Source organism: Aphelocoma coerulescens, chromosome 4, assembly GCF_041296385.1.
Source record: "Aphelocoma coerulescens isolate FSJ_1873_10779 chromosome 4, UR_Acoe_1.0, whole genome shotgun sequence".
Classification (NCBI taxonomy): domain Eukaryota; kingdom Metazoa; phylum Chordata; class Aves; order Passeriformes; family Corvidae; genus Aphelocoma; species Aphelocoma coerulescens.
The window spans coordinates 66,056,947-66,179,773 of NC_091017.1; the positions used below are offsets into that span (position 1 = coordinate 66,056,947).

Below are 122,827 nucleotides of genomic sequence, written 5' to 3' on the forward strand. Positions count from 1 at the left end.
TGATATTGTAATTCTTTTCAATAGCAATATATGTAGGAAAATGCTCAAGGAAATTGTTCCATTTTCCCCAACAGCCACAAAAGCATGAATGTTTCCCTTAGAGTGGGGTTGAGTTCTTCCCCTTCCAGGAACAACTGAGCAGAGGAATGCAGCTGAACAGCTTTACTTAATTAGTCAGTTTATCTGAACTAAGGATGGACTAACACTCTTAGAACAAACAGTATAAAAGAGGGTTGGCAATGATGAAGAAGAAAAACTGAAGATTTGTTGAAAGAATGAGCAAGAAAATAAATTTCAGCCTGAATTAAGATCTTAGTAAGTAGAATAACATATATTTTAAAACCCTTGCTTTTTACCCATATATCTGTGTATTTTACAAGCTGGGATGTTGAATTGGGGCATTCTGAGCTAGTTAAGAGTGTATGTGCACCTGGGGAGGTGGGTGGTTTGTGCCCTCTTCATTTTGTGCCCTCTTCACCTGTATATAGATATTAAATATATATATGTTGCATAGATAGTGATCTGTTTAAAGCTTGTATGACCAGACTCCTTATGAGTTGACTAATACTGCCTTCTTACAATAACTTGGATGTCTCCATATATATATATTTGCCTCATATTTTAATTTTAATTTTATTGGATTAATTTATTTGATTTGTGTATTTTTTTTAACATATGTACTATAATTATCTTGGCGCACATCAGATTCCAGGTCTTTCTCCCATTTGTACGTCCATCTTCAGATCCATTAGTCCATTATTCTGTTCAGATAACTCAGGATATATCTTCTAGGCCAAAAAAAGCAACATTTCTAAGTGATGGTAAACTACTTTTTAAATTTTTATTTCATTTTATTTTATTTATAACATACCTTAAACTATGAAAAGTTTAAGTTCCTTTACCTGCCTAGAGCACTCGCACAACTTCCAGAAAGATTCTTTTCCTTTGGATATCTTTCTAATTACTATCACTGCTGAATAACTGATACTATGGTTGTTTGAATTAGTCATAAGAACCCCAGAAGTGCCATCCTTTGAGACAGATAAATAACCACAATTTATTCTTGAATAAAACTTAGCATTTGCCATAAATTCCCAGAGGCATATTTGTATTTCACAAAATCTTAGTACATCATGTGGTGCACAATGGAACATATTTATTAGCATAGTCTAGTCTAGTACTGCTACCTCTGACATTAGCATGTATTTAGTAGGATCAGAGAGGACTGTTAGAAAGGAATTTCTCATGCAACACTAAACTCTGGTTTAGGGGAAGATATGCTTTCTAAGAAGTAGAATAAACAACAAACAGTGTAAATACTAATAGGAGCAGAAATACCTGTTAAATGGATGTTGCATTATGAAATAATGGATGTAGCTTGTGCTTTTTATATTTCAAGTAAATATTTGTGCATAGTTCATATGGTTCTTGAAATAGAAAACAAGTTAATTTTAAAGGCCAGGTCTTCAATTCTTCAAAACACAAACATTATACACTGAAAACAAGTTTGGGCTTTTACTTATCTTCCAGGGTTCCTAGTTATCTTCTTCTCCTTGGTCTGTGCTCCAGGATTAAGTATGTCTTGTTCTGGTTCAGCATAAGGTTTGGATATATACAGAAAAAGATTCCCTGTGGAAAATAAGAACACATGGCTGGACTGCAGATATACATGAGTGAATATTGAAGCCCATTAAATTTCTTCATTTCTTCAAAGATTTTTCTCTGGATTAAATTCTTGTGCGTTTCCACAGAGAAGTCATTCTGGTACAGGAGTCATCAAGTGCACCAGCACACTGTCTCTGGAGATCAGAGATTAATCACTGGGTTGAATACCTGATATTTTTTCAGCTGTGGCTTGTGTCCTTCCAGGATATATCTAAGCTCAGTTTACTTGACCAGTGTGGGTTTAGGAGCCCTTGATCCTTACCCTACTAGCTCAAGGTTTTCACCACATTGTCTTGTCAGTAGGAAAACTCCTTAAGACTTATTTCAGTGCAGTCTGTCCACAGCCTATTTTTTCCAATCTGCAGCTACATCTGCAGTGACTGTAGGAGCACAGTGGTGAGACTCCTGCACCTGCACAGTGAGCTGCTACAAACCCCCAGCCCAGTGTGATGGGTGAGGTCTCAGGTCTGGTTGTGTCCTGTGCCCTGCCCCACGTGCAGCTCTGTGGACACTGGGCTGCTGTGGGCTGCTATGCCTAACACTGGCTTTTGTCTCTGAGCCAGGTTGGAGACTCTCCACTCTAATCTCCTGTAAATCCGGCTCCAGGGTGGAATGACGATCACTTGGTGGCTGCAGATTAACAAGATTATATAGGGGTTTATTAGGCATATTAGGTTAAATTCAACACAGGACTTGGATGGAACTGGAAGATTCAAAACTGACTTTATAAAGTCAAGTCAAACTTTATTTTAAACTCAGTTGTGTGAACTGGATAGCCCTAAACACTGCAGGCAGCTCTGTAATTGTCTGCTGTTTCTGCAGTGACCATAGTGCTCGGTTTGGGCTGAGGTGATAGAAATAGTCTCAACTAGGAATCTGCTCTGAGCACACTGAAAAGTCTCTAAGCAGGTGCATTTACTGCATGCCTCAATGCAGCAGCTAGGACTAGACCTGACAAAAAGAGGCAGCCATGGGCCTGAGCTGGAGGAGTGGCTTCAGTGACCTCTTCACTCCAGTGACTTTCAAAGGCTTGCTGACCCCAAGACACAGGTTGTTGGCTGCTCTTGAGTGGCTGAAGGGATTAGGACTGTATCATGCTGCAAAAATCACACTTTCTTTAACCCTGTGTGGTGAGGGTGACTCCAAGGCTCTGAACCTGACTCTGTACTGGACTGCTGAGAACACTTATGCCACAGCCTCAGGCTTTGCCTTGGCTACACTTTTTCCCTAGCAAACCTCATGTTCATTGCTGCACACTCAGTACCATTTTTCAGGATAGGTTACGTCAGTGCCTTTCCAAGTCTCCCCTAGTCTGAGCCTGATCTATAGAAACTAGAGGAATGGGACTGATTCTCCTTATGCTAAGTAAGAGACTGAAGCAGTTTCCTACTTCCTAATGCTGTTACAGGGGATTAGAGTTGCATTGCTAGAAATGTTAACACCATAAATTTATAGGGGAAAAACAAATAGGCAGTGGGTGTTATTCTGTTCCCACAAAGAATGGCTGCTGGTATTGTCCTCACAGCAGGTTTCTGAGCTGTAAATCTCTGAAGCTATAAGTATGTCTTGGTTACAATAGACAAACTCATCAGCACACCCTGTGACTCACTGTCCATGTTATATGTCTTTCTTTAAAGCGTTTTCATAGTACTGAGATGAAAACTTCTCAGAAAACTCCTCATGGGTCAGCCCCAGTCTTGAAAACTAGCACAACTGTTCAGTACTTTCTGAAATACCTCACTGATGTTTTAGAATGATCCCTTATTGTGGTGGTCAGAAAGTTGCAGCAGAATAAGATGCAAGTGTATTGCATGACTGACTAACTAGGACTTACCCTTTCTTCTTTTGTTTGTTTTTCTCATGTTATTTTCTTCACCCCAAGTGTGCAGTTAACTCCCTACTCTTTATCTACTGGATAGTGAAGCAGAATGCCAAACCTGGGGTTTGTAGTCACTACTGTGTAAATATTTAATATCAATGATAATGGTTCTTTGGGACAAAAGGGTGTATCACCCATAAGTGTTACTGGCACTGCTATTACAGTCTCCTGGATCCAAGCCAGGAGGTCTGGCAGATGGTAGAGGAAGCAGATTTAGACCCTTAAGTGAGGCACTAATGTAAATACAACAGTGTGTCCTCTGTCAGTGCCTATTCAAGCACTGTGTGGTCACTTTGACTGGATGGTGCTGTGTCTGAGGAAGCTGCTGTGATAATTGTGAACCCAAGGCTGAGTGCCAGTAAAGTTCATGTGGAGAAAGATACTGGTTTGAAAAGAGTTCTGAGAAAAACAACTAGATTCTGGAGTCAGCTTCAAATTTACTTAATTTATTATCATCCATGTGACCAAAGATGAAAAATGCAGAATTTCTTAGACATGTTAATTCTTTAAATATTCAGCTCATGTGTTCTTCAGAATGCTCTGTAAGGTAAGATCGAATGAAAAACAGCAAGTACAGGGCTGGGTATTTCAATAAATAATAATTCTGTACTAGTGTATTAACACCTAATTTAAAATACCTGTTCCTTTTTTTTCTTAGCCTAAAGTCCCTCTTAAGACAGATGTTATTGTCTTTTAAAGGATTTTGTTGCAGTAAAACAGACTGTCTGACATGAAAACCGATGAAATGAAGGAAATAAATGCTTGTTTCTCTGAGGACTAACCTCACTGATCTTTCTTCTTTCAACTTTATTCTAGTACAATTAGTGGCTTAATATTCAGGCAACAGATTAGCTTATCTGCTGTGTATTCCTTCCACCATCAGCTGACTTTGTTCCTTATGTACTATTCAGCGTCTTCCCTCCTGAGGAAGTTAAGGCTAAGTACTTATCACCCCAATGCGGGGAGTGAATGTGCAGGGCATAGGAAGAGCTTTCTTGAGGAACAGAGAGGTGTGTCTCATGATGCATTTGGTTACTGTACACAGGAGGGACAGAGTGAGCCCTGAGCAGCCGCTACCCCCTTAGGAGGGCGATCACGCCTCCCATCAGCCACGCACTGACTGCAATTCCACTCGCAGACAGAGGGGTTGGCTGTTTCCACTAGGAATGTCCAGAGCCCTTTCTGCTCACTGGGAGAGAAGGAAGAGGTTCTTCACTTTCTCACCCTTTCTCTTGAGTGCCAGCACAGCAGAGGATGCCCAGCAACCCCCCCATCTCTTTATTGATACACAGAAGGTTTGTTTCTATGGGGAATCTTCTGATTGAGAGGAGTGTGTGTGTGTGTGTGTGTGTAACATCGCAGCTTTTATCTTCTAGAGGAACTGTTCTGTAACTATGGCATTCCTCAGAGGCAAAAAAATTCTTTAGTGCTTTCTTTAATTGATGTAAGTATAGATTAATCATATGCTAACTTGGCAAGTGACTTTATTAAAAACCATTTCTGTCTTCAAGCACAGTAAAAAGCTCATTAAAAAGGAAACAAAAATTCATGGGGAATTTCAGCTCCTTGGCACAAATTCTGTGTTGTAAACTTGGGGTCTGGCATAAGTATTCTAACCAATATACAAGGGAAAAATCTTGCAACAGTAAGATCTAAGGAAAAGGTATGGTGGTTTCTTAGAGTGTGTAGCAATTTATGTGGAAACTCGTAACAGATAGATAGGGACTCTTTTACCCCTGTTTGTGTTTAAGAGGGAAGATCAAATATTTATGTTAATGGGAGTTTTTCACTTGATCTTATGGCATCTACTCTGAGTCTAAATACATTTTGAAAACTGTGAAGGATATTTTCTTTGTACCATATTCTTCTTAACAAAATAAATTAAGACATTCCTTACTCAGCCAAGGGTTCTAGTTCTGTTTTACATATGTTACTTATGGTGATGCAATTCAGGGGGCAAAGAATTACGCTGATCTCCTGAAAACAGTGGAAAGTACTGTAGGCTTAAGTTGAGGTTGTAATCTTGTATCTTTTTTTATCCATTATCTTTCTGAGTCCAAAGGTAGAAGAAAGCCATTCACAGAAAGCACCCTTTGCTTAGGCACACAGTGTGAAAGCCAAGCAAAGATCACAGACTGCCTCAAGTCTGTCAAGCACATCAGAAGAACAAACACATCTCTTTTTAATAATCTTCAGAGTTAACTTATTTGGAATAAATTTTCACTTCAAGATTTTTGAGAAGAACAATACCCAACACCTGTAAAATACTTTCCTCCTGCAAGCACTTTTTGGATCATCCATCCTCAGAGGTAGGAGACAATAACTGGCAACACCATAGACTTTCTTACTTGCTTGCTTTGAATTTTGTTTCTATGTTTCTGTTCTAATGGTTCTAACATTCTGTGGTCTAACTGGTTGTCCCCAGACTTCTGGAGAGCTACATTATGACTAAATCACCAAAATACTTTATTTGGAAGAGCTAAAAATTCCACTTCCACTAAATCATAGAATTTAAAACTCTAAGGCTGAAAAATGGAAGTTAGGTCAAGAACCTAGTTTGACAGTGAGTACTTCCCTCTAGTACAGGTAGACTATTCTAGTGAATGTATTTAATGATAATTATAGGAGGATGAATCAAAATATATACAAAATGTGTATAAAATCCAAATCCTTTAGTCTCAAATACCTGTGATGGCTGGTCTGACTCGCTCAGTCTCACTGTCAGGGAACTGGAGACCAGCTGATGTCAGGGTCTGCATGCAGCCCTGTTTGCTCCTGAAGCAACCTGATACCTCCCAGGCTCCTAGTCCAGACTGGATTGATTGTCTCCCTATAAGCCCCTGTTCTTCTCTCACTAACCTCATATTTCTCATTATTCCCTTCCTTTATTCGTACACAGATAAAGGGTTTTGGTCCTCTGCCTGAAGGTGAGACTTGCTCTGCGTTGCTCAGTCACAGTGCTGAGAGGGTAGGGGTAAAAAAGGAGGAAGCAGATGGCTGTGTGGAGAAAACAAACAATGGGGAACAAATCTGCTTCTGAGTTCTCATTATCTGGGGTATGTGTGGTAGTGTAGTGGGTTTTGTTTTGTTCTGTTTTGTTTTCCAAAACAAAACTTTCTTAATAGCACTATGCTGAAACATGGAGCAGACCCGCCTATCCATTGCCACATCCTAAACACCTGGTTATCTCTGGGTACTGCAGGGATGTATGCTTCCCAGTGAGCATCATGTCATAGCAACAAAAAGTCAAATTAGAGGTTCTATAATTTCTGTTTATGTATAGGTACAGCAAATCACTGAAGACTAACCTTCAGTCCTTCTTCATATTAAAAAAGTGGCTGATAAGAAATAGGAATTAACTTCCTATTTCTGCTGCAGGCTATAATCCAAACTGCTTAAAGACAGTTAGTCTCTATTTCTGGATTTCCAGTCAGACAAAACTAGTCCATGAATGAGAAAGAAGAAAATGGACAAGTAATGGAACAAGGGGTTTCCTTCTTTTCCCCAGTGCACTGAAAAAGAGGAATCCTACCAAGTGATACGGCTCTCTCAGAGCTTTGTCTTAGCAGACAGAAGTTCTTCCTCATTCCTAAACTGTGTGTTATGGTGGAGGGGGCAATGAGGCTTTTGGCTCTTACTAGGAAGAAATTTTATGAACAAACATCATAGACAATAGGTAGAAGGAAAAAAAGTAGAGATTTGTTTAGAAAGGGAGTTGTCAAATCAGTTTTCTCTAATTGAGAAAGGATTTTGAGGTGCGCCACAGAGTTCAGAGAAGATGTTTATTACTGTTCCATTACTTTAATACTGCCTCTTAGTTTACAAATTGGCAAGGTTTTTTGTGGTCATACAACAATGACACATTTTAATTTAAGTTTAAAAGAAAGAACAAATAGGTAATATTGGAAGCTACCTGGATTTCCAGCTGAAAAAAAACCCTTCAGATTCTGTAATAGGAAGCTATTCCAGTACAAATCTTTTTGATTGCAAACTGTTTTTAAAAGGATTTTAAAAAACCCTATTTGAGCTCTTGAGCAAGTGAAGCAGATAAAACGAGATCATAACAAAGAGCCAGGAAAATTTGAAGTGAGTGGTATCAACTCCTAGACTTGGACAAAGGGTTTGGAGTTATTTTACACTGCTACAGAAACCAAGTCATTTAATTTCATGCAAAACCACCTAACAGTAACCTTGAGGAGGAGAAACTGTAGTTAAAAAATGTTTTGTCTGCCAAGCAGTCAGTATTTCAAGGCAATACCTGCAAACATGAAAGAACATGTAGAGAAGAGGGCAACTTGAAAGAAAGTCACAGCTGGATTCCTCTCTCCTTGAATTTTTGAAAAAAAAGTTAAGCCACGTGTGATCAAAAGCTGTGAGATCTTCTCAGTCTCCTTGCAGTTCTCATGGTATCCCTTTCATTGCTTTCATATCTACAAGATCCCTCACTGTGAACTCCAGGTATTTCCTTGGGAATTTGGGTAGAACAATTATTATCAGTAGTTCAGATCACTTCAGCTTAGAGACAACAGAGAATTAGGATAGGTTTGGATGGTCACTGTCCAAATGCAGTAGAAGTCTTCTCCTCCATGTTTGTTTTCATGTACAGCTTACCACAACAGAAGTGTAGATCCAAGGAGTAAGATCCAAGAAGTAATATCACATGTAATCTGCTGTCTCTAAAATCTGTGGTCAGTCAGAGACTGACAAACAAAACACAAACAAGTCTTGATTTGGCCAGAGAGGGCTGTGGCTTCTGTGTAACAATCTGCCTAGGTAACTATGAGTCAGAGCAAAGATGTGCACATAAATGTGGTGCAATCTAACCTCTGATTTGAGAGATTATCTTGTCCTTGATATATCCTATCCCACAAAGGATACTAGATCTTAATCAGCTGATGTAGGTCAGCAGAGAGGTCACTTAATGAGGTCTAAACGCTGTAGAGCCTGGTATGGTACACAGTCTTTGGCTGTTGTATCTGTTGTAGATTTTGGGGTGAAGAATGAGCATAAGGTAATGTCCCCATAAAGAGATGAGGAACAGCATAGTCTGTATTAATTCCAAGGAATTAAATTACTTACACACAGAGAAAGGAGTTGAAGAGTTAAAACTAGGGTTTCAAATAAAATTGAAGCTGGGATAATTGCAAACAGCAGGATATTGCAGCAGTGCTTTGCACCTGGAGGGAAACAAATATTAATCAAAATGATCAAGAGACAAATCCAGCCACGAGGATGGGGGGGTCATGAGGCAGAACCGAGCCTCAGATAACATGTCATGGTCTTGCACAAATAGGAGGAAAGGCAAGATGGGGACAGCAGATTAAGGAGGTCATGAATGAATTTCATGCTTTAACTAAATCATTTGAGGGGAAGTTATAGAAAAACAAGAACAGGAGAATGAATGAAGATCACAAAAATTTTCCAAATTTCTGCTTCAAGAGAACAGCAAAATCTCTTATATCTGCAGAACGTAGCATTTACCCTGCTTTGCTGCCTTGAGGACTGTTGAGAGCATATCAAACTAGAGCTGACACCAGCATTTAACCATTTCAAGCAGTTAGATATATTCAGGGTATTCAGTGAAAACAGCATATATGTTTGTAGTGTACGAGCTTATGTGTTCACCCAATGCAGCTTTGATGGCAGGTACTGTGGAGAGAAAAGTTACTATGGTATGTCATCATTTTCCTTCCTTTGAGAGAGTAAGAATTCTTACAGGAGTAAGAGAGTCTACATTAAATATTTGCCTATCTTATTCTGGCACACCAGCTGTTTCTTACAGGCTGGAGAGAAGCTGTAAGCCTCTTTTGCAACAGTGATTACACAAGTCAGTTTTTTACTGTTCCTGCTTCCCTGCATTATGTTTTTGCAGTCTAATGAAACAATCAGGTAAGTTTCCAGCTGTTAATTAACTGCATGTAAATTGATTTTTTCCCTTTTAGGGAAGAAGGGGAAATATCAAACAGAGTCTGTACTAACTAAGAAAACACCATCATGAGTTTCATTTTAGACAAATTCATGCTGTTTCCATCTTCTGTGGTGATTTTTCTCTCAACATCTGTTAAAATCTTGAGTACGAAGTTGGAAAAACTGAATGCAGTGGCATTATCATCATGTTTGCTTGCAGATTATCAGTTTGCTCTCATGCAGCTGATAAAACAGTAATGGTTCTATTTAAATGTCATACCATTTGTTGATAATCAGTTATTAAACCACAGGGTGGATATTTGCTCTATGTATTTCTGCAGAACACCATATTACACCTATTAAACTGTTTAATCTGAAGCTTAACTGCCGCACAGAAGATTCTATCAGGGACAGGATTAATTATGTTGTCTTCATCTCGCTAATTGATATATGACGTTTTATGGAACATCAATAAACTGTTTTAGAACTAACCATCTATGGAGCAGACCTCATTGCTGCATTTCATACTGGAGAGTTTTATGTTCACAATTTAGCTGTCATGAGGGTGGGGAGAAGAAGAAGAGAAAATGTGCATAAGACCAGGGGAGGATTTTACTATACCTATTGCTAAAAGCTCTCAGTTCCTATAAGACATATCTGTTTCTGCTGCTACAGTTATCTGCCTGGCTGACCTCTTGTTTCGGACCAGACCTAGTCTCACTAATCGACAATCCACTCTATTTGATAAAATAAATGAGAGGGAAAAGGTTAATCAGTTTGCTTATTTTCCTTGCGCCCCTCCGTAGTGAGATTTGTGAATAATGGTGTTACAGCAGACTGTGGGGGTCCAGAGCACACTCAACATTTATGACGTGCACAAACCTTTGCTGTGCAATGTCAGTGAACAAAAACCACTCTCAAAGCCTGATGTGCACACTCTCTTCTTGGAGAGAGGTTGGGCAGGGGGAAAAAGGGAGCAGTCATGACAGACACTGGTGATATGTAACACCCTGAGGGGTTGTATTCCTCAGCCACAAAGACCAGGCAAGTACAAAATCTCTATATTTTTGCTCAATTACAATATTTATTTTTCCAGGACTTTAGGCATAGATGGCCAGAAACTTGTGGCCCTCTCCTTCAAGGACTCTACAAACCTGTTGTATCACAACTGAAGTAGAAACAGCATAAGCAATCATCAAATAAGATGGGAGTGAAGGGGAGAGAATTTTAATCAAATGTTTTATGAAGTGGAAATAAACACCTGAGCAAGGAATTTCATTTCAGGAATCTTGAGGGGATGAAAAATATGCAGAAAAAAGAAATTAATTAAATATTGTCCCAAAGGCAAACTAATAACTCAAAGTAGTCTGATAAAAGTCCAGTCTTCTTCAAGATGTGCTTGGCTGCCTCTGCTCTTCACTTCCTATGCTCAGCTTCTTGCTCTAAGAGGATATTTACATTGAGGACTCTACCAGCAAGAGGCTGCCTTTGTAGGCTGTAGTTCTCCATTATGTTGATAATTCCCCTTTGCTGGCTCTGATGCCCTGCTTCTCCCTGTCCTGGAGCATCTGGGTCCAGCTTGGGTTTGTCTCTGCTCTGAGCGATCTCTTGCACCAGTTCCTGGCACTACTGCAGCAGCTCAGGGAAAAAAAGTGAAGAATTTTACCGAAACAGACATTTCCTGTCCAGAACAATTCCTTTATAAAATAAACACACCACAACACTCCTGATGGAGGACAAACCTAAGGCTGAGGTTGCCTGTTACAGCATTAGATGAGGGGAGATTCCTTGAACACATTGGGGAGATTATGGCACTCAACCACACTGGTGTTTTTGTTTGAATTTTAGTAAATTGGGATTGTGTTCTGGCTTGTAAAGCAGAGTAGTTTTGGAGCATGTGAACTGGATGTCTTGTAAAGTTTAGGAAAATAAGAACTGTTTTAGTGACTAATATAGATACAACCTGTGAGGTATAATTGCTTAATGTAGCACAGGAGTGTGCCCAGGGAACCAAGCCGAAAATGTAGGAATGTGCATGTAAACCAGCACAATTTCACTTGGGAAGGGTATGGTTGATAAATCTCACAATGAAAGAATTAGGGAAATTCCAGATGAGTAATCAGAAAATAAGTTAAAATTAACAGCCTGATGTATGGACCCTGTCAAACTCATCACCACAGGAAGCTGGAACAAAAAGTATAAATAAATTGGAGAAGTGACACAGGAGAAAGGAAAGTGGACCCAAATACATAAAGTTAGGAAGTTGTTAAAAAACCTATTAGTAGAATCTGGATGTGTAAACTTTCTTTGTTTCTCGTTGCTTGACTAGTCAGCACTAGCCATTGTAAGATGTGGCTCTGGGGCTGGACCCAAGTGTGTGCTGGCAAGTTTTATGGAAGTGAGACTGTTTGTGTAATTGTCTACCCCTTGCAAAGGTTCTGCAAGGAAAGGACAACTTGAGGAAAAGGACATGTCCTTTCTAAGTTAGTATACTTAGTCCAACATCCATAATTTCTGTCCTTCTCTACGTCTGCTGTGAGAGTAAATGTCCATTAGAGGATCTACTGCTGGTCACAGTCTGAAACTGTATCAGCACGACGACTCCTTTATCAAGATTCATTTTAATGTTTTTCTTGTTTTGTCTGCCTCAGAGAACTCAACTGTCAGCTTTCTAAGACTATTCACAATGGTTTCAGGATCTTTCAAAAAAAACCCTACGTGTTAGTCCATTACTGTGCATTTATTAAGGGTTTTTCTACTTTAATATGCATGTATAAGGAATTCATTTTTTCTGTCAATTAATGCACAAAGTGACCTTCTACAGCTCTTTGCAATCAGCTTCAGATTTGAGTGTCCCTAGTACGCTGTAATGCAAACTTTCTGCTCACATTTGCCCTCCTTTTCAAAGTAACTCAATAATAGGTTGAGAATACAATTCTCAGATAGCCATATTGTTAGGCATTGCTCTTTCATTTAATGGAATTAATTTGACACAGAAGTAGCTCAATTCAGCAGTATGACCAAGATCCTGTTTAGCATGGTGCTTTAGCACTTGCATAACTTGTTTTTGTGCTTAGATAGCATTTACTCGTATCCTATACTGGTCTGGAACAGTGAATTACCTTTCAAGTAACAAAGTCACAGGAAGTAATTAACCACTGATTTTCATTACAACCATAAATGGGAGGTAAGGGGATCTATAACCAAAACTCTGCTCTGCAGTTACCAATTATTTCAATAATATCTTGTGGAATAAGATGATGACTTTGAATATTCTTCTCAATGGCTTCGTATGTGCTACCTATAGATTCCTGCTTCTGTTCTCAGGTTAATGTTTTATTAATTGACAACATAAGTCTTAACATGAAAGTAATGCCCCTTGAACCAACAGCAAAGTGGAATGCAATAACATAGTGTCATTTCAGGAATTTTTAGCCATACATGGCATGAGTCATGCACTTGGACATAATTCAGTCACTATCACACCCATTTCATATACTTGGAAATAAAACTAGGAACAATCTCACTGTTAGTGACTAACTTTATGTCAGTGTTCTTGCTTTCACGTACTAGTTTACACCATGAAATTACAGTTGCTTTTTCAGTTTTCAAACCTTTAACAGCAAGAGTGGGCAGAGGTCAACTCTGACAGAACTTTTAAGACAGTATTTAAGACTGAAGAGACCAAAAGGTTGCTACAATGGGAAATGCTTGAGTACAAGGGAAGCAGAAAAGCTGGAATGCAGTAGCTCACAGTAGCAACCCAAACAGAGGATATTGGGCTATATAAGATGTTATACAAATTTATGGCTTGGGAGGTTTGTGTTGCCCAAGAAGCTGTGCACACATCTGTCTGGACACTTGTGCGGTTCCAGAGTAGACTACCATAGTATCATAGAATCATTTAGGTTGGAAAAGACCTAAGAGTGATAAGGTCCCTCCTAAGCCTCCTTTTCTCCAGGATAAACAACCTCTGTTCCCTCAGCCACTCCTCATGAGAGGAGCTCCTGCCTCTTCATCAGCTCTGTTGCCCTTCTCTGATTTTGCTCCAGCACTTCAATGCCCTTCCTGAAGTGAGGGTCCTGGAACTGAACATAGGATTCCAGATGTGGCCTCACCAGTGCAGAGTACAGGGAGATGATCCCTGCTCTAGCCCTATTCTTTCTGTCCATAGGAATATCTGGACCCAAAATTATGGTTTTCTCTCAATGTCCTTTTATTTCATAAAATGAGAAAAAGGATATTTTATTCACTCAAAATTACAGTGACTTTCATTTAATTTCTAATATCTTCCTAGGATATGCTGTTCTGCATACATAAACAGTGACATTTACTGCAGAAAAAATTGTTTTACAATTTGACCACAACTGAAGCAAAGATGATCTTCTTTTATGGAGAATTCCTTTTTCTGTCACTAGTGCTAACCAGCTGAGAGAGCACTGCTTTTGACAAAGATACTGTACTAAACATTTGCAGTATCTTCTACCTCCCTTTCTAGACATCCCAGCTCAAATGACTCCAGTTTTCAGAGAAGAAAAACATGGAACAGAAACACTGCTCAAAGTATTGTTTATTAACAAAGAGGAAACACACCTTAAATCCACTAAGAATTTACTGTTAACTGTGAGCCTGTTTCTATAACTGAGATTTTAAGACTCTCATTATTAGTCCAGATCTACTTATTACAGAGAAAGAGAGAACAACAACACAGTCAGCAGTGTTACCTGTACACTGCTCAGATCCTCCTCCTCTCCCTAGCATTGCATTTGTCCATCCCCTGCTCCTACCAAGGCTGACAGTTTCACCCTGGTGGGGGGTAGGTTATGACAACTCACCTGCATCTCAAAGTCCTTTGGGGTTTTTTTGCCTGCAACTCCACAGCTTCTGAATTTACTGTATAATGGCATCTTTTATGCATGCTTGATATTATTTCTTTGACAATTTCTTTGTTTGACTGCCAGTCACCTGGTAGCTGTGATCAGACTCAGCCAGAAGCCCAACCTTCCCTGGTGATGAGGCAGGTCTGGGGTTCAGGTGTGAACTGAAGTCACCAAGTCAGGGGCAGATACAGCCCTGTCATCAACAGGCAAGTCCACAGTGACAAGGCAGGTCTGATTCTAAACCACAAAGTCAGACCCATAGTCAGGGTAAAGGTCTGGATCAGTTTTACCTGGACTGAGGACAGCAGCTGAGAATGTCCCTTAGCGTGCTCTCCTGAGGGAAGGTGGAGGGGAGTCCCCGCTGCTCCCAGAGGCTCTCCCCACTGCTGGCTGCCGTGAGCTGCTGATAATGGTAATAACTAACAGACTTTGATCCCAATATCTTTTGAAATGCAAAGCAGGCACTTCAGCCACCAGCCTTTCCAGTGTTTCATAAGCCTTGGCAACGTAAGGGAGTTTCATATATTTACGTTCATGTAATTGAAACTTACTGAGTGTGACAAAGCATTTTTGTACCATTTGTTAAACTACAAAAAAAGACATTTAAATGCCCCTGGAAACAACAGCTAAAGCTGAGAGAGGAGGAAGGACCTACCTTGCTAGCTTTTTCTTTCATTCCCCAGTTCCTCAAAGTGGGAGAAAAACACATATGTCCAAAACATGCAGATTATTACCATGTTTACATATCAAGATTTAATTACACAAATTAAGGTAGTGCTACATGAAAACCAACTTTTGTATTACATTACCTACCCCTACTTTTAGAGGGGAATATTTTGATAAAATCTCCTAACCTTCAAGAGAATAAATGGCAAACCACTGCTTGCCAGGTTTCATGAATCTGAGAATGGGACAATAACTTTTTACACAAATATCTCTGATTATTTTAGTCCCTAAATGAAGAAAAATGAAATATCAAACCTAAAATGACAGCTAGACAAACTAAAAGGGTTTTGTACCCTGAAGCAAAGCTGGAATTGGGGCTGTTTAAAATAGCTGGACAGGTTGGATAGGGCAAAGTCTGGCAAAGTTTATTTTCCTAGCTTGATTTCCAGGACTGACTTTCACAAGAAAGTAACATGAGTGTATATTTCTACCCTGGGCTTGCTCTGCATCCTTTTTAGGCACATTCAGCCTTGCAAGGAATGTGTGTACTCCAGGCTCAAGCAGTGCTTGCTGCTCTCAGGGGACTGGAGCCTTGCAACTCAAGTTTTGAGCAAGCTAGTGACTGGCTGAGATTGCAGTGTATGCAGAGGCATTTTGATTCTTTCCACGGAGATCAAGAGTGATGTCTAAGGGTACAAGAAGTCATTATACAAATGAGGATGATCTTTGAGTTGGAACACAGCTTTGTCTGTAGGGTTAACAATTCAAGTGATCTTTCAAAAAGATCACCAGTTCTCCTCTGAAGATTTCAAGAGAAGTAGTAAACAATTCCTGTGTGTAATAACACTGCTCAAATATATTTGCCTCGGAAATTTTGAAATATTCTTAAGTGTTCAACCAAAAGGAGCTCAGGTGCTGGGTACTCTGCCTTCAGGATTGAGTCCAAATTTCCCATCCAAGGAGGGCTTCATTTTGAGGCATCATCCTTCTTTTTAACACAAATTACTTTAAAAATGTTTCCTTTCCACCTGGCGTGAACCTGTACAAAGCAGTGGCTCTGGTCTTACCTCAGGGCATGACCTTACAACATAAAAGTCTCCACTTGTCAATATTTAATTCAACATTTACTAAATGGTACATAGATGCTAGGCTGATTTCACTGGAAATAACTTTGCAAAGATTTAACTAGCTTTACTCTACAGGGAGGGTAATGTTGGAAATAACCCTAACATAATAAAAACATTAAACTCATGGCTCATAAGACTTTTCCTAAATGATGACATACCAGACTTGCATGTGTACATAGGAAAAAATGGTTAAAACAACACTAATGGCCAGTAAAGCAAAGGGTAATTATTAACCACTTTTTCTTGCAAAATACCTGGAAAATACTTTGCTGTAGCTGATCCAATGAACTGTTATATAAAATCAACAAAACCTATTTTTATTTATTCAATATTCTTGTTCTGTTCTCCCCAAATCTGGTTGATCTCCTTGTACCGATGCCTAAGTATTTGGAACTCTGAGGTTTTTAGGATGAAAGGACTGCTAAATAAAAATGGTCAGTGTCCTGGCTTTTCTCTCAGAACTGTGGTTTTAGCAGTGCAGGAAGCAGTGCATTTTCATAAAGGACATGTAGCCATAAAAAGACACCAAATTCTAGTTTTGATTATTTGGCTAAATGAGAAGCTAGATGTTCTCACTTTCACTAGCAAAATATTTACGTACATGGTCAATTTTCCTATGGAATTAGGTTTAAAACTGCTTTGCCAGATCAGAACATTTTTATAGACCAAAATCTTAGCATCAGTTTGAGCCTGCATTTCCAAAGGGGCTTATCTGCATACAAACCAACTACATCTTTATGTGTGAATGAGCATTCACACATACAGTTACAGCTACAGAACATTCTCTGGTTATCATATTTTCTGTAGCATTTGGGTTTCCAGCTTCCTAACAATGAAAAAAATCGTTGCAAACATTAAATTAAAATTTCACAAACTTCTGTCTGAATAGTTGCTTTGTAAGCTTTTAACATAGGCTTGCTTGTAAATATTCTATTTTTTCTGTTCTGTTTATGATTTCTGTCTTGTGTGGTACCTAACAAAGAAATTAATGTTTTGTTTGTGCTATTTCTTGGTCATGTCTGTGTAAGTTGCCCTTGAGATGGTTTTTTTGTATTCTGGCTCAGGATGAAACAGGCCAAACTAATAAACCTGAATCTACATCTTGGGAAAACTTGGATCAAAGAGGTAGCATTGTCTAGTTTGAAAGGTTTAGTCTTATAGAATGAGCTGCTCTTCAATGATCATTGAATTAATGCTCTTTGAAGATGCTCATGTCCAAAAGACATAGCATATAACTACATAAAACTCATTTTATAATGTAGCAGTGACAGCCTTATAGCCCTTCTTGCTTATTTTCCTGTCCTTAAGTTAATCATGGAACATGCTGAGTAACAAGTCCTTTCCGCAAATGACAGATGCTACAAGGAAGCAGCACATCTTGGTTTTAGTTTTCACAACCTAATCACCTTGGATTAATTAAAAAGTTATAAAGATTTCGGTTAAAATGTAGATTATTTGAAATGCAAATTTAATGTATATAGGTCTGGAAGGTATCCTCTCTTGCTTGTACCTGAGATACTAGATTTGTTTGAAATTCACCTGTCTGCTCCCTCATTCTCACTCCAGAGAATGAATCTCCTATTTTTTTAGCCACCATGTTACAGAGGGCTAAAGTACAAGACTGTATTTCCTGTTAATTGTAAGATATTGGATTCCAAGCCTAAAGACACTTTTACATAAAATGTGGTAGGGGAGACATCTTAAGGAGAACATCTTTCCTGTTGTTCAGAAGCGGTGTTTTCATGGATTAGCATCTTGTAACTGGAGAAGAATGTCTGTGTTAAGCTGAAGTAAATCTGATGCTAATATCTTTTGAGAACCTCAGCAAGGTTTATGTAACAGGGCCAGAGGTGATCCGTAGGAGCTGCCAGAACAATCACAACCTGAAACACAAACCAAGCACCACATGCTCAATAATCCCACTTTCCCCAAAAGAACAAGGTTACTTCAAATCCCAGCCAGAGTTTACATTTTCAGCCAACTCACATCCATACAGCTCCTTCTCTACCTAACACATCTTGGATACCTCAGCGTCTGGAAGTTTAGGAATAATCCAACTAAATTACCTATCAAGGTCCTTAGGAAAATACAGATGAGACTGATTTAACATACCTTGAATTTTCAAAGAAAGCAATACCTGTACGAGCAGGGAAAAGCCAAAGCTGATAGCACCTTTTCATAATGGAGTGCTCGTATCACTCTTAGCTTTGGGATATAAGGAATCTATAACAAAGTCAGAACTGCTACACCCTTGTCCTGTCCCATATTTTGTTCAATTTTTAAACTAACACTGATATGGAGCTCCTCTCTATGGCACAAAGCCAGAAGAGCAGACAAGGTAAATCTTTTTTATTAACTACTGAGAGGTCAATTACTGTACAGTATGTTCTGTGCAGTACTGTCCCAGCCTTCTATAATCTTGCAAAGGGGTGACACCTTGCAAGTACCACACATCATCTCGCTCAGGTATTGGCCCAAGACATCACTGTTAAAAGCTATTTACAGCACGTGGAATGCTGTGGGTGTTCCTCAGTATGGTCACTTGTAATCAGGTAAAAGTATAAGAATGCAAGTCCTAGCCTTAGGCACTTGCATTTCAAATGTCTAATGGTTCAAATACGGGAAGCAAAGCTTTTTCACGGTTTGTGGCATCTGAAACAAAGACCTCTTGTAGGGTATCACAGCCATACAAGGCAGTTTGTTTTCTATTGGGTAAAAAGAGACATTGCACGAATTCCAGCTGAAGAGTGATACTATTCTTTGTTTTTACTGTTAATTATTTATTACTTCTGAAAATGTATAAAAGCGTTAAATCTGCCTTTACATTTAATTCAATGGCTTACTTGTCCCTGTTATAGAGAAGAAAGCAGAAGTACCAATTCTGAAGAGGGCTGCTTCTGAACTGCACTGAACTTCACTGCAAGCAAAGAATACTTCAGGTAAGTGGTGAGTAGCATCTGGAAGTTGGACTTGACACTTTGCAGCAAATTTGGCAATGTTCTCAAGGGGTTGACTTGGGGAGGGAAGAATAGATTTATCTTGGTATAAACCAATGTTGTGAAATTTATAAACAAATAATTTCCTGTGCTAGCCAAGTACTCAGCTTCTATGTAAGTAGTCATTAAATCTGAAATCTGTCTTCCTGTCCTAGAGTAACACATTTCTATGGAAAATAGCTTTAATTTTCACCAGAATTCATAGAAGGAAATCTACCAAAACTCAACAACAACCCCCAACAGAACACTTCACTTTAAGATAGAAACTCAATCTTTCCACTTCTCAATATAAGAGACCAGATTGTGACTTGTATGAAATATTGAAATGCAGACACAATAACTCATCATTTTGTAAAGGTACTTTAGGATGGATACTACAGGTAAAGGAAAAAAATAGACATATATATTTTTTACCACAATGTTAACTGATTACTTACTAGACAGGTATTTATGGAAGCTGGGGTGTTTACAGTATTTGGGAATAACTTTTTCTAAATAGTTCAGTACCATAGGAATGCTCCGTGTCAAACTAGTGTTACACCCCACCCAATTCCATCAAAGGTATTTTAATATTGGGGCTGCTAGACATTTTTCATAAACAGTATAGGAAACATTGACTTGTACAGTCTCATTTGAATTAGAGAAATCTAGTTTAACAAAACTGCTTGACAAGAATCCCTCCAGCAGGAGTTCCAGTGTACTTATTTTAACCATATAGTTATGCTACTTATCAGGATCTAACACATAAACTGTTACTGTTTTGGGGACACAGAAACTCAAAATATGTTCTTCACACTGGATGCTCTAATTAACAGATCTTTTAATTAATCAGTGGTGGATTTCTTCTATGTGAGTGTGTATGTGTGCTTTACAGTACCAGGGAGAGGAGCACACTCATTGCAGTGCACACCAAAAACTAGTGACAGAGGCATCTGGCTTGAAACACAGGGAAGTCCTCAGCTTCAGTCTGTTACACTGCAAGGACAGCCCCATTTTTGAAAGGCACAAGCAAGCAGCCATAGAAAACTTCTGCTATAGTTGAGTAGAAAAAAGATAGCAGCACACAGCCTATGGGTTAGAAGTGAGATGCAAAACTTTTCTTCTCCATGCTCTTTTACCAGAGTTTTATTGCTGACTAAAAAAAAAAGTCTTTTGAAACATAGACTTATTTCCAGCACAAAGCCTAGCAAACCAAGGTAGTTAGATTGGGCACTTTTGCTTCCTAAAGGCAAAAATTATTAGATGTCAGTCTATCATGGACAATAAGACTTACTAAGTCTGTTTGGGTAATTTTTACACAGATGTGTTTTCCAAAGCTTTGCCATTCACACCTTACCGTGATGTTGTCCCTCTTGGTACTTCTTCTTCCTGCTTTTAAAAGAAGGCAAACTATTCTGTGCTACAGTTGAAAGAGGTGTGCCCTGAGGGGTCAAAAGTCCTTTCCATCCCTGAGAGGTCGTACTAGTTATAATTACAAGTAAATTTTGTCACCTGGAGGCTGCTCTTCCACATTTTCCCTCTCCATAGTAGTGCAATGTTGACATAGACATTATTTTTCTATGGAGATAATATGATTTTGTACTTGGGAGACAGATAGGGAAGCTGTACATGCCCATCATGAGGAATTTGTGACAGCAGAATCTTTTATATCACAGATAAACTGCTTCAAGCTTGTTTGTGTTTTGCTTTGGGTGGATTGACCAGGGCTTTGATGTAAGTCCACACTCATCTGATCAAGATGGCTGATGGGCCCTCACTGGCCACTGAACCTTATGCTCAGACTGGACAGCAATAATGAATCTAGTCCAGGTTTTATACACTTGTTAGTCTGGCTTGGTCTTGTTGCTTTTTTTTTTAACGTCTTTGTCCTTTAACTCAGCTTTTCTGAGGTGGTTATCTCCTTGGTGATGCAATACTTCAAAGTTGCTGCATCATAAACTGCTTTCCAGCCTGCATTGCTCAATGGCATCATCATATTAGCAAATATGGCTGTTTAAAATATTAGTTCACCTGAACTTTGCATATTTGCTTTTTCTGAACACGACAGCTTTCCAACAGCTTTTCTTTTTCCTGACTCGCAGTCAGTAAATGAAAGCTGAATGTTCAATAGAAGTTCAGAACTAAACCTGGATTACAGTAGGTTTATTCATACCTCTCCCAAGTCAGTTTGCTACACCAGTCATAATGTTCCTTTTTTTGTGAGCTGCTGAGCCTTCCTTGTCAAGGCTAACAATTCATAGGACTCAGATGGACTGCATGTCCTACCAATGAACTCAACCCATACATTGCTAAATAAACTGTTGGATAAGTAGATAAGCAAACTGTAGCTGAAATGGAAGATGCCCCCTGGCCTGACATAAATGAGCCTTTCCTGGTTTGTGAGTTGCTTCCTGACTAACTGTACAAGCTATGGAGCAGAAAAATCTAATCCTCTGTGACAAAGAAAAAATAATGAATTAATATCTTTGGATTGACAGCTTGAGTAACTTTACCTGGTACTAGCAATATGAACTTCAGAGGGAAGGAATACACTTTTTCACACTATCTATTAAAATTTTTCAGTGAATGGTAAACAACTACATCAGAGCAAATGTGAACCTTTCATTCCCCTAAGTGGATCATCACTTCCTTAGATTTTGTCAAACACTGCAATCTGAAGATCAGGTTTCTGCTTGCTGTAATTGTGTCTCTCTTCCCTTCACACAAGTCAATAAGATGCAAAAATAACACTGAAGAATCCATGCAGGATTTCAGTGACTTCTCTTCCATTCCCAGTCTGGATTTCTTATTTTTTGCATCAACTAGAATGTCTGTTCTGGATACGGTAACATTCCTTTTGCTACAGTCAAGTCAATATATTAAAAAAGTAAAAGATTAAAATAGTAAGACCTGAACTATAGGAAGGAGAGATCATTCTGAACACTTTCACTGATGGTGCACTGCTAGCAATTAAACTTTCCAGACACAACAGACATATCTTAAAATGTTTTAAACATGTTCTGAAAAAAACTCAGCCACATAAAAATAAATGCAGTGAGGAAAGGCAGACACAAGTTATCCCTGCTGGTGGTTAGCTGTGAGGTTATGTCTCCTTAGATGCTTAGCAGATTGTTTCTGTGTTGTTTCTCTTTCAGTGCTATGACCCATATACTCTTTATCTTGTCAGCTCTTAAATTCCAGTTTGATGATGCTTTGTTTGTGCTCTGTCAGAACCTTCATTAATTTAATTATCTACATTATCCATGTATGAAATCTGTATGGGATGTGGGAGCTTCAGTGAACAGGTCATGACATTATTTTTCATATACTTGTTAAATGTGGACGGGACAGGAGAACTGCTTGATAAGACTAACCCTCTCTCCTATAAAGTGAAATACATTTCCATGAAAGCTCTTTTTGAAGAATAATTTAACAGGCATTGACTAAGGCCCTTTGAAGTGGAGGAAAAAGATGTTGTTTGCAGGTTGTTAGTATTGACTGCACTGGTAAGTAGAGAGGGAAGAAGGTAACTTTTCTGGTACTTCTAGGATGCTGTTACATCTCTAGTTTCTCTCACTTAAAAGCTCAGACTGATTACTTGGAACCACCTGATATAATGGCCCCAGTACTGCCAAAGTCTCATAGAACTGATTTAATCTTAACAACCTCTTGTGTGTGTGATGGACTCAACACTCCAGGGTGCTGTTTCACCAAACTGCCTGTTATCCCCCATGTCTTATAGCTCACTGTGTTGTATACTCTTGCCTGGAAGACAGCTTGTATTCAGGACTGGATCTATCATTACCATAATGGCCATGTAAGCAAAAAATCTTGAAATGTGCTCTCATCCCAAGATGTCAAAGCAGAAGAACACAGTAATCCATGTTCCAAATTAACTGAACAAACGGGCAGACTGCCCAAGAACATACAATGAAGCACCGTGTAAATATCAGATCCTCTCTGAAACACCAGAATACAGTTTAGTTTCTTAATAAATTAAAATGCCCTTTAAAATTATTAAAGTACATATGGTGATGTATAGGCAAGGATTTGCTTGACACACCAGTAAATAACTGGACGACTCCTTTGCAAATGTGCAATGACCTAGCTAGTGTAAGGTCTAATATTCATTAGAATGACACCAACAATTAATCCAAATGCCCTGCCTGGAACCCAGCCATAGTAATGTAGTTTCACCTGACTGACTAAACTTCTTTTGTAGTTGCAGTGGGTCTGTTGTTCCTGCTGTAGTAGTGACAGCATGCCTACTAAAGAGCCTGTATATTTATCCCCTCCTGAACAGTAGCACAACTTTCTCTTCTTTTCTTCCAGCTATTAGTTAACAAGGTAACAGAATGGAGAACAAACAGCAAAGCAATGGCATGATGAAAGCAAATAATGCAGTGAAGAAGAAAGTGGTGAGTGAATTAATCAAATCTTCTGTCAAGACATTTGTCTGCTATTTGGGGACTGGAGGTAGAAAATAATTATTTGGAACCTATATGAATACTTACCTTTTATTTTGAGTGGCATATGTTTAGTTTCTGTAAGTTACCGAGAGTGATTGCAAAGGGTCAAAAATGGTGAGTGGGTTAAGGTGAGAAATTAGGTACATCTTAATCACAGCTAGCCATATTATCACATCTTATTTGTATTTGAGTATGAACTGAACTAGTCACACTTATTTAACATGAAATGAAACAAAACAAAACACAGGTATCTGATTCATCTCAAATACACTCTGGGTATTCCAGGGCTTGATTCTCCTGACTTGACTCTTTTACTTCTTATGACAATTCAAATAGATTATAAATGTTGTCCAGATCATTGATCAATATGCACAATAATTTTACACGTTAATGAGTAGCATCTGGCTTTCTGTTCAAACACCGGTCATCTTGATCTGAGCCAACACTTCAAAGTTACTGCATCATAAACTGCTTTCCAGCCTGCATTGCTCAATGGAATTTACTATGTCTTTGGGAGCTCTAAGCTAGTTCTGAGGTATGTAGCATATCAGAAGTGAAAACAGCTCAGATTTACACCAGTATTAGCTACAGTCACCTGGGAACCATTCCCAGATGCACTTAATACTCATCATTGCCAATTAGAAGGTGTCATTTAACTCTTAGTATTTCAAAATTCCGTGCTTGTAAGTAGGTACCGTCAAACATAATAGCTGAAAGCTTTTATCTTCCCCAGGTGGCATGTCTAATCCCCATCCCTTACACAGCAGTAGTGTGGCATGTCAGATCTAAACCTCCTAAGGCTGTGGAAACATCCCTAACATCTTAATTGGCTACAAGTCTTGCGGTAACTTCACTTTCCAGCCTGGGCAACACGGGAAAAGTCTTCCCCACCTCAGCCTAGAGTCTTGCTCATAGAAAGGATGCCCAGGTCTCCAGTCAGGACCGCGGCAGGGGCCCCCCGCAAGCCGTGGTCCCCCAGCCCCAGTGCCATTCGGCGGGAGGGTCACGATGGACACCGAGTCGTGACATTCCCCTGCCCTACCTACGCTGCTGGGTAAACCCCTGAGGAGGGACGGGGCCTGTCGGGCAGCCCCAGGCACGGCGGCGGGCGGGCACATTCTCCTAAGTTATGTGCGAGCACGCACAGAAGCGAGCTCGTGTTCCCCCATCGCCCGAGCCCTGCCCGCAGCCCCGGGCACAGGCTCCGTCCCCTCCCGGGAGCCGCGTCCTCCCGCGGCCGGGGCAGGGGCAGGGGCAGGGGCAGGGCGGCCGCGGCCCCGGCCACCCCCGAGCGCCCGGCACGGCCCCGCCGCCCCCCGGCCGCGCCCCCGCGGAGCCCCGCGCTGCCCCGGAGATGCGCGGCTGTTGCGCGCGTGCGGCGGCGGCATGGACGGAGCGGCCGAGCCCGAGGCGGACACGCTGGTCAAGCGGGGAGCGGGGAGCGGCGGCCGCGCCCGCCGGGGCGTAAGTAGCGCGGGGCATCTTTCCGCGCTGCGGGAATGTCCGCAGCCCTTTCCGCGGAGCGGGAGCGAGCCCGGCAGTGCGGGCGGGGAAGCTTGGCCTGCGCTGCCCGCGCCTCGGGGAGGATTAACGGGAGAGGGGGTGATTCGGATCCTCTCTGGCGTAGTGGGGAGGGAGGGACGCGGGGCTGGTGCACGAAGGCTGCGGGAGCCGGAGTAACAGCCCGGGGCTCCTCCGAGAGCCAGGCGGAGCTCAGGTTGCACAGCCCTTCCCCGCTCGGAAAGTTGTTGGTGCCGATGCAGGGGAGGCCAGTGGTGGGCAGAGCTAAAAATACGGCAGCCGCCGAGCGGGGACCCGGAGGATGGGCGGGGGGCAGCGCGGGGCCGGTGTGCCCGGCCGGGGAGCGCAGCCGCCGCCGCGGGTGAAGCGCCGGCCGGCGGGAGCAGAGCGAGGAGAGGGCGCTGCTGCTGCTTCCTCGCTGCTCCCCAGGACCACCCGTATTGGCGAGCTCTCAGGGGAAGGGCAGAGCCGGGGAGAGAGGGACGGAGGTTTCCCTTCATGTCCCGCAGCCCCGAGGGCAGAGCAGCCGGAGGGCGCCGGGTGCGCGGGCACCTGCAGGGAGCGCCCGGGTTGCGCGGGACCTGGGTCCCATTAAGGATATCCCCGGTAAGGTGCTCCAAAGTCCACCTTTCCTGTGTCAATAGAAAGTCTTAGCAATATCTATTTTAAAAGATTAAACTTCCTTATGCATGCATGCAGTATTTACCACTAACAATTGTGTTTCATTTTAGTCTGAGGAGAGGGCTATAACTACCCAAAGTACAGTACTCTAAACTGTGTTTTGAAAACTGAAGTGCAAACTGAAATGAAAACTGTCATGCATTAAATAAAAAAATAAAAAAAAATTAAAAAAGACAATTTAGACAATTTGAGACTTATGGTAGCCAGCACAAATATTACATTGCATACTGAACAAGGACTGGAGTTGAGAAAAGCATCTGCAGGGCACAGTGCCCTGGGATTTGTGATTAAACAAAAAATGTGGGCTTTGACAAGTAAGCAGTCCTCGGGTATCTGCAGATCTTTTTTGTGAGCTGACATGAAGCTTTCCTTACTGAACACTTACTGCTGTGGTGATGGTCACAAGTTCCTGCCCTTGGGCTGACAGCAGTGACACATGAGCACTCGCATGGCTGTGAAGCCAAGGAACACCTATGAAGGAGTCATGGTTTCCTTCTTGTTTCCTGGCAATTGTAAAAGACATTGTGGGGTTGTGTTTCCCTTTCCTTTCCTTTTACTAATGTTGCCACAGTGTTAATATTTTTTTGAGCAACAGTTTGAATTTTTTTTCGCATTCTTTCTTCATTGTGCTTTCATCTTTATGTGGTGTTGCTGATGCCTGAGCAAATATTTAAAATAATGAATGAGGAGACAGGTCATGGAGAAGTTGAACTTCATGTTCCAAGTTCCAAAACCTCTGGACTGAGTGAGCCTGGGGTTTTCTGCAGCAGCCCATATACTTAAAAACTTCATGGTATTGAATAAGTTTCTAAACCCAGCTATTACAGTGTGAGGTTTCCTAAGCACTTCTGTGATTTGCCCTGCATTGTCTTCCACTTAGCCTCATGTACATATAATGCCTGTGCTGAAAGGTTTATGCATTCATCAATGTTTTTAATAACAATTAGGCTATATGTTCCAAATAATTTTGCTTGCAGAATTTTTCTGATGGGTCTAATGTTGTTAGAGTAGAACCCTTTAGAAATATTGCATCAAGATTACTGCATAACACTTAGGAACTCACGCTTATTGTTTGTGAGCCCTTTGGGAGCAGCCTGGTAGACCACCAGCAATATTCCCCCCAGCATCATTCATTCAGAGTAGTAGCAATTTCTTCTAAGTGCAGGAATGCTTGTGCATAGCAGAGAAATAATAAGCATCTAATATGAAGTATTATCATCATAAGTTAAATAAAGCTTTGTGTCAAGTTTCTACGTTTTGCTAACAAAGTAATGGTGCAAACTGTGTGTGTGTGGCAGGCTGATTTTAAGAAGCTGGCTAATAATAATAAATTGTGTTTGGCTTATGTAATGATCTCAACGGGATATATTTCTTACACAAGGCTTTTCGCCTGCTGCACACTTTCTCCTGGCTTGACCAGAAGCAGGCTGGTTAATGAACTGTGTAATCTCTTGAAAGGTTCCCACATCATGTGGAAGAAGTTAAAAACACTCAGCTGTCCTACAGGCTGCATTTTGAATGTTCAGGGTTGGCAGCTATGAGCATGGCAGACCCCATATGTGCTGGGTTGTACAGAGTGATCCCCACCCTGGTACCTGGGTATCTTATCCCTTCTCCATGGGTCACAGTGAGTGTATGCCAGCAGTGTGGCACAGGAGCTCTGGCACATGCCAGTAGCCACGGTGTGTTCTCCTGCCCTGCTGGGCCTGCAGGGCTGGTGGAGCTCGTTCCAGTCTACTGTCGCTGCTGCTATGCCATGTGCCAGCTACACAAACCTCCCTCGTGCTCCAGACCTTTACTTTCCAAAGCGAACACACAATTTCGTGCAGTTGACAGAAGGCATTGACTCATTAACCTGTTGTAGTCTGGAGTGATACAACTGAAGCTGAATTTCTTAGGCCTGCTTAAGCAGATCTTCCTCCTTTTGAAAGGATTGAGGCTTGAGTGAATGAGGAGGCTGAGCATAAATGGCAGTGAGCTGTGCTTGAAATTCTAAATTCTTATCATAGTGTATTTTAAATTGAAAACATTAAAAAGACATCAATTTTAACACATTCTGAGTTGTCTTTCATTAGCTACAAAGTGATGTTTGCAATTGACCAGCCATCAAAACACTAACTTCAATGTCTCTTGGGAATGGCTGGCAGTGGTCTCTTCTGCCACAATCTGTAACCCAGCAGGAGAACCAAGTCACAGGAAGTAATACTGGAGAAGGTGGAAAGGACCCTGAAATGCAAAATCTCTCAAATCAAAACAGTTCATTCAACAGCTGATGTGGAAGAAGAAATTGCTTGCAGAGGTGGGCTGAAAAAGAGTATGAGGAGGATGAGGGGAGGAGACCTGAGGAGGGAGAGATACAGGTGTGTCAGTGGGAAAAAATGCAAAAGTGTGTCCACTGGAGAGTGTGTGTGGCAACAAGTTACTGTTGGAAACCTACATTTGGGTTACAAAACCTAGTTTGTGGGCATCATTTTAATTTTTTTGTCACAATTTCATTAATCCTTTTGGCAGTGGGGGGGCACACCATCTCATGAGTTTTCATCCAAGTCAGATCTACCCACAGACCTATTGTATCACATATATGCTACTTCTTACTTCGCTGTGTTATACTGTCAACAATTTCCTTGGCTGAGATTATGCTTCCCCCCCAGCATTTTGCTTTTTGGTGAGGGGGCAGGCAGAATGCTTGCAGCAGAACTCTGTGATGTTGAAAGAAGTTCAAATGTTCACTTATGTCTCTGTAGATGTTAACTGAGGTGCTGTCACTTCAAATTTAATGTTTCTCAGATTGAGCAAAGGGAAGTGTTTCAGGCTATTATTCTGCAGCAAGGACATCTGCCTGCAGAAGCTATGGAAGATAGCTAAGGAGTGTTTAAAAGCTGAGGTACATTAATTTTGAGTGTACTAACAACGGCTGCATCTTTTCTTTGTTTTTCAGAATTGGTCTGGGAGTCTTATTGTAGCCTCTTTAACTGGTGCTTTTGGGTCGTCTTTTCTCTACGGTTACAATCTGTCGGTGGTGAACGCTCCTGCCGGGGTAAGTGACTGGCTAAAGTGGAATTTAATATCAGCAGAGGGCAGCCGTGTCCAACTATTGTGCTCCTCAGCATCCTGCCTTAATAGTCCTCCTGATTACATAGCAGAAGGGGATTAAATCTCATATACTAACTTTCTTTTGCCCATAACCTCCTTTCTGCTCCCCATTAGGTTTTCACATAAATTCAGTAGCTGTCAGAGAGCTAAAAGCTGCTGTTGAGGTGAAAGGGTGCATGTGGTTTGCTTCTCAGTCTCCCAGGCCCAGGTTAATCCCAAATCTTCTTGCACACTTTTATGTGATAAAGTATTTTTAATATCCGACTGGTGAGTATTCGGTAGCTGCGTGCACATGTAGCAACTTCTGTTCATGTCATTCAGTTCTAGATGGTTGCCCAACATTTCATTCCCACTGTAGTGATATTATAACTAATGCTTCTGGTTTCCTCCTAAATAATGGGCCTCTTCTTCTGTGTTTTGTTGCGATGCCTTGTTTGGTTCTGAACTCTGAACTTCTGGGTTGACCATCTATTGCCTGAAACATGTGGGATAGATTTGATGAACAGAGCACTGTGAAATCAGTATAAAAAATTTGTGGGGATTTCATTAAAATATCAGTTATTACAAATGGAAATATGAACATTTTGGTTTTACACTGGCTGTCTAGAGACCCTCAATTCAGTCAAGGACAGCAGTAAGCAATTCAGTGGAGTTGCAAGCAACACTATTTTGAAAAGTAGCTAGTAAATATTTGGAATTAACTGTGGAAATTCCATTTCAAAATAGTTCTTTTTCAAAGCTAGCTCCTTCTTTCATGAAATTTTTGTAGGCTAGATTGCCACCTAGGCAGGTTTTTTGTGTTAAAGATGGATGCAATATTTAAATTTTTTTTTAAATTTATGTTTCATATGTGAATTTTATTTGATAAACTGTTGACCCAAAGGACTAGGAAGAGACTCAACCAATAGAAATTTTTAATTACTTGCTTCATAACTTCTGGGAGTTTTCTCCAAGTTCCTGGTGTTTTATATACTGATAATTCAAGCTTGGATAAATTGGATGTTAATGTAGTATGATATGTCCAGGCATCACTTCACCTTGCAGTCATCAGAGGATAAACATGGCTTGGAAAAAAATCAGCAAGAATCTGTAATTTTGTGTGTAATGGTATCGATGGGTCTGATGGTGAAAATCCTTCCTGCACTGCCTTGGGGCTCTCAACAGAGCAGTGAGAATAAGCTGATTTCTAAACTTTTAAGTACTGTTTTAAAAACGGACTGTCCTGGTAGTGAGAGCTCTCCTGTCACTTTCTGCAGGAGTAAGGGGAAGAAAGGATGATAAGATGTGCTCCTTGGCAACACTCAGACAGTTCTCTTTGAGCCATGTGATAGATTACAGTGGTGATCAGAGTGTGCGTGGGTAGGTTGAAAATGCAGTCCAGTGACAGATGCTAAATTCCAGGTGTTGTGCTTAATAATACTTCCAGGATTGTCTGGTTTTGCTTGAAATCTTTAGTGTGGCTTTTGGACTGAAACTGGGCACTATGTGAATGGCTTTGGCCATACCATTACAAGTATGCATGAAGTGTCCCTTGGTGTTTCAGTGTTTGATTGAGAACTTTGTGTCTTTCTTATTCATGTTAAGCCATATATTAGCTAGGGCTAAGGAGTAATCCAACTGGCAAGGAAGTTGTGTAGCTCAAGAATAAAATGCCACTCTGTCCTCTGGCCCTCTCTCCAGCTCCAGGACTAGTGTGTGTCATCCATTTGCCTACAACAGACCACTTTCCTGTCCCTGGAGCTGGTCCCAGTGACTAGGTTGAAGGGAAGAGCATAGGCTGAGGTCATGGCCATGGTGGGGAGCAGTGAACATTACCAAAGCTGTGCTTCTTGCAGCACAAGAAAAGGAACCTTTGCCCCATCTGTTTTCTCCTGTATGTTACTAAATCAGTCTGCTGCAACGTGACCCTTTGGGAATACTGATGTGAGATGACTGGGAAATGCCAAAGCAGAGCATCTTGTAGCTGTAGATAACAGCAGCCTTGTAAGAGGTTGTACTGGGAGTGCAGAAATTCCTACAAGTTGTAAGCTGAGTTTCACTTACAAACTTGGTAGGATGAATAACTGCTTGTGGTGACATGCAGCTTACAGCCAACACTGTCAGATGTCCTTCTCTCTGTGGGATGCTGGGAATCTTCTGCCCCTGTTTACTTCAGCACAATTCCTCTTGATGCTGAAGAGGTCCTCCAAACTCAGAGGACTGTATGATCCTTTGAGAAGTAGTGGGAAATGATAATGACTGTTGAATAAAACACAGGATGTTTCCAGGATCCTGGAACAAGCATGTCAGTAGAATGACTTAGCTGATCGAGTGAGGGAAGTTAATTTAAGACTTGTGTCCTTGTTGTAAATTCTTGTGTCCATTTTCCTTCTTTTTGATACAAATTGTGTCAGCTCATCAAACCACAGGGGGATTCTCCTATAGCTCTCACTGGTGAGCTTTAGTTCAGGTCATTTCGTGAGGCAGAGTTAGTCTAAATTCCTGATTGTTTCAAGGGGAAAATAAGCTGCACATCCTCTGTTCAGAGCTGAAATTGCTTCCCACTCAGTTCCCTGTACTTCTGTGGGAAAGAGCATGGCCCATCACAGGTATTATTCTCCGAGAAACCCAGAGTTACAAGTCTCCAAGGGCTTGTTCAAAGAGTTACCAGAATTTATTAAAAACATATGGGAGCATTTGGCAGTAAGAAGACAAAAGATTTAATTGAATACAAGTTGAAGCTGTCTTATTCTGAGCTGAATTTCTTCAGTTCATTTAATGGACCAATTGTGGGCAACGCCTGTGGAACAATGATGTGCTTTGTGCTCTGGGAGGGAAGCAAAGGCCCTGCTCCTTTCTGCATTGCAGCCCTTGCCCTCTTCCTGCAGGAGGCTGCAGCTCTGAGTTCCTATGGCACAAACATACAGCCTGCTGTGACAGCTGGTTCAGTAGCTGTCACTGTGTGTGAATGACCTCTGTAACTATGGGTAAGACAAGGAAAATATTTCCCTTGTATTTAAAATGTATCCATTAGATTAATATATATATAAACCTATATATTTTCCTTATATTCCTCTTATCTTTCTCACCCTAGCACAACTATCATAACGAGCTCAGGCAGTTGAGAAAATAATATACTGATATCAGTCAGCTACCATTTTTTTGTAGTCTTTATGGGCTAAAATGTTTGTATACAAGTTTATGCCTTTAGTGTTATTGAGATACCTGGTCTAAATCCCAAAGGAGCCTTTCCACAGAATTCAATGGATTCAAATCCAGTGGATTTGTTCTACCAGGTTTATTTTGTTTCATGTGCATCTGCTGAAAATGTCTGTGTTTTATTAGCTTCCTATTTACTGGCAAGGGGAATCCAGAGAGAGGTGCTGGTACGCATCAGAACATCCATCGACCTGTTACTAGTGAGCGTTGTAGTTTGTACTTTCTTTTCTTGAATATTTGCAGTTATTTGATGACTCCTTGTAAATAACTAAGCTATGCTGAGGAAATTAGTCATAACACAAGGGAAGAGTAATTTACATACTATTTTTAGCCATTATCATTAACAAGAAATGCTAATGGTGTTCCAAAAGTGCTTTCTCTTAATATCCATTACTGACAGAAATTAATTTTAAATAGACAAGAAGGTGTCTGAATCTAAATATAATCTGAGTATTGGTGTTAAAAAACTAAGATGTTACTATTTGGTTTAATGGCAGATTCATTTGGAATCTTACTGTGAGACATCTAAGTCATTCAAGCACCAAACTGACTTTTCTTCTTCCTTTTTTTTAAAAGTTGTTGGGGTTTTTTGTTTGGTTTTTTTTTAAGTTTTTTTTTTTTTCCTGTCTGTTTAGGAACATTTAAGATAGGATGGGAGAAATAATCCTGTTCTCCTTTTAATTCAGGGCACAAGAAGTTTACTAGAAACTTGATAGATGGAAGACAGGAAATTGTATATTCTACCTTTGGCTTTCTTAGTTACTTTGCAGATGGAGAGGTGATAATTCAAACTAAAAGCCCTCAAATTGAGTATTTCATGTGTCCAAGGCCAGACACTAGGTAAAGTTTGAAATTCCTACTTTGAACAGGGAAAATGTAGTGGCTTATAATGCTGAGTACTGTCCCAGGATAATTTAGGAGCTATTACATTCTGAAGGAAATTGGAGAAGAATCTGGAAAAAAAGGCCAAGATTAAACTTTTGATACTGTAGAGCTTGAGAGCTTTTCCCAAGCGGGTTGTGCCCTTCTCCTGTGGTAACTGCAACTGCCTGGTACTGTATCCTCACCAGAGCATCAGGCACCACGGTGGCATTTCCTTGGTTTTGAAATGGGAGCAGCATAAAAACAAAGAAGCTTGACTAAATAGAAAGTAAATAGGTGATGTCTCTGCAGGAAATACAGAGAGTATGTTAAGATGCTGTCCTGGAACTATCTTTACCCTTTAAAAAGATGAAGAACTTGGTGTAACTAAACATCAGGGAAGGGAAGCTGTTAGTAGGCATCCTTCAAAAACCTGCAACTGTGCTCATGTGAGGAAAGCAGAAGAGTGTAAACTTTGGCAGATTAAAGGCTAAAGAATGACCTGATCCCAGACATTCATATCTACCTGTGGGGTTTTTTTCCCCACCTTGTTTGTGACCACCTTGTAGTTAAATGTTTATATGCTTGGACTGATTCAGTTAGTTTTATTGAAGTTGTATCTATAAATGAAGCCCTATTTTTTGGAGGAGGGAGAAGAGCAAGGGTGATTCCTGCAAGCAAGCTACTGGGTTTTTTTTTTGGTCTTTAATTCTGTTTCTCTGAGTTGTATTCTTAGAGTGTGATTTTTTTTTTTTTTACACTTATTTTTATTATGTATTTTCTTTCAGTATATCAAGAAGTTTTACAATGAAACTTGGGAGAGGAGATATGGCTTCTCTGTGGATGAAGGCACACTGACGCTCCTCTGGTCCATAACTGTTTCTATTTTTGCCATTGGTGGCCTTGTGGGTGCCATTATTGTTACCCCAATTGTGAAGTTCTTTGGAAGGTAAGAGTTTTGGAAAAGTTGCATTTTCTAAAGTAGTTTCTCACTTAGTCTCTCTAGAAAGTTTTACTTTTATTTAAAAACAAATAAATCTTTAAATTCTGAAAACTTATTGTGAATCGTTTGAGTCACAGAAACCATTTGCTCTGAATGGGCAGTGGGTTGAGATGCCAAAGGAAAATACCATAAAATAGAAAAGATTTCACAAAGGACTGGCAGATTCTTGTTTCATGAGTCTACTGAATACCTTCCTGTAAACAAACAAACCTGTTGATGTATCTCATTTTCTTCTTAACAGCATTTGTTGTGATATGGTAATAAAAACATACTCCTTTTTCCATCCTTGTGTCAACTTAAAGTACAGTTTGAAGAACTGGACTAGGATGAAATTCACATATGGTCTTCCTCAAGAAGCAGGGGATGCCATCCACATTCTGTACAGTGCAGTATTTGATCAAGTCTTGACCAAAGAGAATATGAGTATTTTAGGAATGTTTACGCTGATGTGTGTTTACATTTTTGCTGCAGGTACTAACTAGGTATTTCTGTAAATTTTTGTGCCATGGAGTCTTTCAAAGAGAATTTTAAGGATATTTATAATTTATCTATATTTAGAAGGGCATGAAAAAAACCCCATCGTTGTAGCATTCATACTAACTGCTCATTTAGATTTTCCTTAATTGTAAATTCAATATTATTTGATATTTTTTGGTCAGTTAAATCACAGGAGAACATCATCATGGAGGCTTAAGTATAAGAATAAACCTCCAGTGTTCTTACTTTTCTGTTTCACATTTTGACTATTTTCATTAGATTGTGCTTTCCTAGGTCTATTTTTCATCCTCCCAACTTGTCCATATCTCATTTTTCATCTCCCAGAGTGTATTTTCAGGTTCTTCCATTTCATGCTTATGGTAAGTCAGTATTCCTAGATGTTACCCATTCTTCACGAATTTATTTTGTCACTTCAGCACTTGATCTTCAATTCTTAAATATTTTACATTGTCACATTATTATTTTTTTTTATGTTTTCAATTTCTTCTGAAAAACCATACATTTGGCTTTAACACATTTGTTAGAAATATTAAACTGTGCCTGACTCAGACTGACTAATTCCCAGAATATTTCTGAGTCATTATTAAAATAAAGTGAAATAAAAATGGGTTCACAGAAGGCTTGAATTTTCAGTGACGAGTAGAACAGCTTTGTGAACAGGTTTGTCAAAGTGGTGGCTGATCTCTGTCATAGACACACCACTTTTATTGGAGCTGGTCAGATTTCCAGGGCAAACCTTTACACTTGCAGACTCTGCCCCTGTTTATGATGTTTATTTCCATTAAGCCATGAAAACAGCTCTGTCATAGATACAGTGGATGGGTGCTGGAGCAGAGATGGGAAGGGGCTGTGTGAATAAAGGCTGCTCACCAAAGAGTGGTCATTGAGTTTGCTGTTCACACTGCAGTGTGTTTGTCTGGTCTAGGAACCCAGACTGACACATCATTATGGTAATTGAGGAGCACATTGTGAAATGTTGGCAGAACAATAAAACACTTTGCTGTTAAATTGCTCAAGTGTAGGTTGGAGGGCTGTGTGTATGATGAAGCTGAGCTCCATTTACACTGACACAGAAAAATGAGCTAAGGGGGATTAAAAGCATTAGTCAGAAATAATGTATGACTTTAAAAGAACACTTTTGAATCATATTGCTGTAAGGGTAAAAACATAAATTCCAAATTACTGGATTCCTAGGCCCTATTTTCTTCAAGAGACATGTAGAGTAATTTTTTGAAAGGGAACCTTCATCCACATAAACATAATTCCCATGTTCAGCTGTGACTTTGACACTTCACAATTTAAATTCTCCTCTTCTAATGAAGGGAGTCTGCTGTTGTTTATCCTGAGCACCCAAAACAATATGCTCAAGGGATTGTTTAGGTCTCTGCTGGGGACATATTTCTGAGCATCACAACAGGGTCCTCTCCTTCCTCTTGGTACCACAGCCAATGGTTGCTCTCAGTTCCTTCAGTGAGAGAAAGGACAGTGCAAGGGGTTGGAGTCAGTGTGCAGCAACTTCTCTGTGCCATTCCTTGCTCCTCACTCCTCCTGTGCTCCAGTGTGGGTCCCCGTGGACCAGAGTCCCTCTGGGGATGTCACTGCTCAGGTCTGGATCCCCCTCTCCTCCGCTGGCCTGGTTATGCCCTCTCTCTATCTCCTCACAGAAGCCACCCTTGCAGCCTCTTCACTTCCAAAACCTTGCCACAGACACCACTTTATATAGTAATATCCCAAACAGCATGTTTAGGCCTTCCAAAGCCTTTGTTTTTATCATGCTTAGTTAGGCTGTGCTTTTCTCTTCTCAGCTGCATAGTATAGGGGTTTGCTGGCCAATCTTTTCTCAAGAAAGTATGCATTTTGTAGTTTTTATTTAAATTAAGGGAGAAAAAAGTAGTATCTTCAGATGAATGTATAAGACTTGTTTGGCCTGAATGAACATTTTGTTTCCATTTTTGACATTATTTATATCACTTCAGCCATCTCTGAGTGTATATCCATTTGAAAAATTTGTTTCAGATAGTACAATCATCACTCTTGACAGCTATGTTGTATAGACTTGAAATGAATTGTATCTCCTTTTTCAATCTTCAAGCCATGTTATTCATTCAGTGTTCAAAACTCACTAGAAAGTAGAAGGAGTAATTAAAAACACAAGTATTAAAAATATTTCATTTCAAAAATGCATGCATCTGTTGTGAGAAGTTGGGTGACATTCAATGGGTGTGAGATTTCCAGTTGATACTTGCATGTTGAAAAGAATGAGAACCGGGGGTCGGTTTGTCACCTGCTCTAGAAAGAAAAGAGGTAGACAGCCTTCCTGGTCATTCCTCTTCTTTTAAATTAATGAGTCCCTCAAACTTGAGCAGAAAGTTCTGAGAGATGAAAACTGAAAGGAGTTAAGCTGTTGGCAAATGAGAAATTTAGATGGTTTGAAAATTTTAAAAAATATTTTTGTTATTTTGTTTGTATTTAAACTAAGTAATAATTTGCCATAAAGAATATTTATTTTATTTGAAAAAAAAATGTTTAACTGTTAGAGAATGAAATAATTTTAAAAGTGGGGAAGAAATACATAAATCTGTACTTTGGTTTATTCCAACAATTTTTAGAAAAGGGTTGATTTTTATTACTTGAATGAGGTTAAATATTTTTTCTAACTCTACAAGTAAGAAATAATTTTCCTCAATGTATGTTTTTAATATCAAGGATTTAAGGATGAATTACAATGACATAGATAACGTCACAGTTGAGAAGTTCTCTAAGTGGCAAAAACTGTATGTAGCATTAAAGTGCCTGTTGTTATATCAGCTTATTGCTATTTGAGGTATACTCTTTATTTCCTCCATACAGACATCTATCCAGAGTGTGCTTATTTATATTCATGTACAGAGCCTCAGGCCTGGCACTTGGGTTTTTAGGATGCATAGGACAGCTCCTTGCTGTGCTTTTGAAATACAGCTCTTTAGTTATCTATGTTATGTTTTCTTCTAAATTGTGGTATAGGTTTGAAACTGTATCCACTTGGGTACAGTGCTGTTTCTCAGAACTCTACACAACATCTAAGAGTTTAGTTTGTTAGGCACTTTTTATTTATAGATATTTAAGAATAATAGCTTAGTGTGCTTCTAATATAACTCGATTTAACTACCATGATGCTGGTTTCTACCTAAACCATCTTTGCCTTTTAGGAAATGCACATTGCTGCTCAATAATGTGTTTGCAGTGGCAGCTGCGCTGTTGATGTCCCTGTCCTTGCTGGCAGGGTCCTTTGAAATGCTCATACTGGGCCGCATTATCATGGGTGTTGATGCAGGTAAGCTTTGGTCCCACTCCACATGTCTGACGTGCTTGTGCCATGCACAAACTTTCTCCTCTTCCCCGGTTAGAACTTGCTTTGCATTAAAGAGGCATTCCAGGGACTAGCTGTAGTCACTCTGATTTCACTGGGGCAAAATGGCACACTGAGGGCTGGAGGATCTGATGTTTGGAGGAGACACTGGAATGGATGCTCGCTGCTGCTAGCAATGCTGGTTGTTCCCCCACCTTTCCTATTCCAGCCCTGGTAGAGAGTATTTGTTTCCATTCCATGAAAATCCCTTGGCTAGGGGATTCTGTTCTAATTTAACAGTGCTTGTTGCTGTGTGTTTAGAAGTTGTTGGATCCCATGCTAATACCTGCAGGACTAAGGAAGGTTTGGTACCTCATCAATTGCTCCTAGCGGTTTGAAAGTAAACCATGGAGGCACTGCAGCACCAGAATAATCCTGCAGCTAGAAGGATGGGTCTCTGCTAATTTTTATCTCAGATTATCACCAAACAACCAAACTTCTGGAGCTGTGAAAACATTGTCATTGTTCTGACCAGGGTCATGCTTTTTTTTTTTCCTGGCTTTAAGCAGCATTCCAGCTCGTTTTATGCCTATTGTGAAGAATTCATTGCAGCTGTAAACCTGTATTGAGAGGAACATCTGCTAATACTGTTTACAGTAAAAATACTTCATCTGACAATGTCTGCTCTGTCTGACTGATGCACTGGGGTTTTTTTTCCTTCCCTACTATCAGTGCTAGCATGATTTTGCTTGCTTTGGGATGAGCAAAATCTCCTGGAGATTCTAATCTCTGAGTAACCTTTGGTGCTCCACTTCAAAAACCAGCCTACGCACATCGCTGCAGATCTGTAACAGATAATCAATCCCATAGTTATTAAATGGTGTGAGAGTAATTAGACATGGAGGGAAAATAATTCATGTTATCTGTGGATAGATGTAATTCTGTTCCTTGTGTGGTTTTATGCCACCCTTGTGAGCAGATTACCACTCAGACTCCTTTCAATAGAAATTTGTTGCATACCTGGAATAATGAAAAGATGTATTGACTTAATATATGGGTTTTGTTTTTCCTTTGTAGGCATTTCCTTAAGTGCCCTTCCCATGTATTTGAGTGAAATATCTCCTAAGGAAATCCGTGGTTCATTGGGTCAGGTCACAGCAATTTTCATTTGCATTGGTGTTTTCACTGGTCAAGTTTTGGGGCTGCCAGAAATATTTGGGCAAGTAAGTATTTAACCAACCTTTTCTGTCAAAGAACACAAGCGTGCTCTGTCATATTTTCATGTTTTGACTGGATTATTTACAAAAGTGGAAAACAGAGACTTTTTTTTGTTTTGAAGCCCTTTGAAAAATCATTTTCCTCCATGTCTTCTAACAATATGTGCTAAAAAGTGTGGCTAAGTTTGGCAGATATGCCCAGCAGTTTCACCAGCTTGAGTGCCTTATGTGTGTCCGTTTGCAGGTCCCCTTCTCCCCCTTTCTTGATGTACATCTGTTTTTGCTAGCTTCTGGTTTCTTTGAGCACCATGGAAATGCTTAAGAGTTTTTATATTAATTATTTCTAATTTTTCAATATGAAATAGAACTGAAAAAGCCCTGGTTAGAGTATGAGAACCTGAATAGGAAAACTCTTGCTTAGTGATTATAGTGTTCCTTGTAATGCAGACCTGCTTTTAGACTAAGTGATAGAAGCACAGAGTTAGCAAACAGCTCTATGGAAAGATTATCTATTCAGATAAGAGGCTGTCTTGCTGTCATAGGCTGAGATTAACTTGGTGGCCACTGGATGTCATCATTACCCTGAATAAATGAACTCGAGTTTTGTTCAGGCTGGCACATGGAAATACAGAATCACATCACAGGTAAGGTTGGAAGGAACCACAGTAGTCATCTGATCCAACCAGATACTTTCCATTCAGAGATGAATCTTCAAGGCAGTGTGGAGGAAATGTCTGCAGAAATCCTCTCACAATGAAATTTGAACTCAGAATCTCTTCTGACAGCCAGAAAAAGTAGTAAACAGTTGAAAAGTGAGAGGAGCTTGTCCTTTGTCCATCCAAATGCAACTCCTTTGTAATGATACTGTCCTCCCTGACACTTTTATTTTTGTCTGACCAGATTTCTTGTTCTGTTGAGCTCTCCTGAAGGCAAATGATTTGATTCAATTCACCCTTTATTGAAGGATAAATTTCTCCCCTGCCCATTCAAAGCAACAGATTTTAGGAAAAAAAATGGCTTTTATTGTGTGGCTTCTACAGATGTGCCTTCTCTTGCCTTGGAAGTCAGTCTGTTACAAAGGAGTGTATGACTGCTGAGACGCAAATTCTTATTCCTTGATTTCAGCTTGTTCTTGCTGATTTTATTTCTTTTCTTGCTTTCCTTTCATCCCCATTACTTCTGCTACCAAATTATGGAGGTAATGTTTCTGCCTCTACAACCTGCTTTAGTGTGAAGTTAATTAATATCATGCCATTAAAGATCAACATTAATTTATGTAAGACGAAATATGCTTTATCTGTAGAATTAGTAATTTTCAAGATGGGTAACATGAGCACGCAAAAGGAGAAAAATTTTGGCTGATGTGAATCACAATGTTTCCAGCCAATTTATTGGAGGCAACTTGAATATTCTAGTTGGGTATGTGGGTGGGTTTTTTGCTTTAATTTCTCTTGGTTTTACTCAGGCCAGGATTTTCTTGCCTAGCTGTGTGGGGTTCCCATTGAAACTCCTTCAGTGGGAGGTAGTTTTTATTTTGTTGCTCTGTAGTTGTTTGTTTCGTATCAAAATTTGTTGTAAATAATACCAGTGACAAATACTTGTCTTCTGTCATGGTTTCATGAGTTTTCTTCTAAGCTCTGTCATGTATCTATCACTTGTAAATTGAGCAAATGTCTAAGAGGTTGTTAACCATAGTATCTAAGCATTGATGGATTTGAAGAAAGGAGGAACAAAAATAGAGCTGGACATCTTTCTGGAAGAGACTCTTTGAACCAGGAATGGGCATGAGAAGGGCTGTTGGCATGGATGAGGTCTTGTCTTGTTAGGGGAGGTAACGGCACCGTTGTTTGTGTGGTCAAGTAAATAGAGGGAAGGGAGAGGAACTGACTGCACCGTGTCAACACAAGAAAGAGACCTGCAGAAGGAACAGAGTGGCTTAATCTCAAGGACAGGATGGCTACAAGAATAGCTTTTTATAAATATTGTGTGAATAATTGCATGCTGAAATTCATCAGGGTGATGTTAGGAGCAGACTTCCGGTTGAAGTAGCTTGAGCAGAAAATTTAAATTTTAAATTGGAGCTTGATGCATTTATGTGGATTATATGAGGTTGTTGCCATCAGTGCTTCTGTAGAAGTCTCTCCACAGAAAAGGAAAGCGTTTATGTTGGCTGTGGGGCATAGTGCTAACAAGCATTTATTAACAACCTAAGTGATGATTTCAACTGTTATCAAATTCAAAAGTGTCGCTTTAAATGCAGAATTGTGATAAAAATAGCTCTGAAGCAATGAGTATTACTTGAGGCAATTCAAAAGTCTTTACTGCTTCTTGTATCAAGTAGGTTAAGCAGTGATTTTTTAGTGACCTTTTATTTGTCAAGATTGGTCAAGGTGCAGCAGGAGGCATGTGGGCAGCCCCAGGTGCAGTGCTGAGGAGCAGTGGTCAGCTCTGGCTGGGTTACTGGCTTGAGGCTGGTGGGCTGTTTTCTACTCCTTCAGCTTTCCCAAGCTTTCTACTGGAAGTGCTGAGGGTTCTCAATCCTCTCATTTCCTTCTAATACCTTTTAATGCCAGTTCTGTCAACTTATTCTCATTATTCTTTTGATCAACTGTTATTTATTCCTTAGTACCTTTCTGTTTCTTTTTTATTTCCGCCACTTACTACGGTGCACTTCCTTTCTCCTCCCCCCATCCCTTGCGATCTTTGTGTTTCAGGTTAAACTTCACCTCCTCTAGCAACACAAGGTCTTTAATCTCTTTCTCACCCTGTAAGCCTTTCTCAGGAAAAGTTCTTGGTTTAAATTTGAACCTAGGAGAACAAGATTATACAGCTAACCCAGATGAAATTATACTTTTAAAAATATAATTATATTAAATATTTCCTGGTTTTCCTGGAAATGTTTTGACTGAAGTATTGCAGAAATGCCTTTAATTCTTTTCTGTGTCCTGCCATATTGACATGAACTAGACAAATATGACTATGTCCAATTTTTAAATTAGGGTATAAAAGAGAAAATGCAACAAAAAATTCCAATCTAATAAAGATTGTAACACCTAAATACAGGCAAATTTTTTTATTCTGAATATATAGAATTTTATCATAGTTGTCTCCAAAGGTACCAATTTTAGAATGTGTTTTTTTAGTATGCAGTGCTTATCAAGAGTGATTATTTGAAGGAGAAAATCTGCAGTTGTGACAACAGTCTTGTGCTGCAGTGACTTGGTAATTTTACTTGCTTTCCACAGTCCTAATTCCCTCCCATCCAACAAATCCCAGCAATGCTTTTTATCCAAAATTCTGATTCTTATAGGTCTCAACCTATGAGAAACCATATCTGCTAAGTCTCCACTGAGGTTTAGGAAATTCTACAATGGTAAAGCGGGCTGGTGATCAGAGTGCAGAGCTCAATGACTTTGTGTGCTGGTGACCTGCTTCTCCTCACCAGCCCAACTGCTGAGAGCTGTGAGCTTATTTTCACGTGCTGGCATCTTGTGTTCTATAAGACAGAGTCCCTAATTCTTCAGGAAGCCATGGCATCTGTAGATGACAACTTGGTGCAGCCCACAGGTGTGCAATGATATTGTCTGCTGTAATGCAGGCACTGAATTATTGCTACTGGCGACATGATTATTTAATTCAGGCCATTTTTAGTTGTATAGCATGTGGAGCTTTCCATATATCTGACTGAAGGAAAAAACAGATAATAAGATAAGGACAAACCATCTTAGACCTGTCACTTCTTCAAACACTGCCCTTCAGCTGTTTCCTTTCTCTCTGTTCCTGTGATTCTGCTATTGAATCACCCAGCCCATTTTTCCTGACAGAGCAAAGGCCAGTGCACTGTCAGCTTCAGTTCTGAGAGTAAAAATTTACACTTACTGTCTTGGGTGAATATTGTCTGGCCTGATTCTGATATTCCGTGTAACTTTAGATATCTCTCTAGCTAACTCATCTAGCTCCTCCTGTGTGAAATGTCCTGCTCCATAGGTTTTCCTTTGCATGGTAACATCTTTTAAACCTTGTAAACTGTCAGACTGTCCATTCTATTGCTTCATTTTGTTTAATGAAGGTGGGTTTTAATCTTTCCTTAAGTTATAGAGGATTTAGTTCCTGAATACATTTGCAGTAGTCATGATGTTCTTATTTTCAATATATGTTGAGCTTCATTATCTCCTTCATCTGTGTGCCAATACGGGAAAGGAGAGGAAGAAAATGTTTCACAGTATGTATATGTATTCAGAACAGGTAAAGCTGAAACAGTTGCCTGTTGCCATGCTTTCCTCAGGCTTCTGCTTCCAGCTCCTTTTCCTGTGTGTGGTGTGTAAGGCTTTGCCAAGCTGCTGTTGTTTTCCCTGAGTTGGCCCAGGTGGCTGGCCGGGTCTGGCTGCTTCTCTGACTGAACAGCTGTTTGCCATAGGTACACCAATGGGAAAACAGAAGTATTTTTGTTTACTCCAGCAACCCTATTTTATACACTTCAAGTGTTTCTAGGTCATGCACCCAGGAGCTTGTCTACCTACATGGGTACGCTGTTTCGTAGTGGATAGTATGTTACCCTAAAAACTTTGCTGTGCTTGCAGCCTAAGACTTACCAGGGCAACACTTTGTGAATAAATCCTATTACTGTGCAAGTGCTTCAGAGAAAAGGGGGGGGGGGGGATGGGGGGGTGGGGGGGGGAAGTAGACTAAACAGTAAAAAAGTGAAATTCCTGATGTCTCCATCTCTTGAATGTTGCAAGTAGATTTGGTCATTCTGTTTTAGAGTGTAATCAAGCAATACAAGGTACAGGAGCAAGCAGCAATGATCAGATTTGGGAAGTGGCTTCTTGAGGAGAAAAGTCAGGGTTAAACAGCTCTTACCGGTAACCCCATGCTGGGGAAACACTCAAAGCAATATAAAACGAAGTACACCAGAGAAGATTCAGAATTTATCTTGAAGTGGCATGCTGTCTTTTCTAGACTCTTCTCAATCTTTCTTTAAAAACGTTTGGAATTTGTTGCAAAACTGTGGTGTATGCGGTTACAGGGACAAACTTTATTAATTTGATGTTGTCTTTGTCATAGAAGAAGCATGAATTAGTCTAATTACACTTTTTTGAGGCTTTTTAGCAGCTTAAATGCATATTTGGCTAGAGACTATCTGTTTTTAAAAAGGGATTTAGCTGAAAATAGGTTTGTGACACATGGTGACACTGGGAAAACTGTCCTTCCACAATTCATTATTTTAGCAAAGAAATTTTGCTACTGATACAAATATCAATATCAATTTCTGCAGCAAATTGAGCTAAATTTGGAAAAGGACCAATGAACTCCATAGACACTGTACTATATGTATAGTAAGGTAACATCTCTGTGATGAGCCCCATTCAAGTTAGTTTTTTACACAAGTGAACCTTGCTGAGGAACAGCTGTGATAAAACTAAAAACTTCTGTAGATGCTGTGTTTAATTTTCTTTACTAGACCTCTTAAAAATTATGTATTTGATGTGATAGATAACTGTGTATTTAGGAAAGTTTGCACAGGAATTTTTCATTTTGCTTTACCAAGATCTTTTAAAGTACTCCTTCACTTGCATGAAAATAGACAGTGATGGAATAGGTTGTACAGTCTGTGCAGTTGAAGGCTGTTCTGAAAATAAGCTTTGATTTTACTTGTCAAAGCTTCATTTTCAGAGTGATTTTTCCCTTGTTTTTCTTTTTTTTAACTGATCCTTCTTCCTAATACTCTTGACTCAGATCCAAGGATTCCTTAAAAACTGTCAGTAAATTATAGATGAGTAGAGAAAACAATTCTGAATTGCTCTAGGGACCTGCAGCCTGCAGGTCCACATCAATGGCAAAGTGGTGTGTTGGAGATGCTCTGGAAATGAATCTGACACATTAGAGTGATAACACAAAGTATGATTCAACCAGTTTCTTTATATTTTTCTGTGAACTCTTTTGTTCTGTATGTTTATCTTCTCCTTGAGCCATGATAGTGACTATAGTTAAAGATATTCTTTGAAATACAAGTGAAAATTTCAGAGTATAGAACAGAGAGCTCTTGCAGCAGTAAGACACAGGTGAGCTCTTGCAGCTTCATGCAGAATCTTGGAAATTAAAGCAGCTTATGCCTTATGCTGTCTACAGAATATAAAAAGGTGTTTGTATTTTCCATTAGAGTAGGACAAATGCATCCACTAGTTTAACATTTTCCAGAATCACTTGAAATCCTAAAGTATCCTGTTTGTGATAATTTCAAGCATCTGGCTGTGTAGAATAAAAAAACCCACAACATCTTCATTCTGCCTAGTTATATTCTAGAAATATAATGAACTGAAGCAAAGTCTAGTTTGGAAGCCAGTAATTAGTGGTGTAGCTCAGAGTCCAGTCCTGTTCAGTATCTTCATTGATGCCCTGGACGGTGATGGAGCTGTTTGTATCTGCAGAAACATGCTGCTTTGTGGAGTCTGTTTTAGTATATGACTTGCTAGTTCTTAGTGAGTTCTTAAAGGCAAAAGTTAGTGTAGGGCTTGGGAAAAATAGCATAGAAATTTGTCTCATCAGCTCTGGTTCCCAGTTATGGGGGTTCTTGATCAGGATTTGTCTAAGTTTATAACAAGAGTTTGAGGAAGTGGTCTCATACTCCTGGAAACTGTCCTGCTACTGAGTCAGGCTTGCAAAAGGTGACTCCAAGTTACCCTAGTCCCTGCTGATTCACTGGACTGCTGAGCTTGTGCAGTACTTCTTAAAAACACAGAAGAAAAGCTGCTTTATATTCTTGTAGTAAAATATAAAACTCTGAATGAAAAGCTAAAGCCTTCCCTGAAGAGTGTTTTAAAACCTCTGCTAAGGATACAGGAGACACATTGGTGCCTGTAAGCGGCTGTTCAAATCCTTAAGGGGCTGATATTGCTAAGAATAATTCAGAGAAATGCCCTCACAAAGGGAGGGAAGGAAGGGAAGGGAGGGAAGGGAGGGAAGGGAGGGAAGGGAGGGAAGGGAGGGAGGGAGGGAGGGAGGGAGGGAGGAAGGAAGGAAGGAAGGAAGGAAGGAAGGAAGGAAGGAAGGAAGGAAGGAAGGAAGGAAGGAAGGAAGGAAGGAAGGAAGGAAGGAAGGAAGGAAGGAAGGAAGGAAGGAAGGAAGGAAGGAAGGAAGGAAGGAAGGAAGGAAGGAAGGAAGGAAGGAAGGAAGGAAGGAAGGAAGGAAGGAGTTTCAGTGCTTATAGTGCTTATTCAGGCAGTCACTAATTTCAGCAGGTGTTTGATATCTGCCTGCACTTCCTGCAAACTGCTACCAGACATGCCAATTAAGATTTGCTCAAGGCAGTGATTTTGAAGATGGCAATCCTTTTTCAAACATTTTCAGTTCTTTTCCTTTCTAGCAATGAGACATTTCCATCCTCTTTACACAGTAACACATAAGGCACAAAGTTTCTTACTGCTAAAGCAATTTCCAAGCCTTCCATCAAGACACATTTCAATATAAGCTGAGAGTTGCATATCAGGGATTTGAAGGTCACCTCACCCAAGGGTTGGTTGATCCAACCGAGGGAAGATGCTGTGCAGGCACCAGACACAGCTTTGGTGGTGCTGATAAAAGTATAGAAATGCTGCCAGGACCCTCTGGGTTGTTGCATATTCATAGCTCAATAGCACCCATGGGAAGAGGTCTAGTCTGTTATACCAGCCCTGCTGGGGGAATGTGTGTTTGATATATTTCTAATGGAGACATTAAGTGAGGTATTTTGTTTATATCTATTGTGGATTGGCTGAGATTATGTATTTACTGGAGATTATAAATCAACTTTTTATTGGTTCCCTGAGACAGACACAACAGTATTTATTCATCCCTTTTCTGTACAGAACTCATTAAGTAATGCATGGGAAAACATCTGTGTGTCTTCATATTTGCAAATGAGTTTCAGTCCATTAAAGTTTTGCTGTGAGGCTTCAGTTCCTGAAGTTTAACAACACGTGGTTGATTGGCCATATGCAGTATTGAAATGTTGCTGGTTTGCATTTGGGACGGAGAACATCCTACAGGAGAGGAGTTATCTGAAAGTGGAATTGTGGTTATAGAAGCAAGATCACTATGGAGATAGATACATAATTTAGACTCAGCACTGAACAAAAGACTTAATGGCAGAGCATCTAATGTTGGGATGCAAGTTTATCATCAGTGAGGACTGCTACTCATAGACAGGGAACCAGTCCTCACCTGACTCTTGAGAAGATTTCTATGTAGCTGTTCTGTGCTTAATTAGGTCAGTTGGAAAAGTAGTAGACAAGCTTTCCTGGAAAGATGTCCTTCAACAGATGTGAAGGAAAAAAAGACACCAAACACCATGGAGGCTGATAGCAGTTGCTTAAAATTTGCCGGAAAATTTTCTCCTTATCCACTGAAACATAGTTAACACATGTAACTGAACTTAGAGCATGTGTTTTTACTAACGTTTAAACTATGACTTTCTGTTACTTTATCAGACTTTAAAATGTGAGTTTTTCAATTATTGTAGCTGACCTAATAACAAGCAGTGTCTGTCTATAAAACTCACTTTACCCTGTGTATGTTGGACTCTGCTTCAGATGTTTACAAGCAAGTGAACATTTCAGATTTCCCTGTTTCCTTAGTGCTTGAGTATTTGATAATATTTACAAATATATTATTAAGCAATAAATCTAAAACAATTTGACCTGTGACTTCCTTCCAAGAGTGTTTCACACGCTGGGGAGATAAGCACCACTTAAACCTTTTTGAAGGTCCTAGATGATTAACATTTCCATTTTACTTTCCATTATACATTGTAGAACCATCCATTATTGCAAATTCATGTCCTAATATGCAAATTTGTCCTTTACAAATTAGCTATTAATGCTGTGGTAAGTTGGTAAAGCATTGTAAGATAGCATGCAGTCATCATATTGAGTAGGAGGGTGTGTTTTCTAGACTTGAGTGTCTTTGCTTTTGAAACTGATGGCAAAAGGAAAAAAACTGGGTGGTATATTCCTGATTAGTATTTTGAGGGTTTTTTTAAACTAGAAGTAAATGTCAAATTAAAATGAGTTTGTTTTGTTTTGTTTTTTTTTAATCTAAACCAGATTTGTGGTCATTAAAAAATGTTAAGATTAAATATTCAACCATTTTTAGTTGTTTTTAAAACAACAAACATGCTTTGGGTATTTTTACGCTTATTTTTCTCTTTAACTTGATATAACTTAGTCTAACTTCTGTAACTTCAGTTTGGCAAAATATAACCACATAAAAAAAGATTTGTGTCTAATGCAGTTTCTAGACACCCTGGAGCACTTCTCTTTATCTCCCATTGCAGTGCCAAAAGCACACAGGTCTCTGGAGTTATATGTGTTGCATCTGCCAGTCCCACAGAGACATCTGAGGTACCCAAGGGCATCAGAATGATAGCGTGTTCTCATGTTTGAAAAACTGAATCTTATCCTCCTCAATTATTTTCATTTATTTTTTTATATTTTGTTATTTATGGAAGTTAACCTGAGTCTAAATGCATTGCTGAAAGGAAGTTCTGTCAGAAATTTTGCCTAGCTCCAGCATAGCTCTAATATTTCATCCTGAAGAAGCTCAAGGATATATGCTGGCTGCTGCTAACAATCCCATTTGAAAGCTCACCATTTCCCATTGCTTTTCTCTGAAATTTTTACTTCTCTTGGAAATGAATGAGCAATGAAGACAAATTATGCCATGTAAGTGTGCAGTAAAAAGCTAGTTGTTCCTCCAATAAAAAGCTGGGCAAAAAACCATCTGGGGAACTTGTAATGAACACTTTAATTCTCCCTCTCAGTGACTACATGATCTAACATGCCATTTAGTGAAAAAAAAATCATGGGATGAAGACACCAGATGCTTTCAAGACTGTTTTAAGTACTGATTCAAAGGCCATGTACTCAGTAATAAAAATTTCCTGCTGACTTCTGTGAATTTTACATCAGATTTGTACAGCCTTGAGTCTGGTACCGAAGATACTGATACTTGAGTAATCTTCTTGTCAGAGGTACACCTGTATTAGTGACCTGTAAAAATACACATCTGGGTGCAGAACAGATGTGAAATACACATATTATCTGGCTTGCCTCTGTTTTAAACAGGAAGTCAGAAATCTATAACTGTTATTGAAATGTATTTTGACAAACTGGGTTACAGAAATGATCATGCAAAGAGAAAATTTTGTCCAGTAAGGATGTGAGATCAGCATACTCTGCATCCAGAGGAGGTTGTAGAGCAGTGTCTGAGGGATACAAGGAAGGTAAGAGGAAGGCAGTTGTTCTGCACCTTACTTGAGTAGCTGCTCTGAAGCCTGAGATGTAGAAGTTCTCTTTTCTCAGCTGCCTCATGATCATCGCCACTGTGCCGTACCCTTGACTAAAGGAAGAAAAGACAGTTCTAATGCTAAGAAATTAGTTCCATCTCAGTGCTTTTTCAGTCCTTGGCCCCAGGCCAAAGTGGTTGTCCTTTACTTTTAGGAGTGTTTTAGGTGGTATGGTAGCAGATTAACAGAGAAATGCTGAACTTGTGCAGTATTCTCGGCTTTACATGCATAAATAAGTTTACCTAGGCTGTTTTGAGAAGGGATACAATTTTTTGTGTGTGGCAAATGGAGTATTTCTGATATGCATTTTTTATGCCAAATCTCTACAAGAAAGGACAAAATTCAAATGCTTGAATATAAGCACATAGTATCATCTTGACACCCTATGGTCCTTGTGTGTCTCTGTGGAACTAGCAGATGTGACACAGAATATCACAGAGACCTGCATCCTTCTGTAGCTACAGCAGGAGGGTGAGGCTAGGTGCTTCAGGACATCTAAAAATTAGACTAGATGTAATTCTTTCTGTCTGTGTGTGTGATTATATTTTGCCAAACTAAAATTTTTAAAGTGTTCCTGCTTCTAATAGAAACATAAAAAGAAGAGTACCAAATCGCTATTTCCTGGATGTTTTGAGTATCTTGCATTGGATGCAAGAGGCTTTTGTCTCTTTGTTCCCCACATAAAAAATGGGTAAAATATGCCATTTTACATGAGAAATTTAACAAAAAGTAATATCTGCTTATAAGTTGTTCAGCACTGTAGTAAACTCATTAGAACCCTTTCCTCAAGGAATTAGTTCCAGAAAGAATACTTAAATGGTAACTATTTAATAGGGACTAATAAATAGACCTGCTCACTGGGGGATCACAGTTCATCCTGTGCACTGAATGTTAAAAAGGGGGAATGAGCATTTATTTTGATATCATCTCCCTCATGTTTCAAGCAGTAGAGGTAACCAAGCCCTTGACAGTTCTGTGAGGCAGCATGGTAGTTACACAGGGAAGCAGAGCAGGGCTGGGATCCTCTGGGCAGTGTCCTGTGCTACCCCATGTCCAGACAGAGCCTAGGAGAGAGTGTTTGGGGTGTGGGCATTTCCCTGTGGCTCTAGAATGGACAGGAGGCAGAATGTGGGAAGCTTGCCCGGGAGCAGTTAGGGTCAGGGTGCTCAATGGGACATGGGGATCTCTACAGCACAGAAACCCAAACCCTGGGGAGAGAGCAAACAAGGAGTCTGACTGTGCAGTAGTGGTTGAGACTCAGTTGGGAATGGGGCGTCTATGTCCAGACTATGCTTTTAAAATAAATAAATAAATAAATAAAATCTATTTATTAAACTGAAGGCAGAGAGGTTTAGCACAGATGTTAGGAAGAAATTCTTCACTGTGAGAGTGGTGAGACTCTGGACCAGACTGCCCAGAGAAGCTGTGGCTGCCCCAGCCCTGGAAGTGCTCAAGGCCGGGGTGGATGGGGCTCTGAGCAGCCTGGGATAGTGGAAGGTGTCCCTGCCCATAGCAGGGGATTGGAACAAGGTGATCTTTGAGGTCTCTGCCAACCCAAACCATTCTATGTTTCTCTGTGTCTGTGAAATTATTTAGAGAGAAACAGAGAGAGTGAAGACTGTCACAGTTGCATCTTTCCTTACTCAGTCTTTTTGATCCTGTTATCCATCTCATACTGGGATATTTAACTGGCTGGAATAAATCTTTCAAAAAGTGAGTGCCCATGTCCAGGGCAGTTCAGCACTTCTTCCCTCCTCTGTTGCATGACCCTGCCAACAATTTAGTTCCCCCTTTAAAATTTATCTATGTGTATATTGTTAACCTGTTCTGTGTTGAGAGAGTCTTCACACTTTATCAAAATCTTTCTAATTGCTGAAAATATAAAACATAACTGGTGCTTAAATAGATAATTAAGTTTGGTATGGATAGTTCATCTGTCAGCAGTGCCTGTTGACATTTCCCCACGTCACTTTCTTTTCCACCTTTTGATGGTTACAGTAAGTTCCATTTTCTGCATTTTAGCTGATGATTTTCTGGCATGGCAACATTTTCTTTACTGTATCCCAATGCACCTTAATCTTGTCTCATTCACAGCTGATAAATCCATGCCATGCTTTATCCCCCTCCCTTGCGCCTGATCTTCTGTCTCTACAGCTTTGTTCTTTATTACATCAACCTTTGAATGAGTCTGTGGTTGTCAAACTTGCTCTACTATTTAACTGTCTTCTGTAAATACATCAAAGCCAGGTTTTTCAGGCTCTAGCCTAAGCAAATATCCATAATGTGACAGTTTAAAATTAAAATTTTACCATCTTGACATGTTTTTTGTACCAGTTCTGAGCAGGTAATAAAATCAGGTCCCCTGTAATTAAAATATTTAATGCTCTTGTAAGTTCTTCCTGAAATAAAATGGGATGTAGTTTTTTCTTATCTCCCAGTAGTGCCTGTGTGCTTCTTTTTACTGCTGACAATTGAGGCAAAGTGTTTCAAGTGTCTTCTAAGTCACCTACACTGTCTTTTGCCTTTAGCTTATTACTGCTTCTGAGCACTGTCCCAGTATATGTCCTTCTGTATTCCTTCCCAAAGAGGTTATTAAACCCTTCTTTTCCCTGCTTCTCTTAGTTCTCTTTGTAGGGTCTAGTTCAGCCTGATTTCCAGCCATTTTAATGAATCCTTTAAACTTACATTAGCCCTACTATTCCTTTTCTGTAGTGGGAGGAAGGAGTTAAAATTCTATAATGTAAATTAAGAGGAAAGCAAGTAGAACACACACTCATAATGTTGAATAGAGATGAAATCTTTTGAAATGGATGGAGAAGTTTCCATTGTCTTCAGTGACTTACTGATTGATTCATGCCAAAATGGCAAGTGGGAGCATATTTATGAGTGTTTACCTTAAGGCTTTAAAAGTTAACATCATAAAAAGTAAAATAGAAATCTTTAATAGAGGAAATAAAGGACACTCAGTGTCTTATGTGACAAAAATAGAGGGTTTTTCATTATAGTAGCAGGGCTTGCTATTTATTGTGAAGGGTCAGTTCAGAGTCTTGTTCACAACTTTTTCAAAATAACACTTTCAGAAGAGTTATTTGTGATAAATGGGACAAACTGATAAACCATACACTATAGGAGACTCTAAAAGGAGTGTAAGCTTATTCCATGGAAGTCTCCACAGGTGGGGAGAATGCTGATAATAACAGTTTGCTACGAATATTTTTTCCTTTAAGAAGTGTCCTTGACATTGTGGAAAAAAACCTACAGAAAATATGCTGTGCTGATCAAGAGTAACTATTTAATAGTGACTAGTAAATAGACCTGCTCACTGGGGGATCACAGTTCATCCTGTGCACTGAATGTTAAAAAGGGGGAATGTTAAAAAGAGCAAGATTTTTATTTGGAAGTATTTTCAAAAATTCTAACACCCCATAAATTTTTTATATGGTACATAGCAAACAGGTTTATATTACAGGAAATCATTCCAGGCAGATATGGAATGAAGGTGACAAGTTATACTGCCTGTTCTCCTGTTACTCTTTACAAACCAGTACCTGCTTTGATTATGTGATTATTGACTGGTTTTAAAGTCTTAACCTTAGTTTTTCTAGTTTTTAAAATAAGATTCGGGCTTATCTGACTATAAACAGTATTAAATACTTTTGATTCACCTACATTACGTAAAGTTTTCCACTCAGTTGGAAAAAAAATAAAAAAAGAATGAAGAAGTAGGGTCTTGAAGACTCCTTGGTAATACAGGCTCTTAGGATGACCGATTACCTCACGTTTTAAATTATTTGCAAAAACACTTTCTCATGTTGTTTTCCCATCCCAGGAGAAGTTTTTAAAAACACCTCTCTCACCTAAAAGGGCAAGGGAAAAATTTGGTTCGGAGATACCCCCCCATTATTTCTGGAGTTATTTAGCTATCTTGGGGCCCATTTCATGTTTGAGGTGTGGATTACATACCATACCATGCAGCACATGGTGCTTTAGGCCTTGCTGAAGTGGGAGAATGTAAAATAAAAACTGTCAACAGAAAAAAGTTTGGGGGCTTGGCCCTTGAGTAAGATGATCTGAATGGAAGTGTTCAAAGTTCTTACTAAGCTCAGGAGGAACACATCACTCTGGTGACAGACTCAATACTTGGAATGATGAAAAATCACAGTGTTTCCCATCAAAACTATTTTTCTTCCAGGTGGGAGAGTATTACTGACTCCTGTTTGCATCCATTTGCAGGAATCTCGGTGGCCTTTCTTATTTGGAGCAATCATTGTTCCATCATTGATACAAGCTGTGATTCTGCCTTTTCTTCCTGAAAGTCCTCGGTACCTTCTACTTGAAAAGCATAGCACAAGCAAGGCAGAAAAAGGTATGATATGTTACTTGCAGCAAAGGTTCATTGTACAGATGCAGGCTGCTGATACCTAATTCTGATACCACACTAAAAGCAGATTATCCCAGTTGAAGAGATTCCTTGGCAATAATTTTTCTCACATTTTTGTTTGTATGTGTAAATACAACAGTAGCTTCCAAGTTTTTATAAATTAAATTTTCCAGCAAGGTAAGTTGTATAGTATTACACATGGTGATACAGACCTAACCAAATCATCCCGCTGTTGTGTGCCAGCTACACTTTGCAGGATTCATTTGGAAATGAAAGGTGGTTTCAGTCATTGTGACTCTCCCTTATCTACAGTCTCTGCACTAATAAAAACACCAATTTTGTTTTTTTCCCAGTAGTCACTGTTTTTGACCCTGTGCTTCTGTAACTCAATAATTTTGCAGATCTAATAAAAACCCCACACATCTGTTTAACTGAAATTTTACAGTGCTTCCATATTGGTTCAGCTTCACAGACACAGAATACTTTGTTCTTACTTTAGATTCTAAGTATAAAACTATTTGCTTGCATGATCACAGTTGCTGTATTCTCCACCCCAGTAAATTTACTGTATCCCAATACAGCTGAGATAATGTTGAAAATTTGGTTTTGCTTATTATAAGGACACATTAAAAACAGGAGTGTACAAAGAAAGAGTCTGATTATAATACCGAAATATCAAACATAACTGCTTTACAAACTATTCTTAAAAACTTTGTTTGAATACAGCCCTTAACGTTTTCAGTCATGAGCTAGTTGCTTGCAAAATAACTTGTAAAGTGCGTATCAACACCTGAAATACAAATTTAATAATCTTTTAACATGGAATTAATGCAACTCTATCCTGTTTCTTCTATTATGAAACTAAAAATTGGGCTTTTTGGTTCTGAAGAGCCCTCTGAAAGAGAAATAACACACTACTGAAGAGACTCCCATGTTGTCTCAGTTTGGTGTTAAATGAAGAATTCTATAAGTTTTGGAGCCTCAGACATTTAGAGATACAGTTCAATGCTTAAAAAAAAAAGAAAAGTGCACAAAATCAACAAGGCTTTGGGGAGATTTCTTTAGCTTCAGAGAGTCAGCAGAGTTTTGAGGAGGCAGAGAACAGCTTTTCCAAGGACCATGAAGGAAAGGGCTGCCCTGTCAGCTGTGGTCAGAGCACCCAGCAGGGATGCAGGACCCAGCTTGGGTTCGCTGTTGGGTGGAAACTTCTGCAGCATCATGGCTGGGCAGGGAAGAAGTGCCTTTGGGTGCCAAGTTTAAACTGGCTCCTTTCTGCCTGATGAAACTGTAGATATATTTCCAGAGCTGTGGCTGGCAAAGAGTCTGCATCTGCAATGTTATTGCATAATGTCACACTTGCTATGAGGAACTATTGAAAATCCTGCTACAGTACCTGGAAACCTCAGCACTGACAGTGAAACTGGACCTCTCATAGGTAGAGTTTAAAAGTTATAAAACATGGCAGTAAAATAATGCCACCTGCCTTTAAATTCACCCCATTTACTGTTGCTGGTAATGTGCCAACTGCAGTCGGGGATGTTTTCAGCATACATGTTCTGAAAATAATTTGAAATCTAATCCAGGGACATTGGAGGTAGGTTTTGGAGTAGAAGGCATCAGGAGAGCAGTTTCCAGGGGAAATGAGCTTTAGCAGTTGGCTTGCTGATTGCAAGAAAATGGTTTTCATGAGCTACCCTAAGGACTATAAATCTAGATACTCTGAGAAAAAAGAGACAACTGATATAAAAAGCTTTTCAAAGTAACTGCTTGTCAATATACGCTTCTTGATTTTATTAATTCTAAAAGAAAATACTAAATTCTGAAATAAATTGTAGTACACTATGTAACTCATTTTGAGTGTAGCCTACAGTGGAATTCACAAAATAGGAGGGTGAATCAACGATTAAGACATACCACCTGGATATTCCCATTATGAGCAGAAATGGGGGAGGAAAAATCTAAGTATAAGACTGGAGGAGACGTGATTTATTAAAATGCCCTTCTGCTTGTAAGTCATATCATGACAAAGTGGAATTCTTCATTTTAATGATGACTACAGTAATGTTTTTGAATTATTTGCCTCTTAGCTTAAATCTGCATAATAGTATTGGAAATTTGCAACTCTTTCTACTGACTAAATCCCTTTTCTTTCCTTTAATGGATCAAGGCTATTCATGCAAATATATATTTTACTGTGGATTATACCTTGTCAGAGAAATACAAAACTATTATTTGCAAAAGGTCTGCTGTATTTAAAGCAGATGACTACATCAGTCTTTATGAAATACTCTAAAGTGTGCATGTATGTCAAAGTCCCTAAAATGGAGCTGAAAACATTAATCTTCCTAATAGTTTTAGAGCAATAATATCCAGTGAGATAATGTAGGTCATTGTGTTTCCACAAAGTTTTGCCCCTGCTTTCATGCCCTTCTTTTCTCCTCTGTCTCAGGAGATAACCAGACTGTAACTACCAAAATACAAGTGGTGTCAATCTCTTTTCTGTCAGATGTCTTTAAGGGGAAAGTAAGAGACTGAGAGAAGGGGAAGTTGTGTAAACAATGAGTTGTGTAAACAATGAAAAAAAGAAGGAATGAGGGTAGAGGGTTAGAGTAGAGAGGCATAATGTGCAAGCCTAAACCACACCACCATGAGAGAAGCTATTCTTTGGGGCACAGGGGCAGTGATGCCTCAAATGAGTGAGGTCTCCTGTGCCCCATTAGCAGGGTTTTACGCCGTCCCCTGCTTTCCCCTTTCCTGCAGTGCAGGTGGTGCACACTGTGGGTGGCTGAGCCAATGTCTGCCCAATCAGATATCCGGACGCCCTGTCTGATTGCTGTTGTCTGCTGCCAAAAGCAGCGCTGACAGATGAGCTCAGCTCATCTTCCTGGAGGTCACCAACCTGTATCTGACGCTCTGGGACCCAAAGGAAATGAGCTATGTCTCGTATTCCTGTCTCACTGCTGAATGTGGGTGAACTGATCCGTGTGTTCTGGAGAGAGAACAGTCCACTGGAATAACAATTTCATCTGTAAACCTGCTTTGCCCAAGAAACTAAGACTGGTAAGGAAGCAAGGGCAGAACCATCCCAGCTCCTCTCCCAGGTCCCACAACTAATATTCCTCTCATTTGATAAGAATAGAAGGGAAGAAAATGCCCAGCATTTAAGTGGTGTGATCCTTCATAAGCATGGCCAGACAGCAGAGGAGATATGGGTATTTAAGTGGTAAAGAGAAGGACTTTGGAAGGAGATTGTGGGAATGAAGAGTGACAGGGATAGAAACAGGAAGAAAAAGAAAAATCTGCTGCGATAATTACATCAGACAGTTTGCCATCCAAGTTCTAGAACAGTAAGACATGGGTCTTGCATTAGCTGTCTATTAGATGCATGCCAAGTGCACCGCTGATCTGTGAGTATCACAATTATGTACTATAAATAAAATCAGTAGTAGTGATAAAATGGAACATTTGTCATGACTAACAACATAGGTTACAAACACTTTCAGCTGGAGAGTTGAGGTGTCTTTTTGAAGCGCCCTGTTACAAGGTGGAACCTTGCATTTTCTATGCAGCTACAGTAGCAGGTCATGTAAATCAATAATGGAAGTCAGCTGGTATCCCAGCTTGCCAGAGAACAAGAATATTGCTATGTCTTAAGGGTCAAACAACTTGGATAAAATGTCACAGCAGCATCTGTTGGTGACATACAAAATCTGTTCATCTAGTACATTCAGTCATACCTTAAAAGTCCCATGGTTATGAAAGAAACATTACAAAAGGTATACTGAGAAGCGTAGATTTAAATTTTTAGGAATGTGGATTAGAGTTGATACCTTTTCATGTGACAAAAGAGCAAGGCCACTCCTGATTTAAAAAAGCAGGTAGCCAATTTTTTTACAAAGCCCTTCAGGGGGTCCACATGGACAGGAGATGTATTAAACCCAAAGTTACAGCAGGAGCAAGTTACTGCAAATCCAGTCATTAAAATGAAGTTGTTATGACTGACAACAAGGATGTATATGATTAGTTTTTGTTTCTCTGTGAGTTTTGTGTGTCTGTAAGCATTATAAACTATTTTTATTGGAAAGGAAGAGACAGGCATGACTACTACACTTGCTGGCTTATGGTAAAGGTTTCATCTCAGACGTTTGTCTGCCAAAAACTGGAGTGATTGTGTTGTGACTGACTTGTTTTTAAACTTTTCTTAAACCTCCTGTCTTTTACAAAGGATATTGGGTTCATTGGACCTTTAATACAACTCTGTTTATCAGTTCTTGTGTTATTTTATGGTGGCATGCATATGGTCTTTTTGCCTGTACATCTTGGCTTCTTTCAGGTGAACCTGAACAGGCCTATTGATGGTCTGTGAAACCAGACATACAAACAGGTAAAGATGTAATCCTTAACTGGATAAAAATTCAAAAAAGATCTGTGTGTTCTTTACTTAGAAGAAGAGGGAGGTGACACATGGGAAAAGCCTAAAGTCATTTGCTTGCGGTTATATATTACTGAGATTTTTTCTTAAATTTTGCTATGCTTCATGCTAGTAGATAACCAATGCTTTGCTAGATTTAAAAAGAATGATTACATTTAAATCTCTTTTAACAAGATACACCTGAATTATTCTTTCTGGATATTTGGTACTTTAATAAAATTAGTTTATATGAAAATAACTATTTGTTTATTTTGTAAATTATTTTTGTGTTGACATGGAGTTATTACAGGGAAATTTCTACTGTCTTCAACAGTGGCAAAAGAAGATGCTGTTTTAGCAGAACTTAGACAAAGGTGTGTGTGACAGTGTGATAATGGATTTAATATAATTAATCATCAGGGAAATGAATGTGTCCATGGGAAACTGATGACAAAAATACTCCTGCAACTTGTTTTAATTTTTTTTTTGTTTCTTTTAAAGGATAAGCCCAACCAACCTGTGACCACTTGTCTCTTTTTCTGCCCCCTCTTGCCTGGTGCTGCCTTTATTCTGGAAACCACACAAAAGCATTTTTATCCTTTAAAATTTCTTCTCAAAGTTCACATGCTAATTCTGTAGATAATAACTGCTTTCTTTGCATGGTCCTGGAAGTACTATCGTGGAAAAAGAATTAGTAATTCCCCATGTAGCTGAGTTCTTGAGTGTCCATCTTCAGTTAATTTAAAGGCCTGATTTGTTTTAAAGATGGTAACAACTGATTTTTTTCAGATCTTTGAAGCTCTTTCAGAGGTTCAACTTCACTTAGCTGAGATGAATAAAAACTGATGGTGTAAATGGAAGGGTTTCTTGACTTCTTTCCTCTTGGCTGGAACCATCCAGTTCTTTTCCTATTTATAAAGGCAGTATTCCAAGTTTTGAAGGCTGAGCTTCTATAACCTTCTGATCCAAGGGAATTAAATAGTAAGCTGGAAAAGTTTAAAAGTTTCTAGAACTGAAACTCCTCTAGATGGTTTTAAGTGTTACATGAAAATAAGGCTTCTCTATAGCAAGAAAAGCCAGTCACGGAGGGAAATGAGTCACTGCAGTGAGGAGAGGAATGACTGCTGTGCTTCTCAGTGCCAGTAATGCCAGGGTTTAGAAAGTAAAATTAATAAACTGAACATCGTATATTGAAAGACTTTTGAGTTTTCCCATCTCCTTGCTAATGCAGAATTTATTTCTACATTAATTATATAAAAAATTGAGATTCTTGTGGTACCAAAAAACTGGTAATGGAATAAAATTAAAGACATGCTGAGTAGCAGGAAAATGTTTTTCCAAGAAGGTTGGGTGATGTCTATTCAAAACTATGTATGTATAGCATATTAATTTCTTAGCATTTCTTGACTTGTTGGTAATTTTAAGTATCCATCAAAGTTGCCTAGTGGCATTTACATCTCTTTACTTAATGCCGTGGAGGAGAGAAAAAGAAATCAGGTGTCTATTTTTTCCTGCCTTGTGCTTGGCAATTTTGGTAACTGCAGTTTTTTAGTTCCGGGTCCCTCTAGAAATACAGCAAGCTCCCTTGTGCAGAAAAGACAGATTGCTCTCTTTTTACTTGACTGCACCTATATTTTTGACTTGTGTGCCCTAAATGCTGAGGATTCTAAGGACAGGAAAAATAAAGAAAATTGTGCACTGACCTAATTTGCACTGATGAACCAGATGCTTAAAAATCTGAGAGAATCTTTTCAAGGAAGACTCTGGTGATATATGTCTGGTTGTTCTCATCTTTACCTGAATTTTTCTTGATCAATGTTCTAATAGTACTGAGGAAAGTGTAATTTCAGCATGAGACATCAACTTGAACATACTAGAGGCACACATTGTTCTAATTTAACATTTCTTATCACTGTCTTTAAATACATCATACTCATTAAAATGAGTGTTTAGCACGTTATTTATTTAAGAATGGGCAATGGCAAAGGGCAAAACTGAGCAGCATAAAGTTTGGGTTCTGAGGTCTGAATTTGTTTTTCATTTGTGATTGTACAGCCTGTGTGAAAAGATAAATCTTGTGCTGTTTCTGAGAGATTTAAAATTTCTGACCTCTCCTCTCACAAGAGAGAAACTGGTTATCAGAATATGTGAATGTTATGAATTAACAGCCAGAGGTGGTTCATCCCTTAAAAAAGCATCCTTCTTGTTAAGCAGAACCATGTGGGGCACATTAAAATGCATTAGAAGTGCTAAGTGCCTCAGAAAATCTTGGCTCAGAGCTCAAAATAGTTCCTTGCACCACCAGACTGGGAGCCAGGCAGAATGTGCAGCCTTGTGCATTCACCGAAGTGACAGAGAGGGATGCTCTGGGGAGGCCACCAGTCCATTTGTGTGACCTATCCCTCACAACATTGAAATGCTGCTAATTGGCCTTTTCACTTCCTGGGTAAAGACAAAATTTTGTAACTTCAAAATCTAAATAGAGTCTGGCTGTATTAACCATGACTAGTCAGTACCTCTAGTTTCTTTGACTATCCAAGTGCTTTTTATGATCCAAAGGTGTGTAAACATACTGAAATATGTGGTCGTTTATTTATAGGCAGTGTTATACAAATCTGTGGATAAGAAAAATTGATTTGGCTCTTAGGTGAACTAAATGAACTTATTCATTTAATAAAAATAACAATTTTAAGTGTCCTGCTGTGTAAAGGATTGTTTTGAGTGTTAGCATCCTACTGGGTCACAAAGCCTTGTTGCGGGGGTGTGTGTAATGTCATTGTTTCTCTGCAGTCATTCTGAGATGATGAGCATTTTAAACATCTCTTAAAATGCTAACCCCTGGGGTATGTTCATTAGATTGAGACAGAGGTATCATCTGCATAGACAGTATCTGTAAAACAATGTTGGTGCAGACACATCACGTCCAGTAGGAGGTATCTGTATCTTAGACGAGGTGTGAGCTGGAAAGCCTGTATTATTCACAGTGGAAGGATATTTCAGTAAGCTATCAATGTGCAGTACTAAATGGTGTCTTTTTGAGGATGTGAGATTGGTTGGTTGCTTGCTTACATTGGTCATGTAAATTTGTTCCCATGTCTCCAGCATTTGGCAGATATAAAATCTTGAACAGCTCTGGGTAATTATTTCTAATGTTAACCACATTGAAGAAGAGAATTCTTGTCTATGTGCTAGTAAAAACAAGAGGTAATATGAAGAATAATAGCCATTCCTTTCAAATGTCTGTCTTTTCTTGGTTTACCAGACTTATATGCATTTTTACATCTTGTTACTTCTCTATCCAATCTATCTCCAGCAATGAGGTCAGCTATATCGTGAGGCTGCAAAAGTAGCCAAGTTAAATAATGTTCAGAGCTGCTTTGGTATTCAATGTTTTCAAGTTACACAGGGTTTTCACTCTGCACTGGACCTTAGGCTATATTATATACGAAATAATATAAGAGAGATCTTGTAGGGAGACAAATAGTGTATATTTTTGTTGCAGTTTCTGAGCCCAATAGCAGAGATGAACCAGATCACATCCAGAGCAGAATGATATTGTTGACAGAAGAATAATTAAGTTGTAGCCCATGTATGTCTCCTGTTTGCGCCAAACATTTCCATTTTAAAGAAGCAAGATATTTATAAATGCACACAGTGTCAGGTGTCTGGCCTAAAGTATGTGTCCTCTCTTGGTAGCATTTCAGAGATTCCTTGGCAAAGATGACGTGTCTCATGAAATAGAAGAAGTTTTGGCAGAGTCTCGAGTCCAAAGAAACACCAAGATGGTGTCGATTCTTCAGCTCCTGAGAACGCGCGCTGTGCGATGGCAGATTGTGACCGTGGTCGTCACCATGGGCTGCTACCAGCTCTGTGGGCTAAATGCTGTAAGTGCCCTTCTTCAGGTCATGGCATCTCCTGGAGAGCTCCTTTCCTTTATGACAGGGTTTGGGCTATACCATTCACTAGCCTCTATGACTTTCCTTCTTTCGTTGTTTCTTATTGGTAATGACTTTGTGAGAGCAGCATGTGGGAAGACCCACAGAGATCTGTATTGTTTGGGGGTTTTTAAACAAAAAAATTGGAAGGGAAGCCATGTTGTGTTAATTTTGAAGGAATACATGAAAAGGTAGAATAGATTAGCAAAGAAAGAGCATGCAGCTTTCACTTCTGATACTCAGATTCTTTGTTTCTGGATATGCCCCATGCTTATTCAGAGTTTTTTCAGTAGACATTTCAGCTTGGATTGGTTCTGTTCTGTACTTATAGAAGTCAGCAAAAGTTCCTGTAAGTGATTTCAGGAGGTCACACCTCATGATTGATTTGTTATTGCCTCAATATTCCTGTCTTGGAAAGTGAAGAAAAGAGGAAAAAGACATAAAACAGACAGTAGCAATTTGGATTGACCATTATTGTGTCTGAAGTTAATGGATATCAGAAGTCTCCTTTTCCATCTGTCTGAGCCTATTGCTTCAACTATGAGAGGGTCACAGGACAGTTTAGGTTGGAAGATCCCTCCACCTGGTCCAAGCCCTTGCTCAGAGCAGGAATGACTTCAGGGTTGGCTCAGGCTACTGAGGGGTTTGTGCAATTGACTTTTAAACATATTCAAGGGTGGAGAGGGCAGAACCTTCCTGGGCAACCTCTGCCAGGTTTACACCACTTACATTGCAAAAAGTGTTTTCTTTACATCCAGCCAGAGCTATCCTGGCTGCAGCTTGTGACATCTGGCTTAGATGCTTTATGCTGCACAAAACAAGTATTCTCGTGAAGCACCTGAAAGGGAAAGGGTTTTTTGTCATGGTTCAAAGGCATTACTGGCTTATAGATGTGAAAAGCAATGTTCTTGCTGCTGCAAGGAATTCTCACTGTGGCTCTGCAGTACAGGCCAGCTAGATTTTCCCCCCAGGTCTATGTGCTTTTGTATCTATGAATGCTAGCCCCGGCTTATCTCAGGTATCTCTATAGCTTTAAAACTCCAAATAGAAGGTAATTTGTCCAAGATCATTTAAAATATTAATGCAATTGGAATTCTGGAATCTAAAAGCTTTTTACAAAATACTAGGAGGGAATTAGAAGCGTTTTTTCATCCTGTGGGGTAAACTATAATAACGTATGTATAGGTAGTGTTTTTTTCTAATGGTAGGATTTCAGCGCTAATGACAGGTTATTTTATTCCTCATTGTGGATACAATTTTGAGAAAAAAGCCAGAATTACCTTGTCATCCAGTCTTTTTAAGATTTGTCAGCACATAAGGGAAATAAAAAGACACTTATAGTAATATACAGACTGTTCAAATAATGGAACACATTGCCTAAAAAAAAAAGGTCACAGATAAATTTTCAGGGGAAATGGAAGAGTTTTGTGACTTTGAGGACACTTAATAGTTGATAAAAATTCTCCAGTATTCTGTGGCAAAACAAAGCCACACTATCATGGCTTGAGTGAGGGTGTGGGGAGATAGTCAGACATGTCCAGTCGAAAATGGATGCCAGAGTTACTTAAAAGTGTCATTGGATGGCCACTTTCTGAAAACATGCCTCAGAAAAACTGTCTCTGTCAGGAGACCTGTGTGTTGAGTTGGCTGTTTCAAGCCTTCCTTTTTATTATTCCTTTGTTTCTCCTCCCATGCAATGTCTCCAAACAGGAAAAAAAATTATTCACACAAAAATTGTGTTCTAAAATGCATTAGTTAAACAGTTGTTAAAAATAGTTAATAATTCAACCAAGAAAATTAAAGAAGAGGTCAAGAGAAATAACTGGACCACTTGATTAAGAGACCAGGCTTTGAAAACTTGTGTCTTTTGCTTAGCTTTCCTGGCTGGTTCTGCTCAAGTCACCTGAAGCTCCAAGATGAGAGGTGTTGGGGTGTGACAGATGCTGGTGAACCTGGGTCTTGTTTTGCCTGAGTGCATCTGAACCAACCTGCTGGGTGTGAGCCAGCATCAGTAAGGTTTAACCAGCAGGGAACCTCCTTCTAACTCGTTTGCTTTGTCTCTACTGCCCTGTTAGTCAGTCTGGTCTTTTCCACAACTACCATCTGGACAGGGCATATGGGAAAGTTGGGATTCCTTCAGGCGAGAGTCTCAGGTCGTTCTCCAGGGAAATTGCCAACTGGCAGATTTCTGTAATCATCCTGCTGGTATCTGAGAACACTTGCTTCTTTTTAATGATTTTACTTCACATGAAAATTTGTTTTGCTTAAAAACTGTACATTTGTTTGTTTCCACATGGAACAGAAATCATGGTGAAGCTCTGATCATGTTCATGTTTTTAATTACAACAAAATACCAGACAGTCTGACCTAAATTGACATAAATAAATTATTTTCTATTAGTCTCTTTTACTCTGTTAACATTTTTCTGATACATATAAGCCATAATAAATGTATTTATCTTCTGCCATTTTATCTCAGTTCTAAAGAAGTCACAAAACTACAGTGAAGTTTTCACTGGTGAAGTTTATACTTTTTCATGTCAAGGAATACACTGTAAGACATATTAGTATGAGGGAGTCATTTCCAAAGTGGGATGCCTAGGCTTCTGTAAGGTCTGTTCTTAAGGCTGTATTTTGGGTGCAAGGAAATTATGCTGGGAATGGATCTGTGGAACAGTGCATGTTTTCAATATGCAAAGGGTCTGTCATGGTGTGCACTTCACTGCTGGTGTGGAGAACACCAGGTAGTGTAGGAAGGAGTGAGTACGCAGCGTGCCACACAGTCTGTGTCTCTGCTGTTGCCCATTTAGTTTTGAGCCTTCTGCACCACTTTCCACAGCTCTTTCATTCAAAAACCTTTAGCCTGATCATTAGCTAATTTTCTTAGCTGATGAAATCACTAGCTAACAAAAAGCATGTTAGAAAAATAACTTTAGTGAAATTAGAAAAGTGATCATTAGCCTAGTAAATATGCCTAATAAATTTGCCGATTTTTTTCTCTCTTTATTGGTATACAGGCTGAAAAACATTCACTGTTTTGAAAAATGTACATTTTGTTAATTTTTATCCTAATTTATTTTTGTGCTGCTACAGAGAGTAATACATCTGTGAATTTCATCCTAGTTTTGCTCTTCCAGTTTTTTAATCTTACCATCAGTGGTCAGTCATGCACTTGCAAAACATCTTATGCTCTTGTTGTTGTGTTTTGACAAATTTTATTCATGAGTTAACAGCTTTAGTGGCTCTTTGGCCCGTTTCTTCTTTTTTAAGTTGTGCATACTTGCAATATCTCTGTCATTTTTAGATCTAGCTGCTATACAAAACTGATATCAAGGATGAAATGCCTAGATTACATTTTTCTAACTTTATTGCACTAAATCAATCTTGTAACTTGTAATATGAAGAATAAAATTATTTTTATCACAGTTTTTGTGCTACTTTGTTCTCCTTATATACTGTGTAGGTATATGGGAAGTCAATACATTGTCAGAGTACTGGGTCCCCAAAAAATTATCAGTGGGCATAAACATTTCAGAGGGAACAGGGAGCTGATACTTGGTTTGTTTGTCTGTGCTGTGTGTCAGCAGGGTAATGAACAATTAACACCAGCATGTGCTACACGAAGGCAGGTTACTTCATATAGAGAAGTTTGTTGCTATCATTTCTTGTCACTGCATCTGCTCTGGTGAAAGCTGATGTGCCAGCAGTAGGCATAAGTCTTCAGTCAGTTTCTCTTTATCTGTAAGGTGATAAGGTGACTTTTTGCTCCTCAGTGTGTCATTGGGGTTTATGTAATAAGAGTTGGATTTTCGTCTTTGACCTAGGACAAGCAGCTTTACTGAAGGGCTAGCTGGGAATTTAGAATTTTTTTTACAAAACTGCTGAGTTAGTTTCTTCATAAACAGATGTAGCATGTTCATAATATGCCAGCAGGCAGCAGGGTTTTCCTCTTGCAATCATAACACTTCCATCCATCTGACAAGCCCTTTGTTTAGCAGTGTGTGCCCTGTTAGGGCTTGTACCATGGAGAGCATATGGGAAGAAATATCACTGCTCCCTTAATGTTTAGTGCCATCATTATCCAGGGCTTTGAGTTTTGTTCTCACAGATAAATTACCTGTGGTTTAGAATTTTTTTCTTTTGATAATCAGTTATTTCAATCATTTTTAATTTTTTCTACTAGATCAATTATCTTTTTGTCTCCCCTTCTTGCTCCCTTTGGCAGCCAAAATCTTTGGCTAGTTCTTTCCTGTCACCGTGAGTCAAACATGAATATTACATGGTTTTCAAACACAGTTGATATGAATGGGACTCTGATGCTTACCAGACTTGCTATTTTAGAATGTTGCCACTATATATTCTCTGCCTGGATATTGTCACTGCTGGATATAGTTTTACTGACCAAACATGATTGACTTCCTCTAGGCTATACAACCTGTGTTTCTGTCCATTAGAGACGGCTACTTCTAGCCTATGGTTAATTTCATCCTAAAAACAGTGTTTTACTTTTCCCCAATCAATTTTAATCTTAAAAGTATCTTTTCTTTCTGTGGATAATAAAGAGAGATTAGGAGGATGTCTTGACTGCGGATGTCCACACTCCAGTAAGGTTAAAGCAGAAATACACCTCACACCTTCTGTACAAATACAAGCAGCTTTTTCAGTGCCTCTCAACATCTCTTTCCTGTTCTCTCCTGTGTTGTTACATGCTATTGAAGTATTCCATAAAGCTACACAAACCTGCTTGCTAAGCCACACAAAACCTATTTTTATCCTCTTGTTCAAGCTTAAAGTGAGTTTCTTTGATTTACTCCTAAAGTGAATCAAGCTAAATTGAGTTAAAGCTGTTTGTAATTCTTCCTGGGTCCGCAAGTGGAGTTACAGCAATGCTGTGCCTCATCCACCTGGAATTTGCACCTTCCCTTCATTTGTTGTCCTGTGCGGCCCTCGGTCATTTGGGAATGCTCAGAGTTTTAGCAAGTTTGGCCTTGAGCACATTAGATGGCTGAACTGAATACCAATATATTTTAGTTCAACGTATAATGACTAATAACTCATTTTATTCTCTCTGATACAGATCTGGTACTACACAAACAGCATCTTTAGTGAATCTGGGATCAATCGTGAAACAATCCCTTATGTTACCCTAAGTACTGGTGCTGTTGAGACTCTGGCTGCTGTTTTTTCTGTAAGTATGGTTATAAAAAATCCATTAGCATGCTTGATATTTAAATTTTATTAGATTTTATTTTCTTATACAGGTTAAAATGCAAAAAGAATAGTATGTTTATTAAGTGTAATGGTTGATTAAGCAATTCAAAATATTATTTCTAATTTTAATCCTAAACCAAATTTTTGTCTTGGGATGTTTTTTTAAGATGCTCTTTAATTTTAGTTCCATAAAAGGAACAGAAAAAATTGGTATGTCCTGCAGTGCTTTATATGGATGAAGAGGAAGAAGGCAGAAATAGCAAGGGCCAACGTTTATTAAGTGGTAACTCATAAATCGTTTCATCTGGTAGAACAACCTTACCTGGTAGCAGTTTATTCACATCTCAGAGTTTTCTCGAGTGCCTGCTGGGAAGCAGGCAGTGTTGTTTGGAGAAGGCTCAGGCACAGTACAGCTACATGTGTTCAGTATGGCTGGCAGAAACAGCCACTCAGGGAGGTGGAAGAGTAAAACCAGCCTGCTAGAACAAGGAGTCCCATGTTGTGTTTAATTCTGCTGCCTTAGGACAAATCCTTTCCTAATACGTGAGCTCCAGAGCAGGTCCTTTGCTCTGCTCTGAATGTAGAAAAAGATGTTAATAGAAAAACTTATCCATGTACAATTTTTTCTTTCCTATTTCAAAATGGAAAAGTTGACTATGAAAAAAAATACACTAAATGAGCAAACTAAATCTCCAAGTTTTAGTAGGTGATTACACAATTAATTGCTAAACGAAATATATTTATGTTTGCACTGCAATAAATAAGAAGCAGTGGGAGAACTCTTAGGAATGGAAAGTTGCAAAGGAGCAAGCACTCTTTTCTTCCTTTGTTAGAATTTTTTCTTCATGTATTCTATACCAACTGTATTTGCACAATACTGAACACAGAAGCAAGCATTTTTAAATGTCAAAAGAATGAATAAAAAATCCTTTTCAGTGGCAGGGCAACTACTTGTGACCTACAAAATGTTAAACTAAATCCAGCTATCAAGTATGTTTTCTTATAGTCTAGGACATAAGGACTCTACAGGGTCACAAATATCTTCTTCTGATGTTTGTGAATTTCTACAAATCTGTCTTTGGCTAAATCATCTTTTTTTTTTTTTTTTTTTTTTTTTTTTTTTTTTTTAATTAAAGAGACTTTAACTTTATGATTCTTTTTAATAGGTAGAAATAGAGAAATATGAAAGTCCCTACCTCTTACAGTTTCTTCTTTGTGATACTGCACACACGCTTCTTTGTCTAAGATATATGGAAAAATAATAATGATAATTCTGCCACTGTTTTAAGTGAAGAATACGCCTCTTTTATTAGAAAACAGATGATAATTACATGGAGATGATTCCATGATATTAAAGCCTTTCTATAAATACGGCCTGTTATCTTTTCAATTCCTTCTGTGCTGTCAGTTTATGGGGCTTATTCAGAGCACTATCTTCATACAAATGAGGTGGATGTGTGTGCTTTGGCTCCTGCTATGTGTGGTAATGTTTTGTACTCAAGAAGAGGGTTTTTAATACTTCTTCTGTTAATGCTACCTGCTGTGCCTCTGGAAATGTTGATGTATTGATATCGCTGCTTCCTTCCAATTTTTCAGTTCGAGACATGCTGCTTTTTAGACTTAATTTTATTTCCTTAATCTTCATAAATGTTTTGTTGCAGTTGTTTAAAGGAACAACAGCATGAATTTAGCTTTCCAGTTGAAGGTTTTGCAGCTTATTTATTCGAGTGACTTCCTCTCAAGTTTTTCATGCCTAGCACTGTGGACAGGGGATTCCTCCCACTCCCAACCTCTCCCAATGTCTCCTTTTGCCATTTTAAAAAATCTGTTTCACAGTCTTAAATGTTAAGCCAGGTGCATGCCTTCTGTCCTATTCAGGGAAAAAACAGAAGAAAGCAAGAAGAGAGCTTAATTTTCCTGGTGTTTTTTATTATGTTGTGTTTGTTAGCAGAAACCAGTTTTTACTGACAATAAACTCCAGGATTTCAGTAGAGGTAATCAGTTATAGAGGTATAGTTTCTTTCCTCATAAATGAAATAGCAATTGGAGAGGTCCCCTAGAAATCATGTACCATCTGTGATCATTATGCATAAATTAAGTGGTCATGAGATTGAGCCTCAGTAAGAGTACTTGGGTATTGATGACCTCCATTGATGAGACCCATATGAATGCCATAGGCAAACAGTGAAATAGATGTATTTCACAGAGAAGCAAAGTAATATTTAGGAGATAAAATACTGAAACTGAAAAATTTTGAAAGCCTTGATTTAATGCATCTCTTGGGAGCAGCAGCACAATAGTAATAATATTGATGTGGTCCACGAGGAAAGGCAATTAACATCCCATCCTTTTTATAGCCTCAGACTGTGTTGCCTCAGATCTTGATATGCCCTCTTGTAGCATGCTTTGCCTACAGCTCCATCCCTCTTGCTCTCCAGCAAAAGCCATATAAACAAGACATTGAAAGATGACTCTTGTGCATCATCATTTTCCTTTCATTCACATAATTTGGTTGCAACTCCCATTTGCACCAATGTTTCCTAATTTACTTCATGAAATATGTGCGTTCTAGCATTGTGTACCTGATGCCCTGGCTTCTCTCTAGGGAGACAATATAAACTTTCTGTACATTTTTTGGTTAATGATAGAGAATTCCACCCATTGTACTGAACACGGATTTGATTTAGAAGACTGGCTAGACAATTACTTTTTAGTGAGGGTGCCCATTCATTTCAGTTTGCTTCTGAAGTTTTGTATCCTCTGGAATGAAATATTGAATAGATTTACTACTCATAGACATGTTACAGCAGTAAGTTACCTAACCTAATGCAATTCTTTGAAGCAGGATGGAATACATTTAAATAATTCTCAGTGTTTATTAGAAGTCTGTTCTACAACTTCTGAAGTAAGTGCCTACCACAAGTTTAGCTATTCTTCAGTAAGATTAATTACTGTTACTATTTTCTAATTTTTAATTATTCAAGTTAATTTTAGTTGTTGTCTTACTCTTAGTGGGCAAGAGCAATTTTCCAGTGCCTTTCTTTAGCACAAGAGTAGGGTGAATGGAAAGGGAGACAGAAGTAAATGTCTGAAAGGATTCCTTCCCTCCTCCATGAAGGCAGCATAGAATTAAAGGGAATGTTATTCAAATTAAGCATCCCACATCCAATTTTGCCATCTGTGGCACCACATTTTGGGTTTCTTATAATGTTCACAGAAAGACTAGATGTGACTATACTGAGAAGACTGTGTCCCAAGTATTTCCCATAGGGTGATGCATGAAGGTGTTACTAAAAGCCTGTGACAGAGACAAGCTGTGTGAAGCCTGGAATGAGTTAAAACACACTGCAGTACTAGGCAGGAAATTCTTTTCATTATCACACAGAAGTCAGGCAAGCTAGCATTATTTAGTGAGATTAATTTAGTCAGCTTCAGGATGCCAGGAGAAAGGGCTCTTAGACTTGTTCTGCATTTGTTTTACTGTCAATAGATCTCAACATAGAAGGAGAGATTCCATGCTCAGGGCATGGCAAATCTTAAATCAAGGGTATTCCAGATGCTTCCATAGGTGATCTCATCTCCAACACATTTCCTCCATGGTTTCCAAAGGATGATGAAAGATATCTCCACTGAAACTCTGGGTCCAGCGTGGTCAGAAGAGAAAGAAATACATTCCAGTAACAGCCAGTCTTAGCTAGTGAAAGCTATGGGGTGACAAATAGTAGAATCTCAAGGGTTCCTAGGAAGTTATGTTAGAATCTGACTTTTAGTAGACTTTTAATGCAGTCCCATGTGACATTGCTCACACTGAGTCAGACTCAGCCTTCACCTACCCATAATTCCCAGTAGGACATAAGTAGAGACAGCAAGAATGGGGCAAACATGGCATTTCCCCCTCTTTCTCCCCTCACCCTGATAAGCAGTTGCTCAAGGATTACCAGAATTTGAAGGTAATATTTTGGTCTGTAATAGCCCAGATAGAGCCAGTTGTAGAAAAGAGACTGGGCAAGCAGCATCTCAGATCATGGCGTTTGTCAATGGCCAGAGGCATCTGGGCATATTTTCACTGCAGGGTGGACTCAGAGTGAGACTGTGTTAATGCACACTGTCTTAATCCACAACTGATCCACAGGATTGCTTTTAGGTAAAGACATTATTCCTTTTAATTGTTTTAATACACATGGGCTTTTGAATAGACAAGGACTGCATGTGTTGAAGTAACCATGTAGTGCCTTCCAGGAGAGTAAGTCTCATTATGAAGGTTTGCCTTACAACACCTCTCCTAAGACCCAAGGTGCACATGGTTAAAGCTGCATTTATGTAGCACAAATTCTTGTGTAGGATATATTCAGAAATTGAAAGTTTTAAAGATGTATCTCCTGCTGTTGAAGATTAAAAGCATAGGGTTTGAGTAATTCTTTTATCAATCTATTCAGGATGATCTGCATAGGGGCATTCAAATAACATCATTTGAAAATAAAGCATCAGCCACAATAAGCTGTCACAGATCAAGGCTGAGATCTAGTCTGGCTTTTATAGCATAAACATGACAGCTTAATGCTTTTAACAACTAAATCATCAACACAAGGAGCTTTGCTTCAGAAATATTTACAGTTTATTGGAGGAACAGAATAGGAATATGGAAATGGGTGGTTTTGTGCCACCCTAGGGGCTGTTACCAAGCCCTGCTGAGGCAAATGGGGCTGGCTGAGTCCTTGCACGGGCTGCATCTTGGCCATGCTGGTCTGGCAGACATTGAGTATGGAGAGCATCTTTAGTGAATAGAAAATTTCACTGCCAAATGAAGCTGATTAAGGATGCCTCACTGCAAAATACTTCAGACTGAGCTTAGAAATTTAGCAATTAATTCCATTCTTTACTGAGAGTAATCTTTAGACAGGTACCTGCAGAAGATGTGTAAGATCTTATCCAGTCATGGCTTTAATACAGATACAGATGTGAGAGCCTTGTAGGCAGAGATTTTTTTAAGGCTTGTGCTTATGTGGCCAAAGTTGATGCTAGGCCTCTAAATTCCAGTTTAGATCCTTAAATACAATAGCCCCTTTTTTATTTTAAAATGAATAATTCATACAGTAGACTAATGGATATACATCAAAATATGAATCAAAAACCCCAGTTTAGAATTCTCAGTCTGCTGTTCCTCTCCTTTTCCTGGGTACAAGATACTACACATTGTGTGATAAAGTGATATAAATGAGGTTATCCATTTTATTCCTGATATTTAAAATAGAAATAACACAGTGTTAGCTTGCCATGTTAAGTCTGAATCTAGTCATAGTCTTACTCAGACCTTTATCCAAAATATACGAGAAAAAAAGTGTGGCTATCCTTGACATTAACTTATAGAGCAAACTTCTTCACAGAGCTGAGACATCAAGAAAACCTGATAGGGTTTGCTTAGTATAATTTAGGGCCAGGATAGAAGTAGGGAATAATATTCAGTGACCTCCTGTTTGAACTGTAGGACTTGCTTGCACATTTATTTTATCCAGAGAAGCTTGTCTGATCTATTTTAATGGACTCTGCTTTCATTATGTCAGCCCTGGTATCTGCAGCTGACTCAAGTGAAAAGGTTGACATTTGCTTCTTTAACTTTATTCACAAGTGTTTCCTGACAGACAAAAGTAAGCTGTGTGAACCATTGATGTAGTTTGTATATCAGTTGTCTTTTTATCACCAAATGTTTGTGTCAAGAGAATTTTGGTTGCAATACTTTTTACACATTTTCAGTAATTTCAGCTGTGTTAATCATCATGACTGGGTATAGGTTTCTACAAACACATGTTTATGATCACACATAAAAAAGTATCAGCCTGCACAGCTTGGCACATAACTCAGGTGTTATCACAGGAAACAGCTGTAATGTTCTTCTTTTGTATATACTTGAGCATATACTGGATTTCTTGTTATTTCAGTTATTCTACTGTACAGTATATTTTAACTTGCTGTAGATATTGAATAGGTAACAGTTACCAGTGCATAGCAGTGGAGTGTTCAGATCTATAAATACTTGGAAACTGGTGAATCATCTTCCACTTCTTATGAGTCATAAGCATCTTAGTGGGTTTTGCAATTTAACAAGCTTTGGATTTGTATAACCATAACTAAAAAATTAAGTTGTTGTCTGTTTATAACCTCAAAACCAGCATTGTTTTCACCAGGGAAGCTTGCTATTATGGAAGACCTAGTCCAAACTGTCCTTCCTGCCTCGAATTTGTTTTGCTTTGAGTTTTACAAGTGAAAACTATATACCACATTTTTCCCATGTTTTGTATGAGAAGCATCTATGAACTTTTTCCCTCTAAGAGAAACACCATCCCTTACCCCGTTTTAATGTAAAACCCCTCAGCTGTGTAAGAACAAGATTGTTTGATCATGATCAATTCAGCATTGAAAAAAATAAGAGAAATAGCACAGTATGTCAAATTAGATGTGCAGCATTTATTGCTGAACATGTAATTCATGCCAAATTACGTATGAAACATCTGTTGCAGAAGTCTCTTGCAGAAGTTGCAGAAGAGGGGTCTTAGACCTATCAAATAAATTTTCAGCCCTCAAAGCCATAAAAGTTGTCTCTTGGTTCAGTGTATGTGTGGTCACATGTATTTGCAGGATGGATTCATTAATTCTAATGGAAAATACCTGCCATCTTGTAGAGGTTTTGACAGTGAAGCAGTTGCAGTTTTGAAACATTTGGACCTCAAAAAATCTTACTAACATGAGTGCAGGTCTTTTTAAAATTCCATAATTCTACTGTGGAAGCTGTGGAAATTGTCCAAATTTGTATATTTCACCATTTAAAGAAATAAAGAATGCAAAATCTTGCCACAGAGCTGCTTTCAGTGATCTGCAGCATCACAGTGCATATCTCTGGTGGGGAAGTTCAGCTCAGGGTGCAACATCAACATGTGTTTAGGACAGGCAAGCCTGTCCTAAAATGTACTGGTGAACCCCACACAGAGGAAGAAGCACTTGCCTCTCAAGGCATTTCGTCCCTGGGTGTCTCTGTACTTTGCTTTAACACATTTCTTCTAGATGCTCACAGTGGAGTGGTGTGTGTTGTTTCCCAGAATTAAGGGTATTATTCCAGCTTTCATTTTAGTTGCCCATTTTATCTTTTCCTCAAAGGACGTGTAGAAGATGGCTTTCAGTCTCCAGTAAATAATGATATGGCAAACAGTTTTGTGACTCCTACTTTAACTTATTTGAAGTGGTACATTTAAATCTTCATAAAATTATTTTATTTTTCTCATAAGAAAGCCAACTGTAAATAGTAATTTTAGTAGTTATCAACATGAAAAGTACATCAGCTGTTATGACAAAATACTTATCAACCTATTTTAATGAGTCAGACTAGCAAAGGGTTTCATGTTACAGCTTTTTAAGAAATTCTTCATTGTGTTTTTCTCTAGCAGATAAGTATTCTGATTTTGTGATTTATATGCAGGTGTTAAATATAAATTCAAAATGGGTGTAACTGCACAAGTGTCAGTGTTAAACTCACCTGTCTGAGCAAAGTTTTCTGCTGCATGGATTTCTTTTGTTTGGATATTCTAATTACACTAACTATCCAAAATCACACCTAAATGCTTATTCTACGTTTGAAAAAAAAAAGAAATCTAAAATTAAATTTAGTTTAATTAAGATATAATCTATTCTAAAAAGATTAAAATCTCAATTTTTAAATGTTTTAAGCTTAAATTCAGAGATGTTGAAATTAGGAAATAGTCATAATGCACAAGCAAGAGACTATAATTCACTTCACCATACTGAAATTTAAAAAAAACATATTGTAAGAACATTGTCATAGAAATTAATGCATATTTTTAAGCCATTAAATCAATGTACAATTTTTTTGGTGGTCTCAAATAAGGATACCATGCTGACTTGTTTTTTCAAGGAGGTTTAATTTTGTAAACATAAATGTGAGCTCAATTATGAACATGTCATAGTTTCTCAAAAGCATAAAATCAAACCTCATGGTTTTAGTTTTGATGTTCTTATTTACTAGGAGAACATATTTCATGGTCCAAGTTCTTCAGTGTTTTATCAAGAAAGTTAAACGCCACTTTTTGTTTTCCAGGGCTTAGTTATTGAGCGGCTTGGACGCAGACCTCTTCTCATTGGAGGTTTTGGGCTGATGATTGTCTTCTTCTCAGTACTCACCGTCTCCCTGACTTTACAGGTAACACTAGGGTCACTACATATTTTTACTCTTTTACCAATCTTAAACATGCTTGATACTGGTTTGTCTCAACATTCCTACATAAGCCAATCCTTTTAATCAGCTTGGCCTAAGGATTGAAAGGTCGCATACTAATTTATGAATCTGTTTGCTTCAAAGCTTTTGCATTAAAAAACTATGGAGACTTTCTCACATTCTCACATTCAGACTCCTAAAATCAAAGATTTATGCATATCATGAACTATTATGAAGACAATTTTACCTATGAGCAAATAGTTTACCCATGTTCTGTGGGTTTATCTTTGTAATTCACTCTCTCTGAGATTTCTTTCATATTTTATATGTCATCACTGTTTTAGTTTTGGATTTTTCTTTTTCCCCAGTAGTGAAATATTTCCATGTTTGCGTAATTTTACTTTTTGGATTCCGTCTACATAAGACACAGTTTGCTTGTGTTCCTAAGGAATTTTAAGAAGACTGACATTTGCAATGGCATGAATTTGGGTGGTGTTTCATCAAGGTGTCTTCCTGTTGGTTTTCATTCATGTGTGGTGCCCTTAATCTGACTTTCAAATCTCATTTCTTGCTTGAAGAGACTCAGTTAGTCAGGCTGACTGGCAGGTCTGTGCTACACCATTGCAGTTTTATTTGATTTACCTGTATGTACAGCACAATAAAGGTTTACTTCACACACCTGCCAGGACAGCTGTAAGACAGCTCTCCTCCAGAAGAGAGATGTTATTGAGTATTTAGTATGCCCAGTGAAAAATTCCCTTCCAGATCTTTTAAAGCCAAGTTGGGTGTGTGAGGACCTTCAGTTGTTTTAAATCCCTGAAGTCTGAATGCCTTTCAGTTTTACCTCCTTTCAAAAGGGTCTCAATGTGTTAAATATAAGAGATTTGCTTTGAACAAAGGACCAGGGTTCAAATAGGCTTAGTCTCAGAGGAATTTATATCTAGTTGCACCTTCTCTTTCCCAGAGACCTTGGATTTGCTTCCAGACAAGAACCCCAGATTGTATAATTTTGATATATTTACAACCCTTTTGGTTAATCTTAATGCCCAGGAGACCACAGTTTCCTCATAATTAAGGGAATAACCCAGCCTAGATGAGAAAGAGCATCAGAAAATGGGGGCCTTTCCTTAACACTGAAAAAAATAATTACTTTCTTTAGCAAGAGTATTTTTACAGTGCCACCCGAGGTGGTTATAGTACACTTACATATATCTTAGAAAATTTTCAAAAATAGTAAAATTCTAGTAAAAATATCATTCACACTTTGCTGAGGGGAAACCCCACCTGTTGGAGAGAGAAAGAAATGAGTATCCAATTTTTTTTCTCATCTCTTAGTATTAGAATCAAGCATTCACATACATGATCAAGAAACAGTGTCCTGCAAACTCCACAGGAATTGCTCTTTGAATTTCAAATTCCTGATATTTAGAGGCCTCAGTAGAGAAAAATCTACTTAGAAGTAGAGGAAAGATAGTACACATGGCCTTCCTAGTCCGCAAAATCAGATTATGGCTGAAAATCCCTGGATTGTGGCTTTCCCATGCTTTGCCAAGGTTCAGATGCCTGCTCCTCCTACCAAATATCAGCCTGTCCTGTCTTCAACCAAGCCTTCGACTGGTGAACTCTGCAGCTCTGTGGGCCATCCTAGATGCTCTTTTTAAACATGAGTGAAATACCAGAGGAGGATGGAGGTGCTGAATGCGTTCCAGCCTGGCTTGACCTTTAGCACAAGAAGCTGTGAATTTTTAGAGTTCGGACTCTGTGGTACATGAGCTTGTCTAGTGTTTCTCTACAAGGATTTCACAGACACCAAGGCCTTTAAATACAATCTAATAAGGTCTTACAGAAATACAGTGATTTTCTAAAGTAACCTCAGACTAAATTTTGAAATAGATAAAGAATCATGGAAAACACTATCTATTGTCTTTGAGTTTTTAAAAATATTTGTAATACGTACAATATGCTTAAAATGAATGTCTTTTGTCTACCCAGAACAGTGTGCACTGGCTTCCTTACCTCAGTATATTTTGCATCCTTGCAATCATTGCATCATTCTGCATTGGACCAGGTATGTCTATATATACTTTTTCATGTTTCTTTGTGTATCAAAGGACAGGTATTTTTGCACTGGCACTATGTTAGCAAATCACTTGTACAAAACTTCACTTTGGCTGTAAACCAGAAAGTAAGACCTGCTCCCTTGAGTTTTTGGAGGTTTTTTAAGCACCATTTGTTGCCTCTTTTTCTTTGTAAGGAGTTTCACATTAAACATTAATCAGCTGTTTATACATCTCCACCACTGAAGTGGTCTAATTGATTGATTGTGGTTTATTTGGGGAAATAAAGACTTGCTGATGTTTGATGTGACTCTAATGAAATACTGCTGTAATTCTGTGGATCCTCTTTTGAAAAGCTGAGGAAAAAATATGCTGCTTTAGAGAAAAATGGGGAGAAGACCAAGATACTTCTTTTCCCCTTATTTCTGGGAAAAGAGATTGTCACTAATTTCTGTGCAACATACAGTGAAAATACTGAAAAAAAATAGCAATCCCTTTGTCCTTCTGTAAGGACAAATTTCAGGTTCTGCTAAGTTCACTGTACTGCTGACATATGTTTCTTAGAGTGAGATGGGGGACGGGGGCGATGTTAAAAAATTCTGTGGAATAGAACTGTTCTTGAATTTTAAATACCTTAAGAATGTCAAATGTTGACTTGAAACTTCTTTAAAAATTTCTTTCTGGTGTTTTAAGTGGCTCAGAGAGTTTAAGTGCAGCTACTTCATCTTTTAAGCTACTACAGCTACTACATCTTTTAAAAACTCTGTTGAAACAAACTGAAGTTTTTTCCCTGTTATAGATATGTTCCATCTATTTTTAGAAGTTGTAAATCAATATGTTCTTACATGTCATGTTTTCAACATGTGAAGATTAACCCTCTGCTTTTCTCCTTCACCTCACCATTCTTCAAAATGGATTCTGCTATTCTTCATTTAGCTTCTTTCTCTTTATTGATGTTATTCAGGATTTGTGTTGTACTTTGCAATCTATTTTGAGCAAACTATCTGCAGATACATTGTGGACAAAAAGCTTTTTTTTGTATATCTAGCTTGCTTTCTACAGAAGTTCATTAAAATTAAAGCTTCTGTTGTGTTTTTCACTGTGCTCAGTGCTTTTAAAACCAAAGAACATTAATAATGTACCAGTAGCTACCTAGTTGGCCTCTCCACCTTTCCTCTGTGTGTTCACATGTTTGTCATATGTGACAATAGTGGGAATATCTCGGTAGTATATAATACTGAATTGCTTTTAATGAAAATCTTGGTAATTGACTCTTCAGCTGTTGAGAAGAAGCTGTGAAGAATCATATTCTGATATCTCTGCAAATCGATAGCAATATTTTAGTTGACTTTAATGGAGGAAGATTTATCTTCAGTGAAACTTCTCTATTCCATTTTGAGGGGCTTAAGAGATTTGAACTACTTTACTACCTTTTAGCTGGGCAACTTCCATTATTAGTAATGCTTTAATATGATTAAATGAGAAGAGAACACATCCTTTTTGTTCTGAACAAGAAGTGGGACATCAACTTTGCATCCACTGCTTTTTGTATCACAAGGCACAACTCAATAGTTGAGTGCAATTACTCTGTCAGGTTTTGTCTGCCCTTCCTTGTACAGGAAAGACATCAATGGCCTGTGACAAGTCCGCTGGAGAGTCCCCATGTCAGTGTCAGGAGACCTGTGAGAAGGGACTGGGTGAACTGGACTATTTCAGCCTGAGAGGAGACAGCTTTGGGGACCTAAGAGCAGTGCCACTACCTATGAGCAGGGTGTTGCAATGGCAGAGCCAGTCTCCTGTTGCTGCACGGTGAGGTGCCTGAGAGACAGAATGCAGGTGTTGAAACAGGAAAGCTGCAGAGAGACTGTAAGGAAAAGCTCTTTGCTTCTAGGCAGTCAAGCAGGCTACCAAGGATATTGAGTCCTTAATTATTACACAAAGATCAAAACTGGATAGTTTTTACTTTTGTTTTTCTCCATTACAGTGGCTGTAGGGAAGTGTCCAGAGAAAATACAAACAGGGCAAGTAGGTGAGACATTTTTTGAGAACCAATGTACATTCTTTTCAGCTTAGGGTCTTTCTGAGGCATAGCTTCTGACTTTTTCTTAGTCTTCCATGGATTTGTTAATTCTCTGTCTGAAACAACAAAATTTTAGCATTCTTTGGCAAAGAAAACTATGTCTACCACCTTTCATGCACACATCCTTTGTTATTCTTTGTGTGACACCCTCTAAGTCTCACAGAAACAGAACAATTGATCCTCATCCTCCTTTTCAACTTTTTTGTGATCTTGTAAACTTTTACCTTATCAATGCAGATTTTTCTGGAATGAAGAGGTATTTCTTATTGCCACCTTCTCAGCTATATTTTATCATACCCATTTAACAGGAAAATTTCACACTTTAGTGTTCTTTTGTAGCACTGTGATGGTTTAATGAGACAAGACTGAAGTTCAGGAAAAACTTTCCCACCTTTCTGGTAGGAAAAGGGGTTTTCCCCAAGAAAATTAAAATATATTCTTTATTGTAGAGCTGCATATTTTTTATACTTTTAGCTTTTTGTAGAAGTATTGCCATTCATTTGTGTTGCTTTACAGGGACTATTGTCAACTAATCCTCAGTATCTTAATTCCTCCTGTAGTTACACTACAAACACATGGTTTGTAATGATTCAATAGGTACAAGTCTTAAGCCAGGATGAATTTAGTTTATGTTCATTGAGATATTGGTACTTGGAAAAGTTATCCCATCTGAAGATAACAAATAGCATGAGGATCTGAGTTTATAAAAATAACTGCTTTAACTTCCTAGAGCATAAAATTGCCTTTAAAACCACATTTTCTCTCTTGTTAGAACACCTAATACCTTCTTGATAGCTTAGATGGCATGTAAACCATTTTCTGATAGCATATGCATGAGTCCCATCTGCTCCTTTACAGCAAGGGTGAGCTGTTACTATAAACTGAGGAGGGAGGTTTTTTGTTACATTTTTCCGAACACAGCTTTTCAGCTTGCAGATATTTTTGAGGACTGAAACAGTAATGCTAACAACAGGTATGTTCAGGCATGTGTGCTGTTTGGTACCTCATCATTTTTGTCAAAAGACAAACAGCAGAAAGCTTTCACTTTCTAAAAATTAAAGGTTTAGTCAATCTGTGATCTGAAATAAAATTACCCTTCAAAAATTGCTTATTGTTCTATAGATTAGGGAGCCAGATTCTATAGACTGCTGGTCCAGACAGGTGCTTCATTGTGCCTATTTGGCTAATTATAGGCCAGTTAAGATATTTGCTGGACCTGAAATAAATATAGGATGCATTTAAAATGAAGAATTGTTATCCAGCAAAGAGTGGATAGAAAAAACTGAGGGGATTTTTTCTGACTCCTAAGGAGACAAAAAAGCAAAAAGCCAAAAATCAACTGAGAAAGCAAATCGGAGAAAAAAAGTAAAAGAACATTTTCAGAATCTCCAGAGAGCATTTGTGCTGTTCAAGTTATGCATCATGAGCAAATGCATTGATTTGCAATGCCTTTACAGAACGGGTAAATAATGTGCAGATTCTTGGAAATTTGGGTAGTGATAGACAGGCTTAGGTACATGTGAAATGTCTTCCTTCCTTAACTTTGCCTTAGTTAATATTTAAGAAAAAAGGAAAAACTAGGATTTATTCCCACTTTCTCAGTGAAACCTGTGTGGCTGCCTCTTCATGGACTGAGCACTCATGTTCAACTGTGCCTGCAGAATCAATATCTTTAAGGAAAGATAGTCTAAAATATGACTTAAACAGAAAAAAAAGAGAAGGTTCTGCTTATTTTTAGCTATTTTTTTGAATTCCCCATTCACCCATTGCGCCTTCACAACAGTTTCTGTGCCAGCAAGGGATTTTTGATTTTAGCAGGAGAATTGAAAAATATGCATTGTAGTTTTAGAAAACCTGCTGGAGATCATCCCCTTTTACCCATCAGTCAAATAGTTTAAAAAACAAACAAACAAACAAACAAACACCCGGAAACTGACCTAGAATGTGTTCCATTCAGTTTCCTGATTTGCCTGCAAGGATGTTGACCCCACTTGTCAGTGGGTCTGTCATGCATTTTGGGATGAGGGACTTGCAGGTTTCGAAGTTTTTCTGATTTACATAAAACAATTAAGTGTTCATCCTCCCAACCAGAGAATGGCTTTTCTGCCACCTGTCAAGATGTGTCAGATAGTAGAACATGTGGAGAAAAAAACTGATTAACTGATTAATAGGGGATTACAGCAATGTTGGCATGAACTTCCAGATAATTTTCCTAATGAAAATAAGTGTAATAAAGAGACAGTCAAGACCTTGAGAACTTGGAAACCTGGCATAAAGCATTTCCATGCATTATCTTTGTACGAAGTTATTTATTGGTATTTCCTCCTTAGAAGCACATTCTGTTTAAATGTAACACCTTTCTATCCAGTTTTAATAAGCAGAGAAGGCACTGCTGCAGAGAAAGGACAGGAAAACATGGTGGGGGAGGCTAGGTGTGATGGCTGTCTTTAAATGGAAGGATGGGAGGAGGTAGATTGTTTTGATAAAATATCTAGCTTTGAAGAAATCTTCTTTTACCACCTTCTTTCAGAAATTGAACAAGTATTGTTGCTTTCAAATCTCTGCAAATTTGCTGGCTCTGGAAACATGGTGCACTGGAGCACTGGGCTTATTTTACCGCTGGAAATTATTAGAAATAACCCCAGACCCTGTTGTGCAGTAAGATCTGTAAAAACTGCTTGTGTAGCACAAATGTGTTGCCTACCCTTTGATCACTGCCTCTGGGAGAGAGATCAGCCAAGTGTGGGCACAGGAAGGCATGTGGTAAGGTTCCTTCTTCCAAAGAGTTCTTTGGAGTCCTTTGGAAAGAAAAGTTACCTTTTATTACAACAAGAAGTAATACTCGTGGAAGTTCCAGAAATCTGAGTTGATTTTATATCCATTGCCTGCTCATGATAACTCAAGCCATCTTTGTGCTGGAAATCCGTGCTATTTTGGTGGCACTTCAAGTTTGAGATTAGTGATTTTGTGGAAATCTTTTGCATTTTTTCCCCTTTCTAAGAATGGGGCATATATGCCTACATGACTTGGAAAGAAAAAGGGGCTTTGAAACTCAGAAGAGGGTGAGGATTTAAGGATATCTGAAAAATGCCAGTTAGCTAAGGAAGAATATAAGAATAATATCTCTAAGTATCACGTGAAAGACTTCCACATAGCTGATTATATTTTATCTAAGTAATTTGAAAGATTGCTTTATATAAACACTCTGTATGCACATTCTTTTACACGTTTTCTTAAAGACCTAATACATCATATTGTCATGCATTGTGTCTCTGAATTGTAATGTGAAAAATGCTCATTGTGTTGTCAGGCATCTTGTCATCATTTTTGAGATGACTTAGAGCTGAATGTTGTAGCACAAAACTGCTCATCTAGCAGTAGCACAGAAGGGCTGCAAAGAAGGGCTACCACGAAGATGAAGAAAACAGATTTTTATATGGAAATATACAGAATAATTTCATAGTGTCTAACAGAAAAGGCTGAGAATATAATTTCTAAGAACATAGGCCAAAGGGAAAATAACACTGAGAAGGAAGAATAATCTGAAGGCAAGTGCTGCTGCAGAAAATAGCAACAAAGACACTAAACTTAGGTGCTATCTAGCCATGAATAAATTTAGAATACAATTTGGGAAAAAACTCCTAACTACTTCAGGAGCCAAGATCTGTATCAGCTTCTCAATAGAAACAGCAAATGGAGAAATGGAACAAACATATTCTATAAATTAAATACTGCCTGAAACAACTAAGGATTGTATTTGAACCAGATGATCTGATACGATCCTGGATTCCTTTATCTTCAAGTCTTGTGTTCTTCATTTATCTCTAAGTAAGATGCTTGATCCTCTGTATAAAGTCTTACCTTATTTTCATCTGTCTAAAAGCCCCCAGTTTCTGCAAAGATGCACATGTGGCCAGAGGGATTTTCTAGCTGCTCATTGCAATAAAATGCAGCCCATGACTTAATTTCTGTCAATAACTGCTATTTTTAAATCAGGGGCACTAGAGGGAAGAAAGCAGGAGTCTCTGGCTGAGTCTTACACAGTGGCTTCAGGCATTCTGACTTTACTGCCTTACACCACGTAACATCTTAGAAGTAGTTATTCTGGTCTTTAACACTGTAAGTATTTCTGTGGACAAGTAGCATTTCCCTACAGGAGTCCTGCTGAGTTCAGTGGAGCATGGATAAGGCTGAATTTAGTGTGATCAAACATGAGCCCGTGTGATTTTACTTAAATTCCTACTTTTAAAATAGGTCTCTATTTAGTATGTGTAAGGATGACAAAATCAGATCAGTGGTATGTTTCCAGTCACACTCTGATCACTGGAAAGAGAAATGAGTAAAATTCAAACTCAGATGAATTTGAAAAAAAACAGTAATTTTATAGCAGCAAGATCTTCATTTTTTGATTGTTACATTTTGTATAACAACTGCATTTTCAGATGCAGCTGAGAAATATCAACAAACCAGACCATTCCAGAAAAATATTTCACTTATGCTTATCTCTTTTTTGGAGAGTTTTATAATATTTGTCATGGTTTATGGAATGTGAGTGAAGTCTCCCCTAGCACAGCTGAATACAATGAATGCAACTGAATACAATTTTAAATTGACATTTTAAAGGAAACAAAAGAAAACTCAGAAGAAATCATTGCTATGCCCTGAGGTGTACCAAAGATACTTTGGTATTTAAAGTTTAAATCAGTCCATGCTCTTACTCTGAATGCCAGTGTGAAGTTGTATTGACGGCAGAGCTGTTGTCATAAAAGGGTCACTTTGAAAGTCATGAGGTTTGTACAGTCTGAAATGTCATGAGTGAAGAAAATAAAAATCAGCTCTTGGATGTGAAACACAACCAAAGGTGTGATAGCACTTATGTAGAAATAAAGTTAGTGTAATGAAAGGCAGCATCAATATTATTGCCTGAAAGAGGCATTTACAGAAGCTTTGTGCGATGTTTTAGCTTCTCCACTTTGAGTGGGATGTAAAAACTTCTAACACTCATGGCCTTCCACAGAGGCATTATACCAGTCCACTTTGAGAAAGAGTTTGAGCTTGCTTGAGTGGAAAAAAATCATTCTCTGTACTCTCTAATGGTAAGAAGAAACAAACCCATGTTCTTCTAAATTTAGTTTAAAAGTAGTAGATTTGAAAGGTTAGGTTAATTTTCTTTTTTTTTTTTTTTTATTCTATAAACTAGAAGCCTTTACAGCAGATAAGCAGTCTTTGATAATGCCAAGTAGTTCCTGCATTGGATATGGAGAGCATTTGTGCAGAAATAACCTTTAGTTTTCCCAGGTATTTAAGAAAAGGCTTGGTTTGTTGATAGTTGTAAGGCTTTTGTAGGCACAACAGCAGAATTAAAATATGCTGCATAAATTAAATGATTAAATACTCCAAATGTGAGCTATGGTTCAGTTCAGAAACTTGTGATAACCTGGAGACAGTACACACCAGTCTCAGTTGAAGATTTTCTGAGACCCCTGGCTCCATTCCCTGCCTTGTTGTGAAACTTCCTTGCTGTGGGCTGCCATCCATCCAAAGCAAGTCGCCTTAGAATTGGTGTTTTGTCCTCCCAGCTGCAGCCATCACGGCCTGCCTTGTCAATGCCATTGCTTTAATTTGTGTGGGCCGAAGCACAGCTGTGGGAGGGCTGATTTACCTTTCCTTTTCTGGTTTTCTCTAGCAATAGTAAAATGCTCCTGGGGGCAGGAGTATTTTCATCTTCTTCTACCAAGTCAAGTAATTGAGAATTTATCTTTGATTACCTTTGAGTGAATAAACTGATTTTTTAGGCTGTTAAGAAATAACAATTGCTTTCAATATTCATTGAATTTTTTGGGGGGGACGATAGCATGCTCCTTGAATATATTAAATACAATGTCATTCAACATATATTTTGGGGTTAATACTTTTTTTATTTTTGATTTGAATTCTTCTCTCTTAAAGAGCAGCATAGAGAAAATGTGTAGCTTTTAACAGTTCTGCAGCAGAAGCGATTTTGATTCTTTATAATTACTGGCAGTTCTAAAGACAAATGAACCCCTAGTATTTGAAAGGTAATTGTATCTGTTGAATAAAGGAATTGCTGGAGGTGACACCTGGAGTTCTCACCAGCAAGAAAACTTATGAACTTTATCCCGCTAACAATAGATTTTACAAATTGTCTTAATTGAAGCTTTCAAAATGTGAATGCTTTGACACTTGACAGCACTCCTCCTACCTGAACTAGCAGCTTTTCCTGAATGATCATTAATTACCTGTTGATGGCTCACAACTCCAACCCCGAAGAAATTTACTGCTGCAAAAATGCACCCATGTGTTTTAGAGGTTCATGTAACCATGAAAAAAGAATTTATTCAAAAGCTGTGTAAGTGACCTAGGTACATTTTTCAGATCAATAGGGATTGGATATGAAAAGCCTAGTAAAAAGTACACTGGCTTTTTTCTGTGAATTTTTAAAAAATACTTATACATGCAAAAGTGCAAGCTAATAAATATATAGAACAGTAGATGTAGAATTAATGAGTATAAGGCAATAAAAATATTTTATTCTCCTTATGCCCAGGCACAGCAAAGGCAGAACAATGCACAGCAAAGTTTTCTGTTCATCTCATCTGTTTCTGACTAAGCTCCATGGCTAAGATCTAGATGTAGAAGGTTATTAGTTTGATGTTGCAATGAACACTGCTCTAGGGTCCAGACAGTGTTTCTTGGTTGCCAACACAATGCACAGAAAGTTGAATAAACACCAGTAACAGACTCTCAGAGGAAAAAGATAAGTCCAAAGGAGAACTGCATGAACAAGGGTAGTCAGTGTCAGTTTGACCAAGCAAAGAGTCAAAGTAGTTGCTTCTTTTAAATCTCCAGATACTATCTGTCCTACTCCAGAAACTTCATTTTTTTGGAAACGCTGAGTTATGGCTCTGGTGACCTCTTTCTGAGTTTCATCAGAAAAAAAGGCTTTTATTGTTCATCAGAGCAAGACTGTTACTGTCTTCGGCTGGTACTTCTAGTCAAAGTGCATCTTCTGACTCACTCTTCCTTTTCCTTTCTGTTTATCAGCAATAGATATTGCAATTTGTTATATTTGTTTTGGTTATTGGGCACAGTAAGGAAAAACCATTTTTTTTATTTTCTTACATTCATTAGTTCTACAACTACTGCTCCTCATGCCTTGTCTACCACTCTGTAGTAGCAACCAATTTCTTTAATTACTGGCATTTGAGGCCATGTGTCCTAAAAAGTTCAAGTTTCCAGAAATCATAAACAGTGAAGACATGGTCTGTTACCCATCTTAAACAGGAGAAGGACAGAGAGAACTCCTCAGTCCCAGCTTCTCTGGAAATTTGGCCCATTGTTTTTACTGTTGGGGTCCTTCAGGACGAATGCAGCTATACAGTGAAATAATTTTGCATTGCTAGTATGAATAATTTATTTGTTAAAATATTTCAGGAGGAAAGCCTGACATGCCACACCAAGTTTTCAAGACTGTTTTAGCTTGCAGGTTCAGAAGCAGCAGCACTTTGTGCTATGGTCTGTCAGCCTGAATTCCTGACAGGAAATCATGGTTGATGGCTTTATATTTCTTTCAGAAGATTATTGTAGAAGTAGTAAGCCTAGAATAGATAGGGGTTGGGGTTTTTTCTTCTTTTCAGTCCTCATGCAATGCTGGGACTATAAGAATATTTCTCTTACCTAGGACTGAGCAGAGTTATGAGTCTTTAATTCAAGTGTTTCCATACTACTGCCACCTGTGTAGTGGATGAATATGCAAGGGACGCTTATGTGCTTTTATTAAAGTAAAAACTCTCTCATCATTGTTCTCATCATCGAGATAATTAGTTTTAGCAATGTAATATGAACAGAAGTGCCTAATCATCATTGTTACAGAGAATAATTATAAATTTAATTCTATCATATAGACTCATATCTCAGTTAAAAAAAAAATTTACATTCAAATAGAACAGAAAGTTGGGCTATAATTAAGGTTGTGATATTATAAAGTGGATCTGAAGACCATTTACATAAGTTGAGTGTATTTTTTAATTGCATTTTGTTCTTTGGTAGATATGCAGCATTGCAATTGTAAAGCAAAAAAAAAACGTTGCCAGGAACCAGAGTAGAAATTTAATGTTGAGGTTCGGTTTTTACAAACAAAAGCTAACACCAAAAAAAAATCAAACAACAATAGTAACAACAACAAAAAAAAACCCTCACCAAATTTCCTAAGACTGAAATCATTACCAAAAGCCAAAAAACAAACATATTCATTTTGCTCAGAATTTGTAAGAATGGCCTACATACTGCTGGTTTGTCATATGATAAAAAAGCAAAAAAATTAAATTAATGTAATAAATTAAAATAAATTAAAAGCTAAATATATTCCTCAGTTTACAGCCAACAGTTGTATTTCAAAGGGAATAGTTATAACTCATCTAAAGAAAAATATCTTACAAGTACTGAATTTATTTGGATTTATCAGTTACATGATAAGTATTTTACCTTCATCAAACAAATCTTCAGAGAAAAAATTATTCAGTCAGTAAGAGATTGCTCATAAAATTCTGCTTGTGTGCACTGACTTATGGAAGTAAAAATTATAGGAAAATGCACTAACTAATATTTAAGAGGGGGAGAATTTCACTGAAGAGGGAATTGCAGATGGTTAAAATAAGGATACTCTTGTGTCTTTTTTGCAGGGAATATCTGCTGTAGAACTAGTTACCTAAGTGGAACTAGAAAGAATTTTGTGTGATCTATTAAATTTTATGTAATAGCCTTGTTGTTGTATGTCAATCATTTTCGTGTAAATTACCTGAGAACCAAGAAATAACATTTTAACTACTGGTGTTAGAACCGAGTGAATCAATATGTTTGTTCTGCACTGGTTCTTAGTTTGTTTTATTTACCCTGAATGATATGGGTTGCCTTGCACCAACAAAGTTCAGAATACCTCCAGAACTGGCTTTCTAAATGCTGTTGGAATAGCAGGTTTTATATAGATGTTAAATCAAAGACCAGTTAATCAATGCAAAAAGTCTATCACACAATATTGCATTAAAAACTAGTCCTTTAATAATTATAAATACTAATTATTATAATATTAGAGTTTGCAAGGTTTTATATTATTTGTGTGTTTTAGTTTGGTTTTATAGTTTGCACTTTTGCTTTGCCATGGACTGATAGCTTTAAATGTTTTTTACTCAAGTGGTGTTTAATCTAAGGCAGAAAAGATTCAAATGGTGCAAATTAATGTGGTTAATGAACTATACCATCTTCTACAAACAAAGAACCTGTTTTACTTAGTTATCCTGTGGAGAAGAGCTGCAGACAGCTAGAAAAGTCTGTAGCATGAAACTGTGACTCAGAACACCTCTGTCACACCTTCTGTTCCCAGTTCTCTCAGTAGGATAGCTGGGAATACAGCTGTCATATCTGACTGTAATGTCATATTTGGTGGGGTATTATTCAATCAAATACAAAGTGCAAGTTAAAATAATCTAACAGGTGACAGAACACCTCTATAAAAATTGAGCTATGTATTTTGCAAAATTCTTATTCTATCTGTAGGCCTACAGAAATGGAAGAAACTCAGTAGCTGCATTGCATCTCTCACTAGCAGTATTCCTGAAATATACTTTCCCATGGGTTTTTTTGCACATTTTGAGGGGGTTTTGTTCATTGGTTAGGTTGGGGTTTTCTTGTTTATTTCTGTGTTTATTCAGTATTTTTTAACAACTAAGGTCTGGGTAGAAACTAACAGCCTTTTGCTCTCTCACTAAAGAATATTGGGTTGTTTTTCCAGCACTTATCTTCCAGGATTTTTACCTCACTTCCACTGCTTCTGTCCCACAGTTTCTCTCTCTCTCGAGCCCTTGAACTGCAAATAGCAAAACCTTTCGTTGTGACAGTATTTTGTCCCCCAACCCTATTAGAATATATCAGTCTTCCCTACATGCCTTGCCTTGCAGATAAAAGCCATTTTCATTGATCATCTCTAGAGCTGCACAGACTCCTTTTTCCCCCAAAAAAAGAACATTGTTACAAGGTAGTTTTCTGTTTTCTCAGAACACCTCCCTTTGAAGATTCATTGTCTCAAAGCATGGAGTTGGAAAGTCTGGGAGCTCTTGCCTTAATCAGGCTCTCAGGATTCCCAGACTCCCCCCTGTATGGGCAGAATTTGGAGTGCTGAGTCATGCAGGAGGCTGGGTGGCCATGGATGGTCCTCCTGGTTGGGCTGGAAACCCTCTGGTTGCCATGGGGCCACTGCCTGAACACACAAGGGTTTGGCTTGGGTGGGTATTGAAAGATGAGCTTCTAGCTCAGGGAGAGAGTTCCTTTCTTTTAGTGGTTCTTAGGGCACAAAATTTCTGTCACCTTTAGAGGTGATTTACCACTGTAATAAATCTCCTGATTTGTATTAAGCATTTATTCTGGTAACAGTCTTATTTCATAAATTATACATATAGCCATAACATGAATTCCCAGTTAGGTACTTGATAAAAACAGAATGTGAAGTTCAGCATTTTCCTTTCTTTCTCATGTTTTCTGTATTCAGATTTTTGCACTGACTCCTGTAACTTCTGCTAAGTAGTATTTATTCATAATTGCTCACTGAACAAAGCGGCAAATATGTGCACTTAATTTTTCCTAAGAAAATGCATTAATACTTGTGCAAATTTAAATATATATTTGAAAATCTATAGCATGGATACCAAAAATATTTTTTCTGTTCTAATGTTCCAATTTCATGCATAAAAGAGTACTGGGTTGAGAGTCTGGATTTTTATCAGCACATGACATTGATTCTATGTGTAACTTGACTAATTACAGAGATAAATGAATAAAGAACACAGATACAGAAGTATTTATGCATGTCTAATTGTGTCATGTGGGTTTAATCTAGTTTCATTAAACAGCTTATTGATATACAAGTCCTGCAGTAAGATGTATGTAGTTTCCAACAGATGTAGGATCCTAACACCTATAACAATCTTTCTTTACTAGGACTGCAGTATGTTAAGAGTTCTTCCATTATGTTCACTGCAATGCTGAAAAGAAAAAACTTTTAGAAATTAGAAATATTATGGAAATTAGAAATTTCCATAACACTGTAATTATGTGATCAATGCATTACCTATTAAAATTCATGTCTGGAAGATACGTTGCTGAAAAACTACTACAGGAAATCCTAATATACGTTTTTTTGTTTTATGATCAGAACTAAAATAAAGCTGTTTCACTGAAAATTGTTTGGAAAGCCTTCCAGGGAAAAAGACAATGCCAGGTTATCCTCCATCAGAAAGATCATCAGGAAGGTTTTCTTGTGAATTATTTCACCCACATTCAGATATGTGTTAAAGTTGCAAAACTCATGACAAAGTATTTAAAGACTATTCCAAAAATACAGTGGTTTTGTTGGATTGCTTTTGGCAGTGGTTTCCAAGCTTCCATGTTTGAACACAGGCTAGTACACACCCATCTGGCCCAGTGATTATATAGGGTACCCTGCAGAGACTGACTCTGAGAAGTGGTTGGTAAGATGCCACAGTGTTGTGATCTCTGCTCAGATCCAACTTACAGTAACCAAAGCATAATAGAGCTTCCTTCAGCCCCAGGCACTCAGATTTGTATCTCAAAGAACAGTTAGATCCAGGAGAAAGGGAGTCCTTGAGCACATCTCTGACACCTTGGAATGGCTGAGGATGGAATCCTGGGGCTATAGGCTCAGCTGATCTCAGGTGCCTTCACTCCCTGTGAATTTAAGGCTTTACAGTTTCCCTTCAGCTCACCCAGAATTCTTTTTCACTTCACTCAGTCGCAGAGTGTGTCCCTCACAGTGGTGTGGCCCTTGGCAGGCATTCACATGTCCTCCTCTTCATCCTCGTAAGGTCAAGTCTGTGCTCTTCCAGGCATGTGGCAACAGACAGCAGTGACCTGACTTCATTGCACTTCTTGTGCCTGACCTGTCTTTCACATAACTCCCGTACCACTTTTCAGGCCCCTTGGTTCCTTCCTATGAGTCTTTTAAGTCATCCCTCTACAGAAGCTGACTTTCTCTGTTTTGTGATGCTGTGGATATGCTTCTGTACATCATAAGAAAGCTGGGAGGTCTGTCTATGCCACCCTTCCCGTTCCTCCACAGAATTCTGTAAAGTTAGTGATAATCAATATGTTCTTAGAAATTAAATTGGAATTTCAAGCAACCTTTTCCAAGATAGTGCCCACGCATTTTTATTTTGATAACGCTTATGCTTTCTGATAGGTTTCTGTCCTTTTGTACTTTTTTTTTGCCTCTGGCTTTTTTCCTCTCTTATACAATGTGTGTTTTTCCAAATGCTGTTTCCAGCAGCATGTTTTATTATACTGATGAAAACAGCAACACCTCTGTAGATTGTCCTACAGCAAAGGCATTACAGAGTAAATGATCATAAATAAGTCATCTTACATGATTTCTTTATTTCCAGTCCTCAGTTCCTCTCTCCAAGGGGTAAGTGTCCTGACAAACTACTGCCTCATATGGCATTTGAGACCCAAACCAGGTGCTGACAGAACAGGTGTTATTGCTGCCATTTGAACCCAAATCTCAAGGGTATGATAGAATGGCCACTGAAAACCGTCAAGCATTGATAGACCCCATATTGCTTGAATTTTGTAAAGTTATGCATGTTTGGATACTTCATGTTCAAACTGCTGCTGGGAGAGGTTACTTTTTTTAGTCACAGAATTCTGATACTACATTTGTCTTGTAGAGAGATACAAAGCTGCAGTTTGGATGGCTTAAACTCTCCATATGTCAGTTTCCTATGTATAAATTAGGAGTAAATAAATTTATTTTCTCTCTGCTTTTTTGGTGTAATTTATACTGGCAGTCTTTGGCACAGAAAGTTCAGTTGAAGGCTTTGCTACCACTTTAGATATGTTCTCACAAAAAGTCACGCTAGCTCATGATGGAGAGTAGCTGTTTGCTGCATCACATTGTCTTTCTTTTATGCACATATTCATGGTTTCTTGCATCTGGAAGAGTGCCTGACAACACAAGTCATCTGCACGTCATGTCATGTGTTTGCAAGTCCCTACCTCACACTGCTCACAGGAGCTCCTGGTGTGTGTGTGTGTGCTTCAGCTCAGGGCCATTGAGCATGAGGGGCTACCTAAGGATGCATCCCTATAATGCACTTAGAGATATATTCATAAATGTCCAGGGGTAAAGGTAGTGCAAAAGATTAGCACATAGATCAAGGAAAGATGTGCAAGGAGAAGACCCAGTGGATGGACAAGCCTTTGGTGGTGTTTTATTAATTTATATATATTTTAGAAGTCGGTTTTGATATAGAGGTTTTTGAAAGTAAATATATGTGTAAATATGATTTTGGTTGTTTACACTAGCTTGTTAAAATGCTTAAAACAGAGGACAGACTTGCATAGTCTTACACAGTATGTGTGTATGTGAGCCTTGACTACAAATCTAAATGGTGAAACAGGTAACACCAGCACACATGAGGACCTAGAAACTGGTAGAAGCAAAATACTGATGTTGCTGATTTTACAGTTCTTCAAACTGTAATGAAATAATTCTGCAAGTAGATACATGTCTAATATGTAACATTAACTGAATTAGTAGCTGACCAGCAAATAAAATCCATATTTTATTCTCTAGAAATAAAAGTATTTCTATTGAAATATCCAATGGGAATGAAGGAAGCCAAAGATCATAAATTGAGACTTTCAACTACTAGACAGCTACTCCCTGGGGGTTACTGTCAGGCCAGCAATATGCCAGTGCTGTACAAAATAGTCTACTGCCTAAGTGGAAGGAAACCTGAGTGACAAATGTGGTTTTCAACTGAGCTTGTTCTTATGGAGGTCAGAGTCCTTGGCTGATGGGAGAAATAGACCTTGCCAGAAGCGTTGCCAATATCTGGTAAGAGAATGTATTAAATAGCATCAATGGCAAGTATACTCATAGGGAAGCAAATTTTTTGTCTTTTTTATTGCTGAAATAAAGTGGGTAATAATTATAAAAAAAATAGGTGTTAGTCTCTTTGGAGCCATCTTTCAGCTATTAAGGCGTAAATGTATTTTGGAGTATATCTGAATTTTCAGAATTTCAAGCATTTTCGTAGAGACAATCATTCTTATTTTTAATAAACAGCCTGTCACATGGTACTCTGGAATCTGTTGTGTGGATTTCCTGCTCTGTTACCTGCTTGCCACCCTGAAAAAGAATGTGAAACAGGAGATATGATGGCATGAAAGAAAGAAGTGTCACTTCTCTAAAATATGATTTTGACAAATCTGTCTCAGGCGGCCCAGCAGAGAGCTGCAGAGCAGTGCTAGTCATGGAGGTGTGTGGCTCACTCATCTCTGCTGATGGGAGGGGGACTTAACCAAAACCACTGTCTTGTTGGACCCTGTTTCAGGTGGGATTCCCTTTGTCCTCACTGGAGAGTTCTTCCAGCAGTCACAGAGGCCGGCCGCATTCATGATAGCTGGGACAGTCAACTGGCTCTCCAACTTCGCAGTGGGACTGCTCTTCCCTTTCATCCAGGTACTCAACACCTTGATAATTGATATGCTGTGATACTGTTGGTATAGAAGGACATATGACATTCAAGAAGAAATTTCAGGTAATAATAAACGTCCTATTACTGAAGCCAATGACATTCCTACCATGTTTGTGATACAGATCAGTTGTGAAACCCACCTGTCTCCTTGCTGGAATGTGTTGGAAAAAACTGGCCTGTAATAGAAAAATTATTGTAACCATGGACAACCCTCAATGGCAAGTTTCCCCCAGGAGTGTTTCAGCTATGCAGGCTGATGGTTTTGTCTGGGTTCACAGTCACTGATGGAGATTGTCCCTGCCACTTTCTTCAGGCATTAGGATTCCCATCATCTGGTTTACCCTATGCTTTGAGAATCTATATTAATCTCATGGGGGAATAGATGCACCTCCCTCCATAAGCTTGGCTGCATGGCTCTTTTTCTTTCAACTTCTGTCAAGTTTTTGTCTTCTTTAGCTGGTTCCTTCTTGCTGCACCTTAATTGCTACATGGATTAATCTGTTCCTGTCCCAGCTTCCCCAGGCTCCCATAAGCTTTGTTTTTATGGATTGCTTGGCTGCACTAGTCACATGGAGGACAGTTTGATCAAGAGCCATCTGAAAACTGGGGTTTACACTTAAAACAAGATAAGTTTATTAAAAAAAAAAAAAATTGTAAAAAGAAAATTAAAAGTTCAACATAGAACAACACTCTCCTGCTCTGATTCCTAAGACCATTTCAACACTATTTGTGTGTTGTTGTATGGCAAAAAGGCTTCAAGTAGCTTCTAATTAAAAAACAAGCTGAGGTTCTTTTCTTGATCATGAACCTCCCCCAGGGATGGTCTGCACTCTCTGGAGCTCAAACTGAAGCTGATTCTTCATCTCAGGGGTTAAAACACAGCTGATAAGTCCCCTGACTGGCCATGTCCAACCTCTTAAAAGAGCCATCCTGCTCCACGGAAAATAGTTTAAGACTGAAGTTCACAACTACAGGACAAAATAAAGAAGTCTTAAGTTTTCATTTTTTAAACACACAGAGGAAAATAATAGGGGCAGAGGAAAGGTACAGGGAGAGTAAACCCTCTAGGCCACTTGGAGGTCCTCACACCCAGGAGAGAGATTTTGGATTGGTCTTCAAATCATTGCTGAGGAAGACATTTGAGTAACAAGCCCTGCTGATATTTGTACCTTCTTGCAACAGAAAATTATTTGATTCTGCAGTACCACATGCCTAATAGTATTTGCAGATACAGTAAAATTATCATACTCTAAGACTTTATATATTTCTTTTTCATTTGACAAGTATAACTGCTTTTACTATATAGTACTATTTAAATTATCTATATGAGGTAGTTTATGGGAGAACTTGAAAGCCTTATAAAGTCTGACCCATGATCTAAGTTTGACACTTAATTTAAAATTTCTTCTCACAGGGATGAATCTTTAGTAGTTTTGATTACTTGGATCACCTTCAAAAGTCAGGATGATTATAAAGTCTGATCTTTCCAAACTCTGTACATTTACTAACATTAACTGCAATTACATTACTTGGTCTTCTTTTCATGCTTACTGAAATTGATGAGTGTTTTCCACCAGTTTCATGGTGAAGGCCTTTACAGCTTAGACACTCTCAGGTGAGATTTTCAAAAGGATGTAGAGACATAATTCCTTTTCCACTGAGGTTGTTAGAACATTTACTGAATGATAGAAAGAATTGGACAATTCCCTTTTGAAAACCAAACCTGGTCCAGGAGGCAGCCCCAACTCATCCAGGAAATTGATACTTCTGTGTGGTTTAATAGCTTTTTCTTCCAGAAGATGGGGAGTGACAGTTTAAGTTGCATTAGACCCTCCCTTCCAGCCCAGCTGGCCAGGCACTTCTGGTTCCACCACCTGCCTCCATGGCAGCTGGGCAGGGACAGAAAAAAAGATCTCAAACCTAGGGGCATTTAATCAGAATATTTTTATTTGTTGTGGTTTGTTTTTTTTTAATTATGCAGAGACATTTAGAGAATAATCCCATTTCTCCAAAATTGCAGTTTCTGCCTCCTGCACAAAATTGGGGATTACCCTGAGCTCTGGTCAGCTGTCAGATCTGAATTCACGCAACCCAGGACACTCCCTACTTGTTCTGCTAATCCTACCTGAGAGATCACCTGCTGAAAACTGTTTAAAAGGACCCTCAGTAAATTCAAATCAAAAGTCAAGCTACATTCTCTAATTTTCCATGTGCATATTAAAGCTTTTTGAGCGATTTAGTATGCATCCATATAAATTTGCTGTAGCCTTGGAGAATTTATCATTACATGTCATAAAAGTATCCTGTTGTGTGATTACAAAATTATCCAGTTTAGTTTTAATGAAGATAAATTATATTTCCATCTTAATGGGGTTATTGGGTTTTTTCTTCTTTCAAAGAAAAGATAAATAAAAAAGAGAAAAAGCTTAGAATTTGCACCTAAAGATGAAAGCAGTGTTACTGAGACTTTGATTTTTAAAGCTTTTTCACAAGATCAAACTAGAACATCTCCTCTTTCCCAAACTTTAACTTTTTTCCTATTTCGGTCAACCTTATTCTCAAAATTCAGTTTATGAGTCACCTCTTTCTTTACAGAAAGACAATATCCTCTTCTTAGCTCATTTTATAAACCTCAACCAGGAAAAAATAGCTTTAAAATATCTTCACAGGATGAATGCATAATCCTGTCTGTGTATTTAAATACTAACTTGATTGCTTGAGAAACAGCAGCCACTTTTTATCCTTGGTGTGCTTCTACAAAATTATCCCAAACATTTGGGAAACAAATCTGGTAACTCTAGAGTTAGTAAAAAAATCAACCAGTAGTTAGTTTTCCACATGTCACTAATTAACTAACTTGAATGACTAGATTTTTGCCCTTCAGCCATCTGTAGATAAATATAATCAAAGAGTGGCTTGAGTCATACATTAAAATGTATGCATGAGATTGAAAAGCTAGTATAAAAATCAATTCTTGACAAATTTTAAAAAAAATTGAATGTGGCTTCTCTTCCACCTCATTACTCATACCTATTTGAGGTGATGAAATGTGAACAGGGACCCAGTAAATCAGAAATTAGAATATATATATATGTGGAAATGGGTGCAATGAGCTGAAGCAGGCACAGGGAACAATAAACCAGCAGAAAAGTATATTATCTAAAAAAAACTATATTATCTAAAGTATAATCTAAATAATGTATAAAATAATAATAAAAGTATAGTCTAAAAGGCTGGAAAACTTCTGGTGCTTTAGAATAGGCTTGTGTTAACGTAATACTCTTAATTAGCAGTAAGTTTGCATGGATAGACTTCAGTAATGAAATGGTGTAGCAGGACCTTAAATTACATGTTATCTAGGAAAAGTTTTTGTTTACTTTTTGTAATGCATTGTGTAAATACAAATAATTATTAAACATTAATAATTAGCAAATACTTTCACAACATGCTATTTTCGTTATATCCTGATGCATTTTTATGTCATATTTTAAGTTGTTCTATTAGATTGCTATGAGGCACTTAAAGTCTATATGGTAAATTAGTATTATACTGTAGGACAACATAACAGATTTCTCCAGAAGTTTTCTGTCATAAAAATTTCTCTTTCTAGAAGACTGTGCAAAGTCTTTTTTTGATGTCAAAGTCACGTTGTATGTTCAGTACATATTCAAGAAATATTTAAATTGCTATGTATTTTATTTTATATTTTTAATTTTCAAGAACAGCTCATCTTCAGGCTTTCCTCCTTATACAAATGTTTCCAGCAGGCAGGGATTTCAAAGGAATACCCAGTTATGATCACAGAAAAGCTGATTTTACTCTTAACTGGGGTTTGACCAAAATAATCTGGTTGGATCTGTGATCCAGATGAAGCTCTGTATCATATGGGATAAAGGTGCTACAAGCCTTGAAGCCTTAGTTTAGATTGCTTACTAGTACAATGCAAAGACTTCTATGTGTGTTTATTTTTCTCCCTTTAGAAACTAATTTATTTGTGCCTGTGAAGTAATACTTCTGGGTCATTATACTTGTTTCTGGAGGGTCTGTTTTAATTCTACTCTATTTCTTCCTTATATTTACACTAGAGATTTTCTTTCTCATGCCTCAAGATTCATTTCTCAGCAAGATTGTCTTTTGGTTGTCCTCATTATTTCCTTACTGTGTAATAGTATCCCTTGACTTTTTCTATTACTCAGCACAAGGATTTCAATGACATAGGTGTGCACAGAAAGTTATTCATAGTTTCCCTCAGCCAAACTATTTTAAGCTTCTTCAAATAAATTGGATGTTTCATGTAATGACAGTGTCCCTGTATTAAGGGAAATGGCTGAAGTTCCCCTCAAAGATGAGAAAATGAAATGTGGGCTATCTGAGGGTTAGATGTGCTTATCTTAATTAGAAGCAATCCACTTCAGGGATACAATATAAGGATCTGTTAAATTTTTATGAGGAGATAGTGAGTGTGTGAGGGTCATGGCTGAAATTGCAGTTCATGTCTAAAAACGTCTCCCTTTTTTACTTAGGAATTCTGTTTCATACATTATACTTTAGTGCTCTGTCCTTCTTCATTGTCCTGCATTTTCAGCAGAACTTTAAATTGTGTCTGGAACAGAAGGGTAAAGGGTAAAGGACACAAGCTCTTATCCATTTGTTTCACTGGGTTATATCAGTTTGAAGCAAAGTGAAGTCAAATGTCTACATGAATAACAGTTTTTCTGCTGATCAATTTTGTAAGACATAGAACCATTATCATTTGACCTCACCACTCAAAAAGCCAGTTTGACCCACATCTCATGATGCTAATCTTCATGGCAACTTCCAAATGCAAGAACCCACTGCTAGTGTCAAGGGTTGTGACTTTGCAAGTTGAGACTTTAGAATCACATTTGGGATTTGCTAGAAAGAGCCAGAAGTTCTATTTTACAAACATTAACGTATTAAGTTTGTTAAATTGATTCAGAATTTCTTCATTTGCTCATTCTTTTTGCTGTATCTGCCCTAGAATATCTAGTTTCCTGTTTCCAGTATCACAGTCCTGCTTAGAATTTAACCTTTGCTACAGGGCGTTTTAAGTAAGTAAACAACCATCATTAAATAACATGTAATGATGTTCCTCTCAACTACTTTTAGATTCCTCCAGACTATGGTGTTCACAGCATGTAAGCTATTATTGTTCTCAGCTAGACTACTTCAAAAGTGGCAAATTGTACACGTTTTCTAATTTAAAACAGAATTCTGATAATTTCAATGATAGGTTTTTTATTTGTTTCAGTTTACTTTTTAGCTTCAAAAAAATGAGCTCTTTTGCTCATTCATTTTGGGTACACAAAGTCATAATGCTAAAAATTAAGTATTCTTTAGTATTTTATTTAAAGGGAGGTGGGGGAAATGCCTGTACATTCTCTCTAATGTGTATAGCTGCCCCTCACTAAAGCTGGGGATATGTTTGTTCACCTCATAGCTTAAGAAAATGTGACAAAGCTGCACCTACTTATTCATACACCTGACTTATGCAGCTCTATCTCATCCTCAAAGTCAGGCCTAATTGCTTGCCATGCCTGGGATCTGTTTTGGGGGAATTGCCTGAGTACTTCAACTTTGATTCTTTTTTGAGGGGATTGCATGCACGTCTTAGGTAAATCACTTCTTGGTTTTCCATTTTTTTTCCACAAATACAAACCATTGATCATCTGCAGAAAAGAGAAGACAAAAATGAGTAATTCAGGATTCAGCTGGCCAGAATTTGCAGAAATGTTGTTTTTCAAATAGCCTCATTAGAAAGCTGGTATGAAAATAGAAGGTGATGCACTTAAAGGTTTATGCTTAACTATTATATATCGTGTATAAAAATAGTCCTCACCAGCCCTGAAAAATCCAAAGTAAATCCTGCTTGAAGAGGTTTTATTAGTCTGCTGACTAAGCAGGTGCTTCCCTCAGGAGATTGCATCAATAAGTGTGTCGGCTGTTCTTTTACCCTCCCCAGTACACTTGAGAGGGCAGGTGACCTTCAGTAACCCCCAGAACGTCTGGCCCTTCAAGGATCCTCACCTGTGTATCTGCCCTTGGCTCTGAATGGATATCTATCAAGACGCAGCACTGTTATTATTCAGGAAACCACCTGAAACTCTGCTCAACTTTGAACCTTGGATGTCCCTGCAGGAGGTTATGCTTAAGGAAATGCTAAGGGAAAACAGCTGTGAAGCACGGACTGCTGTAGTGCTTTGCTCTGACTTCCTGCTGACCTTTGGGTTTCTAACCATGCACCTAAAAGCCTGGCTTCAGGTATTGCTAAGGGAACCTTTTCCTAGCTCTGGCAAGCCTGACTGATGTTGGGGGTGGGGAAGCAGCTTTGTGAAGGTGGCAGTGTGTTCTGACCCTGAGCAGTATGTGCAGGCAGTGTGAAGAGGCCAGCATCAGTGGATGTGTCAGTGGGATGTGGATGGGGCTGGCTTGGTGCTTCCTGCATGGCCAGGATTGCTGCTGCTGCTTGAAGCAGAGTGTGAGTCAGTAACCTGCCCTTACATGAGAAAACAAAGAACTACAGAAACCACATACTTTCCTTGAATTTTTTCTCTATTTACTTAGAACTTCCATTCAGAATTGACTTGCTTTTACTTCTTCTCCTGATGTTCCTTTCCTCTTTCAGCTGCCCCTTCCAGCTGTTCAGAGGTGGTGTATTTTGATAAGGAGTCAAGCTACTCTTCCGGTGGATACAAGTATTCAAGTTTTTGAACACAGGCTTCTTTCCCATGTAGTAGGTCACAAAGAATATAAAAAATATTTGCCTTTTCAATTTTATCATATATGGTGTTATTATTCTTGTATCATTGACAATGTACATAACCCTGAACAATCTTGAGGCCATCCATGTTTGTTGGCCCAAATACCCAGAGTTGCAGAGAATCTGTGCTGTGTCACCAAAGACTTTATTTGAAGTTCTTCCTCAGCTTTTTACTCCCACCCCTGCCTAAGAGAAGCAATACTCTGGGGTTTTACTTCTAGAGTTAGCAGCAGCAGGCTCATCTCTAGCAAGTTGGAAAGAATAAAACAACAAAGAACAATTAGCTAGGGATTAGCTAGGAGACTATGGTGGTTACAGATAGTAATAGTAAGTGAGGGATACAAGTTTCATGGACATAATATGAAAAATACCCAATATAAGGAAAAGAAAGTACAGTAATCTTGTGGAAAAAAGACAGATCCAGTTTCCTGACAGATCTATCAGTACCTTTTCTGTAGTAGCCATTGTTCAATAGCTCAGCCTTTACTGGTTTTCCATCGCATTATCTCACCTTCTAGATCCCCTGATGGGCACGTCAGATACATTTTGGCCAATCTATTGCTTGTTCCGCCTCTCAGATCTTTCCTCCAGCACCAGGCAATTCAAAAGACATCAGAAACAGATAAAAATGATTTAAACATCTAGGCTGAACTGTATCCCACCCATGTCCCACTAAAGGTTTTTATTGAGTTGGGATTTGTGACTTAACATTTTCCTCCCCCTTTATGCTGTATTTCTGTCCTACATCCTTTATCAGTGTACAGTGCAGGTTGAAGGTTTCATGCTTATAATGAGTAATTTAATTAACATGTGATGTTCTTCAGTGCCAAATGCAAATTTGGGTGATATGAATTGAACTCTGGATGAGTTACAAAAGGTTTATGAATGAGTGGTTTTCTTCCCCGTGAGTGTAAAATAATAACCAGCTTTAAGGAAATATTATGACTGAAGAATGGCTGGTGACAAAAGGGCTTTTTGTGGTCACCCTGCAGTGTTCTTATCTGCGAATTATGGGCCTGTGGGACAAATCCTGCAGGGCACAAGTGCAGCCTTATATAAGCCCTACAAAACCCACTTGTAGGATTTATAAAAAAATTTAATTTTTAGTTTATTCTCTCTGAAACTTCAGTTGAAGGTCTTTGAGGGCTACTTCTTAAGGGATTGCAGAAATTAAGAAGAGTACAATTATTAACAATAAATATAAAATACATTATGTAAAATAATTGCAAATAAAAGATGCACTCATGAGTGTTTAGTTCAATTAGAACAGATTTACAGAAACACGAGTCAAAGATAATAAGCACTAATTTATTTAGCTCATGGATAGCAAGGAAATAAAGAGGAATAAGAAAGGTGGGACAAAAGTTGTGGGTGCACCACCAAGAAATATAGGTAACTTATTACATTTGGTTGCCAGGTTTATTCATATGAAGCATTAATGGTTCTTTTTAATCCTGGAGAGTATTTAATTCAGTAAAATTTAAAAAAAAATATGAAAAACATGATTCTGGATTGAAACTCTGCCATTCAGCTGAACAACAATTACAAATGCAGAAGATCCAGATGTAAAATTTAAATTCTTAGCATGACAGGATGATTTATGAGGCACTGCAACATCATTTTCTCCTGTCTACTATATCCGCTGGTTTCTGCCTCTGTATAAGCTTAGAAGTTCTATCTGTTCCACGCTGGAATATTTCCGCCCCGCATCACCCATGCTGTTTGACTTGTGATTGTCAGGTTGCTCAGGACTTCATGCTTCTAGGATTTAATGAAAAAACATTGGTGCTCTCTGGAGTCCATCAACAATATTAGAGAATGCACTTGCCAGCTTTTCCTATTACAGGCAGGATTTGAAGCACTGAACTAGGTAATGAATTATCCTCAGAAACAGAGAACACTGTAAATAGGCAGGCTGGCAGTCAGCCATGGTATTAAAAAGCAGCTGCAGAAAAGGGTTTTTTCCATTTTTTCTTTCTAGTTCCACACAGGAATTGATGTTCTTCTTGCACACCATGCATGATGTATAATGACCAAGTGAAACATAAAAATAGTTCTAGGAATTGCATACACCTTGAGCACTCAAAGCAGGGACTTAAACCAGCCTGCAGTGTAGGACTGGTGTGACGAACGATGATGAGAGTGTACTACAAAAATGTGCAAAATCAGGGTTGCAGCATTGTCTGGTTCTGTCTTACTTCAGTTACATACCCTTAACAGCATCTATAAATACATATGTTTAGGAAGGCAGGTCTGCTTCCTCTGCCCTGAGTGGTTTTCCCTGGGGTAACCTCAGCCTTGCAGAACCTGAGGTGGTGTGTGAGGAGTCTGGCTCTCCTTGGGTTTGCTGTTCACGACTTCACACAAGGCACCACAGGAAGGTCGCCTTATTTTTGGAGTTGGAAATACACTTTCTGGTTTAATTTAGCCTTGTTAATAAAAGAAAGTCCAAAAATTTGGGTTCATTGGATGTTTGAGAGTGTAAATCAATAGAGGAGGAAGGGAGGTTTCCTCAAAGGTTCCAAGTGGCTTGCCTGGAGCCATAATGTCAAAGCTCTTCAAAGTTCAATAAAAGCGCAGATGGCAATATTGTAATTATCAAATGGTTTTTCACAACTGTACTGTTGAAAGGTAACCAATAGCTGTAAAATTATCTAATAATCACCAGGCAAGAAATACTTACATTTCAGTGAAGTACAACTCCTGCAGGCTGGTTGGAGCCTTTTTAATCAATTTATAAACAAACTTCTTTAAATATACTCTTTTTATATTTGCAATGAAGTAAAATCCATAACATTCAAGTATGGTCTGTACTTTGCATTCCCTTAACTAACTCTTATATTTTCTAGCATAAAAAGAAATGCATTTTATGGATTTTTTTCTCCTGCTGTGAACTCCCATAACCATATGAGTGATAACAAATGTGTACCATTTGGGTTTTTTCCTCATTTATTTTGCAAATCTTGAAGACTCTAACTGCTGTGATGAAGGCACCCCTGGGTATGGCAGTTTTTCCATGGGTTGTGTAGAGGTGTACAGCCCTGCTAAAGCATGCCTCAGTTTCTGTACCTTGGAGCTGGGAGGTGGTGGGTAGAACAGCCCAGTGAAACATCTGCCTGGTTTCCAGAAACCCCAGGCAGTCAGCACAGTGCAGGCTCAGTGCAGGCTCAGTCAGCACAGTGCAGGAGCCCTGCTGCCACCTGCTCTCCCCAAGCTGCCTCAGCTCAGTCTGGTGTCTCCAGCACTGCCCAGATTGCAGCTCTGCACCTTTGCCAGGAGCCTGCTTTGCTGTCGACAGGCCACAGGCAGTGTTGGAAGAACCAAAATTCATGCATTTTTATGAACTTCTCAGCACTCTGACTAGCAATGAGTGCCAGCATGTACTGTACTTGGTTAAAAATTGCTCCATACACCCTGTTTTTCCTTTCAAATAATTCCTGCCTTTCTTCTGAATTTTTTCTCTTTTGTAATGACCATCTCCTCTGTTTTCTATTCACAGGCTGGTTTACAGACCTACTGCTTCCTAGTGTTTGCTGGCATCTGCTTTGCAGGAGCAACCTACCTGTTTTTTATCCTGCCTGAAACAAAAAATAAGACATTTCATGAGATCAGCCAAGCATTTGCCAAAAGGAATAAAGTAACTTTAGAAATGCAAGAGATGAAGCACTACCCGGGGGAGAAGAAATCAAGTGAAGAGCAAGACTCAAACTTCACATCTTCAGTTGACAATGGGGAAACCAAAAAAGGGATTGTGTAAACCCAGGATGCTCGTTCAGGGGATGGGGAAAGCGTGCTCTTTTCATTTATAGCAGCGCACAACATGTATATTTTATGACATCATGAACTGCTTCCCTCTTGAAAATGTTTTAAGTGAGTATGGGTGAACTCATGAGCAAGTGGGGTAATGGTTGAGACAATGAGGGGTGGGAGGAGTGGCAACTGATAAAATAGATGAGATGGAGCTTCCTTGGCACCTGTGAAGCATGTGCTGTGGTGAATGGGGTGGGGAATATAGACTTAGAGAAATGAAGTGGCAGTGAGGAGCCAGGGTTGTGAGTAGCAGCTGGCTAAGCACCCCTATGTGCTCACAGGGAGGTGTTCATCCTCTCTCCATGAGGAGGAGGAGGCAGGGAAAAGGGAAGAGATCTCAGTGGGGGTGTGCTGAGAAGCAAACCTGAAATGGCACCAGAATGTATTTCTCCACATTTCCCAAGATGTCCTTCAAGCTGCCCGTGAGGACTGAGATGACTCTCCCCTGACCTCCTGTTCCCTTTCCAGCTATTCTGGCTTTCAGTTGCACTGTTTGGATATCTCCCACCTTCCCACAAATGGGCAGCTCTGGGTTTCCTTGTCTCACTTGCAAATCCTGACTCACTAGTAATAGAGTTGTCTCTAGCTTCTGGGTTTGCTGGCACTGCATTTCTCTGGAGATACATATTTATATAATTTTATTTTTTAAGAATGAACTTAGAAGCTTTAATATGAAAAGAAAACTAAACCTCATGTTGAAATGAGAGAACTCTGATGGTATATGTAGGGTATACTATTAAAATAAAAATTCAAACAATTAATTGTTCCAAGGGCTGGGATTTTTTAATTTTTTTGTTTGTTTATTGCTTTTCTTTTCAAATTCCTTTCAAAACAAGTCTTAGGAGCCCAAATTTCCCTGAGACCTGATAACTGTTAGTTCTTAACTCTCAGATCTCTGCATAGGAATTTGGGTGCCTATTTCTTGCTTAAACCTTAATTTTTATTTTGGCATTAGATTCTGAAGCACCAGGCCTAGTTCACATTAATAAGTCTCTAAGCAGTCTAAAGCTTTATAAAAGTGTTTGATTTCTTGAGAGGAAGACTCAGCAGGCTCTCAGTGGTTCGGCGAACAATTCACGGGATTTTTTTTTTTTAATGAACATCATCTTTACAGTTTGTAATTTTGATAACAGTTTTTCTTGATCCCTCTAGGTACCTGGATGCTGAGGGGTAATAAGAACTTTTAAGTTAAATATCTGTTTTATAAGAAAATCAGTAAGTTTAGAGCTGCTCTCAGGAGAAAGACACAAGAAGAAAGTGCAGCATGTAGGTAGAGTAAACTGCTTCCACAAGTTATATTTACTGATCTAGAAATTCATGCATTTGGAGCATTTCTTGTGAGAAAATTTACATATGTATTCATATATGTATGCATATGTGAATATATATATATTCCAAGTATAGATATATATTAATATTCAATGGCTTAACATTAGTGGCTTTAAGGTGAAAGAGGGTAGATAGAGATTGGATATTAGGAAGAAATTTTTTACTGTGAAGGTGGTGAGGCACAGAAACAGGTTGCCAAGAGAAGCTGTGGCTGCCCCATCCCTGGAATTGTTCAAGTCCAGATTGGATAGGACTTTGAGCAACGTGGTCTACTGAAAGGTGTCCTTGCCCATGGTGGGGGATTGGAACAAGATGAACTTTAAGGTGCCTTCTAATCCAGGCTATTCTTAATTCTGTGATGTGTATTCATATATATACACACGCGATGGATAATTATTTTCCAGTATCTGGGCGGGGGGGTGTTTGCATTTCTCCAAGTGATAAGCTGGTTTTTGTTTTGTTCTACATTGTAAATTAAAATCAGAGATCCTAATGTTCAGCTGTTACTACTAATTTATGTATATGGTTTTATACTGTGATTTATTTGTATGTGGCATATTTACTGCAGATATTGTAAGCTGACCTAATAGAGCAATTTCACTACTAGCTAATAGATAAAAAATTGATGGGTGCTTTTATGCTGGAATTTATGCTTTTTTTACTGAGATAGAGTACAGCAGTAAGAAAATGAAATACATATGAGAAAGAGAATTAAGAATGAAAAATTAAAATTTATGGGTTTGGTGCTACTATTAAGAAAGAGAGTGAAGCAGGATTGCACCGACAGTCGTAAATGGAAGCTAATCAAATACTGTGGAGAAAACTGAAGAAAAATGCTATTTTAATAAGTGATTACTTGTAAAATTATATATGTAGTAAATGAAAATATTACTTTTTAGTGCCTTTAGTTCCCTATTCCATGTGTTACATGAGGCTTGTTGAGTGATTGGCTATGTAAACCACGAGTGTAAATGCTAGCCCTCCAGACAATTTTAAGAAAAATTTCTTCTTTTTTGCCTGCAGGGCAAGACTGGCAAATTCAGACCCCTTCATTGAGACTGGGAATTACCTTACTTTGTATTTAGGGCTACTAACATGGTATGATGAGATCTGCTTTGAGCCAAGGTGACAAGATTGGAAACCAATATTATTAGAATGAGGAGAATTCAGCATTTAGTGCTTTTCATTAATGTACATTATTGACACAGTTGAAAATGTCACCATTGGATAACTTCGATTAAACATCATGCTGACCTAATAAAGCATTTGTATCAGAAGTTAGGACTTCTGCAACAAAATAAAATCATCTTACAGCTGCCTACAGTTGCATTTGGAGCCCGGCTCTGAATGCATGGGTAGGGGTGGCTTGATAGAATTTCCTATCACAGCTCAGGGGGCTTGTACAGCGTTAACAGCAAGGGGCCATGTTTTCACTTCTGCAATCTCATTTGCCCACCTCTTGTCCTACCTGAGATGGGCACACACTTTCTGTGTGGCTGCAAAGAGCTGCTACAGACTGGGTTTGCTGTGGGACAGAGGTTCCATATCTCACCAGATTTTTATTGCCATCCATGTTAAAAGCAATTCCAGGCCAAGCTAGTGCTTTGTTCTGGCCAGGGAAGTGTCCTCTGCCTTGGGCTGTGGGAGTTTCAGACGTGCCAGTACTTCATTAACTTTGTCATCTCTGACCCTAATGAGAGTTTTGTGTTGTCCTTGAAGTTGTTCCATAAAGTTTTTTCCATTGTTACGCTGCTATAGTTTCTCCAGCCATGAGAGGACAAAATGGAAGATATCCCAAAGTTGTCATTTTATTTTTCTTTTTGAATGTATCAAATTGTCTATAGCCTGTGTGTTTGTCAGCAAGTGTTGTGTGGTGCCACGTTCCCTTTTCCTGTCTGACATGGGGGTGAGGTACTGTGAGGTGGTGTTTGTATGGGTACCACAAGTCTGTGTGATCAACTATATCTGTGCACAGTGATTGCAAAATAAACCTTTGGAATAAAATTTAAATGATGTAAGTTTTGTTCTGGGTAAATCTGAACCTCCACACCTGCATGTTTCAGTTCCCTGGGGTTTTGTATGTCCCAGTACAAGACTGTTCAATCCTACATCTGGATGGCCCAAGTCATTGTGAACTCTGCAGTTGGGTGGTAGGGATTTATGGGAATAAAATGGTCCCTGAAATTGTATACATTTTTAAGCATTATTTATATTTTGCTTCTCAAATTAGATTCCACACTTCATTCTTTCATATGTTTATACTGGGCTTTAGAAATAAAAACACAGATAAATAACAGTGTGAGGAAAATTATTAAAACTGGATAATGGTAGTAATAACTGTTAATGAGAATTGTTGAAACTGGTGAGGTTTTTTGCAGAAAATTGTCATTTGCAAAGGATGAGTCTGAGTTGCTACAGCTCTACTTTCTGATGAGAAATTCAGTCAAGTGACTATTTCTGCTACAAGGATATGCAAAAATGTTGAATTTCCTACTTCAGGTTTTGAAGCCAATTTTCACTCCACAAGTATCTGCTTTCTAGTGGGGGAAGATATGAGTAATAATCCATATGGGATAATTTTCATCTTCAGAGTAAAGTTTTTTTTAAAAAGTAAGGAATATCCACTCCAACACCAATGCTGAAATTTGCTTTCTGTCATTTGACTATTTTTATGTGCTTTTCCTTACAGACATCACCACATAAACTATTGGAGCTCACATCACCTCACACAGCAGGAAGAACAAATCCAAGAAAAGCATTCTTAGGAAATGCCTGTGGACATTTTCTTTCAGTCTAACTTCAGTAAACAGAGTTCAGATAAGATCTAAAAGCCTGAAATGCATAGACCCAAACTGCAGCAGGTTTGTTAATGTAAATATTCAAGCAGTTGAAACATTCAGGTTTGAGTCCATACTTAATTCTCTCTGCAAGTGATTTTAATTGAAAGTGAGCTCTGTGGAAAGGTGAATTTCATGGCAAACACTTGGTAGTTGGACTCCTAATCAAGTTATCACAGCTCAGTAAGCAATCATGCATAACCTGAGTCACTAGAGCCCTCTTCCTTGCAGGCTAAGCTGCATTAACCCTGCTTTTTCCATGACCTAAGAGAAACACAGGCAGTGGATAATCAAGCTGTTTCTTGAGATGTTCCTCCTAAAGCTTCACTACAGTTGAACTCTTTTAAGTTTGCATTTTGAGTTAAAAAAAAAAAAAAAAAGGTACAGAAGAAGAGCTTTCAGGAGACATTTACACAGGAGTAGTGAATTCAAGATGAATCTTCTCCATTGGTATAAATGTACCCAAGAAGACATGGTATGCACACAGGAGTTGTAAGCTTGGGAAACCCAGCACATTTTTATCTTCTTTAGATAGTAAACCAGTGGCTTATTTTATCAGTCTAGGTAAATAATGGTACTATTCAGATGCTGCAAAAGCACTGATATGAAGCTTTTCTTCTGAGTTTGGGAGCAGGGGGTTGGTTGGTTGGTTGGTTGGTTGGTTGAAGATTTGTTGGAGGTTTTTTTAAGAGAACATTAGTAGTCTGGCTCAAACACCAAAGCAGAGTACCAAGAACGAGACTGCTGGAGTTGTTGGTTGTCTTAAGATTTTTCCCAAATGTAAAAACCCAAATACAACTCTGTCAGACCCTTGAAACACAATCCATTAGGAGCGTGACCTTGCAAATATAGGAGATAATTTGTCTGCTGCTGTGTAAGCTGCATTCAGAGACATTGATTTTTGTTTCATTTTCTCTTGGTTCTCTCAGTTAAAAAAGTCAGTAAAGCTAAATACAATGCTCACCTCTAGATTTGTTCCATCTTTTTTTTCTGATTTGTTCCACCCAATTATATAAAAATTTTTACAGTTCACATTTGAAAATCAGAAAGCAATAGTCACTTAGGAAAAGCAAACATGCCAAGATTACATAAGTGATAAATACAATTTTCTCTACATACTGACATTTTCAAAGATGAATTCAAGAGTTAATCCCTTAAACCCAAATTTCATATAATTTCATCTCTTTGAATTAAACTCTACTGTCTAAGTATATGCATATGTGTATATATAAAGTGACTTTTATGCTATCCCATGAAAAAAGTTCAGCACCTTTAATTCTTACACATAAAATAAATTGGACCATTTGGATATTATAACCAGTTGTGAATTGGACAGGTCAGACACACTGGGATTCAAACACCTGCGTTAACAAACTTAGCTAAAGTTTGCATCATTTTAGGTTGGGAAAAGTTGTCTTGTAAGGCTGTCTCCTTTGGCCTTAGATTTTTCATTTTCCACTTTTCTAAACTGCCAGGTAGAGACTACTATGCTAATTTGCTTAAATTTATTTTGAGGCATCAAAGGAAAACATCAAAACTCTTTTCATCCAACTAGAGAACAATTTGTATTGAAGACCCTCAAGAAGCAGAGGTATTAGCATAGTGCTCAGGCTGGGCCAAGCTAAATATACTCTGCCAGGATCTAGTGATGCATTTTGTACACCAGAATCTCTCAGCCTTTCAGTGGGGAGCCTTTCTTTTCCATCCTCTATCCCCACCTTCCCCTGACATGGGCTGTGCTTTGCCTCTTGTGCTGGCATGCTCCAGGATGAGGTGTGCCAGCAAATCTTTAGAAACAGCATTTTCATTGACTGAGAAGTGAAAGAGTCTCAAGAGGCAGAAAGGAGGGGGGGGTCACCTCTCAGTGGGATGAAAGGGTGGCACTATCCAGCCATGGCTCTCTTGCAGACTGATACAGCTGCACTTTTAAACTTCTTTTATAGGCTTTAGAGAGGCCATGAGCAATGAAACCAACAAAGAAGGTGGAAGAAACTCAGAGTTTGTGACTGAGCAGCTGCTGACAGATGAAATCTGTGTCTGAGAAATCATCCGAGTCGTTTAGACATTGCTGCTGTTGATTTAATTAGTATAGAACGTAGGTAGGCATCTGAAGTGTCACTCTGAGACAACGGTAAAAACACTGCCCATTTTGCAATAATAATCAAAGAAAACAAAAGGCCAAAGAGATAACAGTGGACATCACAAGAAAAATCTAATATTACTAATTATTCTTAACTGATATTCCATTAGAAAACTTAAACATGGCCAAGAAAAACAGGATGCAAGACAGATGGCTTATTTTTCAGTACATGACACCTATTCAATCAGCAATTAAAAATTAATTTAAAAGTAATAGAAAAGTTCAGAAATGCATAACCAAAGCTGTATATTTCATTAGCACAAATTAAAATTAACGAATTTTTATGGGAATAGATATTTAAATTTGTGATAACTTTCATATTTAGGTTAAGCACCAGAAATAAAAGCTATAGCTAATAAGAGCTAATAAGAAATTTCTCTAAGGAGCTGAGTTGCCCATAACTGGCCATTAGATCACACTTTCACCTTCTTTTGAGATGTACAGATAAATTATGGACACAGGCTGATGCTTTTCTGGATCATTGCTCAGACATGCTCTCAAAATTCTTACAAGTTGCAGTGAGCACTATTTCCTGACCCAGAGTCAAATAGAAGTGGGGAAACTCCAGCACTACCTGATAAATAAATACATAAATAAATACATAAATAAATAAGACTTGAGGAAGGTGGGGACAGTGGAGGGAAAAGAAGGGAGGGATGGCAATGGACCCCCCCACTGAAAGGCTGAGAGATTCTGGTGTACAAAATGCATCACTAGATCCTGGCAGAGTATATTTAGCTTGGCCCAGCCTGAGCACTATGCTAACACATCTGCTTCTTGAGGGTCTTCAATACAAATTGTTCTCTAGTTGGATGAAAAGAGTTTTGATGTTTTCCTTTGATGCCTCAAAATAAATTTAAGCAAATTAGTATATAGGTCTCACATTGTTTCAAAAAAAAAACCCAAAACCCAAGCCCTAAGTTGTTTCTATACAAGGGAGTTTTCCGATTAAATTTGAAACATTGTGCCTAGCAATAACCATTGGGAAATTGTGGGCTGAATTTTTTAGTTCTTTTAAAAGCTTTGCTACATTTTATTAACTCAGTTTTTCACAGTTGTTATTTGGTAGAAGTTTCAGCCTCTTCTCATTGTTCACAGCCCTGGTTAATAAGCATGAGAAATGAATGTTAGTAAGACAGAAAAAAACCTGTAACAATTCAACGATAGTAGGAGCATTCTGGCAAGCTTGTGTGCTTGCTATGAACCAGAACAGCTGGCTCTGATTATTTAAAATCCTAAAAATGTAATCAGTAAGTTTTCTAAATATTCTCAGACTATTTACTGAATGGGGTCAACTTTGTACTCCAAAGTACTGACTTGAAGAGCTGGAGTCCAAACGGAGTAGGTGACGTTGGCACTGGGAATGTAGGTGGTGTTGAAGAGATGATCACTCTGGAATTCGAAATTGTTCCCAGCTCTAAGGCAATTTTTGGTTTAAATTTAGAAATGACAGAAAATTGTAACACATCATACATGCTTTCACTGACATTAAGTTACTCAATACTACTTAAAAATCAGATTTTGAAGGCAAAGACGTTTCTTTTATTTGAAGTGAAAAACATTGACAATCTTTTCTTCTGTATATAATAGTAGATCATGGGCACCTGTTTCATGGCCACTTTTGATCAGTTATACCATGAACAGCTTCACCAGGCAAACAGTAGAAAGCTCTTTCCAGCTCCACTTGACAATGTGATGTCTTTTAAGTTGCTCATATTTCAGAATCAAAAGAAAAATGCCAAAATAGTCAAATATTAAAGCCATTCAGTTCTGGAGCTCCAGACCATAGTTCTTGGAGAGGTTTTACCATTAAATATTGCAGGTGGGATCTGAGGTAGGTAATGCTTGGTATCTTCCATCACAGGCCAGGATTTCATTCAATAACCTTTACACAGCACTGAATATCCACTTAAATGCTTTCAGTGGTGAGAAAATTATTGGTAAGCAACACAAATGAAAGCTAGTGATAAGATTAAAATTAGTAGGACAGGGTGCTTGTTCAGGAAACAGCAGATACTACCAATCGCCCCAGTGTGTGGTCCTATAGATTTATTGTGGAGCTAATAATACTATTGTGGAGCAGGATACTACTGCTACCACCCAAGAAAAGTGAAATTAAAACCATCTCTACAAGTTGCTTTCTGCTTTGAGAATCTGCTCAGCAGGAATTAGTGCAATGACCAGATTTGCCCCGGGTGTTTATCTGCAATATTTTATCTGACCTACATGCACAACTCCACCAGCCTGCGATCTGCCCTCCTTAGAGCTGATTGGGTTGGACCGAGCTCCTACACAGTGTCACTGCTGGCAGCAGGTCACAGATCCATTCCCTCTCCTTCAGCCTGGCAGAAGTGCTTGGTTTAGTCCTTTCACAGTTATTTAAAGGACAAAATTAATACAATTTATTGAGATGATACATGATAAATGCCTAATCTGCTCTATGACATTTTGTGCATCATATTTATGAAACTTAGTAGTTGCTTTATTCTGTAATCTTTGGTGTTCTCTTCATTTGTATATGTGTCCTTCACAGCAAAAGAACTCCAGCCCTTACCACTTCCCGAGCTTTAGAAACCTTGCATTATAAAACAAAAAAATAATCTGCATGGTATTTATTTAATAATCATCAAATAATATTTTCACAACTCCCTTCAAAGTCTATGCTTTTGTCAGCAGGACAGTACTAGGGGGTTATCAGACAAAAAAGATGAATCAGCACAAGAACAAATGTCATAAAAGTTCACAAAGGTGTTGAAGCTGGAAGAGTTCCTCTTCGTCCAGCTGCCACTGTCCTGGAAGGATCCAGCTCTCCTGCTGGACATCTCGGGGGGGCTGCAAGGCTCCTACAATAGCAGGAGAAGGAACAGCACCACTCTTCCTCTCTGTATTCTGTTTATGTTTCCAACAGCTTCTCAGACAAAAAGCAAACTGTGAAGGGCATGTGAGAAGCAGAAATAGCAGCTAAATGCCAGGCTCTGCCCAGGCTCTGCCAGCTGCCCCTTCAGCCTAAGGTGCATCCTTAGCACATTAGATTTAACACACAGTACAGATGCCTACAAACATTTCCAGCCCAAGGGAAAATTCACTACTTGGACAAAAAATATGGGTAATGCTCAAAAGTTGGGTTTTCTTCAGGTATGACAGCCCACTGACAATAGCGCTGCAATCAAATGCCACTTTGGTTAGACCTCACTGTTATTAGGTGGAGCAAGTAGAGTTCTGTCACTGTGGTGACTAATGACTGCATCAGATGTATCCTGGTGCAAAACAAAAGGAAAAACATATAGTAGATAGCTAGATATTAGTCAGCTATTCCTTGTATACATTCAAGAATATGAAGACTGCTCACACACTTTAAATATCTTCTGCTGTTATGATGGTAGTTGATTTTTTGAACTAATGATTTTCAGATAATTGCTCTTTCCAAATGTTTCTTCTGCAATAAATTCAAATAATAGTTATGTGCAGAGAAACAAGCACCTCAGACCCAAGGAAAATCTTGCCTAGGGGTCAATAGTGCAACTGTATGATTCATTCCCAAAATTACATGTGCAGAGATCTTTTTATTCAAAAGGAGGAATAGATACAAAAATAATTGTATTCAGCTACTAAATCCATTCCCAGAATGATGGAAATCATATGCAGCATAGGGGAATAATTATACTCATATTTACATGCAGAGTTCTTTATACTAAGATGCTTTTATATATATATGTATATATACACAGACACATGTATATAATACAACTTTATGTGCTGTACAACATTAAAATTTTTTCTATTTCTGATAGCAGTAATTCAGTAAGCTGTATCTCCTGCACATGTGGATCATGTATGTCTTTTTTAAATTGCACAAACTGAAGCACTTCTCCAAACCAGTTCACAGATTTATAAATTATTTATGTCTCTGTCAAGAGTTTAGTGATTTGCTTTCCTTAGTTAGAAAGGAGAAGTTATATAAATCATCACTGGAATAATTCTAGTCCTTCAAATAAAAATGCAACTGTGTACAATTAGTGGACAGGGATTCCAGGTCCCTGCTGGTTTGGCTTTTTCTACATTCACTCCCAGTTATTGATGCAAAGTTTGTAATATCTGTGTACTTCTGTGTGAGCTGTCTGTGCAAATCCAGGGCTAAAAAACAATAACAAATAACAATGGGCAAATAATAGCTCTTGCAGAACTTACAGCAGCTTAAAAAGCCACTGAAACTAAGTCTTTGTGAGTTATTTTCAGTCAAGTCCTACACAGAGCATGTTCAATTATTCTCACACAGCTTAACTAGCAGCTTTGAATGCCTCATGAATTTTTATGATCTTGTTAATACTGAAGTAGTGGAGTCCTTTCTATATTGTTTAGTTTATATTGGCAGTAGAATGGGGAGTTATATTAATCTATTGATGCCTGCAACTTTTTATGTGCTCTAGCAAAATGTGCATAGAAAATAACTTGTGTGATAACATAGATTCAGAGTCTTTGGGGCTTGGCAGCTAAAGCCTGGGTTTATATATGACGAGAGGGCTCAGGTACAGTAAAACATTTTTAAATTTAGTCTTCAAAGCAAAACCCCTGTTTTTGCACAAACTGGAACTTTTCTCCTTGTTTGAATTTGCCAGTCAGCTTTATAGCTGCTCAGTGGATGCTCTCAGCCTGCCTGACCAGGTCAAAATCCTGGTTCCTGATGAGTGTTTTCAGGGGAACTGCTAAGGGTGTGGAGGGGAAAAATCACATTATTCGGCCTACAAATTGACTCCACCTCAAAATGACACCAAGCCATTGAGAACATACTTTCTCTTTGTCTTCTTTTAAGCACAATTCTCATGGCACCATCACTCCCCCCATAGTTCCAGCCCACTCCTCATACTACACATCACTTCCATTGTTTTCTTGTATTGGCTTATGCATCACTGGTGCAAACAGTGTTTTTCAGGTCTGTGGTCCTGCAGGCTTTTGATGAGAATCGTGATTTTCACTCAGTCTTCAAGCCCACCACGTGTGTGTGTGTTTGAGCCACTGCTCAGGGTTCATAGGGAGGCGCAGTTCAGTCCTGCAGGTCACAAACCAAAGCTGCCCTGATGCAAAATGAAACCATTCCACAGAACCCAACAATTATGGAATAATTTATGTTGGAAAACACCTCTAAGACCACAAAGTGCCACCCTTAACCCAGCACTGCCAGGTCCAACATTAAACTTGGCACATTTACATGTCTTTTAAATACCTCCAAGGATGATGACTCTATCGCTTCCCTGTCTACCCTTTGGAACAGGCTGCCCAGGGAAGCAGCTGAGTCTCATCTCACAGGTTTTGAGGAAGAAGGTTTTTTCATGCTGGCAGGAATCAGCCTCTGAAGGATGAAAGAACCAGGGCTCAGCATAAAGAAATCCACCACACAGAGAAAAAACACATATATAAGAGATTGCTGCAGAAATGGAAGACATAAACCATGCTCTTGCTGGATTCAACAAGAACTAGTGGGGTTCAATAGCAATTTTTTTTTGTTTTTATACCAGTAAGGTCAGCATGACAGTAGAGTAGGTGTCTGTGGGAGCTGGGGCAGGTTTTTCTTTGGTTGTGCTAAGGAATAAATTATAGAATGGTGACTTAAATGCAATTAATCCCTCTCTAACAAGGCACTAGGCTACTTCCATGGTCCTCTCATGGACTTTTGCAATAGTATTTTGGTGCTCACAGGTTCAAACTTCTGGACTAAATCATTGGCAATGTGATACAAGACAGGATAAAACCTTTATCACAACAAAACTATGAACAGCCAGAAACAACATAGTGAGCACTAACATAATAACAGTGCACACACAGGTGTTTCTAACTCCATGTGAAATAATCTGTGCCTCAGCTCCCTTCATACTTTTCTCTTTTTCCACACTATAATCAAAGCCTTTCAGTGCAATTTTATTAACTGACAGAATACAAGAGATAATTGTTGAATCTTGGAGTGACTTCACCCAGAAAAGCCTATCTCCTGTTAATCCATATATTTCTGTCTCCAGCAGAAGGATGTTGTATAGATGAGAGGATTTTTATTTGCTCAGAACTTACTTTACCCTGAAATTGTTCTACAGTGCAGCAGAGAAAAAGCCATAGCCATACTGAGTGTATCACTTCGAGATAATAGCACTGCAAAATGTGTCTACCTTCTCTTGTCCATATCCATTATCCACAGAGCCAGGATTTAACTGTGCTCCCCTGGCTGATGGAAAAAGTCCAAAAAAGGAAATCAATAGGAATCGGAAAAAGTTTTAATTAGCATCTAAAATTCAAAATGCTACACATATTGATCGAAAGCCTCTAGTAATTACACCTGAGCATCACAATATAGAAATGCCACAACACTCAGTTACACTGTGTTTTAAAGTCATGTGGCAAAAAAAATAAAGTTGCTGCTAAACAATTTTATTCTCTTGGCTCAACTTTAGTGGAAGCAGTGATCTGTGTTGATGTTCTGAAGCAGGAGATTCCAGTTTGTGTAGTCTGGATGGAACCAGTGGGTGGTGTAAATATGCTCCTCATCAAGGCAGCGTGGTTAAATGAAGGAATAAGCTCTACTACAACCCATCAAGAATTTTCCAGGTGCCTTGCAGGGCACTGGAACTTGTTAGGCCCAAGTTAATCTTCCCAAATGAGTCACAAGAATATACACTCACACAATACCATGTTGAAAGTAAACAGAAAATGGAGTCTCTTCAGTATATACTCCAATTCCCAACATCTGCTCCACAATAAATGTAGACTGCTCAGTTGCTGAGTATCAGTCTTTTCATGAGCAGAGAAATCAACTTTGAATAGCTATCTACTTCCAGTACTTACATAATGTTTTACCTTAAATAGCTCTCTTGGAAGAGAGACACCCTGTGCAGTACATTTTAAAGATCACCTTTCAACAGCATCAACTGACATCATCATGGTCATGGTTATAATGTCTGTCTCAGGTGAGCTGTGCTCTGTGACCTCTCTCAGCACCTCAGGTGTCACTGTGGCAGTGGCTAACCTCACACAGCAAGCAATGGACTTGTAGTGCTGCAAGATCTACTGCAACAGTAAAGGGTGAAACATGCCTGCAGGGAGGTTGGGAAAACTCAGGGACCCATCTTGCAGATGCTGCTCGTCCTCCTCTGAGAGCAGAGCTGTGGGACACCCGAGGAGCTGCTTCATCTCCACTCATTGTCTGCTCAAGGTCGTTTTGTCCCATCAGAGAGTGCATTTGGAGTCATTGGGAGATCTGATGGGTCTTCCCCTTACAGAGATGGACAGATGAGGCTGAGAGGAGGCAGGAAAAAGCTGGCCGTGCCCATGACAGCCACAGTGCTTCTGAGGAGCAGAATAAAACCAAATGCAGCACAGACTGCAGTGGCAGCAGCATCTTGAGGCAGAAAGGACTCTGCATGGCTCTAGTCCCACTCTTAACCAGGAGCACAGCAGCACACCACGACACACAAGCAGGGAGAGAGGAGACCTCTAACATCACCAACTTACTTTTTTCCATGTAAATTTCACCATAATGCTCTCTCAGGCTCTATAAGTCACTGATGCAGGTATATTATTACATGCTCAATTGTAGATGACATTCAAAGCCAGAACCCCACTCAGTGCCAGTGACCCTTGGGGCAGAAGGGGCCTTCTATCTCTGTACTGCCATGTCTTTCCACTATTACAGCTATAAAAAGCATTTTGTGGTGCAACAGTGGTAAATCCACACTTTACGGCCCGTGTCTCATCCTGGGCAGTTACAACTTATCTAAAACATCTGAATGACTGAAGAACTACAGAAAAAAAAAAAAAAAAAAAAAAAAAAAAAAAAAAAAAAAAAAAAAAAAAAACAACACAACCAACCGAAACAACTTTGACTGTATAAAGAAAACAGAGGAGACCTAAAATCAGGGCAGTGGCCTGAATTTTACTGCTCATGAAATCTAAAAGCACTCACCAACCAGTATAAGAAAAATAAGGGCTAGTTTTAAAATTGTTCCCTCCCATCCAGAGCCCAAATCCCACTGTTGGACTCACACTTCTTGTGCTGACTTCATCCACTCCTCACAGAACGACACTAGTGACTGGCAATGTTTAATTAGTTGGACTTTTTCTTTTATAAAATACTAGTGATAAAGGACAGACTTTTCAAGACACCTTGAAATGCACGTGAGCAATAACAGAAGTGGCTAGATTTTGACATGAAATGAGTATGGCAAGTTGGGCCATGAACATCTTTAAAAAGGGTTACTCTGTCAGCACCTGAGCACTGGGAAAAGGTCTGCAAGCATGAAGAGTTTGAAATGTCTCTTCTAAATTATTCAAAATAGTTTTTAAATTTTATGGTTTGAGTTGATCTTTAAGGAAGTAAACTCAAGTGCCAGCTTTTTGCAGCGAAGTTCCGGCAGCTATCAAATCTGCTTCATTCAAGTTTCTGTCCAACTGCTCAGTAATCTAATAATCACCTTCCAATTTTACAGGTTACACAAATTACTTTAAAACAGAAAGATATGACAGACAGGGAGAGAAATGAACCTGAGAATTATCTAAATTATTCTTTCCCTGTCTATCTTGACATTGCCTGGCATTTCAGAGATACCAGGGTTGCTGGAGTAACACATTTAATCACTTTGTGCCAGGAATATCAGGCTGGATAGCTGATAAATGTGTGCAGCTTGCAGAAAGATTGTGAAAAATAAGTACTACCTGGATGCCATGGTGATAAGTGAATGATTGTATTACATTTCTTCCCACCAAAATATTGCCCCAGCTGCAACCAGGGCTGCACGCAGGCCTTTGTTTCCAGTCACATAATTAAATTTTAGATCAATAATTTAAAAAACAAAATGAAAATAAGAAAAAAATAGTATTTTCCTGAAGTAAAAACAATTCTCTAAATTCTTCTGAGACTCTAACTGCTATTGTGCCTATGTAAGTTTGCATATATTGGCCCTGGATGATATCACTGTAATGGTGATAAAGTCCTGGTCTTTTACATCCCCAAGAAGAAATGTACATTTTATGCTAAGGTGAGATTTAAAAAACTGAAACTCTCCTGATAAAAGAGGGGTTTTATAGGGGGAAAAGACTTACAGGCTTTCCAAGGCACTGAGAGACATCCACAAAGGCTGCCCTTATTCCTGGGGCAGCCTGCCTCCTGCCTGCTACTCAGATTGTGTCCTAGGGAGTCCTTCCCTCCCTGGCTGTAGAGCAGCCAAGAACATGAGCCCCACCAGGTAAAAGTGAGCCTTTTTTTTTCTAAAACTGCCTCACAAAGGGATACACATTGTGTGGTAAGTGTAGGCCACCACAAAGCAAAGAGGTACAGCCCCTCTTCAGCAACTTCTACTGAAATTGGTGTCAAAAGATCAAACCTACACAGACCAGATGATTAATGAGCACTTGGTCTTGCATGGGTAACAGCCATGCCCATGCTTGAACAGACCTGTAGGAGCCCCTGTCCCATCCAGATTTGAGCAGGAGCTTTATTCATGGCCTGACAGTTCAGCCCAGCCACAGTGAGATGAGCTGGGAGAGAGAATCCCGACTCCAGCATCTCCTCCCATGCTCCTGAGCAACCTGGTCTAGTGGAAGCCCTGCCCACAGGAGTGGGGTTGGAACTAGATGATCTTTAAGGTTTCTTCCAATTCAAGCCATTCTAGGATTCTGTTTTTTCCATGTACTGTGTTCTTCAAATAAATACAGACTTTATCCAGATGTCATTTTTTTTCTTCCTGGATCTTTTAGTTGATTCTTAATCTTAATCAAGCTCTGTTGATTCTGTCAAAAGCAGACACTAAAGTGTAATGGTAATTATTGCAAGATGACCAAACTATCCAGTGCACAAGTTTTCTGGTTTTCAGGAAAAACCATCTCCATCTACTTATGGAATTTATCTAGATGTGATTTTAAAACAATTTGGCAAAGGAATAATTAGTATTTTTTCCACAACTATCAAAATCCCTTTTCTACTATAATGTGATTTTCGGTGAGCATCAATAAATAAGCAAGAATGAAATAAGTGAATATTTGAGTGAGGTATGTTAGAATATGTGGACATGTCCTGTTAACAGAGTTGAAATTTTTGGGATCAGGCCCTATGAACCTGTATTTGCTTAGTCCCTTTTCCTTCCCTCTTCTAACATCACAGAACATGTAAATATTTTTCAATCTTTTTAAAGTTGAAAAAAATCATAGAATCATAGAATTGTTTGGGTTGGACAGGACCTTCAAGATCATCTTGTTCCAACCCCCTGCCATGTGCAGGGACACCTTTCACTAGCCCAGGTTTCTCAAAGCCCCATGCAGCCTGGCCTTGAACTCTTCCAGGGATGGGGCATCCACAGCTTTTCTGGGCAACCTGTCCCAGTGCCTCACCACCCTCACATGAATTTCTTCCTAATATCTAATGTAAATATGCCCTTTTTCAGCTTAAAATAATTTCCCCTTGTCCTATCACTGTATCTTTAATCTATTTTAAAGTGTTCCTGGGAGTAAGTCAACCTAAATCTGACACCTATTTACATCCACACAGCACTATTCCAAACTCTGGGACTCTGGTCCTATATCCTGGTCCCATGTTCCTGGAAAGCCAACATTCAAGTATTTCAGAGCTAGAGACTGTTTAAAAATTAGGGTATGCATTGGATTAAAGTACACACAGGCCTTGAAACACCTGGAATAAACTGACATCCCAGCATTTCCAAGCTACTTCAGATGTAACAGCCAGGTATCTGGAACTGATTTCGCTGCAGAATTACAGCTGCCAGAAAAAAACCCATCTTTTTCTATCATTTAGTAAACCATCTTATAGAATGTAATCAATGTGCACTATGGTCTATAATTTATTACCTACAAAGTCTTGAATTTAACTCCCAAAGCACACCCTGTTACTACACAATATGACACAAGTAATTTCTGGAATTATTCTCCTGTCCTTTAGGATTAAATTCAATGTTAGTAAATTCCTCATATGCTTCAAAACCAAAACTGTGTAAAAGATGGTAAATGCTGCAGTTTGGCCCAAATCCATTCCTAAAATAATAAACAAAGGCAAAATTTATTGTGCATTGGAAACTACTTTTCAGATCACTTCAGAGAGGACATTCTGTTGTGCCAGAAAAGGAGATAAATGTCTCCCTTAATGTATATCTCTCTCTTCACTCCAGCAGAGTAGCAGGTTATATTTGAGCTCTAGAGGACACCACCACATTGCCCCTCTTGTTGGTAAAGATATTAGCCACTAAATTTGTTCTTAAACAACTCAGTATTTATCAGGTGTTGTCCAAAGCCTGACATTCAATGAAGGTCTGCACACAAGTACTGTATAACTCTTAATTTTCACTTTTCTTGCAGAGACAGGATTTGTGTTTCAACTGAAATTCTATTTCTAACAGGTGATATTCATAGCAGCTGCCTAGTCTCTAGTGGAAGCCTCCTGTCGTACATCAGTGCCCACTGACTGCTCCTCCACACAGTCTTCCAGCAAAGCTGCCACTGCTGCCTCTGCTCCTGATCCACAGCAGGGAATCCTCCTGGCTGCACAGCTTCCAAGCACACATCTTCCTGCAAATCCCAGTGGATCAGGTGGCAACAGGGATGCACAGAGGAATGGCACCCATGTCAGTGAGGCAGTCCAAAAAATAATAATATTCCTTATGTTCTCTGGCAGTTGAGCCTATAAATCAAAAGGAAACATGCCCAGACACTCTAACCTTACAGTTGTCTAGCACTGAATCACTACAGAGGTCCTGGCTCAGTTTTGGCCCATGCTGACCAGCAGCCTCCC

The 122,827-nt window shown here is 38.7% G+C and overlaps 1 protein-coding gene across 2 annotated transcripts; it reads left to right on the forward strand.

The window, feature by feature from the left end:
* The first annotated feature begins 18,982 nt into the window (after positions 1-18,982).
* On the forward strand, positions 18,983-108,084 carry SLC2A9 (solute carrier family 2 member 9). Of its 2 annotated transcripts, XM_069014448.1 has the most exons (13): positions 18,983-19,070; positions 23,432-23,517; positions 28,709-28,807; positions 33,711-33,871; positions 37,612-37,736; positions 38,829-38,974; positions 53,523-53,655; positions 61,778-61,965; positions 67,093-67,203; positions 75,331-75,432; positions 77,440-77,515; positions 94,011-94,138; positions 104,435-108,084. In XM_069014448.1, exons 2-13 carry the CDS (start codon positions 23,455-23,457, stop codon positions 104,690-104,692), a joined length of 1,590 nt encoding a protein of 529 aa, XP_068870549.1. In that variant the 5' UTR covers positions 18,983-19,070; positions 23,432-23,454; the 3' UTR covers positions 104,693-108,084. The 2 variants fall into 2 exon arrangements, with proteins under 2 accessions (XP_068870549.1, XP_068870548.1); XM_069014447.1 differs by lacking the exons at positions 18,983-19,070; positions 23,432-23,517 and adding an exon at positions 24,894-25,032.
* The last annotated feature ends 14,743 nt before the right edge of the window (positions 108,085-122,827 follow it).

Coding starts and splice junctions, on each gene's coding strand:
- SLC2A9 (XM_069014447.1), top strand. CDS start 24,955: ATGGACGGAGCGGCCGAGCCCGAGGCGGACACGCTGGTCAAGCGGGGA. Junction 25,033..28,708: donor GCGGCCGCGCCCGCCGGGGC/GTAAGTAGCGCG, acceptor TTTGTTTTTCAG/AATTGGTCTGGGAGTCTTAT. Junction 37,737..38,828: donor TATCATGGGTGTTGATGCAG/GTAAGCTTTGGT, acceptor TTTCCTTTGTAG/GCATTTCCTTAAGTGCCCTT.